Source organism: Monodelphis domestica, chromosome 6, assembly GCF_027887165.1.
Source record: "Monodelphis domestica isolate mMonDom1 chromosome 6, mMonDom1.pri, whole genome shotgun sequence".
In the NCBI taxonomy this organism is placed as follows: domain Eukaryota; kingdom Metazoa; phylum Chordata; class Mammalia; order Didelphimorphia; family Didelphidae; genus Monodelphis; species Monodelphis domestica.
In genome coordinates, this window is record NC_077232.1 from 260,151,788 (window position 1) to 260,295,966 (window position 144,179).

Consider the following 144,179-nt stretch of genomic DNA (forward strand, 5'->3'; position numbering starts at 1 on the left):
TATGGTGATAGTATCTTTGATATCTCCCTCTTCTGTCTCTCACATTGAAAGAAAAATCAAACCTTGGTACCAAATAAAACAAATCCCCCCACACTGGCCATTTCCAAAGAGGTATATCTCATTTTTTACTTGGGTTTATTACCTCTTTGTCAAGAGGAGTCCTGCTTGGTCAGTGCCTTGATCAGAAAAAGGCTCTACATGAACTGATGCAGAGTGAAATAAGTAGGACTGTCCATAATAACAGCAATATTGTATGATGATCAACTGTGATAGATTTAGCTACTCTCAGCAAAACAATGATCTGGGACAATTCAGAAGGACTTATGACAAAGAGTGTTCTCCATCTCCAGAGGAAGAACAGTTGGAGGCAGATGCAGGTCAAAGAAGACTATCTTTCACACTAGTCTACTTATGGTTTTATTTTGGGGTTTTGGTTCTATGGGAGTATTCTCTTACAACAATGGCCAAAATGGAAGTGTGTTTTGCAGGATAATACATGTATAATCCAGATCAAATTGCTTACCATCTCTGAAAGTAGGGAGGGAAGGGAAGGAGGGAGACAATTAGGATCTTATAATTTTAGAAAATGGATGTTGAAAATTGTTATTACATGTCATTAGTAAAATAAAATATCTTTGAATAAAAAAAAGATTCTCTTTCAAAGCTACTTTGCTTAAAAGTGTTTTTAGTGTTTAAATTATTTTCCTGGTTATCCATTCTTCATTTTGCATTTCTATGATTCAGTTTTTTTTCTGAAAATGTTTTTAATTTTTTTATCCTGCTTTACAATTCATTTCTATATAACATTTTGGAGTAAAGTCCTGAAAGGGACCTACAAGTTAAAGTTACTCATACAATTTTTACATCATGTATATTTGTGATTTAAAAATCATACAACTGAGGCAAATAGGTGTCTCCATGGAGAGAGAGCCAGGTCTAGAGATGGGAGGTCTTGGGTTCAAATTTGACCTCAGGTGCTTCCTAGCTATGTGACCCTGGGCAAGTCATGTCCCCACCACTGCCTAGCCCTTACTGTTCTTCTGTCTTGGAACCAATACTTAGTATCAATTCTAAGACAGAAAGTAAGGGTTTAAATCAAATCAAATCAAATCATACAATTGGGAGGATGCCAGCAAGAGCAGCTGGGGAAAAGTGTATTCTGCATAACTATTCTCCTGATATTGGAAATTTAGACCTTGAGAGGAAAAAAGAACTGGAATATTTCTCTTCTTCAACATGTTATTGTGTCTTCCCTCAATTTCCTTAACTCAAATGCTACTCAACTATTCTCTCACTGTACTGATTTACAGCTCTAGTTATCCAATCTAATGATATATATTAGATTACAAATTCCTTTAGAAGAAGTCTCTGTCTTAAGTATCTTTATAGGGTACCTCTTAGGTATCATGATGTTTAAGGTTTTTTGAATGGAGTGGCATTTTACACAAAAGTATATAAATATAATACTAAGATAGCAGTTGGGCATAATTATTATTTTCCTTCTTTAAAGCATTCAGTTTTTTCAGGAAAGAGAAAATGGGGGAAAGGAGAAAATAATACCTGGGGAAACAAGAGGAAACACCAGGGAGTTCAGATTCTTACTGAGGAGGTTCAAAATGGGTACAAATGTGGCAGGAACTGTCTCTGTCCAGCCCTCATTCTTCATATCTGACTCTAGACAGTGTACTTCAGACCATTGATTTAAATGTGAAACTGACTTCTGAGAGCTATAATCTTTGGTTTGATCTACTCACTCTATATCTGTTCTATTTAGTGTTCTACTTTATGGTTCCCTTCCTCAAGAAGTTCATTGAAATTCTGGGAATAGAATGGAAATGTTGTGGCTTTCCTGTTATTGATATGGAAAATAATTGGTATAGAAACATTGACAGATCTGTTCCAGTTTTCATCTAATTGTTGTCCTCCTTTCAGTTTAATCATTAAATGTTCTTGGGATGATTGGATTTGATTAGCTCTCATGCTAAATTTCTACAAAACTATTTTCCTCTTGATGATTCTTTTCTAATATCTTCAAGTCAACAAACATTTAAGTGCTTCTTATGTACCAGATACTGTGCTAAGTGCTGGAAATACAAATACGAGCAGAAATATTGCTAAACATTTAAGTGCTTCTTATGTACCAGATACTGTGCTAAGTGCTGGAAATACAAATACGAGCAGAAATATTGCTAGTTCTTGTCCTCAAGGGAAGGACAGGGTGGAGAAAAAGTATGCCCACAGAGGCATTATAGAGAAAATCTGGAGAAACGTGTGGTCAGAAGAAAAATGAAGACATGACTGGCCTGGTTCTTTCCTCAAAGTGGATATTGTGGGAGGAATTAGCCAGCCAGAGAAAGGGGCCACAGGGGCCAAGTGTGCTTTCAGTGTGAGAAGTTCTGGGGTGAAGTGAACTTCCAGACTATGGAGACTTCTCTAGTAGACAAAGTCTGGAGAGTCAGGGGTGGAGCCTAGTGAGGAATCATTCTACAAGTTAGCTTAGCTGTCCTTGGCTTCTTGGCAAAGGGGTCATTTTGGATTTCACTAATTATCCTCTACTAACTTCTATGCCTCTACTAGCCATTACTCCATGTCCCAAAGCAAAGAATCAATAATACAGCCATTTGTCCTTGGGTTCAGGTGTGGCCCTCAGCATCAAATTCTCCTTTTCTAGTGTCAGCAAATCTGGTCATAACTCACACCAAGCTACCAGCTCTGGATGTTTAGTGCCTTTTTCAATGCATGCCAGTTCTAGCTCCCTAGTATATAAATGAGACTCTTTTTTCACTACCCAGGAAACAAACTGAACTAATTACAAAATGTCTGTTTATATTCCAGATCTCTTTAATGCACTTCTATTAAATAGCTTTATAACTTTCCAGATTCAGACTCCCAAGCTTCTTCCACAGAGGAGATTATAACTCTCTCTAACTCTCTGTCTCTCTGTCACCATTCCTCCATGCTTCCATCCCTCTATCCCTCAAACCCTCCCTCCCTAGAACCTTCCATCCATCCGTTTACTTATGATTTGTTAAAATTTCTATATGAAATAGTGATAATAGGAGTTGATGTATTTTCCTTTATGAATGGTTTATCATTTTCTTGCCATAAACTAAATAAAACATTAACATTAGTTCATGGTTCTTTTGAACTTAAATGAACTCATTAATGTTATATTTGCATGATGTAATTAGAGAAAAATCTAAACCTGATAGAGTAGTAAAAGTAAAGTAAAAGTAAACTTGCTTTCTTGGTGAGGGATATCATCTAGGTGTATTAGGTAATTATGAGAGCTTTCTATTAGAAAGATTTGTCTACATAATCAGCTGACTTTGACACAGATTTATCTTTATAACCATATAGTGATTCTTTGTATGATGTCAGTTAATCTTTGCATAGGCATGTGGGATAATGGGATGGGAGGAAGTGATAATAAAGGTGGGGTTGCATATGCTGGGGTTGCAAGAACAAAATTAAAGTACCAATCTGATTATGTGGGTATATATATATATATATATAAAACCTGAAACAAAACAAACAAAATATACCAAAAACAAACAAACAAAACACCCTGAAACAAAACAAACAAACAAAAAAAAAACCCCTCATTCTTGATTACTGGGGATGCTTAGGGAACAGAATATTCTGGTTAACTGTTTCTTTAAAAAAAGAGCTCTTACCTTCTGTCTTAGAACTGATACTAAGTATTGACTCCAAGGCAGAAAACAGATAAAGGATAGTCAACTGAGGTTAAGTGACTTGCCCAGAGTCATGCAACTAGGAAGTATCTGAGACCAGATTTGAACTCAAGACCTCCTATCTCTAGGTCTGGCTCTCTATTCTATGAGCCACCTGGTAGTCCCTCATTAATTCTTTCTTATGAACTCAAAATTTTTGTTTTCTGTATAGTAATATAAAATGTAATAGACATTTATCAATCTACTTTTCAGCCTTAAGTCAGTATAATGAGGGTGATAGAATTATTCTTTGTTGTTTAAGTTTGCTGCAAGTTTTGAAATTGTCCATGCTGAATGCCAATTATCACTTTAAAGGAATGGAGATTATATTTAGAAGTTGAGTTGAGGGGGAAGCTAGAATGCCAGGTCTAGAATTGAGAGCACTTGGGTACAAATCTAGCCTCAAATACTTCCTAGCTGTGTGACCCTGGGCAAGTCACTTAACCTTGACTGCCTAGTCCTTGTCTTCTGACTTAGAACTGATTCTAAAAGATGAGGTATGGATTTAAAAAAATTGTGTTGAATCCATTCTGACTCTGGGAAAATGTCCCAAGAAGACTAAAAAAAGCAAATAAACTTGTGGAGTGAAATGAGCAGAACCAAGAAAAAAATTGTACACAGAAAGTGAAAGATTGTGAAATGATCAAATGCAATCAACTTAGCTATTTATTAGTAGCAATGCAACGATCCAGGACAATCTCGAGGGACTTAAGAGAAAGAATGTTATCCACATCAAGAGAAAGAATTGTGGGAGTAGAAACACAGAAGCAAAACATATTACCTCACTTGTTTATATGGATATGTGATTTGGGGTTTTGGTTTTAAAAGATTACTCTATTATAAAAATGAATAATGCTCTATCCACTGTTCTATCTAGCTGCCCATTTCCCTATGGTTCTTTAGAGATCTTTGTTACCATAAAGCCTTACTCAAATTTAAATTGTTCTTATTACTATTTTTATTGGTGTTTGCAGAGGCAAGAACTCCAAGCAGTTTAAGTTGTACCAATCCACTTACTGTTGTGAATATTCTGTGTGCATTCCAAAATGGCATTCATTTGCTTAGAGGTAATGATGTAAAAATGTAACAACCTCCAGAGAGGACAAGAATTCTGTTCTGAATCATTCTGTTCCTATCAAACCCTAAATTGAAGGGAGTCAGAGCAGTATCATAGGCTGCTCATGAGTCAGCAGGGTAAGTTGGCAGCCAAAAAAAAAAACCCAAAACCCAAAAAACCCACCAAAAAAAAAAAACAAACCCAGCCCTGAGTGCATTTTGGGGCTGCCTAGAGAGGCAAAATAATTCCAGTAATAAGAGACTGAGAGTTCATCTGCACACTGCCCTGGCCAGACCACAATTCGGTGTATTGTATTCAGTTCTGGGTGCCGCAGTTTAGGAAAGAGAATGACACACTGGGAAATGCCCAGAGGAAGGCAGCCAGGATGGTGAAGGGCTTTGAGTCCATGCCAGATAAGGATCAGATGAAGACACTGAGGAGGTTTAGCCAGGAGAAGAGAAGATTCAAGGAGAAATGACACAATGTTTCAAAGGTTATTATGTGGAAAGGACATTAACCTGGTCCTGTTGGGTCTCAGTAGCCAGAAGTAGGAGCAATGGGTGGAAGTTTGAAAGAGGCCAAGTTTAGACTTTGAAGTTAGAAAAAACTTCCTAAAATTTAGAGTTGCCTCAAACAGGAATGATCCACCTCTGCTTTAACTTCCTTGGAAGTCTTCAAGCACAACTGCTTGTTGGGTGTCCTATCTCCCTGGGTTGATGTGAGGATCAAATGAAATATTTGGAAAGTGCTTAGCCTAGTGCTTGCTTCATAGTAGGAACATAATAAATGCTTGTTTCTCTCCTTCCTTCCTTCCTTCCTTCCTTCCTTCCTTCCTTCCTTCCTTCCTTCCTTCCTTCCTTCCTTCCTTCCTTCCTTCCTTCCTTCTTCTCTCCCCATGCCTGGAATGATCTCCCTCATCTCTTCCTTCTGTCTTCAAATTCCAGATAAAATATCACCTTCTACAGGAAGCCTTTTCCAATCCTTCTTAATCCTAATACCTTCCCTCTATTGATTACCTTTTTTTTTAATGTGGCAATCTTTCATTTTTTTAATTAATAGAATTTTCCCACAAGTGTCCCAGTTCCTCCCCTCCATCTCTCCTCCCCTTATCACAGAAGGAATCATCCAGGAGACAGACATGTTCATACAAATTATGTCTTTTACGTTTCTACCTTTTAGTTCACTCTCTGGAGATAACATTCACAATTTATGCTTCAAGTATTAAATCTGTAGCTGTGGATGATTTTCTCTTGGTTCTACTCAGTCTCTATTAATTTTTTCAAATTTGTCCTGTTCATAGCTTGTTTATATATAGTTGATGTTATGCTAACTCCCTCAATAGACTGGGAACATCTTGAGGGCAGGTACTGTCTTTTCTCTGTCTTTGCATCTCTAGGGCTTAAGTCTAGTGCTTGGCCCATGACAGATGGTTAGTTTATCTACTGTCAGTTATCTTTTGACCACTTATCTTTAAGGGAATAATTTTTGCTCTTTTGTATTTCTTTTAGTTTCATTTATACCTTGAGAACTGAACTCTTCTCTGAGGAATTTGATAAATTTCCTCTTTCCCCATTTGACCTTCTTTTCTTAGATACATTCATTTTGTTCATGAAGAAGCTTTTTGATTTCATGTCACCAAATTGTAACTGCCTCCCCTATCTTATGTTTGGTTAAGAATCAATTTCCTACTCATAGCTGTGAAAGGCATATGATCCCCTAATCATCTATTATATTTATGGTATGATCTTTATATTCAGGTTACATATCCATTTGGAATTTATGGAGTCAGATGTTGGTTTAAGCTTAATTTTTTCTAGTGTGCTTTCCAGTTGTGAGTGATATGGTTCTTAGATTTAGTATTTTGATCCTTCCATAATTGCTGAACATGGTATCAAGTTCTGAAAAATTTCTGTACTTCATTTCAAAGTTTTAATAAAAACAATGAGCTGTGTTAGAATTGGAAATAACCATAGAGATCCACACCCTGATTTTATAGATGAAGAAAAGAGGCCTACCCAAAGAGTAAGGAGATTCCCCTAAGATCACCTAGAAATAAATAGTCAAACTGAGATTTACATCCAGGTCTCTTGATAATAAAAAGACATGTGATGTCATCAAAAGGAGTACTCTATCACCAATTCCTGTGACCTTGGAAAAATAATTTCATTTCTTGGGGACTCAGTTTCCCACTCTAAATCCATGACCCTATGAACTTTTTCTTGTCACCCTCATTAGCAGACTGGCTATTGTAAGAGTTAAAATTTGGGGAAACTCAGGCAGGTAGAAATTAGTTTCCCTCTGCAAGGAGTATTATATTTTTATGAGGTTTATTAAAGGTTAAGGATTAAAGAAAATACAGAATAAGAAAGCACATGTCTAGGCCCAGAGGGGGCCTAGACAACTTCACTTACATCATGAAAGAGATGCGTCTGCTCCAAAGTGGAAGTAGGAAAGAGACCCTCAGTAGGCGGAGAACTCCTTTAAATAATAATTTGTGTTCTTGCCCAGGTAAGAATTCAGTGCGATTACAAAGCATTCTGGGAAGTGAGCAAGGACTTCTGGGGACTGGAGTCCTGGATTCAAGTCTCCATTTTTACACTATATTGGTTGTTTAATGAGGAAAAAAATGAAAGCATGACAGTCTTCAGTGATGAGCTCTTCTCCATGGCTGGTCCTTAGACAATAGGCCCAGTTTTCCTTGTTTGGTAGCATCTATTAGAACTTATATTTATCTGTTGTAGCCTGAGAATCTCAGAATACCTCCATAGGATGGACTTTAATAAGGGAGGCCCAGTTGGGCTAAGCTCTGATAATGGCTTTTGTTGATTTATATTAGTACTTACACCCAAAATAAAGTTGGCATAATTATATTCTTATTCAATCCCTTTGAGATATATTAGTAGGAAACAAAACAGCAGTTGGTAATTCCTTCCTAAAGAAAACCACACAAATTCAAATGAATTGATTAAATCTTTGTTAGGGCTGGGGATAATTCTAGGATCTTCAATGACTCACATTTGTTATGGAAGAGTGTATGAAAATCTTCTGACCAGAAGAGAGTGAAGATCAGAATTTTTATAATTTTCTGGAGAAATTAGTTTAATGATGTTTGTTTGTCAAAGGCAGTGCAGAAGAAGAGGGGGGGAAGAAAAGAGGATAAACATCTGCATAGCATCTTCTTTGTTCCAAGCATTGCACAAATATAATCTCATTTAAACTAGAGAACTATCCTTTTTAAACCATGAGATTTAAAAAAAAAATATTTTCTCTAGCTTCTACTTATCCTCCTCCTACTCTTTGCATTGCTGAAAAATGAAAAACAAAACCCTTGTAAGAAATCTCCAAAGTCAAGCAAAGCAATTCCCACATTGGTCATCTCTGAAAATATCAGCTTTGAGATAAAAAGAAGTTATGTCTTGTTGCTATTCAATAACAACATAATGATCAAAAAATCCAGGAAATATGAATAGACAATTTTCAGATAAAGAAATCAAAACTATCAATAAGCACAGGAAAAAGTGTTATAAAGCTCTTATAATCAGAGAAATGAAAATCAAAACAACTATGAGGTATCACCTCACACCTAGCAGACTGGCTAACATGACAGCAAAGGAAAGTAATGAATGCTGGAGGGGATGTGGCAGAGTGGGGACATTAATGCATTGCTGGTGGAGTTGTGAATTGATCCAACCATTCTGGAGGGCAATTTGGAACTATGCCCAAAGGGTGATAAAAGAATGTCCGCCCTTTGATCTAGCCATAGCATTGCTGGGTTTGTACCCCAAAGAGATAATAAGGAAAAAGACTTGTACAAAAATATTCATAGCTGCGCTCTTAGTGGTGGCAAAACTTTGGAAAATGAGGGGATGCCCTTCAATTGGGGAATGGCTGAACAAATTGTGGTATATGTTGGTGATGGAATACTATTGTGCTCAAAGGAATAATAAAGTGGAGGAACTCCATGGAGACTGGAACAACCTCCAGGAAGTGTTGCAGAATGAGAGGAGCAGAACCAGGAGAACATTGTACACAGAGTCTGAGACACTGTGGTACAATTGAATGTAATGGACTTCTCTACTGGCAGCAATGCAATGATCCAGGACAATTCTGAGGGATTAATGAGAAAGAACACTATCTACATCCAGAGAAAGAACTGTGGGAGTAGAAACACAGAAGAAAAACATTTCCTTGATCACATACTTCAATGGGAATATGATTGGGGATGTAGACTCTAAATGATCACCCTAGTGCAAATATCAATAATATGTAAATATAGGTCCTGATCATGTAAAACCCATTGGAATTGCTTCTTAGCTATAGGAGGGGGCTGGGAGGAGGGGAGGGAAAAATATGAATCTTGTAACCTTGGAAAAAATATTCAAAATTAATTAAATAAATAAATAAACTTTAAAAAATGTGGGAAAAAATCCAGGAAATATTTATTAAGCTCCAGGCTTTGGATGAGATAAGACTTATTTCTTGGCTTCAAGGACTTTTCTATCATAGTCAAGATGCTCAATGTGATACAATAAAAAGCATTAGAAAGTTACCAAAATGCTATGTGAAGACCAAAGAAAGGTATAATCAAAAGATTTCCTGGAAGAAGTGGTGTCTTTTGTTGTTGTTGGACTTTAAAGGCTAAGAGAAGAAGGGTGGGCATTTTAGATTTGAGGAACAGAGTGGGCAAAGGTATAGAGGGCATGGCACTGCATTATATGTTCCAGAGGCAGAGAATTTTGAACTTGATTTGACTTGCAACAGGGAACTGCCATAGAAGGAACAAATGGAATCTGAATGCAGATTGAAACACACCATTCTTCATTTCATTTCCTCCATGAATTTTTCTCTAGTGTAAGCAATAAGTATATTGTTTCACAATGACAAATATGGAAATATATATCATTTGATAGCATGTATAACCTATATCATATTACCTGACTTCTTGAGGAGGAGGAAGGAGGAGAGATGGGGAGAGAGAAAAATGATCATTAAAAATTGTATCAACATGTAATCTGGGAAAAAAAGCAAGCTACATACAGGTATATATATACTATATATACAAGCTATCATATATATATGTATATATATATATATATGTCCTACACACACACACACACACACACATAGAATAAGTAGAAAAAAATTAAAAGACAGAGAGCACTGGAATTCAGAGGGATTAGGGAGGCTTCCTATAGACAGTAAGATTCTAGTTTAGTTAGGTCTTAAAGGAAGCTACTATGTGCCTGCTCTGTGGTAAGCACCTTACAAATATGATTTCATTTGATCCTCAGAGAGCATGCCTGTACAGAGAGGAGAGAGCCAAAGAAGAGGGAGGCATGGAGAAGAACTTACCCATAAAGCTATAGGATGAGAGAAAGAGGAGTCCAAGTAGAGGGATTTGACTTTTGAAAGGAGGCCAGGTTATTTCTACCTGGGAGAGAAAAGGAGGAAAGGACAGGGAAGAAAATAGAAAGTTTTGCATATGGAAGAGAGGAGGTGTTGGGGCTCCAAGAGGAATGAGAGCATGCCTCAGTAAAATTGGAGAAGTCATGGCTGAAAGGAAAGCACAGGGATGGAGTTGGGGACTTAAGGCCAGAAGAAGGTTTAGAACAATGAGTCAAGGAAAAATAAAAATAATTCTGTTGAAATTGGAACAAAATGAATTAAAGAATGTGGATTTGTAGTGATGCCAATGATGGCCATCTTATGACTTTGTCAAAGTGGAAATCTAGAAGTTCCCCGTTTATTTAGTAGGGAAGTAGAAACCCCAGGTTTTGACCTTGTCACAGAAGAGTTTCCCCCTGAGGGAAGGTCCGACTTCGCCAGACAACAGGCAATCCACTTTAGGTGGGAGATAAACCCAATCTGAAGTCAAGTGACTCTTTGGCGCAGTAGGTAGCGCATCAGTCTCACAAGCTGAAGGTCCCGAGTCGGATCCTCCGAAGGAGGGTGTGATATACTGGGAAAGGCTTCTGGAGACGAAGTCACTTGACTTCACACTGGGTTTAGCTCCCACCTGAAGTGGATGTCTATTGTCTGGTGAAGAGGGACCTTCCCAAAAGGGGAAACCTCTCCTGTGACAAGGTCAAAACTGGGGGTTTCTACCTCTAAACTAAATAAACTGGGGACTTCTAGATTTCCATATTGACAACTTCCATCAGCAATGTATAGGGACTCAGTAGCTAGAACAGAGAAGACTGGTGTTAATGATGGGGAAGAGGGCAGGTAGAAGTAGTAGAAAGACAAAAGAACAAGAAGGAAAATTCAGATAATTCTGTAAATTCCAGCTAAGGAGGACAAAACACTTTTCAAAATTAAGGAACCAATTTTGGGAGCATCTCTTCCTATAGGGGTAGCCTTTGGACTACCTGGAGAGTCTTTACAAACACCATTAGTGGCATCTGGGCTTTTTACAAGTGACTCTTTTCAAGTTATTCCTAAACATTAAATATCAGCATTTGGGGGATGATACTGCATGTAAGGAAAAATATCCGGAGACCTATAAATCTGCTCATTTTTTTCTAAAGATTATAAGAGATTTTATCTGTTGGAATTTCTCACTAACACACAATGCCACTGGTCCATAATTCTTAAGAACTTGGGCTCTGTTATTTTTGGCTTGTGATCTTTTGAGGTTTCCCCTGCATTAACTTTCATTATAATATCAGTCTTGCTTTTGCCTTCATTTTTTTTGCTGCAGATTACACCAGATCTAAGTATACTTATCTTCCTGGAGTCTTTCCCACAACAATGCTTTATTTATATCAAGATGAAACCAAATATACTAAATCTTACTTCCCCCTCTGGGCCAGCTTGGCATACATTTCTCTTTCCTAAGCACACTCAGCAGGGGTGCCAAACCTAAAAAAGAGAACTGAAAAATGACATCTTGGCATTCTGTTCCACCCCCATTACTTTGTATATATTTTGCTCCTGTTGTTCCCCTAATAGAATATCAGTTCCTTGAGGGCAGGGACTATCTTTTCTCTTTTTATTTCTAACATGGAGTCTAATTTAGAGAAGCAGCTTGATAAATACTGATTCAGTCAAATTGAATGGAATAGACATATTTCATAATAATAGTTCAGAAGTCTGTCACTTGAAGGTTTAAAACACACTTTTCTCACAACAGAATTGTGAAGATGTTGGTGGATATATCCTCATTTTGAGGATGAAGAAACTGAGGTCCAAATGAGGTGAAATGGTAAAATGATTTACCCAAGGCAATAGAGATAGCTAGTATTAGGGATAGGATTTGAATCTGGGTCTTTTGACAAAAGAACCAACATGCTTTTCATGCTTTAGTTAAATTACCTTTACTTGTATCTCATACTTAGATGGAAGAAGAGTATTTGGTTACATAGATCTCAGAAGTCCCATCAAAGCAGGGAACAACTTCAAAGTTTGGGTGATGGGACATCCCTCCCACCTCTTGGAAGACAGATGATGGACTGGAGGCGCAGACTGAGACATAGATACTCAGAAGTGGACAATGTGTTGATTTGTTTTGCTGGACTATACACATCTAGGGGCTGGGTATGAAGGAGAGGAAAGATAAGTAAAAAGAGAGAAAACCAATAAAACATTTAAATGTGCAAAAAAATTCAAAAAGAGGTACAAATGAATAGTTTTGTTATTTTTTTTTTATCATTTGCTAATTATATAGGTATATGTACAACAACAAATAGGTATATATACATATCTTGAAAAAATAAAAGTATTCAACTCTTAGTCAAGGAAATTTATGATTTCTTGCCTAATCCTCTTTTTTTTTTTTGTTCTTTATATATTGAAATAATTTGACCTCAGACACCACCTGTGTGATCCTGGGCAAGTCATTTACCCTTGTTTGCCTCAGTTTCTTCATCTGTCAAATAAGCTGGAGAAGGAACTGGCTGACCACTTCAATGTCTTTGCCAAAGAAACACCAAATGGGGTCATTGAATGTCAACCACAACGGAAACTGAAACTGAAACAAAAGCAAATAAAATTAAATATAAACAAGAAATGCATGCTTAATGATTAAATTTATGATAAAAAAAATAAAGTTAAAAAACAATGCAAGAGAAAGGGAGACAGCATAGTACAGCCTTGGGGAACCTTTTCACCTTTTTGAGTTTGAATGCCCAGAAGGCAAATTCAAGCTGTATTACCAGAGAGTGGAGGGAGGAAGTGCTCACTTTGGGTGGCTGGATGGAGGGGTGGGGTTTGCAAAAAATGTCCTCAGGTGCTGGGAAGAGGGGGAACAGAGTAGTTCCTCCAGTTCTGACTCTGTACATGTGCCAATATTTTGTCAATGCTGGTGTAGTATAGTAGATAAAGAGCTTCTTGGATGCTCTTTAAAAGCAAAGAAGGCTTGAGAGTCCAGTCTCTGACCCTTAATGGCTCTGGGACTGAGCACCTCAGATCATTATAAGAGCAGATGAAAACTTTTAGTCTTAGGAAAATTTTTATCTATTTATTGGAAGGTTCCTTTACAGATGAAATCATGGGTTTGGGAGGCAAAAATGCTAGAAAAACAAGTAGCAAGTTTAAGGAGTCTTAATTCTCTTGTGCCAGGGTCTAGGTCTGGTTTGGGGAGGATCAAGGGACTATAATGTATTGTCAATGTGGAATCTAGAAGCCCCCAAACTTATAGCCTAGTAAGATTCAATGACCCCCAGTTTAGTTAGCTCGAAGGTGAAAGCCTCAAGTTTGATTTTGCCACAAGAGAGTTTCTCCCAGAGGGAAAGTCCAACTTCTGGAGTCTCAGACTAACAATAGACCTTAAAGGAGTTTAAGAGAGGGTGGCTATTACCACCAGATGTTAAGTATCTCTTTTGTCTGATGGTTTCTCCCCTTAGGATAAAGTCCTCTACCAAGGTGGCCCTGCCCAGGCTGGGTCTTTCCTTTTTTATTCCTTTCTGGGACTCCTCATTTTCCTTTTTATCATTGTAAAGTCAATCAACTGTCCCTCTCATCCTCAGTCCCCATGTTCCCCTAGAAAGGTATTTAAGCTTCCCAACTTTAATGGCTTCTTGGAGTTGTCATCTATCCTGGTGTCACAGCCAGGCATAATGTCCCCAGAGTTCAGGGTGTAAACCCTGTAAAAGCTGTGGTACCAGACTCTGAGTAAAGGGTCAAATATTGGACTTATCCCTTTCCTGATTAAAGACTTAGTTTTTCTGACTATTTAATAGTTCTGCGTTTTTTTATAGTTTAACAGAATCAATACTGTGTATTGGTTCCAAGGCAGAAGAGCAGTAAGGGTGAGGCCATGGGGGTAAAGTGATTTGTCCAGGGTCATAGGAAGGAAGAGCCTGAGGCCAGATTGAACCCAGGACTCCCCTTCTCTACACCTGGCTCTCAGTCCATTGAGTAGCTTAGCTATCTAACACATTTGATTATGAAATACACAAAATGTCCCACTGAACTAAATCAGCTGCCCATTCAGTCCACATTCCTGGTTCTGATAGCAGTAACAAGGTACTTGGCCTAATCTGTAAAGATAAAGTAATCTTTCTCCAATCTTGTTCCACAAACATCCTCTCTTCTAAACCTTGTTGGCCAACCTTACCCTCCCCTTGCCTCCTCACTCACTACCCACTAAATCACTGGGGCCATAGTTTCCCAGAAATCTGGCTGCCTTTATCAGTAAAGAGGGATCAGTATCAGGATCTATCTTGTTTCATAAACCTGTTTTTGCTTTGGAAGCAGGAAATTTGGTTGTCTTAAAACTTGAGATCTTTCTAAGACTTAGTTAAATAGATTTCTCTAAGGAAATATATAACAAACAAGTCTCCTTTCAGTTGTAATGAGCCCCAAGCAGAAATAATAATCATTGCCATTATAGAGGACCTGTTCTCTAAAGGTAGTTCATGCAGAATTTGATTTAGGAAAGAAGATTGAGTAAGAGAGTTTAGGACAGAGGCCAGGATCCCTTGGACTCTAATTTGTTGTTGAGTTGTGTTTCAGGTATGTCTGACTCTTCATGATTCCATTTTGGGGTTTTCTTGGCATAGATACTAGAGTGGTTTGTCATTTCCTTCCCCAGCTCATTTTACAGATGAGGAAACTGAGGCAAAGTGGGTGAAGTGACTTGTGTAGGGTCCCACGGCTAGTTAAGTGTCTCAGGCCAGATTTGAACTCATAAAATAGAATCTTCTTTACTCAAAGCTCAGCACTCTATCCACCTTAGCTACCTGAATTCTATGCTAAATATAATCTGAACAGCCTCAAATTAAGGCCAGGAGAAATCATTGGTTCTTCATTTGCCTCAATCCCTCCAACCTTAAAGTAGGATCATAATCCTGAAGAATCTCCTTAGAATACTGAATAGAAGATTTTAGAGGATTATAATATTTTAAACATCTCATAAGGAATAAAGCGAACTCAAAGTATAAAGCTTATGTCTGGGATAACAAAGAAAGCTTCTGGAAAGTTGTCATTAAAATCTTTTGTAATTTATTTATGAATCAAGATACTCATTCACACTAACCTCTAACTGCAATCCCCTATAGTTATTTGTTGGATGGATATCTCCTCCTGATAGCTAAAACTCAATCTGTCAAAACAAAAAGGATTTCTTTTTCTTGCTAATCCTAACCCACTTCTGAACTTCTCTATTTCCTTGGAGGGCTCACCACACTTATGGACACCAGGTTTCCTAATCTTACAGTATCTTTGATGTTTTTCTCTCATCTTCTCAACCAATTAGGTGCCCCATCTTATAAATACTAGCTTCATAAGACCTTTGCCTTTCTCATTGCCTCTTCCTCTTCTCTCTATTCACTCAACCACAGGTCTAGTTGAAGCCCTCATTCCTTCTTGTCTTAATTATTGCATGTGCGTCTCAAGAAACATTTTGGCAATAGACTTGCAAATTTAAAGACATCTCCACTCCAAATGTTTATAGGAACGGTTCATATCAGACCTATGGTAGAGCCTTCTAAGCTTGTATTGGTTTGATCTGCCACCATCATACACACTATACATTGACCTCAACATTATCATGCTGGTTTTGGTCCTCTTCCAGTATGAAGGACAAAAACCAGTCAGTATCTTTGCCAAGAAAACCCCAAACAGGATCATGACTGACTGAAATAACTGAACAACCACAATAACATTGGGGAAACAATGGGAAACCACTCCAGTATCTTTGCCAAGAAAACCCCACATGGAGTTGTCAACCCCCCAAATTTGCTCCTGTGCCTTGGGAACTTGCCTTAAGGGAAGTCCCAGACTGACCTTGACTCTGACTGAACAATAAACCTTAAAGTACCTAAACATCTCAGAAGTTTCTCCCATTTATCAAAGTCCTTTCCTAGGTAGCCCAGTCCCTGGCTCCAATCATCCTTTTGTATCCATTGTAAAGCATTAGCCTCTCTCTGATAATCCAGACCTGGACTCCTCATGCCCTTGTTTCCAATTATACTTTCCTGTCCTTTATTGCCCCAAAAGTATATAAGACTATTGTTCTTTGGAAAATCTCCTTTGGTGGTGTGTTTTCCCAAAGACAGCGTTCCCAAAGTCCCAGAGCTTTGGCTCTCTGTAGTATTAAGCCTTTGATTCTGTGTGGCAGCTGAATCTTGAGCATTGTCTCTTCCCGATTAAAGATTTGTTCTTTCTAACTACTTTAGTGGTTCTGTGTTTTCCAAAGTTGACAGAGTCAAGAGGAATTGGGCACAACTGAACTATTGAACAACCACAACCCGCCTCCTTACCTAGAAGCTCAAAAACGTTGTTTGCTCACTTGCTTCTAGGAGGAAACAGAGTAAGTAATTCTTAGGTTGAGCATTCTGTATGTGATTCATTTGTGTCATTGTCTTTCTTGGCTCCTCAGCTAACTTAGAAGACTTTTTTTTCATTATATAATATCAATTACTTTGTCACACATAGAAACAGGATTGGAAATTTCTACATGTTGAAATGGAACTGGGAAGCTAGTATCTATACACTTGCTCTGCGTATGTAACCCACCAGGAAGGGCAAAGTCATACATACTCTAAAGACTGGGCTTTCAGTAGCCAGCTTTCCTACCCCCTCTCCCCAATATTTGAAAGCAGATTTTGAAAAGAGGAAGCATAAAAGTATCTGTGGATTTGAGTGAAAAGTGTCTGTCCTTCTGCTTCTATATATATGTAATATATATAATTAATTAATTCATTTATTTGTTTGTCTATTTATTTATTTATTTATTGCCTAGAATGGTACATTGACTAGAATCAGGAAGGCTTTGTTCAAGTTTTAAATCTGACCCATATTGACTAAGCCACCTTGGATAATTCATTTAACATCCCAGTGGCAATCTGAGATCTTAAGTTGCAGAGAAGGTACTGACCTTTACTGGAGCAGGGAATTTCCTTAAATTCCTTTAATTGTTAAATTCCCTAAACCAATGGAATTTCAGTTCAGGTAAAAAAAAAATGGAGGAGATTTTAACAATTAAAAACTTTACTTGTTCCTCAGTACAATGTTCATACTTGCTCAGATGTGTATAAGGAATGAACTAGGAGTGGGTAAGGAATTGACATATCAGTCACCTGAATGTGTCTTCCCTTGGTACACTAATGGCTTTATCAAAAGCATAGAATGAGGAGCAGCTAGTTGGCTCAATGAATAGAGTGTCAGGCTTGTAGTGGAGGGGACCTGGGTTCAAATTTTGCCTCAAACAACTTCCTTGTTGTGTGATCCTGGGCAAATCATTTAACTGATTTCCTAGCCCTTGCCACTCTTCTCTCTTAGCAATGATACTAAGAAAGAAGGTAAGGGTTTAAAAAAAATAAAGTGAAAGAAACCAAAGAGTAAGAAGTTGAGACATTTGCTTTGCAAGTGAATAACCGTTTTCTCTCAAAACTCCTTTGGTTTCAAATAGCTGAACAGAAGACCAATTCTTTTCATTTGATAGGCACTAGATACTTAATTATTGATTGAAAATCCAGATAATGATATTTGTTTGGAACATAACATTGTAAACTGGTTTTGTAGATACAGACCCTGCATGGACTGAGTGTGTGATATACTTTGAAATACTTCATAAAGGTATTTGATTATGACTATGTTTACATTACCTTGGCACACTACTGATGGGTAATAGAAATGTATGGTAGTTGTGGGTGGCAGAGAATCTGTCTTGGCACCACACAACCCTCCAGTGAAGGGTCCCATGAAAAGGAACACTATTTTATTCAGACAGTGAATAGGTCTCCACTCCCTCTGCTTCTTGGCTTCCCTGCCTTATTTTTTCTTTTTCAAATCCTCACCTTCTGTCTTAGAATCAATACTTTGTATTGGTTCCAAGGCAAGAGAGTGATAAGAGCTAAGCCATGAGGGTTAAGGGGACTTGCCAGGGTTGCACAGCTAGGAAATGTCTGAGTCCAGATTTGAATCCAAGATATCCCATTCTAGCTCTCAATCCATGGAGCCACCTAGCTGCCCTGCCCCAGTAAATATTGTAATCTCTCTCAGCCTCAATTTCCTCATCAGAAAAATGCATACTTTCTTCAATCTGTAAAATAATACCACCCACTTTTTAGGGGCTATAAAGGGCTATATAAATGCTAGCTTTCATCCTTATTATTTTAGAAAGGAGATAATGGACAATTAGAATACAGTATTCCAGAAAAGTCAAGGAAAATGAGGATTGAGGAAAGGTCATTGGATTAGTTGATGAAGAGAGAATGATTACTATGATTATAGTTAAGCAAAATTATAGGGATCAAGGATGATAGGGGATCAAGGAAAGATTTTGATTTGCAGACAGTGAGTGTAGAGATTAGGAAAATTGAAACCTCAGTGAAAATTTGCTGCCTGTTACTGGATCCTTGGCCACTAGACATGGAGATAAAACAGAGGTGACCCTTAAGCCTTAGGGAAAGTCATAGTCAGGCTACTGACCCTTGAAGTACTCTCCTGTCTACTTGGAGGTGGTGAATCTGGGACCTATGATTCCTTACTAGATGCCCAGGGCTACAAACAGTCCCAAGTTAAAGTAAACACATTTGTTAAGTACCTATTATGTGCTAATCTTTGGGTATAGGAAGAAAGGCAAAAACTAGCCCTATCTTAAAGAAGCTCAAGCTTATAGTGGAGACAACATGCAAATAACTATATATAAATAAGGGGCAGGTAGGTGACCCAGTGGGTAGAGTGCCAGGTCTGGAGTTGGGAGTATCTGGGTTAAAATCAGGCCTCAGATACTTACTAGCTTTGTGACCCTGGGCAAGTCACTTAACCCCCATTGCCTAGCCCTTACCACTTTTCTGCCATGGAACCAATACACAGTATTGACTCCAAGATGGAAGGTAAGGGTTTAAAAAAAAAGAATGAAGGGAGAAGCCAGAGGGCTTCAAAGTCACCTTCCTGGCACATCAGGAATGTAAGGAAACTCTACAAAATCTGGGGTGTTAGGGTATCTAGGGGAAGCCTGTACCCTATATCAACTTAACCCCCATTGCCTAGCCCTTACCACTCTTCTACCTTGGGACAGATACTTACTATTGATTCTAAGATAGTAGTAAGGGTTTTAAAAAATGATAAATAGGAGATAATTTCAGAGGAAAGATTCATTCACACTAAAGGGATAGGAAAAGGCTCATTATAGAAGATGGCATTTGAATTGAGACTTAAAGGAAGTCAGGGAAACTAGGAAGTGGAGACAAATAGGGAAAGCATTCTAGGCATAGAAGAGATGACATACAGTGTTGGTGATGGAATATTATTGTGCTGAAAGGAATAATGAACTGGAGGAATTCCATGTGAACTAGAATGACCTCCAGGAAGTGATGCAGAGTGAAAGGAGCAGAACCAGGAGAACATTGTACACAGAGACTGATACACTGTGGTACAATCGAATGTAACAGACTTCTCTACTAGCAGCAATGCAATGATCCAGGATAATTTTCTCTATATTAATTAATATCTCCATAATTTCCAGACTGACTTGGGAATTTTATTTGGTGACCATTTAAATCTAGATTTCAAGTCACAACACTAAAATTATATTTACAGGGATATATGAAAAAGAAAGCTATCCACATGCAGAGAAAGAACTGTGGGAGTAGAACACAGAAGAAAAACAACTGCTTGATCACATGGGTCAATGGGGATATGATTGGGGATGTAGACTCTAAATGATCAGTCTATTTATTGTAAATATTAATAATATACAAATAGGTCTTGATCAATGACACATGTAAAATCCAGTGGGATTGCTCATTGGCTATGGGAGGGGAGTGGGAGGAGAGGAGGGAAAGAACATGAATCATGTAACCATGGAAAAATATTTGAAATTAATTAATTAAATAAAAATTTTCAAATTAAAAAAAGAGATGACATAAAGTTAGAAGAGGGAGTAAAAGTGAAGTAATAAAGACAGTGAAATGTAAAGACGAGGCTATAAATGAAGTGTTTCACACCTTAAAAGGGCTCTGAGGTTTCAAATAGCTTAACTGTATATAAAAAAGCCACCCCCCCCCAAAAAAATCAAACCCAGACTGAATGAACTTGTCCTAGAGTAAAGACTTTCTATACTTTTATTCCCAAGTCCTCATTTATATAAAACTCCAATCATGGACAAAATGAAATAAGGGTGAGGCAACCCAACACTGAACTAGGAAGGACTGGCTGTAAGACAAGAATGGCCATCTCTTCTTTCTAGAATAGCCAACTGCAGTGCTAAGACCCTGAAAGATTTGTCATAGAGACTTTCTGCCAGTCCTAGGCTAAGGGTCTCTCCACTCTTTCTGAATGACCAAAATAGTCCTTCAGCTGAAAAGAACACCCAACTCACCAGAGTCTGGAGGTACTAGAGACCACAACTATCCATTAAAGGGTGGGTCCAGTGACCAAGCAGAATTCTTGGCCCAGTCCAGCTACAACTATACTTGGTGGTTGATCAACTGTGCCTGGGGAGGAGCCATCCCTGTAGATGAGTGACCTGATTTGCTTGGCCCAGCCTAGTATAGACTCATGCAATAGACATACAATGATCTTTGAGGAACCAGTGAAGTGTAAGGGCTTGTTCGTGAACATTGTGAGGACTCTGCCAAAGGTAAGGTCATTGAGACCTGCAGTTGGGAAGTCATTAGTTGCATTGGTCATGTGTGTTGCCAACATGCATTTTGCTCCTGGAGTATTCTTATACTCACCCTTCAGTGGACTGTGTGTGTATTTGTGGAAAGTTCAGCCCAGATTTTTTGGGGAAAATCCTTTATAACCACCTTCTTACTACATCATCTGCTTTAATGCCTTTGCCAAGAACTAACCGAGTCTCGGGGCTTTTAATGGGAAGCACACACTCCCCTTGCTGGAGAGTCATCCTGCATATGTCTATGTGAGCTTGGGAAGTAAGCACAGAGGGGATGATGATACCTTGAAGTTAAGGAGTTGCCATTGGATAGGTATTTCAGGTTCAGCTGCAGAGTCAGCCTGGCCCCGGGAACGCTAATCCTGGCAAACTGGATCTGCTTATTGCCCTGGCCAGTGTGGGTGACTTTGCAAGAGTTTTTGGCAAGGAACCAGAAGAAAGGATCAAACCCACCCTCGCAAGGTCTTGCTAGAGTCCAGGTGCAACTGATTAAAAACATTTGACTAAGACTGCTTTGCCTACAAAGCTTCATTATAATCCGAATTTATATCTCTCATCCTTGAGGCTGCATATGGTAGACCAATTGTTAAGAGAGATGATAAACTAAATTGGTTGTTTGGGGGAATATAAAAAAGCTTAACAAAAAATGAAAGGGAAGCTAGTGCTCTTGACTTTGTATCTCCCAAGAGTCTCCTTTCAGCTTAACTGACCCCTTTCTCTGACCCTGACTATTACCCCCTCCCCCCCAGGTATCATTCTACTGTCAGCATCTTCTTATTTTAGGATTGATGTTGGAACACTTTGATACACTCACAAGTCACTGAACTCTTAACAAAATGACATTTCCTTTGCCCTAATACTGTAAGAATATAAAATAAGCTTCTCTGAACTTGGCCTCTCTCATCTTCAACTTGAAACTCTTCTGGTCAGTAAGTCATCCAAGAACAGAGTTATGTGGTCTCAGGCACCCATTAAGTCTGAGAGGTTTTTATGCCTCTAGCCCAGGAAGCCATGTCAGGAAGCTAAAGGAACATCAGTTTCACCTTCCTTAGGTTTTAGAAAGCAAGACACTTGGGGGCAGCTGGGTGGCTCAGTGGATTGAAAGCCAGGCCTAGAGGTCCTAGGTTCAAATCTGGCCTCAGATGCTTCCCAGCTGTGTGACCCTGGGCAAGTCCCTTAACCCCCTTTGCCTAGCTCTTACCACTCTTCTGCCATGGAACCAACACACAGTATTGACTCCAAGATGGAAGGTAAGGGTTTAAAAAAAAGAGAAAGCAAGACACTTACCAATAATTAACCTGCTTGGCTCTCCAAACCTCTTCTAGTTCCAAGTGCCTTCAACTATTCCAAATCCAAAGAACAGGAAATCTGCCAATTGGGGAAGATCTGAGCACTTCTCCAGAGTATATGAAGCCCTTAGGAGAACAAAGACATTGAGACCAAGGCAAATCTGAGCTGGGGAAGGATTAAGGAAGAGCCAGGAAGATTTAGTCAGAACTATGTTAAAAAACAGTCCATCCTTATATAAGTCTATCTGGAAACTGGACCCAAGAAACTGCTGGACAAGGGAACTCTTCCTCCTTTCCAAGGCAGCATCAACTTGTCATGGATATGGATTTTTGGGAAGTTAGACATCTGATATGGGTAGTCATGATTATGCATCTGAATGTTTATACTAGATGGTCTGGGGGCTTCAGTCTGTAGCAGAGTAAGAACATAGCTTGACAGTGAAGAGCACTGCCAGAGGGACCCAGACAAACATTTCTTTCTTTTTCCCTCTCTCCCTCTTTCCTTTCTTCCTTTCCTTTTATCTCTTCTCCTTTTTTAACTCTTTCCTTCCATTTTAAAATCAACATTGCATGTGGTAAGACTAGATAGGTAAGTCTGGAAGACTAGATAATAGGGGTTGAGTCACACCACTAGGAAGTGTCTGAAGCCAGGATTTTAAGCCAGAACCCCCCCATTTCTAGGCCTAATTCTTCATTCACTAAGCCCTAAGCCCCCTCTGTTCTTCCCATTTTGCATCCCCCAAATCACAATAGGTAATTCAAGACAAAGGGTGATGGTGCTACCCTGTGTTCTGCAACTTCTTTCCAGAAATGCTCTAGTGAGGGAATTGGAGCGCCAGGTGTCTAACATTAGCTTCTTCTGGTGCCCTCTTGGTATCTGACAAAGACTCCACTCAGCCTCATAGCCTCATCTTTATGGTTAGAGAGATCTCCATAAACATGTCCCTTGAAGGGTCATAAGGGCCCAAGAGAAGACTACTGGACAATGTGCTTTTTATCTTTCTGGACCTTACTTGAAAGATGATGATTTAAATCTGGCCTCAGATACTTCCTAGCTTTGTGACCCTATTTAACCCTGACCCTTACCACTTCTCTGCCTTGGAATTCAGTACATAGTACTGATTCTAAGACAGAAGCTAAGGGTTAAAAAAAAAAGAAAGATGAAGATTTATAGGTGACTTGGCAAATGGAGGCCATTAGGATATCCAGTTGGGTAATTTGGATTCTCCAAAACCTAGAGGACAAGAAGTCTTCCTTCTTAAATATAAGTGTAAGTAGTTTATTCTGGAAAGTATCTGGGATCCTCTCAGTTTTCTCCATCCCTATGTCCCCCAAAAGTTGACTGAGAGGACTGGACTCTAGATTTCCTTAGGATTGATTTTCTACCCCTTGTCCCTCAAAAAGGCCACCATCTTGCCCTAGGGCCTCTGCACTGTGGCTTCATCTGACCTGGTCAACTTTATGGCATTAATGTAGTCACATGTACCAGAGGTTTCAAACTGTATGAAGAAGAGTTAGTAATACCTCTTGGGAAGAACAGTGAACTCCTTCCAGGGTGAAAGTGTGTAGGAAAAGCTGACTGTGAGTTTGGAAACAACATCTATCCAGAAAAAAGTAATCTTAGAGGTCAAAGGAGTAGAACGACTGGGTTATGTAAATGGAGATAGACTCTTAATTGTATTTTATTCAACTGAATGATTCTATCTTAAAGTATATTATCTTTGGGATTTCTTTTTCAGAAGAATTTGAGATTAAATATGGATATAAAATTATCTCATTGAAACAAACTTGATCTTTGGAACTCCAGATACTTAATGGAGTCTTTGAACTCCAGGACTAGCACATTCTTCCTCAAATCACTTACCATCTAGTCCTTACCACTCAACTTCCCAAGTAAAACAAGTGGCAGATTAGCTTCTCCTCATAGACTCCTTTTGCCACTTGTTATATCACTCTAAGGCTAACCTTATATAGGTTGCTATACACTGCCATCAGCTGATGCTAATTGAATTTTATCTTCACTAAGGTAGTAGTTTTGCTGGAAAGGGAAATAAGAGGCTATTATATGGAGTACTTGAAGGGATTGTGGATCTATAATTGCAGAATGTGCTGAGATCACTGGTTATTTAAATGCCTACTAGGTACCAGGAACTGTACTAAATACTAGGGATACCCCAAAAAAGCAAAGAAAGAAAGTTCCTCCTAATTAAGGAGCTCAGTCTAATGGAGGAGACAACAATTGTAAATTAAAACACTAAACCTCCTCCGGGTCATTTCATACACTAATCTTATATTCAGTTCTTCCCAATGGAAAAGTAAGACATGAAGGACCCATTATCTGTAAAGAAGTATATCAGTGATAGAGGACGACAAGCCAGGATGAACTAATTATAATGATTTCTCATAGGGCACACTTCTTCCTTCTTTTCTAGGTCACTGTTTTAATTCTGAAACATATTCTTATGGCTTTTGGTAAGAAACTGGGACAATCTCCTCATTTATTGTCCTCTAGTCAAATGGACCAAAGTGCACCCAATTACTCTTCATGAGAATCTTAGGACCTCTGGATTGAGGAATTCTTCAACAAAAGCAAATTACTTCTGACTAGTCTCAGCTATAAGAACAGAGAAGAAAAGCATTGACAGGATTGGCTTCTCCATACCAACTCACCTTAGGTCTGGGCTACCTGATCTGGTCTCTGATAACAGAGGAGATCAGGAACAGCTGTGGTAGGTCTGGTGACTTTGTTCAGCTCCTTGTAATCCACCAGCAGCAGCCAAATACCCTTTGATTTCATAGGTCACCCTCACAGGTAACACAGGGTTGTTGTAAGGGGTTCTGGCATAACAAAGTACAAGCCATCCCTCACCTATCTCAGGAGTTACATTCCACCTCCCTCCCCAGGTGAAAATCTGTGAAGTAGCAGCATTATATTTATTTTATTATTTATATATTTTTAAAGGCTTTATAAACTTTTCCCACTCTCCTATAAACCTTTTCTACACGCTTATCATCCTTTCCCTCTCTCACTCTTATAAACACGGAGCCAATCAGCACCAAGGATACAGAACACAGCGCTGTGGTTGGTTACCCTTCATTCCAGCAGCAATAGTGTCGTGTACAATCTCATGTTGGCAAACTTTCACAAGCTACTGTATTTCCATTGTGTACAGTACGGTATCCATCCTCAAAGTCCTGCGATATAGGGAAAACTGCGTGATTCAGAATTAGAAATATATTTTTTTAAAACCCAGGATACAGTGAAACTGATAAGTGAACTGTGATATAGTGAGGGAGGACTGTACTCCATTTCCTTCATCTTGATTACTGGAGAAGAAAAATGTTCTATTCCTCTGGGGATCCAGTGTACAGTACAGTTTTACTAGCTCCTCCATGGGCTAACCATCACATTCTCATCAAATTCACATTTTGTCTCCCACACTTAAAGCTCCCTTCTAGGGCTGGCTTCATTATCTTCTTTTCACTTAGCAGGGTGGCAGCAGGCTCTATGACTTCTTCCCCCATTGCCAAGTGTCTATTTGCACTGGTACCCATATTGTTCACAACTACCACTGTCTACTGCTCAAATTTCACCATACCTGAATGGTTGGGTGGTGAGGGAGACATATAGCTAAAGTCTAAAGCCATTTTGGTGAGACTCCACCCAGAAGGCAGGATCTAATTGCCCCAGAGATTGGGAGGGGATAAGGCATGGCAGGACTTAGTAGGAGAAGCAGCATAAATCTAGCAAACTCATTTCCATTAGGAACTTCCCCTTCTCCATTATAGATTTGATCTGGGCAGGTTGGCTGCAAGGGGAGTTCATCTTTAGAAGACCCACTTCAAATAATTCCCCATCTAAACCAAATAAAAAGGGACAAAGAGTCTCCTCAGTAAACTCTAATAGATTGAATTGGTTCTGTAAGAGTAGATCCTCAGGAATTTCCCTAGGTTATAGAAACCATTGGCTCCATTAGTCTACACCCCTTGAAGGGGAGTTGGGTGGCTTAGTGAATAGAGTCAGGACTGGAGATGGGGGAGGTCCTGGGTTCAAATTTGATCTCAGTCCATGTGACTCTGGGCAAGTCGCTTAATCCCAATTACCTAGCCCTTACTGTTCTTCTTTGGAACTACTACTTGTCTATTCTAAGACAGAAAGTAAAGATTAAAAGAAAGAAACTTCTGAAACCACCTCTGAATTTTGGTGGAGAGGGTCACCCATAGCTTGCTCCCTCAGGACAGGGAATCATAATCCTCCTGAAAGTTAGTGATGGGATAAGCCAAGGATTGTCTTAAAGCCAGTTGGAATTTTCTAGTCTCTGCCTTAAGCCTGCTGTCCATCAGTTTTACAATTCCTATTCTAGGAAGATTCAGGATCACCAGGTAAAAGCCTGTAGACTGGGACTCCTCATTAGAAGACATATCTTCATTTGTCCTGCCATCAGGTCCATTAGCTAATCCGTGGCTTTCTTGCATGGTCTCTGAAAGCTGAGAGTTCTGTCTCTAGCTGCTGGATCCGACTGACCAGTTGACTTTCAGCCAACTGTTATCAGACCCTGTTAGCAGTCCAACTTGTGAAATACAGTCAACAACTTGGGGATGCTGGCTTCTTTAACCTCTCAGGCAACCTCTTTCAGTACCCAGTCAACTAATCCCGCTGCCTTAGTGGGGAGCCTAATTGTTGATCCCACATAATCTGTACAGCCTAATGGCCTGTCTCATAGAAAGGGCTTTCCATATGGGAAGACAGATAACAGGAAGCCTTTATCCACTCTGACTGGATCCATCTTTCTTCTCCATATTTGCAGAACTCTTCCCACAGTGAGGTCATCTCTCATAGTCCCAACCTACATAGGCTATGCCAAATGTTGGGGGCTCAACTTAGTGAGAAGGGAGATATCCACAAAGGTACCTAACTTTTAACAAAGAGGGTTTGTTTTTTTGCTGTTGTTCAGTCATGCCTGACTTTCATTTGGGGTTTTCTTCACAAAGATACAGGAGTGGCGTGCTATTTCCGTCTCCACTTCATTTTACAGATGAAGAAATGAAGGCAAACAGGGTTAAGTGACTTGCCTAGGGTCACATAGTTTATAAATGTCTGAGGGCAGATTTGAACTTAGGAAGATGAGTCTTCCTGCTTTCAGGCTTAACATTCTATACACAGTGCATCAAGGCCATAAAACAAGGACTTAACTTTTCTGGATGAGGTCCACCCTCAACTCCATCTAGAAACCCATCTGGTTAGTAAGTCATCACAATGATGAATGATAATAATGATAACAATAACTAATGTTTATATAGCTAAGCACTGTGCCAGGGTGTGACAACCTGGTTGGTCCCAGGCATTCACAAAAGTCTGAGAGGCCCAGGTTCCTTATATTTAGGCTTTTTATGCTCTTAGATTAGCATCAAGGAAGCTGAGAAGCATGTCAGGAAAAACACTGGTCCTAGCACACCTTGTTTTCTCTAGCCAAACAGCATCGATTCTCACATTGTTCCTTTGATTTATCAACTCTAGTGAACAGCTTTGACCCACACTTATACTCTGGGATTTGAGGTGAACCCCAGGTTCAGAACAGGAACCCTTTATGAGAATGCAAGACTCCAAAACCGAGCTTACAAATAAAAAGAGAAATTTATTAATTTGATAGTAATGTTGAAAGATCAGAAGATGGACACAGAGTGGATACTGCCTCCTAGAGGAGATGGATTCTGGGCTTCTTATTCCCTTTTGCCAGTGCCCAAGGATGAGGGAATGAAATGAGGTCGGACAGAAGTGGGGGGTGTTTGTTACCTGACTGAGGCTAGAGTGAAGTTTAGTGCTCTGAAGACACAGGTTGGGCATAGTGTAGGGGACAAGTAAGATGTCCTAGATCACAACCCAGTGGTATCAGAGCATAGCCAGAAGATGTATATCTGTGTCCATCTCAAAATGTAGGGGGAATCCAAGGGGAATATTTCTCTCAGGGTCTTTCCTTATCGTGAGTCTCTGATGCCCAGAGTCACCTTTTTCTCAGCATTACAAGAATGCAAGGAAGGAAAGGAATTTTCCTGCTTTCTGTTTGACCTGAAACACCTCTGGGGTTTGGGGTGTCCAAGGGAAATCCAGGGTCCCAATACAGCTCCTCCTGTCTATCCTTAGCTTCCCTAATGAAGCATTTCCTCTGCTGTAAGGCGTTGGGCAAGAACATGTGCTCCAGTACTGTCCTGTGATTCATTACTAATCCCTGCTATCTTGAACTTTACTCTGGAATTTACCTGGCCTCTAGGATTTACCTGGCCAATCTTGGGGGATCCCAATTTATCCCAAACCTTGTATACTAGTACTTGAAGAGATGATAAGCTCAACTTTACTTCGAAAAGAGAATAATAAGGGAGAGCTAGGTTGCACAATAGGTAGAGCACCAGGCCTGGAGATGGGAGGTCTTGGGTTCAAATTTGACCTTAGCCACTTTATAGCTGTGGGACCCTAGCAAGTCATAATACCCAAATGCCTGATCTTTGTTGAAATTCTGTCTTAGAATGGATATTAAGACAGAAGTAAGAGATAAAAAACACAGGTCTTCTAAGCTCAATCTTTTAGCTTGCTCTATTTGATAACCTTTTCAAATTTTAAAAATTGGTTAAATAAAAAATTTCATTTCTTTATATACATCAAATAGAAATAATAATGATTTCCCCCTGGCGTTCTGAGAGAAATCAAAGTCTTTATGGTTGCTTTAGAAAATATAATGTGCCCCTTGTTAATTTTTGAACTTGACCTTTGATTTCACTGACTAGAGAGGATTCCCACTGAAGAAACTCATTCCACCAATATAATTTTTGTCTCCTCTGCAATCTTGGAGAGATTCTGATAACATCTGCACATGAAGTGACTTGCCCAGTTAGACAGACTTTATGGGTCACAGGTAGGACAAGGATCTATGCCTTACTGAGGCCAAATCCAGCTCACTATTTACTTACTCTCTGTTGCCTTCCTCTACCTACAGGAAAAATAGCAACAATTGGGTAAGCCTAACTTGGAACCTACAAAAGTAGCATCTAAAGTTATTTAAGATTGCTAGTGAGTGAATATTCTTATCATTCAGTCATTTTAGTTGTGTCTGACTCTGTGACCCTATCTGGGAATTTTTTTGGCAAAGACATTGGAGCAGTTAGTTTGTCATTTCCTTTTCCAGTTCACTCTACAGATAAAGAAATTGTAGCCAACAGGATTAAGTGACTTGCCCAGGTTCACCCAGCTGTAAATATTGTCTGAAGCTAGATTTGAACTCACAAAGAAGAGTCTTCCTGATTCCAGACCTCGCACTCTATCCCCTGTGCCACCTAGCAGAATAATAGATGCTGGTAAAAATGCATATTTCTATTAACAGTAAAATCAATTTTCCTTTCCAAGTCATTCCTCTGCATATGGCGACTGTTTATCAGTAACAACTCAGGTTATTATATTATTATATTCACAGTGAAATGAATTTCATATTCATGTGTAGCCACAACAAGGGGTCAGTTCAATAAATTTAATGAAAGGAACCCATGCAGGTAGGTTTTTTTGGGGGGGGAGATAGCATCAAGTATCCAAAACAATTGGCCGAATAGTGCTGATGCTTTTATTTATTATTTCTATTTGTCAGTAGGCTCTTTTGGTATCATATAATTACAGCCTATCATTTCTCCTTTTGCATGCCAAAGACCTCTGGAGGTCCTTAGGCTTTGCCTGCTACAGTTATGAATAGCTTTAAAATCTAAACAGAGTATTTTATAATTGATGCTGGAGGTAATAGGGAGCCACTGGAGTTTTCTGAATGTGGGGGAGTGACATGGTCAGACCTGTGATTTAGGAAGAAGATCAATCTTACAGCTGAGTATAGATTAGCCCAGAGAGAAGACAAACTTGAGTCAGGGAGACCAAGCAGAAAGCCTTTGCTAGAGTCCAGGTGGTTGCAGGATCTGAGAAAGGAAGAGAGAATACAAGAGATGTTTATGAAGGTAGAATCAACAGGGCTTGGCACTGTCTGGATGGGGGTGGGTGGGAAAGTGAAGAGTTGAGGATGACACATAGGTTGCCAGCATGGGTGACTGGGAGGCTGTGAAATCCTTGACAAGTTATACAGGCAAGGTAGCAAGAGATGAGGGTTTGAGTCTCCCCCCAGCCCAGAGTTATTTAATCTTTTTTTTTTCTTTTACCTCAACTACTTAACTTTTTTGGGGGTTCAAAAGTAAGATTTTTGAGGCAGCATGGTGGCTCAGGCAATAGAGATCTAGGATGGGAGGACCTGGATTCAAATCAGGACTCAGACACTTCCTAGCTGTGTGCCCATCCCTTAGTGCTTTTTCTGCCTTGGAACAATACATATTCTAAGATGGAAGGTAAGGGTTTAAAAAAAGGGAAGATTTATTAAATTTTATTAAATTTTTTATTACATTATAAATAAATTATTTATTATAAGCACTGGGGATACAAAGAGAAAAAAAAACAGTCTCTGCTCTTAAGGAGCTCACCATCTAATGGGGGAGACAACATGAAGATAATGATAAACACAGGCTGTTTAGCATAAATTGGAGGTCATCTCAAAGAAGCACAAAAACTAAGAAGGATTGAGAAAGGCTTCCTGTTAAAGGTGAGACCTTAGCAGAGACTTGAAGGAGGCAGAAAGGAGGAAGGAGACCATTCCATGCATGGAGGACAAGCCAGGGAAAATGCACAGATTTGGGGATGGAGATTATTTATTAAATTAAAAAAGTAAGATTTATTAAGTTTTATTAAACATAAAAAAGTTTTACATTATAGTTATTCCTTTGATATACAATCCAACCCTTAACTATGGTGTTAAACACTCTATTAGTAAAGAAAAACAGTTAAACTGAAACAATTGACCCCAGGATCATACCTGCCAAGAATTGCAACTTTCTGCCTCTCTAGACCCCAGCTCTCTTACGAGATGAGGGAAGTAGGTTTCATTATTCATTGTCTGAGTTCACACTGGTTATTAAGATGAGAGTTCAGTGTTCTTTCCATTTATATTATTGTAATCAATGGGGATATTGTTCTTTGACTTCTGTTTCCGTCACCTCAGAAGGTTCTTCTCTTGTTTCCTTGAATTTCTTATATTTAATTACTCAGTCTTATGATTTATAAAAATAATATTCATCTTAGTTTTTTACAACAGTAGACTCTCTTCCTTTGTCCTTTCCTTCCCACTCCCCTTCCCAAATAACCATCCCATATGACAAACAATACTTCTTAAAGGAAAAGAAAAGAAAAAAGTCCGCAAAATTGATCAATATTATACATTGAAAAAGTTTGGAAATGTATGCATTTTACAATTCTCCTCCACCTCCATAAGGACTGGAATTAAACAGTTTGTTTTCATATTTCTTCTTTATGATGATGTTTGTACTTTGCAAGTATGCAACATTAATTAATTTTTTTCCTGTGGGTGTTCTTTTCATTTGTATTTTAGTAGTTGTGTATTGTTTTCCTGGCACTTCTTACTTCATTCTGCATCAGATCATGTAAATCTTTCCATGTTTCTCTGTGTTTATCATGCTAATCATTTCTTATAGCCAAACAATATTGCATTATATTCATGTACCACAATTTGGTTAGCTGTTCTGCACCCATTGGGCATCTAATTTGTTTCTATTTTTTACCATTTAAAAAAGTGGTGGTATAAATATTATGGTATATATGGGGACTTTTTTCTTGCTAATTACTCTCCTTGGTGTATAAGCCTAATAGTAGAATCTTTGAATCAAAGAATATCTATCCTTTAGTCACTTAATTTCCATATTTCCAAGTTGTTTCCAAAACGTTTGTCTTCACCAGAATATCTAATAATGAACTAGACTGCCCATCATTCCACAGCCTCTCCAGCACTCTTTTCTTTGATATTGTCTCTTTTCTCTGGGTTTCATGATGTTGCTTTCTCTTGTTTCTCTTCTTTGATGACTCAGACTCCTAATTCCATTGCCCAGTCTTTGAGGAATTGGGGTACACTAACTCAACCCAAAAGAGAAGGATTTGAAATCAATAATGCCAACTTCTTTACGTACAAAGGAGATTTTACCTCTCCTGGAGACCAAGTATGGGTTAGGTCATCCCCCTTGTAATTCAAAGGTATTTGGGAAATTTAGTTAGTGAGGCCAATTAGACACATGTAGCTTGCCCTTAACCAGGCTGTTAGGGGAGCACAATGTAATCATTAAAGAAAAGAAGCTCAATATCTTTAGGTAATGTTTTTTATCATGACCTGCTGGCTTTGGGGTTCACCTTTCTATAGACTGGGTATCCCAACATTTTTAGGATAAACCTGATCCACAGAATAGAATATTTAACTGTGCCATCCTACCTCTTTTTTCATGGACAAGGGGAGATGTATAGCAATAAATTCTTACTCTATTGCTTCTTTTTCAGGTCTCCAGGATGACCATAACTCTTCTTTTTTCACTTGTCAATATGGCATCATCAATATTTTTCATCACTTAAAAATATTAAATTGATACTTTTCCCCCCTTAAAAAAAACAAACCCCTTACTTTCTGTCTTAGAATCAAAACTAAGTGTTGGTTCCAAGGTAGAAAAAGCAAGCAAGGAGAAGGCAATGGGAGTCAAGTCTTGTCTAGGGTCATATAGATAGGAAGTGTCTGAGGTTAGATTTGAACCCAAGCCTTCTTGTCTCCAGGCTTAGTTTGATACCCACTGAGCCACCTAGTTATCCCTTATTGATGCTTTTTAAAAGACAGGGCAGCTAGGGAGCTATAGTAGCTATATGGCTTATAGTGGGGAGGACCTGGGATTAAATCTGGTCTCAGACATGTCCTAGCCATATAATCCCCAGCAAATCACTTATCCTGCCTGTTCATATTTGACCACATATCTACTAGGGGAGGGCTTTTGTACTTATATTGGAATCAATTCACTATATATCCTGGAGGCAGCATGTGGATAAAATAATTGTTTTACACTCAGAATAATGTGGTTTTGGATTCTACTTTAGAAACACACTAGCTTTCTGCATCATTTTCGTCTTCTGTAAAATGGGTATAATGATAGCAACCTAACTCATAGGCTCACTGGATCAAATGAGATAATATATGAAAAGACCTTTGAAAACCTTAATTCTTAAGTGTTATATAATTGTGAGGCAGCTACGTGACTCAGTGAAAAGGATACCAGGCTTGGAGTCATGAAAATGTGAGTTAAAAGCCAGCCTCTGAACTTCCCAGCTTTATGACCCTAGGGAAGTCCCTTGAATCTGTCTCAGTTTCCTCATCTGTAAATTGTCGATTATAGTAATGACACCTACCTCCCAGGGTTGTTGTTATGAGGATCAAATGACATAAGAATTGTAAAATGCCTGACAGATAAATGTTAGCTATTACTATTACCCATCATCATTATTATTAATCAGGCATATTTGTTGTGAAGATTCTTTTACCTATCAACAATGGTTTTTTTTTTCTCATTTTAGCTGGTTCACTTGTGCAAATCTTTAAAATTTGTTACTGAAATTATTTTTAAAAATCTTTTATCATTCCTTGTTTATTTGCTTACTATTTCTTTCCATAGGCATAGTTATCATAGGTCCTTCCTTCTACTAGACTTTAATTCTTATTTAATGAAATGGTCTTCTCATCTGGCTATACTACTTTGGGACTTCCCTGACTGACTTCTCCACAAAGCCCCAGGAAACTCATTTTTGGAGTGACTTCATTATCCTCTAAGATCTCATCACCATCTTCAGTCTCTGGGATTGGACAGGGTCATGAACTCCAAACCTCCTTTAAGGAAGGGTTCTTGATTTTCAGCTTCCTTTTGTGTTTTGTCTTCCTCTGTTAGATTGTGGCATTTAATAAATGTTTATTGACTAACCATTTAGGTAGAATATGCATTTGGCATTGTGGTATATGGGGTAAGATGTTTTTCTAAACTTGATTTCTTCCAAACTATTTTTAGTTTTCCAAAGAGTTCTGTTTTTTTTTTAGTACTAGGTTATTTTTTTTAATGCTTTAATAATAATTCAAATTTACATATTAGGGGAGGGTTTATTTACATTATAAATACATAAGATTTATATTTCTTTCTTTTAATTTAAAAAACCCTTACCTTCCATCTTAGATTCAACACTGTGTATTGGTTCCAAGGTAGAAGAATAGTAAGGGCTAGGCAACTAGGGTTAAGTAAGACTTGCCCAGAGAAAAGACCTAGATTTCTTGATTGAATCTGCTAATCAAAGCTATATACCAGTTTTGAACAAGTCCTTAATCAATTTGGGAAAAGTGAAATACTTCAATTATCAGATGAAAGTAGATAATGCCACATAGCTTTGGGAGCACCTCTAGGAGGCAGATTCTTAAGCCTCAGAGGGAGGTTACAGTTTCTGTCTCATATCATCTACATCACATAGAGATTGGACCCAGAGCTGATGACACATCTAACCTCAGGGTGAGAGGCTGAGAGACAGAAGTACAGGGAACTTCAGGATTCTATAAGAAAATGAGCCCTCAGAGCTTTCCCTATTGTTTCAGTCATGCCCAACTCTTGGTGACTCCATTTGAGATTTTCTTGGCACAGATACTGGAGTAGTGCACCATTTCTTTCTCCAGCTCATTTTACAGATGAAGAACTGAAGCAAACAGAGTTATGTGACTTCCTCAGGGTCACACAGCTAGAAGTAAATGTTTGAGGCCACATTTGAACTCAGGAAGATGAAGCTTCCTGATTCCAGGTCTAGCTCTCTATTCATTGCACCACCTAGTTGCTTCTACTTGCTTTAAAGAGAACTTCATGAATACTCTAAAAAGGGAGAAAAGGATTTCTAGTAAGCTCAGTCTGCCTTATGTGTATCCTACACTTGTCTCCCTACCATTGTACTCTAAGTTTGAGCCTACTTTTCCCATGAATATATATGAAGTTGTGGGAATATATACCCCAGAAAACTAAAAATAATTTGGAAGAAATAAGGTTTAGAACAATGTCTTCCATCACATACCTCAAAGCATGAAGTGTTTTTACCCCTCAAAACTTAACAGAATTGGGGGCAGTTAGATAGCTGAGTGGTTTGAGAGTCAGGTCTAGAGATGGGAGATTCTAGGTTCAAATCTGGTCTCAGACACTTCCCAGCTGTATGATCCTGGGCAAGTCACTTCACCCCCATTGCCTAGCCCTTACCACTCTTCTGCCTTAGAACAACTATACTGTAGTGATTCTAAGATGGAAGGTAAGGGTTAAAAAACAAACAAAAAAAACACAACAGAATCAAAAAAGAAATATTTTTCTTTGCCAAGTAAAGCAAACAACAGTGATACTCACAGACCACATAGAAATACTTTCACTATACAAGAAAAACAACTGCTTGATCCCATGGGTTGATGGGGATATGATTGAGGAAGTAGACTCTAAACGATCACCCTAGTGAAAATATCAATAATATGAAAATATAGGTCTCAATCAATGACAGATTTAAAACCCATTGGAATTGCTCATTGACTCCGGATGGAGAGGAAAAGAACATGAATCATGTAACAATGGAAAAATATTCTAAATTAATTAATTAAATAAATACACTTAAAAAAAAAGAAATACTTTCACTATCTTAAAGGAAATTTCCTATTAATGGGTTGTCTTATACCAGCATTTCTCCCTATGCCACATGAATAAATATCTACAATAAAAAACCTACACAAAAAAATACCAGAAAAATGCCACAAGGAAATAAATATAAATAAATCAATTTGGCTGATAACCAATTAGGAACATACCAGATAGAGGCTCATAAGAAAAAGCACTAATTGTAAGGAATGATGAACTGCTTGATTTCTATAAGAACTGGAAAGACCTCCATGACCTGATGCAGAGTGAAAATGAGCAGAACCAGGAGAACAAAGACTGCAACATCCTGGGATGATCAAATGTTATTGACTCTGCTACTAAAAGCAATGCAATGATCCAGAACAATCCTGAGAGACTTATGAGGAAGAATACTATCCACATCTGGAGAAAGAACTGTGGTGGAAAAAACGCAGAAGAAAAACATATGATTTATCATATTTATGTGGGTATAAGATTTGGGGTTTTGGTCTTAAAAGATTAACTATTACAAATATGAATGATATGGAAATAAGTTTTGAGTACTAAGACATGTATAAACCAGTAGAATTGCTTGTCAACTCTGGGAGGGGGAGCAAAGAGGGGAGGGAGAGAACATAAATCATGTAATCGTGGAAAAAATTTTTAAAAATGAAAAGAAAATGCACTAATTGCCTCCATGTTTTAAGGGTTTTACTTCTACCCTATAGGGAAGGTGCAGGAATTCCTTTTTGAGTACCTAACCTGCTAGGCTAAGATGGGATAGTGACTGCAGAAGTGTCACATATAGTTTTCTTTGATTATATTTTGAGTGTGGACATCAGATATATAACCCCTCTCCTTTTTGTGTTTGTAATGTTAAAAAAAAAAGCAAGGGAAATCAAAACAAAATTGGGACCTTTTCACTGAATGATGAAATCAAGAATGTTTTTGTTTTCTTGGATTATAAATCCTATATTAGTTTGAGGGGCTAGGTGCAAGACCAGGACATGTGATTACTATGAGTATTGGGAGATATTTCTATTTCTTCTTACTTATCATTTGCAAAGCCCTCCTATCAATGAAATACCCCAAACTAATTATGAAGGCATTTCTCATAACTCTACCAAGAATGTCATATCGTCAGCTGTTATTTTAGTTAGTAAGTCTATAATTATATATACATATATAATTAACTTAGTCAGAAGGGTATTATTTCTAAAACATTGGCTCTAATCTTTCTTTTGAAGCAGTCTTTTCAGTATCATACTGAATTTTATCATCCAAGTGATAATGTCTTTGAGTTGCTTTTTACTTTTCTTTTGGGTGGTAGGTAGGTTTGTTCTATTGGCCTCCTGGTAAAATCACACTAATTATATGTTATATTTGAATATTTATTCCTTTTAAGTTTATAAAGCTCTTTTGCATTCATTCTTTATCTGGTCATCACACAACCCTGGAAGGGAGATGAAGCAGTTACTATTCTTATCTTCTATAGGAGAAAAGAAAGTCGATCTTGCTAGATAGGTAGAACTAATAGCCTGTATAGGGAATCTGCATACAGAAAGGATTGCCTGATAAATACCATGTAATACTTGGAATTTGTTTGGAATTGAAAGGCTGGACCTAGGACCATAATCCAGGTTTTTTGACTCCAGGACAAGTACTTTATAGATGTGTAGCCCTTGGCAAAACCTTGTGACCATCCAGAGCCTTAGTTTTCTTATCTGTAAAATGGAAATAATACAGTTGTAGTAACTACTTCATGGAGGCGTTGGGAGGAAAGAACTCTGTAAACTTTAAATGGCTTATTAAATGTATGTTACTATGATTATTATCTTTCGGTATTCTGAATAGTTTTCTTTCCCTCTTGCATAGGTTAGTAATAACTTTATTTGGATAGATCACAAAGCATTTTGATTATAATTGGCTTTACTCTGTCCTTAGTGCTTTTGAGGGGAACAAATTGGTGACTATCCCCATAATGTGTACACATGAATGATTTATAACTATTCTTTTTTTTTTTTTAAACCCTTACCTTCCGTTTTGGAGTCAATACTCTGTATTGGCTCCAAGGCAGAAGAGTGGTAAGGGCTAGGCAATGGGGGTCAAGTGACTTGCCCAGGGTCACACAGCTGGGGGGACCTCCTATCTCTAGGCTTGGCTCTCAGGCCACTGAGCTACCCAGCTGCCCCCTATAACTATTCTTTCACAATTTAATTTAATTTAAATGTCTACTCTTTCAAGGGAGAGAAATGTAGTAGATACCTAGCCTTAGAAACAGGAAGACTGGAGTTCAAGATGAAATTCTAATACATACTTGCTGTGAGACTGAGCAAGTCACTTAACCATTTAGTGCTCTTCCAGGCAAATGGTGTTGCTACATTGGTAAAGGAAGTTTCCTCACCTGGGAAATCCCCAGACCAGGAAATCAGAAATCATAGGGTTGTAGGTATCACTTGTAACAGTCCAAAATGGAATGTTTAAGAGAGAATTTCTTGGAAATAAACTTACTGAGTGTCTATGGCCTGATATTTACAAATTTCTGAGAAAAGTCTTGAGACAAAGCCAGCCTTCATTTACAGTATTTACACAGGTGAAGGAAGAATTGCTATAAAATTGACATTGAAAACTTAATTCAATGGCAAAGTAAGAAGACTTGGACATCTTACTTCTTTTGACTTTCAGCTCTGCTCTAGATTTATTCTATGTCTATTTGTCCTCTGTAATTAATTTCTTTCTCTTGGTATAGTGGAGAAAAATTGGCTCTGGAATTAGAGGGCCTGAGTTCAAATCCCCACTCTCCCTTGCTGACTCTCTGTGTGACTATAGGCAATTCACTTAAACTCTGTGCTTCAGTTTCCTCATCTATAAAATGAAGAGTTGAATTAGATGGCCTCTGTAGCCTCTTCTAGTTCTAGCCATGCTCCTAGGAAAGAGGCTCACTCCCAACTTCAAAATAGCCTTAGAATGGAAAAGGATCTTGGAGGTTATCAGAATCTACACATTTCAGGAATCCCCAACATATGTTCAGGTAGTAGTGGGTACTTGAACATTTTCAGGGATAAAGGATTTACATTCCAGTTCCATTAGAAGTGGAATAGTTGGGAGTTCTTTCTAGCTTTGAAGAACAATCTACAAATTCTATAAAACTCCCATTGATCCCCCTTGTCACCAAGGATCTGCAGGCATGGCTTTCTCCATGGCAGTTTCAAGATATTTCAGGTTGGCATGAAAAATTAAATGGGAATTTTGGGGGAGTTTTTTGGAAGCCACATATGACAGGTGAAGGCCAGCAATGACACAAAGTTTATTAACATGTTTTTCTTTTAATGCCATATAGAAAATTTCTCTTTTGAAGTTAAAATAAGTAAAAAGTTAAATTTTGCAAAAACAATGTGAAAGCCAGCAGATGATACACAAAAGCTAGAAATGTTAACATTGACTTACACATTTTACAACAAGCTACTGTAAACACTTCATAAAAGAAAAGACAAAATTCAGAAAACTTCTCTGGTACAAAGGAGGGCTAAAAACCTTTACTTGAAAATTTCCAGCTCTGGGGGCCCAATGAGCCCCAAACCCTGACCTTGAGGAAGGGTTACTCACCAATAGATTTACTTTTATTTTTCATTTATTTTTCAATTTTTTAAACTCTTACCTTCCATCTTGGAATCAATACTGTGTATTGGTTCCAAAGCAGAAGAGCAGTAAGGGCTAAGCAAGGGGGTTAGGGGACTTGCTCAAGGTCACACAGCTAGGAAGTGTCTGAGGACACATTTGAACCTAGGACCTCTTGTCTTTAGGCCTGGTTCTCAATCCACTGAGCCAACCAGTTGCGACCCCCCCCCCATTTACTTTTTAATATTTAAGTAATATTTAATATTACTAATTAAGTGTCCCCCCCCCCAATAGGATTGCACTCCCACGTCTCCTTTCCAACCAAATAGTCATTTTCTTCAACCCTTCTCCTTTGTGAGGTTCTTTCCAGACCCTTCACCATCCTGGTAGCCCTCTTTGGATGAGATTGAACAGAATCAGCAATCTTCCTCAAAAGAAAGCAAGTGAAGAATAACGATTCAGTTCGTTTGCCTCAGTGTTCTGAGCTTCCTAGATGAAAGGCAGCGCTAGACGCCAGAGTTCTTTTTCTTGCTATTATTATTATCCTTCCTGTGAGTGTAACAATATATAATGGTTTAATTTTATTCAGAGACAATTAGAGCTATCTGATCCAACTCGTTTACCATCGCCACATTCCAACTGCATATGTTTTTTTGACCTCACACGCAAGTCAGCTTTTCTTGAATCCCCAGTCTGAAAAATAAACATCTATTCTGTCCACGGATAACCCCTGTGGTGTCAGGAAGGGCCAGTCTGGAGAATGCTGGCTCAGCTAGCCCGACCACCGGCTGCCGCTTTAGTTTCCTCTTTCACCTTGGATTGAAAAAAAAATAATTTTTTAAAACCCCTAAAAGTCGGTTTCTGCCAAGTTCTCAAACAATGCCTGATCCTCCAGGTCCGATCTCAGGCCACACGGGTTTCACTCTAGGCTCGAGGGCGTGGAGGAACAACAAAACGGAGGGTCAGGTGCCCTGACACTGATGGGAGTCCTCTAGGGCAAATTAATCCCTGGAACTGGGGGCGGGGACCAGAATAAGACCGGCGGGAGTCGGGGGAGAGAGGAAAGCGGAGTTTGGGAGTTGGCTCGTTGGTCGGCCGCAGCTGGACTGGCGCAGCTGGACTGCGCTCGCTCCGCGCCCCCGCGCCGGTCCGGGCACCCTTCCCCCAGACCAGAGAGCCAGCCAGCTTGGCAGCCACCCCGGGGCTTTCGAGGCGAGCCTGAGGCCCCTCCTTCCCCTTCCCTTTATCTTGGAAAGGGCGAAGCATCTGCTCTTTGGGGTTTCACTGTAGCCGGACGACTGCCTAGAGTTATCCGAGTGAGAAACAAAGCCAGCCCCGGGCAAGGAAGAGACCGAGAGATTGGGACCAGGGCGGGTGTGGAGAGGGGAAACGCACGTGTCAAGGAGGCGAGTGGGGATAGAGAGGGAGGTCGGTCGGAGTGCACAGCCACTCCCGGGCCTTCACCCCCCCTCAGAGAGCAGTTGCCCCAGGCCGAGTCAGTTTCTCACCTGCGGGGAGTAAAATGAAAGCAAGGAAGTGTGTGTGCTCTAGGGGGAGGGAGAGAGAACAGGCCAAGTAGACTGTCCTTGGGCTCTTTTTTTGGAGCGGGGCGAGACTGGGCCAGTATTCCTCCGCAGTAGGTCCACTACCCGAGGCGTGTGTGGGTGTCTTGCCTGTCGCCCGGTCCGCGGGCGCCGTGGAGGAGCGGGCAGGATGACCCCAGCCACCCCTCTTATCTCTTTGTAACCCCTTTGTTCCCCCCCCCCCCCTTCCCCCTTATCGCAGGCGCTGCCGGAGGAGCTGGGGGCCCCTACCTGCCGCCGCGGATTATCGCTTTCTCTCCACTGGACGCTCGTTTCCATGCCGGCCAGTCCTGAGACGGCCCAGGAGGAGGGGACGCGAGCCTTTGCCAGCGCAAAGGGGAGAAGTCACTGACCCCCACACTCCCGCCACCGAGACGCCCGAGCTGGCCCGCGGCATAGCTCGGCCCGGGGCTGCCTGCCTCGTTGTGCGGTCGGAGGCAGCACCATCCGGACGCGGGGTTTCCAGAGCGCGGCGGTGGCTGTCCCAGTGAGTGGTGCGCACGTGGAGAGCTGTAGTGGGTCGCGCCTAGGGCTCCGCCATGGGGGGCTCTGTCCAAGTCGTGGCGAGTCTCCTCCTGCTGCTGGTCGCGGCGGGGAGCCTCAGGGGAGCCTTGGGCTCCGGGCTCGACTTCACTGAGGACTTGCTGACCGTGTTCGGGGACAACCGGAGCCTGTCTGCGGCTCAAGTGGGTCACCTGCTGGAAGAGCTCGGCGCTGCGTCGTCAAAGACGGTCGAGAACGTGCAGCACTTGAATTTGCACTATAACCAGGTACGCGGTGGCCAGGGACCGGGACCGGGACCCGGGCTTGGGCTGCCTTCCTCTTCTTCCCCTCCCAACCTCTTCCAGCAGCGGAGGCCGGAGCGGGGCCTAACCTCTTACCCCGTGGGGCTGTTTCCTCACCCCCTGTCCAGCCAAGTGCGAGTGCAGAGTAGAAATTTGGTTGAGCAGGGAGAGCCAGCCTTTAAGATCAGCTGCAGTTGCACCCCCTAACTTTAATTTTGATTTTTTTTTAAACCAAGACCAGTTTGCCGTGAGCGTGGTGGAGTAGGTGGCAGTTTATGCCCGCCATGCAGAACGATGGGTGAAAACCTACAATATTGAACGAGGGTAACGTACTTTCGTAGTTCTCCAACAGTAACAGGACTATGGGAGTTCTCTTATCCCATGCCCACTCAAATCTTTTTCAAAAGGTAACCCGCTTATCCATTTCTTTTTTTTCTAAACCATTACTTTCTGTCTTAGTATATTATTGGTTCCAAGGCAGAAGAACGTAAGGACTAAACAACTGGGGTTAAGTGACTTGCCCAGGGTCACCAAGCTAGGAAGTGTCTGAGGTCAAATTTGAATTTAGGACCTCCCCTCTCTAAGGTCTGAATCACTATCCATTGAGCCGGCTAGTTGCCTCGAATATTCATTTCTTAGAAATCTGACTGGAACATCTCTCCTTTCCCTCAGGGATGGTGATTTTATTGATAGTGAGAACTCTTAAGACAAGGCAATTTCCTTTACATAGTATGGTGCTAGGAACATAATACCTACTAAATGCTTGTTGACTTGATTTTTCTTATGCATTTTATCCCAAGGAAGGTCTCTGTAAATTATAATCTTAGTTGCTTGGGAGCATTTCTAAGTAAAGGACTTGAACAGGGTCAGCCAGCTAGTATGAGGCTGGATTTGATCCTAGGCCTTACTGGCTTCCAAAAGCTATAGTAGAAGTTCTGGCCTTAATAGGAAGACTGACAGTAGCTGACAAAAATTGTTCACATCTAATGATTTTGTTTACTGTTTTTTGAGTACTTTGTGAGAAAGTATCACAGATGTTGTCATTTCTTGTTTACAAATGTGGAAATAAAGGCTTGATTAAGGAGGTTTTGAAGAGGAGGGGTTCTGGGTTCAAATGTGACCTCAGAGTTCCTATTTGTGTGACCAGTTGCCCAGCTATTAATATTCTTCTGCCTTAGAACTGATTCTCAAACATAAGATAAAGCTTTTTTTTTTTAAAGCATAACTACAAATAGTTAACTCTTTCCACTCCTTGGAATGACATGAGTTGGTCTTCTGTAAATTTTGAAGGAAGCAAAGTTTTCTCTTAGCTTACATTTTCTTCTAACCTTCCTTCCTTCCTCCATTTCTCCCACCCTTACTTTCTGTCTTAGTAACAATTCTAAGACAGAACGGCAAATGCTAGGCAAATGTTAAATGACTTGCCCAGGATCACACAGTTAGGAAGTGGCTGAGGTCTGATTTGAATCCAGGACCTCCCATCTTTAGACATAGTCTCTATCCACTGAGCAACCTTGATGCCCATTCCTTACTCTTTAGTCCACTGACACCAGTATCCTTCCTGTTGTTCCTCAAACAAGACACTCTATCTCCAAGTTTAGGATATTTTCATTGGCTGGCCCCCTCTTCATCTGTGTCTCCTGGTTTCCTTCAAGCCCTAGCTAAAATTCTACCTTTTACAGGAAGCCTTTCCTGATCTCTCAATTATAGCATTTTCCTCTTGATTATCTCTATTTTATTCTTCTAATATATCTTGTTTGTACATCTGTGTTTGCTTGTTGTCTCCCAGATCAGACTGTGAGCTCCTTGTGAGTAGGGACTGTTGTCTTTCTTTGAAACCCCAGGATTTAGCATATAGTAGATACTTAATAAATGTTTGACTGACAGAAAAACCTACCTCTATCTCTTTATTGGAGTTGTAGGAAAAACAAATATGTTTCATTTATATTCTACATTCTGCCAGAGATTTTAGACCTTTTTTTTCCCTGTATCCCAAAAGGGGGAAAATATGTGGAAGGTCTATAAGTAACAAATTCCTGTTTATATGCTGTTTGCCTCCCTGCTCAGAGGTCAGGTGACTCAAATGGGTAGATATGATCTAGCTACATTCCATTGATTTAGACATCTAAAGGGTCCATGGTGTCTCAGGACATCTGAAAGTTGTGGGGGGAAAAAGACTTCAAGAAAGACAGGAGTACAAACTCTCACATTTCTAGATTTAATTCAGCCTCGATAAAAAAGCCATCAGTTAAATGAACAAATTACTTATCTGAGAACTGTTTACTTAGCAACAATATTAATTTGGGATTATTGATTTTTGTAGGGAGTATGACCTAGGCAAGTCATCACTTAACCTCCCAGGGTCCTAGGCAACTCTCTGAGAATCTCAATTGTGGGAAGAGTGTTTTGGTGGAGGAAGCTTCCTCCTTGGACATTCTTTATGCCAAAGACATTATAGGACCATTCCCAATCTTATCAGCATGGAGAAGTCACTAAAGACAATTTCATTGTGTTAATAGACTTTAAATAGCACCGATTTCAGTCAGCTTCCCCTGGAGCCAAGTAAAATAAACTAAGAGTGAGCCAAGAGCTCATCGGAGTATTTGTGGGAGAACTTGGCTTTGTGGACTTGGGAAAAGCTGAAGTAGGGACCAGAACTCTTTCCCAAAGCCAGAGGTTGGTTACTTGGTTGCTTGTTAATCTTTACAAATGGTCAGGTTTCTGAATGTGGATTGTAAGGAGAAATAATGAGCTAGGTTGTATCAGACTGTAAATTATTCTCTCATGGGGAAAGAGGCTCACTTGGGAATTATATGTTCATATACATTTTAAATACAGACACAGCAACTGGGTAGGGCTTAACAAGATGCTGTTCCCATAAGGCTCTTTAATAGTTGGAGTCCATTAAAATTGGAGACAAAGAACCAACTGGCATGTTTGTGTTTTAAATTTCCCTTGTTATAGTTAATGAAGGGGAAGAGGGAACAATACCCTTCATGGAAGGAGGGGTATAGGGAAATTGGATTCCCTAAGGGAAAGCAATTGTTTTGATACTTGTCAAGCCTTTCCCTGTGGTAGAGATGGCCCAGTTGGATTTTTCTTCTTGCTTCCTCTGTAGGTAGTAGAAGGGGAGCTTTCACTCCATGAAAATATATGTTCCAAACTGTATAACATTTAAAATAAAAAAAATTTACTAAATATTTCACATTTATGTATACTTTAAAAAAATTCATTAAAAAAATTGAGCACTAAATTTTCTCCCACCCCTGGAGAAGGCACAAACTGCATCAGATTTTTAATTAAGGATACATTTAGGTTAACTAGCAGCTGCTGGTTGCATCTTAGAGTTACCAGTCTTAACTTCCCAGTTCTTCTCCTCATTTCCTATAAAATAAGTCTGTTGATTCCCCTTGCCCCCACCCCCAGGTCAATTAGAAACACTTATTAGGTATCTGCTGCTTGGCTAGGAGCTGAGGAGATACAAAATTTACATAATACTTGGGGTCTGGACCCTTGTGTAGTTCATAATCTAGATAGAGTATAAGACTGATATAGGCAATAGTCAATAAATATTTATTCTGAATTGTATCATGTATACTCAGGATTTTTTTTTTAATTTTTAAAAATTGATGACCAATTACATGGAATAATAAATTTCCACACAAGTTTTCCTAAGTTCTGTGATCGAACTTCTCTCCCACCCTCCTTTCCCTTCCCCATCCTGGTGCTGGCAGGTGATTTGTTCTGGGTCATATGTGTAATATCATGTATAATATAGTTCTGTATTGTTCATTTTTGTAAGTGTTTACTCAGGGCTTATTAACCTTGGGCGCAGTGAATTAGCTAAACCATTTTTAAAAAGGAGTATTCCAATATAATTGGTTTCCTTCATAATCATACCTATTTTATGCATTTAAGAGCATTATTGTGAGAAGGGGTCAGTACACTTCACCAGACTGCCTGGGGGGTCCACAACACACAGAAAGGTATAGTGCCTCCTCTGTGGGGAGAGCTGGAATGTGAGATAAGATAACCATCTGTCTCAGTCACTAGGTTTTTTATATTTGTTCTCTACTAGTCTCACAGGGCTATACAGCAATTTCTTCATTCCTTCCTAAGTAAGAAGAATAAACTGGAGAGTGTCTAGAGGAGGCTGTCAGAATGGTGAGGGGCCCAAAGTCCATGACCTCTGAGGATTGTCTATCTTCAAGAACTGCTTGGAGTGCAGTCTTGTGGAAAAGTGCAGACTTGTTCTATTTGACCTTGGGGAGGCTGGGCAGAGTGCAGAACTCAGAGTAATGGGTTAAAATAAAACAAGGCAAATTGGAGTCTAATATTTGAGGTGTGCCTACCCTCCCCAACTCCTAATACTTAAGGCTATTTAAAAGAAGTTGAAGCTCCCAATTATTGGAAGTCTTTGAGCATAGCCCAGATTGCCACTTGTTGGGTGAGTTAGTGTCAATGTCTAGCTATCCATTGAAATACATTTCAGTTCTTAAAAGTCTGTGATTTAGTGATTCAGACATCTCCTGGAGCAGCATTGGTGAAGTATTGATACACATACCCAGCCAGCATGGGTGGGTGGTTGGGGAGATGAGCTGCTCTGTTTCCCCTCTTCCCATCACCCTAGGACATTTTTTCCTGTCCCACCTCTCTGTCCAGTTGCTCAAAGTGAATACTTCCTCCCTCTGCTCTTAGGCAGTATGAAGTTGCAGTTTGGGCATGCGAACTTGAAAATTTTTGCCAATGCTGGCCTAGAGTCTCAATCTCAGACACCAGGGCTCTGGTTGCTAGAACATTATTTAGGAGTAAGTCCTCAGGCGCCAAGCCCAACCAGGAACTACATACATATTTCCTGTACAGGATGTCCTGAGTGGACATCAGTCATCCCCTGCCATTTTGGGATGATGGTGAATATGCTGAGTTGGCTTCCCAATCTTTTGATTAGTTATTAGCCACAGGCACTCATTCTGATTTTCCTTTCCCCCTGCTTTGATAGAAAGGACACTGATGCTTATTCTCCATTATCACAGGATGGTTGAGGGTGAGAAAGACTTGTACTTTGTCTGCCCTTTGGCTAACAAATTCCTGTCTCAGGCAAAGCCCTCATCCTCTGCTTCTACATCCCTAGCCATCTTTGCATTACTTCTCCCAAGTCCCTAATCTGCTTCGCCTTTGCCCTTACTTTATATTTTGTGGAATTCCCCACTCTCATTAATTTCTCTTCTTATTAGACCTCTTTTTACCTTCCTTCCATCTTTGTTGTAATCACAGAAACCTGGCTCCTTCCAAACAGCATCAGTGAAAATGTATTGTCCCTGCAGTTATACATTTTGTGACTTTGAAGGGTTGAAGTGCCTGATTTTTATCTTGGGGTTACTTTACCCCAAATCACTTGGAGTTGCTCATTAGATCCCTCTGTTTGAGCCTTCCATTTCCAGCATGAGTGGTATTGTTTGGATTTCAACTTCAAGTGTTCTGTCTTGCTGCAAAATTCTCTTTTCTTAGACAGTGTTAGGTGTACAAAGTTACCAGTTTTTGCATATTGCTTTAGAGAATTACACAAGGTCCAAATGTAGTGAAAACTTGTCAATGTGTAGAATAAACACAGGATTGTCAATGTGGCTAGGGTTAAGTAATTTTCGAGGTATATAACTTAAAATTGGAAAAAAACGTTTATGTTTTCAGTAGAAATCTCCATTTTATGTTTGGTGACATTGACTCCCCTTTAGTCAATATCCTATTCATTTTATAAGCCTTGTTTTGATTCCCTTGGTTTTTAGATACATTTAAAAAAAACTATTGTAAAGTAACTTACTGTGAGGAATATAATTTGTTACTTTAAGCACTTTGTAACTTTGAAAAACTATCCACATAATCTGGTTTGACTATAGAAAACACCACCTTTAGGCAATCCTGTCCACATGTTCTCTTAGTGGTATACTCTTAACTCCCCTACCTACACAGGGCCAGGAGGTGGTCCTATTTCTGTCACCTTCTCCTTTGAGACTCACTTTATCTCATCGTATCCAAGTCTTTATTACAGTTATCTATTGGTTCCCAGGTCACTCTCTGGCTATTCTCAGGATTCCATCTATATATACCCCTGCCTTGATGTGGATACTTCAGTACACATGTTGATGTGTAAAACTCTGCCCTCCTACTTCATCAACCTTTGCAACACACCAGTACTGTCTTTATTCTTTATTTTACCATCAGTCATAACTATTCAAAATCTATGAATCGTGAATTTCTGAAATTTTTCTCTAAATATAAGCTCTTGGCCTTCCATCTCTCACTGTGACTCTCACTTCCTAGCTGGATTCATTCTTCATCTGTTTTGTGACCTGCAAACATTCTGTGCCTCCCTCTTCTCCCAGTTTAGCATCCCTGTTCCAGACAAACTCATTTTCTCCTTTCAAAGTTTGATTGAGTAGTGAGCTAGTTCAGCTAACTATAGACTGGACTCCTTTGCCTTCTTCTGTGGCAGCTTATGCTTAAAAAACCCCAGCCTTGAATTACTTTCATCAATTGAATTTTCAAAATTGACTACTAGCCAACTGCTGAAAGCCTCTAGAAGTCAGAGAAAATACATAGTGTTGGACTTGAAGTTAGGAAGACCTGAGTTCATATCCTGCCTTAGTCATTTGTTAGCTATGTGAGGTTGGGTAAGAAAGAACCTCTTTTAGCTTAGTTTTCTCATTATTAAGATGGAGATAATAATCACAATAATATCTCCCACCCAGAGTTGTTGAGAGGGTCAAATGAGGTGAAATATTTGCAAATGTCTTTACAAATGCTAGCTATTATTATTGCTCTTATTATAATTTCTTTTTTCTTCTTTTTTAAACCCTTACTTTCTGTCTTAGAATCAATATTACATATCAGTTCCAAGGTAGAAGAAGTGAGGCTGGACAATGCAGGTTAAGTGACTTGCTCAGGCTCACACAGCTAGAAAGTATATGAGGCCATTTGAACCCAAGACATCCCATCTCCAGTCCTGGTTTTCAATCCACTGAACCACCTAGCTGCCCCTTATTATTTTACATTGATGAAATCCAATATAAGTTTTTATTCTCTAATTAGGTTGCTCAGTGGAAAGGGCCTTAGATTTGAAATCAGAAGACTGGAGTTCAAATCTTGCTCCAGATACCAATTGTGTGACCCTGACTGATTCATTTACTCTTTCTCAGCTTCAGCTTCCTCATTATAAGGTTTGGACTTGATAGCTTCTAAGGTTTCTTCTACCCATAATCTATGATTTTAAGAACAAAGTATTGAAATAAAAATTCTTTCCTTTTTTGGCTTTTATTTTAATAAATCAAAACTCAAGATAAAGAAATAGAAAGGAGTTTATTAAAATATATTAAGGGAACAATATGTGGATGGATATCCCCAATCACATAGGGATCAGCCTGGATTTCTGGGTGGGCCAGCTTTTTATAACAACACTTTCCAATGAGTTAGACAAATTTTAAGATTTATCTTTAGCAAAAGAAGTGTGCCCATGCATCTCAGTTCCTCCCATAATACATGACCCTTTGCACAGTTGGGACTGTTAAGGTTTTAGATGTGACACTTCACATATGGGTGGCCTTTGAGACAGATTGTGTGATGCTCCCTAAACACTGATTACCCAGGAGGGCTGGGAATACAATGGGTCAGAGTCAAGATAGTTTTTAAATTTTGCCTTAAACTTTCTCTAATTTTTAAAAATTACATATAAAAACCATTTTAAACAGTTTTTTTTTACATTTTGTGATTCAGATTTTCACTCTCCCTCCTTCCTCTTCCTATCTCCCTCAAAGGTGGTAAATAGTGTGATATAGGTTATACCAGTGCTTTCATGCAATATGTATTTCCTTATTCCCCATGTTGTTCTGAAGACAGTATAAGAAAAAACTCATGAAGGAAATGAAGTGTGTAAGAATATAAATATTAGGGTTTTGACTAAATATGAGAATTCTAAAAGTAATATTGTAGTTGTCGATTTAAAGATATTATAACTTAAGTCAAATATTACTTTTAGAAGTTTATTTACAAAGAGGTAGAGTGAAAATGGAAAAATGTAGCTGAAGAGATAGATTTTAACAAGCCTACTAGCCCATTCTCTGGTGAAGCTCAGCCTCACGGTGGCTTCCCCATGTCTGGTGGTGTCTTCAACTAGAATTCCATCAACACAGCCTCCTCTAAAGCTAAGGCTGGAATCTCTGGAACCAGTCTCTCCAGAAGCCAAGAAAGGAAGTCCAGCTACTCACCCATCCAAGATGAACACCAAAGGAAAAGACTGAAAGTTAAGTCCCAAGGCAAAATCCTCCAAAAGTGAAGTCCCAAGGAGAAGATACAGGAGCAGTTCTCCAAGAAGCAGTTCAAGAGCCAAAGTCCCAAGTCAAGGTGGAGGTTCAAGACAAAGATCCCCTGGACAGGAAGTTCATGACTTTTTATAGTCATTTTCCCACATCACTTCCTGTTCCTTTCTCCACTTTACAGGAATTAATTGCAGTCTTTCAATTTGACTAGCACTGCCCAAGGGGTTTGGGAAGTGGCCTCTGGAGTTGTCACCCACTTTAGCAAGTGACTTGCAAATTCTCTTACTTAGTGTTAAGTAGGGATGTTTAAGTTTTTGATTGATTAACTTAAAAATTGCTGATTGATAGACAAATTAAATTTGTTTCACTCTTCACAAACCCTCCTGTGATTCTTTGGGAGACTGGTCTCCGCAATGGATCATTTAACATAACCAGCTTCTTACTCTAAAGATCTAGATAAAGGTGCATACAATATTGTACTTTCTAAGAGGAAACTACAGTAGTTAGAGATAAGAGGGAAATAGAAAAGAGAGAGCAAAACCAGTGTTTGCTAGGTGCATTGACAAAGTCAATTAATGGACAGTCCCCTTTGGCATAAGAATTTACATTCAGAATAAATGTGTTCAACCCCCTTCAGTTCAATCAGTTATATCCCAAAGTTCATTCTGGATCTTCTGATGCAGTATAGTTTTCTTTATGGCACTTTTCCCAAACAGTTCATTTTCTTGATTTGAGAAATTAGTGAGCTTATTTTCCTGAAATTTTTCTCAAAGAATTTTAAATCTTGAATTTTATGAAAATTATAGAAGTGGAAGATGACATGCTTTTATCTGTGCTCAGACTCCAACAGTTCCTTCTTGGACTGTGGTTAGTATTTTTTATCATGAGCCCCTTGGGGTTATCTTGGGACCTTGTTTTGCTGATAATAGTTTAGTCCTTTGAGGTTGATTAGTGTACAGTATTTTTGTTACTGTATCCACTGTTGTTGTTTACTTTGCCTCAGTTCATATAAGTCTTTCCAGGTTTTTCAGAACTCATCTTGCTTGCCATTTCTTATGACACAATAGTATTCCATTACAACCACATACCACAACTTGTTCAGCCATTCCCAACTGATGAGTGTCTCTTCAGTTTTCAGTTCTTTGCCACCACAAAAAGAGCCACTGAAAATATTTTTGTAAAAGTAGGTCCTTTCCCCCCATTTATGATCTCTTTGGGATTTGGACTCAGTGGTGGTATTGCTTGGTCAAAGGATTTGAAAGTTTCTTGGCCTTTTGAATGTAATTCCATATTGTCCTCCAGAATGGTTGTATCAGTTCTACCAGTAGTATATTAATATCCCAATTTTCCCACAAGATGTTTTTTCAGTAGAGGTCCTCACTGCTGCATGATAATACTTTTTATACTCGGATCAATTCTATGGAATTCTTAGAAATGTCTATTTCAAACTTGGTCTTCCTTTCTAAAGCCTTTTGTAGCACTCCTTGCCCCTTGCCTTTTACTTTATTGAGAATGCAGAGTACATCCAATTATATATTCTCTGTTCCTTCCTATACTGTATCTTAAAACCTTTCTATCTAACTTCTGATTTGTTCCAGTCTCTGAGAAAGACATGGTCCTTCCCTTTTGCCCAAGGCTAAGCCCTTTCCTTGTATCTTTGATCTGATCTCTTTCAGGAACTGATCCTCTCAGTCTTCTTTTCTGTTCTCTCGTCTTTAATCTACAATTTCTCCTTATTTCCTGGCTCCTCTGTTGCTTACAAGCCTACTTAGACCTACCCTATCTTTAGAATCAATCAAATATTACTTGAATCTGTTATTTATTCAATCTATCGAGTATCTCTCCTAAATATATTCTCATTGTATATTTGTATTTTCTCTAACCCTTGGTTTCTGATCCAACCATTTAACTGAGTCTATTCTCATAAGGGTTAAGAAATGTTGTGATTGTTTATTTTTTTTAACACATATATACTAATTATTGGTTTCAAGACAGAAGAGTGGCAAGATCTAGGCAATGAGGGTTAAGTGACTTGTGCAGGGTCATAAAGCTAAGAAGTATCTAAGGTCAGATTTGAATTCAGGACCTTCCATCTCTAGTCCTATCTTTCAGGTGACTGAATCACCTACCTGCCTCCTTCTTTGTCTTTTTTGGTAACATTGTCTCCATTTGGTTCTCCCTGTCTGTTTCTTTAATGATCTTTTTTGGATCTGCTAATGCCCGACTCTAAGAATAGTGTCTTCCTAGCATTAAACTCTCTTCTTTTTATACTTTCTCTTAGTGATTTTTATTAACTATCACAGGCCCCATTACTAGCTCTATTGGACCTGATCACTCCAAAATTTGTATATCAATCCCTGTCTAGGATTCTGGAAGGGTGGATCAGGCTATAGCAGTGATGGACAACCTTTTGAGCTTGGTGTGTCAGAATTTGCCAAAAAACTGAGTAACTCAGGTAGTGTGCCACTTCAAGAAAAAAATCATAATTTCACTATATTTCTAGTTTAAATAACAAAAATGTATAATTGTAATATAGTAGTAGTCTCTCGGTAACCGAGGATGACGATTGTCTTTGTGCATTTTCATCTATGATAGATGAGTGCACAAAGACACTTGTGTGTGAAGGAGATTTAAGTGGAAAAGTCGAGGCACAGAGACAGTCCCACTCTCTCGGCATTGGAAGCCTGGGTCCAGTGGCACGAAAAGTCGTTACACCTGGAGACTTCCTCAGCTGCATTGGATGGCCCTGTTGTCTTTTGTGCTCCAACATGCCCGAAGCACTCCACAGTGCTTTGCTGCATTGCCATCTCAACCGTTGAACCTTCTCATTGGTTTCTTCCATCTGTTAGGTCGAAGCAGTCTTCATATGCTGGGTGAGCAAAGCCCTGGTTCACCAGGGGTTGATGACCCGATGGCTACCCTCACAAGGTTTGGCCGGCCTGTTGAAGCCATTGCCCGAGGTGTGGCTGCTGCCACATGCTAGCAGCTTCTGGGAGCCACAAGTGAGAGCTGGGTGTCAGGTGAGGGTCAGTGGCTGGAGAGCTGCCCTAGAAGGGCATGACAAGCCCTCCATACCAGAGATACTACCCCTCCCTGAGTACCCCATACACCCCAATTGTAATATATAGCTGTATTTAATAAACCAAAAACGAATTATTTAACTTACCTGCTTAGTGACTTCTTTGTTCATCTGTCAGTTGGTTTTTTTTGTTGGTCTTGATATTATTTAACTTGTATGGGGTGTCATGAACTAAGACAAGTGAGGGGGAGGGGGAATTCTTTAACTAACATGCCTATTAGTGACTTTTTTTGTTGCTGTATTTCATTGTCTAAATCTTCAATTGAAGGTTGGTATTTTTGTACACTTCAAGCCCAAGCAAGCGCTACTAATTTCATCTGTCAATCTGTTTCTTTTGTTGGTTTTGATATTATTTAATGCTGAGAATAAGGTCTCACAAAAGTATGTAGAAGAAAAAATTGCGAATAAAGCCATTGCTATATTTTTCAGGGTGCTAAAAGTGTCTGGTAATTGGTTCCAGACACTCCTTCTTTGCACATGGGCCAGAGCCCCACCCAGTCTTCCAATGACCCGGCCCCACCCCTCCCTATTCCTCCCCATCCAACTGGCCTGGGGGTTATGCAAGAGCAGTGGCTGCCAGCTGCCAGCCTGCATGCCCATGCGTGCTCTTTCTGCACCTGTGCTCCTCCTCCCCACCCCTGCGAGAGCCCCCTGCCCCCCAGCTGCCTGGTGTAAGCTGCTTGCCACTTGCCCCCCACTCCCTCATGGAGCAGCCCCTCCCGGCCTCCCAGGCTTTGCTGGGTCATGGTTGTGGCTGTGGACTCTCAGCTCCCTGGGCAGCTCCTGGGCCCTGAGGTGCACTGAGGCCACATGTCATTGAAAATGTCTATGTGTGCCAGCAGTGACACGAGTGTCATAGGTTTGCCATCATGGGGTTAGAGACTGGTTCTGGAGTATCCCGACCCTATTGTAGATAGTCATGGGGTAGGAAGGACCTTCAGGGTGTTTGTCTTTAGCTTATATTTCATAATCTCCCATACTTTTCTTCCTTTGCCATGTTTGGAGATGGAGGCTGCTGCCTTAGGCTTCACCTGTAGTTGCAGCTCCTTTTTATACATCTCTCTCCCTCCTCTCCCACAGTGAGATTCTAATCCCTAGTCTCTGTTCTGAACTCTCTTGTCTCTATCTTTCCTAAAATTTAGCAATCCAACTCATTGGGTACCATGATCATTTTGATGGATGATGATTTTAAAATCTCTATGACCATCCCTATTTTTTTAGTTTCATCTTCTTACTACTTGTTATTTATGCCCTGGCTAGTCCAGAAGCTCCTGGAGGGAGAAAGGGATGTTTGAAGGACATGAAATGTGGGGAGGATACAGCACTATTCTTCATCTACCTCTCATGCCTCCATTATTACCATTCTTATCCATAAGCAGGCACAATCATAGGATGTGATGATGACTGGTAAGGCTTAGTCATAGGCAGGGAGGAGGAGTCAATGCAGATCAACACATTGGCCATGGCCACCGATGTTAGATACCCAGAGACATCTGCTAGGGGAGGTGTGTTTCAGAGTCCATTGAAGGAGGTGTGTTTCAGAGTCCATTGAAGTGGAGATCTGTTGCCTTTGTTTTGACAAATTATAACTAGTTAAGTTTTATATTTTACTCCCTGTTTTGACTTTGAATTAAGAAGTCTTTGCTATTTATGTGTAGTAGGTTTCTAAAATGAAATTTCAAATCCTAGAAAACAGGAATTTGTAACCTGACTTGATTTTCTTTCTATCTGGTTAAACAAAAAGACCCATTGGTTAAGTTATCCTTTCTCTTCAGTATTCCTCAGAAAGAGAGGCAATGTGGTTAGCCTTGAAGCTGAATGGTCCTGGGTTCTAGTTCTACCTTTGATATCTGTTGGTTGGGTGAATTCGCCCTAGCAAAGCCTTTACCATCTATCTCAGTGCTCTTGGAAGGCCACTTTAGATATAAATCACAGAGAAGATGCCAATTTGGATTGGTTAAAGGTGTTACCTTCCCTGAACCTACCAGTGAAAACACAGATCTAGTACCTAGTACTTATCTTCAGGAAAGGCAGAACTACAATTTTCTCCTTTTAGCCTCTAAATTTTGAGGCTTCTGCCCTGGACAGGTATTTAACCAAGCAGTCTCTTAGCTTGTTTCTCACCTTCATTCTAGAAGAGCTGTTCCCAAATATCTTGTCTTTCTCAGTCAGACATTGGCAAATTGATAAAATAATAATTGCTAGCATTTATGTAGTGCTTTAGGATTTACAGAGGACTTAAACCTTAATTTGATCCTTGAAACAACCTTGAGAGGTAAGTGCCCTTATTATCTCCATTTTACAGATGAGGAAACAGAGGCAGACAGAAGTTAAGTGACCTGCTTAGGGTTAACACTACTAGTAAGTGTCAAAATCAGAATCTGGGTACAAGTCTTTCTGAATCTGGGTCCAGCTCTCTATCTTTTGTTCTCTCTAGCTCCCTCCCATGCTTCCTTTTTGACAGGGCAGCATCTGGTTTTTATGTTTAGTAAGGAGATAAATGCAGAAAATATCAGGAAAGGCTGGAAAGAGGAATCTTATTAGGAAAGAGTTACAGCTGAGATAGCAGCAATCTTGGGCTAAACCCAGATAACAGGATATATATTTTTCTTTTCTCAGGAGTTTTGGAGAATAGCATCTAGGTGGAAGTAGTTACTGTGCTTTCTGTAGGCACATTCCTGGTTATAGCTACTTTATAAGACATTGCTATAGGGAATGTGGTTGTTTTGGGAGGTGGGGAATGAAGGTTGGTAAGAGATTAACAGAATTGTTTCCACATCTTTAAGATCCTTGATTGAGGGGGCAGTATGGGATCTTGGAACGTCCACTGGACTAGGGACCAGGAGCCCTTTTAAGTCTTGATAATTACAAGTTAGTTTTGGACCCTGGGTCAGACTACTTCACATTTGTGTGTCTAAGTCTTTTCACTTGTAAATGAGGGCACTAGACTTGAAGGTCACATCCACCCTCACAGTCTGGTAGACTAGATTTCTTTGTTAAATACAATTTGTATTATGTGGTTTGATTTTTAAAATGTAAAACAGGCATGCTTTGGAACCTTCTGTGCTAGCAAGAACCATTTTCTCTTTGAGAAGAAGGAATACAGACAGCAATTAGAAACTAGGGCTAAAGTTGAGAAGGAGTTCTGCTCCCTGGGGAAAGGTAAAGCAACTGCAATGAGAGACTCTTAAGGCATTAGGAGAATAAGAGTTTGTAAGTTTGACACCATCCAGAATGGGCTCTGCTCAAGTGACTTTGCAAATGCCTCAGAGCAAACATTTAACATTGGGATCACTTACAACTCAACTGTTTTAGAAACAAGAGGTTTAGAAACAATGAGGCTCCCTCTAGACCCAGAGCAATATGAGAAAGTGCTGTAAGTTGGCTTCAGATAGTTTTACTATTTTAAATTACAGATAATTGTAGGCCCACTTTTCATCCACCCGGGAGTAGTTCACATTTTCCCCAAGTGATCCTCAAATACCTGTTTCAGGAGCCAAGTGAATTTAAGACTTAAGGGTCTTAAGGTTTTATTTTTTCCTCTTGAAAAGAAATGTACTAGGTTTTTGTGGGTTGGATTGGTTGAGATCAAGAGCAGGGAGAAGTTTGTGGAAGGGAACTTTGTTTTATAGCAATAATAGCAGTAGTAATAATAATGATGATAATAATCGCCAACATTTTTATAGACATTTTTTTGTTTGCAGAGTGCCTTACTAGTATTTTCACACCCAGTCCTTCCAACTGGTTTCTCTGTCCCTTATAAAGTCCCAATCATGGATTTTACTAAGGGAGAACCCAAAGCAAAGGGAATAAAGGCTATAGCCAAGCACTCAAGTCCTATAGTTTCATCATAGTGACACTTTACAAATGAGAATGAGAGTAGGACATGGATTCTTCACTTTATTTTTTCCATGAATTTTTCTCTAGTGTAAGCTACATGTGCATTCTTTCACAACATGAAGAACCTGGAAATATGTACTGTATAATAATATACAACATCTATCATGTTACCTGCTGTTTTGGGGAAGGGAGAGGACACGGATTGCAAAAATCAGAAAACAATTATTGAAAATTTTATCAATGTGTAATCTAGAAAAAAAAATTTAAAAAGAGTAGAGCATAGTGGTATACAAATTGTAGGCTCATATTGATGGATTGATTGAGCTCAGGAGTTCTAATATGATTATTTCAGGTTAGGGATGTCTATGGGACATCCAGGTAGAGATTGGGATAGGTATTAGACCGGTGATATCATTGGCATAGAAGGAACCTCTGGCATAGGAAGTTTCCTCTACTGATTCAGGCCAGTACCTCTTCTGCTATTTATGGCCTTAGAGAGTTGCCTCCAGCACTGAGATTTACCAGTGATCAACAACTGGCATGCTTTAGAGATGAGACTTGATCCCAAATATACCCAGCCTGCTTTCCATCCACTGATCAGGGTTGCTTCTTAATCCTGGTGGAGCTATCCAGCAGAAAACTAAGGCATTTGGAACTGGAGCTTAGAGGACAGATTAAAGCTAGATATATGGATTTGGGGCTCATTTTCATGGAGGTAATAATTGAATCTATGAGAGTAGAAGAGATCCCTAGTGGAGACAGTGTAAAGTAAGAACAGAATTTAGGAACAATCCCCCATTTAGGGGGCAGGAAGATGGGGATGAAACTATAAAAGAGACCAAGAAGGAGTGATTTTAGAGGTAAGGAAGCATAGAACTATAAGAAAATGGTGTCATAAAAGCAAAGAAGGAAGAGAGTGGATCCAGACGGACGTTTGCCCATTGTGCTTAATTCTGCAGAAAGGTCAAGGATTGTTCTCTAAGGATTCAGACTTAGACTTTTCCCATGGCACCCAGCATTCCACATTAGAACCTTTTTGATAATTAGTATTATCTTGATACTTCAAATACCTATGCTTTATTTTGACTCATGTAGGTACTTTCTTTATCGATGCAGATTGCAATCCCACTACTTTAGTAGATTGTTTAAAAGAATGGGGCTCGGTAGCACATTGGATAGAGCATCAGGCCTGGATTCAGGAGGACCTAGGTTCAAAGAAGTTCTGCTTCCTAACTGTGTGACTCTGGGGAAAGTCATTTAACCCCAACCCCAATTGCCTAGTCCTTGCCATTCTTCTGTCTTAGAACCAATACTGAAACAGAAGGTGGTTTAAAAATATAATGATAAGATCATCACCATCATCTAGTGACTGATTTTTGGGTGCTGAGCTTTTTCAGACATGGGCAGACTGACCTTCAGGTGACACATAGCTGATCAGATTGTTAGCTTTTCGTGTTAAAAATCACCACTCCTTCATTGTTTTTAGAGATAATCCTATTGTTTCAGATGTCAAGGATAAACAATCTTTGCCATAGAGTTGAACATATTCCAAAGGAAGCAGGTAACATTGAGGAAGCAAAATCAGGTGGCTTCCTACTTTCTCTCATGGCAGCCTGGTGTGGAAGAGAATTTACATGAATGTAAGATAGAAAGCTGAGGACAGAAGAGCTGTCAATCAAAAGGTAACATTCCATTTGGAATGGTCCCAGAAAAAACAGCTGGAGCCAAGCCAGCAGCTGAACTAGGCTGAACTTACTTCTGACCTAGGCAGTGAGAGACCTTTTTGGCTTCTGACTGAGTGGTGAAGAAGCTGGGGTTTCTGGGTTTTGGACTAAATTTTAGCTGTTTGTGGCTGATGGTGAAGACCCCGAAGCTTTTTCTGACTGACTGATATTTGTCTGTCTGGTTAAAAGAAGAAAGAAGAAAAATATTTGTCCTCCAAACTCTCTGTCCATGCTAGTGACAGAACTACTATTTCCCCAATATCATCCAAACTAAGGCTCCTTGTATAGTCTAGGGAATACCCCATCCCTCTTACCTAATCCTCCATCCTTTCCTGTCTTCCTCAAATAAACCCCTTACTTGAGAAATCAAGAGGAAAGAGTATCTTCTCTAAATCTCATAATTCACACTGAGTGACTTAAAGAAGAAGGGGGAGGGAGAAGGAGGAAACTGGGAGGTGAAGGGTGGAGGGTAGGAAAAAACCCTGGTCCATTAGCCATCTAGCATTGATCAATAGACACCCTCACAAGTATCTCTATCTCTATTATCTCCTTTATTACACTGGGGGATAGCACTTTGATGATTCTAGGAAAGGATCATAGAATAAACAATAATGAAAACCATTTTGACTCTGGGAATCCCAAGGAACAGGGCTTGTTTTACAACTCTGGTAAATGATTTGAATATTGTTAGCACTAGAATTCCTAGAACTGTTTTCACCTGTTATCCTGTAATCACAAATCTCCTTCTCTGAACAATTTCTAATAAATCAGGCAAGATGAGTATTCTGGAGTGGGCTGAGTTACAGCAAAATTTGTTCCAATTATTTTAGCCTTCCCTGTTTTTATCTTAATTAGGATGTCTTTTTAGACTTCCTACTTTTCACACATTACAATTGCTTGTTCTTCCTTGTGAATTCAACTAACAATATTGAATTGGAGTCTGAGGAGGAGGGTTCAAATCCTGGTCCTGCTATATATATCCAAGTGACACTGGCCAAGTAATTTTTTTCTATATGCAACATTTTATCTTCTGTCTCCATATTACTTTGTGTTCCACCCCCATTGGCCCATACTTGGTGTCCAGCAAGTGGTGGAAGTTACAAGGACTAATATTCTTTTTAAAAAACTTTATTTAATTGATTAATTTAGAGCATTTTTCCAGGATTACAAAAATCATGTTCTTCCCCCCCCCCCCATACCCTCCCATATCTGATGCACAGTTCCACTGGGTTTTACATGTGCCATTGGTCAAGACCTATTTCCATATTGATATTTGCACTAGGGTGATCATTTAGTGTTTATAACCCCAATCATACCCCTATTGACACTTGTAGTCAAGCAATTGTTTTTTTTCTGTTTCTACTCCTACAGTTCTTGCTCAGAATGTGGATAGTGTTCTTTCTCATAAGTCCCTCAGAATTATCCTGGATCATTGCATTGCTGCTAGTAGAGAAGTCCATTACATTCAGTTGTGCCACAGTGTATTACAGTCCCCATGGAATTCCTCCACTTTATTATTCCTTTGAGCACAATAGTATTCCATCACCAACATATACCACAATTTGTTCAGCCATTCCCCAATTGAAGGGCATTCCCTCATTGTCTATTTTTTTTGCCACCACAAAGACCGCAGCTATGAATATTCTTGTACAAGAAGGACTAGTATTCTTTTTTTTTTTTTTTTATAAACCCTTACCTTCTGTCTTGGAGTCAATACTGTGTATTGACTCCAAGGCAGAAGAGTGGTAAGGGCTAGGCAATGGGAGTCAAGTGATTTGCCCAGGGTCACACAGCTGGGAAATGTCTGAGGCCAGATTTGAACCACAAGCAAGGAACTGTGTACAAATGAGTTTTTTTTTATTTTTTTTAAAAAAAATTTAAACCCTTACCTTCCATCTTGGAATCAATACTGTGTATTGCCTCCAAGGCAGAAGAGTGGTAAGGGCTAGGCAATGGGAGTTAGGTGACTTGCCCAGGGTCACACAGCTAGGAAATATCTGAGACCAGATTTGAACCTAGGACCTCCCATTTCTAGGTCTGGCTCTCTATCCCAGCTGTCCCCACAAACAAGTTCTATAGAGGACATAATTCAGAGAAGGAAACCACTAGTGGTCAGGAAAGACTTCCCCTTAGGTGGGCCTTAAAGAAATCTAGGGAAGGCAGAAGATGGAGCTGAGGAGAGAGGCTTGGGGAACAACCAGAGAAAGTGCCCAGAGGTGAGAGATGAAGTTTCTTATTCATGGAAAAGCATGTAGGCCAGTGACAGGACAATGCTTTGAATATAATAGGGTCTCAGTACACATTTGTTGAGTCAAATTTAGTTTCTAATGGATCTCATTGCATATTGGAATAGAACTCCAGAAACTAGTGTTGGTGATCTTTGAATGCAGATAATTATTCATTTATTGGTTAATTTGGAGGACTGAAGAGACTACTGAACTTATAGTCCTAAAGCCTAAGTTCAAATTCTGCCTCTTTTTATTATTCAGTGATCATAAGCAAGTTATTTAATCTCTTTAGGCTTCTATGGCGACCATTGATTTATGAACTGCCAATTCCAAAGCTTCTACTTAGTCCTTATTCTTCCAAATCTTTCATAGCATTTGATAACATGGGCGAAATTCTCTTCCCTTTGTCTATATCCTACCTATAGCTTTATCTTGGTTCTCTTCTCTGGCAACTCATTCTTCTTTGCATGAACATCATCCTTTCCTCACCCTTATAAGTGAGTATATTCCAGGAGTCTGTTCTGCGCCTTTTTCTCTTCTTTCTTGGTGGTTGCATCAGTTCCCAAGAGTTCAATTATCATCTCCATGTAGGTGACACCTCCAGTCTTCGTTTCTCTTATGCATCTCCATTTGCTTACTTTATTTCTCCAACCATGTATTCTGTCTGTCAAAGAAAAATTACTAATATACAAGCAGGTCTCCTTGGAGAGAAAGGTTCAGAATTATTTCTGTTAATTAGTAATAAACAATCTATCCAAACTTCTACATCTTAAAGCCATTGTTAAATAAAACACAAAATTCTCTGGCAAAGTGAAACTTAAGAGATCTCAATTAGCAAGCAGCAAAATAATAATATTGATGCCAGTTAAACTCTGGGAGAAAATATCGTCTAGAAACTTTTCTAAGCCATTCCATCTAATATCTAAACACCCAAATATGAAGATATATCTGCTTTCATTTTGATCATCATTGGAATAGGGACTAGGCCTGTAATTTCAATAGTTTAAAAAATTCCTAAAAGAGGAAACCTTTTTTTTTTAAAATAATTAATTTGTAGGTTAAGGGGTGGGACTTAGACCCAGATCTTGGTGAGTGTGAGGCCAGTACTCTGTCCTCTGGGCCTTCCAGTGGTTCTCAGATTGTGGTCTCTGGAGACCCTTTCAGAGAGTCCATAAGGCCAAAGTTATTTCCGTAATAATGCTAAGACATGATTTGCCCATAGAATACTTCTCCCTTTTCCAGCTGTGTATCTGTGTGAGACTTAGATTTTCTTTTTTTTAACAAATAGAACACATTGCAACAGATTTAATTTGGAAGCAGATATGAGACTCCAAATGTCTCCTACAGGAAGCCTCTAACAATCTAGTTGCTGTCGTCTCCTCAAAAATTCCTTTTTCTGAATTTTGAATTTTTTTTTGTTGTTGTTCAGTCATTTTAAGTCAGATCTTACTTTGTGATGAGTTCATTTTATAGATGAGGAAACGAAGACAAAAATGGTAAAAGTGACTTGCCCAGGGTCATGCAACTTAGAAAGTGTTCAAGGCCAGAATTGAACTCAGGAAGATGGATCTTCCTGACTTTAGTCCTGAGCTCTATCCATTGCACTATCTAGCTGCTCTCATTTAATTTTTTGCTCCAACCAATCACGAGCTTTTCCAGGGCAGGTATTCTTTGTAGTGCTAGATCTTAATGAGCTCTATCTTGTCTAAATGCTGCTTTGACAGTGTTTATAGTTGACCAAACAAGTGTTAGTTGTGCACATTATTTTCATCATTTAATTACTTTCCACTTTGTATAGCTATACATTATTTATACATTGGTTCAGAATATTAATTCCTTACCCTCCCACCCTGCCACCCTCTAGCTGCAATGAGTGGTCCTGCGGCAGGGAAACATAATGTAAAATTTAATTACAAACATGGCTGATGACATGGTGAAATTCTGAACTGTTTTAGTTGAACAGAAGTGGAGCTCTCAGGAGGACTCTTTGGGCACTTCTTTCAGGAGAAACTCACTGTTTACTGTAAAAATTAAATTTAGTCTCTAGTAATAGAACTATTATATTTTATGAGGTTTATTAAGGATTATTAGAAATCAAGGAATAAAGAAATACAAAATAAGAAAACCACGTGCTTAGGGCTGATTAGCCCATTCAAAACCCCTGAGCTCAGTTTACTCACTACATCCTTGCAAATGCTGAGAGAGAGCCAGTTAAATACTCATTGTGATCTCGCGCAGGTGGAGACTCAGATGAGATTATAGGGAATTCTGGGAAATACTAAGGACTTCTGGGGATTGATGCCTAGGGTTCAAATCTCCATTTTACATCGCTCTACCTGTCATGAATTCTTTATTGTACCTGCTGCTGCCACATTATGGAGTTAAGTTGTCACTGTTAGACTCACATTCCATCATCAGGCCTTTAAAAATATTTTTTAAACTGCCTTCTGTCTTCTCACTGTCCTTGGCTGACAAGAGAGTAGCAAAGTGACATTTTATTGCCTGTGGTTTCCTTTACAGTGAAAATGCCAATGCAAATGAATATTTTAGATCTTAGGTTGTAGCCCATTTTTGGCAAAGAGATTTCTTTTCAAGCAGGATGCAAGGGGCAACAAATTGGTTTAGTGGATAGAGAACCAGGACTGGAAATGGCAAATCCCGAGTTCTAGTCTGTCCTTAGATATTTCTTAGCTGTGTGATCCTGGGCAAGTCACTTAAACCCAATTGCCAAGCCTTTACTACTAATGCTTTGGAACTGATATTTGATTCTCAGACAAAAGATAATGGTTTAAAAAAATTATGATGTAGCAACATAGGCCTTACTTCTTATTCTCCTCTTAGTTATGGAAGATGGTGTTGACCCTGGGACAAGTGCCTTAGCTTATAAAGGCAGACTGCCAATCAACAAATATTGATTAAGAGCCTTCCTTGTGAAAAGAGATTGTGCTAATCATGTAATTTCACTCACCACTCCTAGGCTACCTAGATCAAAACTTTTCCCTGATGATCATTGTCTCTTGGTGTTGTATCCACCCCCTTTTATCCCTTACTGCAACATAAACTCCTCTAGGACAGGGACTTTCATTTTAGTCTTTGTCCTTCTCACCTAGCATTTAGTGCCTGGCAAATAGGAGGAGATGAATAAATACTTCTTGATGGTGCCATACCTGTGTGTGCCCAGAGTCAACCAGTAGCACACTGTGGGCTAACTGGCCAAACCTTGGACTTAAGGAGTCATGATGAATTCTGACTTAGAAGTTATACTGCCAGGAAGCTGATTTTGCTTGGCTGCCAAATTAGTTTCTCCCCAATCTGTGTGAAATGGAAATACTTTAGAAAGCCTTTGAATGTTGCATTTCAAAGAACCCCAAATCTGATGGGGTTGGATCAGTAACTGTTCTAGTAACCCATGCTCTGATTTATAATAGACACCTAACCATGTATTCAGAGCACATGCTTGGTTTCCTTTAAGTCCCAGCTTGTCTTCTGTGGGAATCCTTTCTCATTCCCGCTTGATATTAGTGTCTCTTGATTATTTCCCAATTATCCTGTATATTGCTTGTTTGTACCTATCAGTTTTCTCCTCCATTAGATTGTGAACTTCTTGTGGGCAGAAATTATCTTTTGTTCTTTCTTGTATCAGTAGGATGTAACATAGTGCCTGGCATATATAAATAATAAATACTACTACTATTGCTACTTAGTATTTAGTTCTTTTAGGATTTAAAAGTTCTGAATATGTTATCTCATTTAATCTTCACAACCCTGTGAGGTAGATGGTCTTATCCCCATTTTGCAGATGAGGAAACTAAAGCCTACATGGGTTGTGTCTACTTCCAGGAATCTCAGGCAATAAATATCTGAGGCAAGATTTGAACTCAGGTTTTCCTGGCTCCAAGTCTAGCACTCTTTCCCACCAAGCTACTTTATTGCCTGTGTATTCCTGGTTTCTTTGCTTACCTATCTCTTAATAACCAGTACTGTTCTCTTGAGTCATAATAATTATAGTAAGAACAATAATAATCACAGCTAAGATTTATATGGTGCTTACTAGGTGCCAGGTACTGTGCTAAGCACATTACATCTATTAGTTCATTTCAACCAGAGGCTTTCCGGTCTCTTACTAAAACGAACAGTCAATGACATTAAGCACCAGTTCCAGGCACTTTGCTAAGTGCTAGTGATACAGAGGCAAAAATGACAAAATCCCTGTTCTTAGGGAGTTTCTACTTTACCCAGGAAACCATCTGGGTAGAGATACATGTATAATATATGAGATAATTTCATGTGTGAGTAGGACCATCTCCTCTAGAGCTCATTGCTATTACTGAAGTCTGAGATTTCCAATTTAAAGGATCTCTTAATGAAGGGAGATCCAGCTTCCTTAGGTAAAATACCCCAACCACCAATACTCCATGATAATCAGCTTAGCCAAGTGAAGATTTCTTTTGTTGCTCCCTAAAATGCTTATATAAGTATTCCTTAATAACACTATTTAAGTGGGTGTTTTTTAAAAATACTCCATGGTTTCTGAGTTATGTCAAAGAAACTACAGCAATATGCTTAATTTTCCTCTAAGTCTAAATGAAATATACACACCAGAGAAGTTGTAGGATTATTTAATTAATGGGGATATATAAAAGACAATCTATTGGCTGAGCTCTGTCTTGTCTAAATGCTGCCTTGACAGTGTTTATAGTTGACCAAACAAGTGTTAGTTGTGCACATTATTTTCATCATTTAATTACTTTCCAATTTGTAAAGCTATACATTAGGATCCTAGATAAGGGCTGGGAAAGGATCTCAGCAGCTGGTTAGTTCATCTTGCTCATGCCCTAGTTTCCTGCCTCCTCCCAGCATCCATTTCTTGAAACACACCCATAGACCAAGTGCCTGATAAGTGGAAGCTTCCCCAGTGCCTGCCCCTCAGGGAGCTTATGGTCTCACAGAGGTGTTACAGGCTGGGCTGACTTAGGTCCATCCCTTGAGTGATATTGGTTAATGTAAGTTAACAAAAAGTTAACAGTTAACAAAAAGTTTTACTTAATGTTAGCATAGACCATGCATTTAACTCCAAGTCTGATTCCACTACCTGGAATTTGTATGCTCTTAAGTGACCAAAAAAACCTCATTACTATGGTTTGAGACAACTAGTGAGTCCAGTGAAAAGCCTGAGCCGAAAGAATTAGCTTAACACATATGGGAAGGAAAGGAAGGCTGGAGGATATTGATTCAATCACTGGGGGAGACATAAAGCATATACAAAATCCATAGAGTAGATAGAAGGTAGGAGGGGAAAGACCCTAGCAACATGGGAGAACCAGGAAAAGCCTCGTACAGAAAATTATTTTTGAGCTGAATCTTGAAGGAAATTAGAGATTCCCAGAAGCTGAGGTGAAGAGAATGTATATGCCAAACACAGGTATATCCAGAACAAGGGCACAGAAATGGTGAGTGAAACAGCCCGTGTGAAAAATGGGAATGCCAATATGGCTGGTCTGCAGAGCACCTGGAGGCAATTAATATGTCAAGAGGCTAGAAAGACAGCATGGGATCAATTGTGAAGCACTTTATTTTTTTATTTTATTTTTATTTAATTAGTTAATTTAGAATATTTTTCCTTGGTTACAAGAATCATGTTTTTTTCTCTCCCCTTCCCCTACCCCCTCCTGCAATTTCACTGGGTTTTACATGTGTCATTGATCAAGATCTATTTATTTCCATATTATTGATATTTGCACTAGGGTGATTGTTTAGAGTCTATATCCCAAGTCATATCCCCATCTACTCATGTGATCAAGCAGTTGTTTTTCTTCTGTATTTCTACTCCCACAGTTCTTTCTCTGAATGTGGACAGTGTTCTTTCTCATAAGTCCCTCAGAATTGTCCTAGACCATTGCATTGTTGCTAGTAGAGAAGTCCATTACATTTGATTGTGCTGCAATGTAACAGTCTCTGTATACAATATTCTCCTGGTTCTCCTCCTTTCACTTTGCATCAATTCCTGGAGGTTGTTCCAGTTCACATGGAATTCCTCTAGTCATAAAGCATTTTAATTGACTTGAAGAGGTGATTAGCCAGTTGTGTTTATTAGGAAGGGACATGATGTGTTCAGACCTGGTCAAATGACTTACATATATGGAGGAAAGACTGGAGTGGAGAGACTAGAGGTTGGGAGATCCAGTAAGAAGTGAATATTTCACCTCCAAGGGGGTGATGAGGGCCTGAAACCCTAATGGTGAGAGGGAGTAGAGATAAAGAGAGAAGAGAAGAGAACCTAGGACAGAACCTTAGGATATATGTATAACTAGGAGCAGGATGTCAGTAAGAAGGAGTGGTAAGATAGGTAAAAGGAGAGCCAAGAGAGAACAGTTTTCTTAAAGACTCCAGAGTAGAGAGTATCCTGGAGGAGGTTGTAGAGATACTATTTAAGGCTGCAAAAAAGATCAAGAAGGAAGAGAGCTGGAGAAAAGATCATTAGAGATATCAGTTAAGAGATCTTTGGTAACTGAAGAGTGTGAGTGATGAAATAAGAAGCCAGATTGCCAAAGAGTGAGAGGAGTGGAAGAAGCATCAATAAAAAGGGAAAAAAAGAGGAAGATATAGTTTATTTCCTCAAGAAACTTGTAGTCTGAGGGGCAGCTTGATGGCTCAGTGGATTGAGAGCCTAACCTTGAGATGGGAGGTCCTGGGTTCAAATTTGGACTCAGACACTTCTAAGCTGTGTGACCTTGGGCAAGTCACTTATCCATCATTGCCTAGCACTTACTGCTCTTCTGCCTTGGAACCAATACATGGTAGTGATTCTAAGATGGTAGGTAAAATTTTTTTTTAAGTTATATAATAAAGAATAAATATTACACATAATATTGATTCTAAGGTAGAAGGTAAGGTTGTTTTTTTTTTTAATACTGCTTTCTTTGTGTACTGTGTTGTTCTGGTTCTGCTCACTTTACTTTGTATCAGTTCATATAAGTCTTTCCAGATTTTCCCAAAATCATCTTTCTCTTATAGCACAATAGCATTCTATTATAATCATATGCTTCAACTTGTTCTGGCATTCCACAATTGATGGGTATTCCCTCAATTTCCAATTCTTTACTACCACAAAAAAGAGCTGATATAACTTTTTTTTTTATAAATAGGTCCTTTTTCCTTTTAAAAAATCTTTTTGGGATACAAACCTAGAAGGGGTATAGGTGGATCAAAGGGTATGCACAATTTTAGAGCCTTTTGGGCATGGTTCCAAACTGTAGAGCAGGAGTTTTTAATATGGCATGGGTCAGCTTGTTTTTTATATATTCAGATAACTATTTTAAATATTGGTTTCTTTCATAATTTGGTTTATTTTACTTTATTCATATAAAAACATTATTCTGAGGAAGCCAGAAGCTTCACCAGGCTCTAAAAAAGATTAACTCTTCATTTTGTGCTATCCTAATCCCCTGGGTCCCCTTGCCCCTTTATGAGTACAGAGGAAGTCTCATTTTTCTGAATGTCACTTTTAATTCATTATATATTTGGCCATTTTGCTAATTTCTTGTTTTTTAGAGAAAGACTTCTCACCAACTTTAGGGCAGCCTATGATTAATAGAGGAATTATATTAAATATTAATTATTTAAACATTAATCGAGAAGAATTATATCCATGAAATTCCTTTTGATGAAATTTTCCATATCTTTTCATAATAAAATTATTCTTTTCCTTTTATAATTGGTGTGATTTTTTTTTGCTTTGTTTCATTTTTTGCAGTGTTTGTCTGCTGAAGAGATTTTTTCTATTCATGGGCTCTCAAATGACACACGGATAACCAGTTCTAACTTCTCGGTGATTTGTCCTGCGGTCTTACAGCAACTGACATTTCACCCTTGCAATGGCCGCCCGAAGCACAAAGCCAAACCAACGCCTTCAGAAAGTATGTAATTCACTCACTTGTGTAATGGGTCCATCAGAAATATGGTGCTTAAAGTTTGTTTACTTCCTTGTCTTCTACTTAATCTGTTATAGTATTGACTCCTTTTTAAAACCCTTAACATTGGTCTTAGAATCAATACTATGTATTGGTTCCAAGGCAGAAGAGTGGTAAGGGCTAGGCAATGGGGCTTAGGTGACTTGCCCAGGGTCACACAGCTAGGAAGTAGCTTTTATTTTTTATTTTTAATTAATTAATTAATTTTGTTACAATAATCACTTTATTTCCCCCCTCCCCTCTACCCACCCTTTCAGCAGCTGATGTGCAATTTCATTGGGTGCTACATGTGTCCTTGATCAGAACCTATTTCCATGTTGATGCTTGCACTAGGATGTTCATTTAGAGTCTATATCCTCAACCATATCCCTTCGACCCATGTATTCAAGCAGTTGTTTTTCTTCTGTGTTTTTACTTCCACAGTATTTCCTTTGGATGTGGGTAGTAGTTTTTCTCGTAGATTCCTCCAAGTTGTTCAGGATCACTGCACTGCCACTAATGGAGAAGCCCATTACATCCAATTATACCACAGTATATCAGTCTCTGTGTACAATGTTTTCGAAAGTTTCTTTTAAACTGAGGATCTTCTGTCTCCAGGGCTGGCTCTCCATCCACTGAGCCACCTGGTTGTCCCCAATTAAAAGTTCTTCTAAATGTGAATGACCAGGGCTTGGTTAATGACATACTTCATTATCGATGACTCTTAACTTATTGAAGATTGAAGCCTTAGTTGGTGCCATTTCAGAAACCAAGTGCAACTGCATTCCTGTGTTTAAGAAGCATTGATTTTTATGGTTTGTCTAGGAGTAGGATACATATTAACTATTTGATTCATAGTTTACCACCTGACTTATTGACTTTTTTGGTCAGAATTTCAAATTTAGGACCATTTCATTGAAATTGAACAAACCTTGATTATTCTTCACCGAGCAATTAGTATTTTGCATATTCTCTCTCAGTAGATTGTGAGCTGTGGAAAGCAGGTATAATTTTTTTGCCTTTTTTTGCACATAGTAGACTTCTCCATTAGTGGCAATGCAGTGATCCTGAACAACTTGGAGGAATCTACAAGAAAAACTACTATCCAGAGGAAATACTGTGGAAGTAAAAACGCAGAAGAAAAACAATTGCTTGAATACATGGGTCAAAGGGATATGGTTGAGGATATAGACTCTAAATGAACATAGGTGCTTGTTTACTTGACTTGTGAATTTAATTAAGGACAAGGCTAACTGAGATTGTAAATATGAGAAAAAAATCAACAACGCAGTCCATGACCTCAGGAGGTCATAAGTGTAGGCATAGGGACATGTTCACAAGTAAGACTGATACAAAGACAAATTATCGGGGCAAAATGAGAGTTCCAGATAAATGCAAGAAAAATTAATGAAATTACTTTCAACTGAGGAGATCAGAGAAGACTGTAGAAAAGAAACCTGAGAGGGGCTTAAAGAAAGAAAAGCATTTTTGGAAGAGACATGAAAGGAGTATTCTTCAGGCACAGTATGCCTGGAGATGGGAGAAAAACTGGATACAGTTATGGGACAGCTAGGAATCTAGTTGGATTGACATGTGGAATGAGTGAAGGGGAAAATCCCATGAAATGAAGCTGAGAAGGGTAGGTCAGAGTTCCATTGTGGAACATATTCAATACCAAGCTGAAGAGTTAATATTTTATTCTATAGTTAATATAGTTAATATAGATAATAGGGAGCCACTGAAGGCTTTTGAGGAGAGACAGTGAATATACTGTTAGAATTTGTGCTTAACAAATGCTTGTTTCCTTCTATTAAATTTCATCTTATTAGATTCAGCCAGCAGTTTTGATCTTTTGATTCTTCTAGATCATGGCTAATATCTAACTTATTGCCTCTTAGAAATTTCTCCACATTGAGGTTCCTAGTGTAGCAGTTAAATTAGTTTCTCTACTAAAAAGCATTATATTTTGTGAGGTTTTTAAAGATTATTAGAAATCAAGGATAAAGAAATACAAAATAAGAAAAACATGTGCCTAGGGCACATTAGCCCATTCACAACCTACTCATTACATCTTGCCTGCCAGGTAGAGAGACATGTGTGCTTAGAAGCAGAAGAAGAGAGCCTCTTGGGATGCAGAGAGCCCTTTAAATACTAAATTGTGTTCTCATACTCAGGTGAGGACTCAAGTGAGATTATAGGGAATTTTGGGAAGTACCAAGAACTTCTGGGGATTGAAGTCTAGGGTTCAAATCTCCATTTTTACACTAGCCTTTTATCTTTGTTTATTCTTAACTCATCCTCTTTTTCTGCCCTGGTTGGTCTGAAGCAATCCAATAACTGAGCATAAGAGAGAAGACTAGTTCTAGACTGGTTCTAGACTGGTGCTAGAACATCTGGTTCTTGAGTAGCTGTTAGACTGCTCTCTGGAGGCTTTGTGCTACCCTTAGGACTTTACAGCCTAGACCATCACAATCCCCTTTCTTGGGCCTCCTTAACAGTTTTTGGTATTTTCTAAACCAAACTTTTAAAAACAAATAAAACTTGTAACCCCTTGTGTTTCAGGCCTCTTTTGCACCCAGATTATTTTTATGGCAGTGATAAAAGATTACTACTTGGAGTCAGTTACGCTTTGCTAAGCCCTTCTTCTAACTTTGCTCCCTCCAGTTCCTGAAGAAATGAATTTACCTCTTCCACTTCCTAGACTTCATACTATGTAATTAGAATCTTTTACCCTAAATCCTACAATACTTCAAAATAAAAATGAACTTACAACCTATGCTATCAGCCATGTTAGGACTTTATTAACCCTCTCCACTTTGCCAGAAATATTGGTGACAGCTGCTGTCCCCATCTCATCCATATGCCATTTCTTGTTTATGTTTATAGCTTAGCTCTTTTCCCCTAGGTTAGCTTGGATTCATTTTGAGAAATAAGTAGCCACCAGTCAGGATAACCTGTGTTCAAGTCCTCTCTATGATATATAGTGGCTTTGTTACCCTCTAGGCAAGTCTTAGAGATTTAGGCAATTCTCTAAGCTTCTAAATTACAGAATGAGTGGAGGCTGTTATCACCTGGGAGTTTCCTTTACAAGTGAAATTCCAGGACATCTCTAATGACATGGCCAAAGTAATGAGCATACAATTACACATTTCTATAATACTTCAAAAAAGGTTTTCTTACAAAAACCTTTGAGGTGTGGGTAACATGAGCATTATTATTATTCCAGTTAAAGAAATTGAACCATAACAAGGTCAATAATAGCTGACATATATATATATATATTTTTTTAATTTTTCCCTCAATTACTTGTAAAAATTTTTTTTTGACCTTTAAAAATTTTTTTTTGAGCCAAATCCTCTCTTCCTTCCCCCTTTCCTGAGAAGGCAGGCAATCTGTTACAGCTTTTTTTTTTTAACCTTTACCTTCTGTTTTAATTTCAATTCTAAGACAGAAGAGGGGCAAAGGCTAAACAATCAGGGCTAAGTGACTTGCCTAGGATCACAAAGTGAGGAACTGGCTGAGATCAGATTTGAACTCAGATCCTTTTGACTCCAAGCCTGGTTCTCTATTCACTGTGCGATCTAGCTGCCCCTCCTGATACAGATTTTTACGTATTAGTTTCTTATTTGTAGTGTACCTTTCTGTGGTAGGTGGTACAAATATTATCACTCACTTGACAGATGAACGAAGTCAAGTGAGTCAGAGAGTTTAAAGAAATCAAAGTCTCAGAATCAGAGTAGTGCCATATAGATTTAGAGTTTAGGTGAAGGGGAATCTAAAGCTAGAATGGCAGACAACTGTATCCCATCCTAGGGACGGAGTCTCACTCAACCTTATTGAGCCCTTCTCTCTCATTTTTCAGCTCTCAGGTCAGCATACTATAGGTTGTGGTCTGGATGCCCTGAGCCACTGAGAGCTTGTACTTACCTAGCGTTTTGAGACAAAGGGCTTCCCTTGGGTTCTATCATGTCACAGGTGGGTTGATATGATCAGGGAGCATGGATCAGTAGCAAAAGGATTTGGGGGAGTTCTCTCAAAATTAACCAGAAAGGTCTAGCTAGGATTAGGAAGGGGGAATTATAGTGACGCCATGTCAGCAGTCTTGCAGGAGCCAGTTCTAGAACTGGGTTCTCATCTTGAGCATTACCAGAGGTGAGTAGAGATTCCTCTGGATATTCAAGTTGCAAGAGTGGCCAAGATCCCAACTGCAACTTATCTGATGGTCATCAAGCCTTTGTGTGGTGAGCCTCATTGAGAGGATTTCTAACTTCCACATCAGTCCCCTGGGCAACTCTAACCCAAGGGAAGCTTTTCCTGAAATGAAGCTTAAAGTTGCCATTTTGACACTTCTCCCTATTGACCCTGGGTTTTCTTTCTAGAACCTTGCAGAAGAAGTCTATTTCTATTCTGCATGGCAACTCTACAAATCCTTGAACACAGTTGTTGCCATGTCCCTCATGAGTTGTCTCCTCCAGACTTGGATTTGAATAAGGATATGTTGATTTCAAGTCCCACAGCATCTGGGTGATTCAGTGGTTAGAGGACTGAGTTCAGGTCTGAGTTCAAATCTGGATTCATAAACTTTCTAGCTTTGTGACCCTGAGCAAGTCACTTAACTTCAGTTTCCTCATCTGTAAAATGAGATGGAGAAGGAAATGCCAAGAAAACCCCTGAGGTGACCATGAAGAGTCGGATATGACTAAAATGGCTCAACAGCAAAAGCTATTTTCACTAGAGAAAATGATTTTTTTTAGTGGTGTGGCACTTATAGTAGTATTTACCATGTTGTCAACAACTGCTCAAAGAGTGAATCATTTTACATTTTCCAGTTATATTGGAAAGAATCATGAAATGAATAGGGACCTTTTTCCTTATTAATTGAAATGAGATCAAATTTTCCACTCAAAACATCACATTATATTCATTATCAGTAGCTACTGTGTGCACTATGCCTATAGGCATAGATTTCTGATGATAATATAATTTAAATGTAAGGTAAAGATTTTTGGGTTTCCAAGAAATTCTGTTGGTCTTGCACTGAGCTAAGGCTTGTTTCTGGTTATTTCACTCTAAGCTCTGGTGAATAGTTAGAAATTAATTCTTGATGAATTAATGGTAGGGATATAAAATCAATTTGTGGATTTGGAGAATGATGCATTTATGTGATATCCTAAGCAAAATATTATTTATTCTCAATATTTTGAACTGTGTCTACCAGTCTCTTTTTCTCCTGGGTAAACTAGACTTTGAATATATTCTGTGGGTTCCTCATGAAGAGGAACATATTACTTACCTTCTGTCTTAGATCTGATATTAAGTACCAGTGCCAAAGGAGAAGAGTAGTAAGGGCTGGACCTTTTAAAGACCATGTGCCATGTCCTGCCTCCCCTGAGATTAAGTGCTGCCCCCTACCCCCACCCCAGACAGAGGAGGGAGGAAGTGCTCCCATTGGGCTGTTGGGCAGAGGGGTGGGTGACTCAAGTATGTGGAGAGGGGATAGGAAGTGGCCCGAGTGCTCTGCTCCCCTCCAGCTATGTGCCACATTGTGAGCTATGCTCCCCTTAAACCTAGCTCTTCTTCAACCCCACAATGGGAATCATCTTCACCACAGACTTGACAGATTGCTGTCTGTGCCACATCCTCACATGGCATGAGTTACCCATCTACCCCAGACAGGGGAAGGAGGAAGTGCTCCTGTTGGACAGAAGAACAGGTCATGTGAAAAAATGTCCTCAGGTGCCTGGAGAGGGGAAGGGGAGCAGCATGCCCCAAGTCCCGCTAGCTTATAGTGTGTATGTCCTCCCTGGCATGTGTGCCATAGGTATGCCACCATGATGCTAGGCAGTTGGGGTTAAGTAACTTACACCGAGTCACACAGCTAGGTAATAATTTATTTTTTTTACTTGTATATCATAAAAGTAAATTAAAATATTTTACATTATCAGTTTATTAAAAATTTGAGGTCAGATTTAGTTAAATCAAGGTAAAACATAATGTAAATTCTCCATTTTATTTTAAAATAATAGCCTGTTTCTTTTTTTCCTGTGTCCAAGCAGTAAAGACCCTAGGGGATTAGGCTAATTGTATTTCCGTATTTGTGTGCCAATTATTAGATGCACTCTAGCAGCATGCATGTTATTAGTGCATTTAAAGACCTCACTGACTATGATTACATCTGTGACTAATAACCCTTTGCACAGAGTTGTTATTTAGTCATTTCAATAGTAGTAATGGGAGTGCTTCAGTTAGACATTCTCTTGGCACAAAGGTTAGCAGATAAAAATTTCCCAACTTGGTTCAATGATAATTCCATGCTTCCAAAGTTAAAGGAACTAGCTTGAGAAATTCTGTTATGTGTGTCAATTCATCCCAATAGGCAGGTAGACACATACAGAGGGATTGGAACTATAGTAAAGGATTTTAGCAGGAGCAAGTTGGACAGCAAGAGATCCTGCAAACCAACATTCCACACAGAACTCTGAGGAGCTGGGGAACTGAACATACAGGCAGTTTCTGGGGGCAGTTGGTAGACTTCTCTGGAAGAGAGAGAGGCTGCTGCTTTTCCCCAGCAGTCAGGAGAGTCAAGAGGGTTTCTGTTTGGTATTTCTGGGGTAGACGCAGAGAGCCAGTGATTCCCTCTTCTTTGACTTTCTTAATATTCTGCCTGTCTTTTTTGCTATTGCTGCTGCTGCTGCTGTCAAATGGATTTCAACAGAGCTGTTACTGAGACTACTGCTTGACTCAAAGAGGACTCCTGGTTGTGAGATTCTTTGACCCTTGACCTTGTTCCTACCAAAACCCCTTAACCTTAATTACTACTTTAAAATTTTAATTTAGAATTAATTATAGTAGTTATAAGGGTTTAATCTCTGTTTTGGGTTAAGAGTTAGTTATTCCCTAATTCCCTTTCCTTTCTCCCTTTAGCTAAATATATATATATATATTTAGTTCTGAACCCTTCTTTTTACCCACCTATTATAGAGCAAAATCTATTGGGCTTCAGCTGAGACCAAAAAAAGTAGGGGTAGCAATCATGATCTCAGACAAAGCTAAAGCAAAAACAGATCTGATTAAAAGAGATAAGGAAAGTAATTTATCCCATTCTTCTTCTCTATTCCCATTTCTCTTAGTACAATCCTCTTTTTCACCCTTAGTTTTTTTAGATATCATACTAAACATCTTGTTACCACACCTTATCTCTATGTATGCTTCTTCTAATTACTATGATAACAATAACCAATTTTAGGAGTTACAGATAATTGTCTTTCCATATAGGAATATAAACAATTTGACCTTATTGAAGCGATTAAATGTTTTCTATTTCTTATTTACCTTTTTATGCTCCTCTTGAATTTTGTATTTAGAAACAGATTTTCTCTTTAAGTCTGATCTTTTCTTTAGGAATGTGTGGAAATCTTCTATTTTATTAAATGACAATACTTTTCCTCTGAAAGAATATAGTCAGTTTTGATGGGTAGGTGATTCTTGTTTGTAAACCAAGTTCCCTTGGTTTCCCTTACCATATTCCAAGGCTTTCAGTTCTTCAGTATGGAAGCTTCCAGATCCTATATAATCCTGACTGTGACTCCATTATTTTTGAATTGTTTCTTTCTGGCCATTTTCAGTGTTTTCTTCTTGGCCTGGAAGCTCTTAAACTTGGCTATAACATTCTTGGGAGTTGTCATTTGGGGATTTATTGCAGGAGGTGATATGTGGAGTCTTTCAGTTTCTATTTTATCCTCATTCAAGAATGTCAGGGTAGTTTTTTCTTGGATAATTTTTTGTAATATGATGTCTAGACATTTTTTTGAATATGACTTTCAGGTAGTCTAATAATTCTTAAATTGTCTCTCTTGGATCTACTTTCCAGGTCAGTTGTTGTTGTTTTCAGTGAGATATTTCATATTTTATTCTATTTTTTTATTCTTCTGATTTTGTTTTATTGTTTCTTGATGCCTTTTGAAGTCATTAGCTTCTATTTGCCCAATTCTAATTTTTAAAGAAAGAATTTCTTCAATGACCTTTTGATTCCTCCTTTTCCATTTAGTTTATTTTTTATGGAACTCTTCACTGGATTTTTTTTGGCCTTTTTCTATTAGGTCAAATCTATTTTTTTAGAAATTCTTCTTCATTGGATTTTTGCCTCCTTTTCCAGTTAACCAATTTTGCTTTTCAAGTTGTTATTTTCTTTTTACATTAGTTTAATTTCTTTTTTCCATTTTTCTTCAACCTGTTTTATTTGATTTTTGAATTCCTTTTTGAGTTCTTCCAGCTCTAGCGCTTGAAGCTAATTTCCATGTTTCCTTGAGTTTTGCATGTGGCTGCTTGGAGCTCAGTTCCCTAGTGACTCTATGAAATTTTCTAGAGTTAGGTTTTTCTTTTGGGCTGTTTGCTCATTTCCCCAAACTTTCCCCCTGGGATTAGGTCTTCAGTACAGGGCAAGATTGAAAGAGCCCAGTGCTATGGGCTTCTGGACCTCACTACAAGCTGGTACCAGGGCCTGGAACTGCTAGGGTTGGGTCTGGGGTGCTCTACTATTGGTGTAGCCTTGGTCCTAGGATCTGAAAGTTGAACTATTCCCAGATTTGGAACCTGGAGCAATAGGTGGGGGCAGGGTGATTGGCCAGCATTCCTCTGTGTGCATTTTGCTTCTGGTTTCTTCTTATTCTGTGAAAATTGGCTCTCCTCTGCCTACCTTTTAAGTTGTGTTCAGTGGGACAGCCCCCTCACTCCATCTTGCTGTTTTTTTTTTACTCCTTTTGTTTTGAGGTGCTATTAAAAGATTGATTTGGAAAGATTTTTAGAGTAGTTTCAGATTTCCCTGCTACTAAGCTGCCATCTTGGATCTGCTCCCCTTCCTGCCAGTTTGAAAGGAGTGATTATCTACAGCTTAACACTTTTATCAAGCTCTTTGATCAAGACATAGTATACTTATCAGATTTGGACATGACACAAAGTAAATAGCTGATGCATCAAATGATGATTGGTCCAAAAGAGCATGACTTGCTAGAATGTTGGGCTGAATTTTTGAAGAAGAAACTCATTGGGGATAAATGTAAAGTCTTGTACATCTGAAGCTTTAAAAATATCTAAGAATGAAATGAAGGAACTTGTCAGAAAGTTATCTGGGAGTTCAGGTTGACTGTGATCTCAGCAATGTTAATAGTGCCTCATGGCAGCCAAAAAAAGCCCATCGATTCTTGGATTGCTTTAGTGAGCTATCCTCAATTTACCAAAGCAGCTAATAATTGAGTGAGCAATAATTTAGAGTCTTGAAGAACTTTATGACTAGAGAAGCAGGAATACTGCTTAAAGTACTCTCTTCTGGCCATATGACCTCAGGAGTTTTCTATTCAGGGGGACTTTGATAATCTGGGGAACTTATATATGAGGGTGACCTGAACAGAATGGTGAAAGCAATTACTGCCATGCATTCTGAGGACTTGTTGAAGGATCTGGGGAACATTTTAGCTTAGAGAAGACTTGGGAGGGGGTAGACACGAAAACAGCCTTTAAGTAATTGCAAGACTGACAAGTAGAAGAGGTATTATATGGACTTTGGCTTTTTAATAAGAAAATATTTTTAATGTTAAGAACTCTTTCCTAAGCTCTAACCTAGGTACTCTAGGAGGCTTTAAGACCCCCCTCACTAGAGATCTTCCAGCAAAGGCTGGGTGACCATTTGGTGGCATGTTATAGAGGGGAAGATCTCAGAGGTTCAGTTCCCTTTCAAATCTAGAGATTCTGTGATTATCATTTGTGACTTAGCACTTTGCCTTTTAGGTTATTGGGCTTTGATGACTGCTTACAAAGAAAGAGGCTTTTCTGATTGCTGTGCTATGTGCTGGCTTTTTTTTTTTTTTAAGATCTAGAGATGTACTTCATTCAGGTCACAGGAAGCTAGTGGGTGCCCCTATGACTTCCTGCCCTTCCCCTCTCCCCTTGTCCCCTGGCTTTTGAAATGGGAATAAAAGGTAGTCTGTTTTTCCCTCTTGAAAGGAGTGGATATGAAGAAATCAGTTTCTAGTCAACATCTTTACTCAGTATATCTTTAAAGTAAGCTTTCTGCCTTCTGCAAACATTGTTCAGTCATGTCTGACTCTTTGTGACCCCATTTGAGGTTTTCTTTGCAAAGATAATAGAATGGTTTATCATTTCTTTCTTGGGCTTATTTTTCAGATGAGGAAACTGAGGCAAACAAGTACAGATCCCTGGGGCACTCCACTTAGTCAAGGTCACATAGCTACTAGGTATCTAAGGTGGGATTTGAATTCTGGAAAATGAGCCTTCCTGATTCTAAGCTCCACCTAGGGCTAATTAAATGGTAGGCAGCATTCCCACTAATGTTAATTGTGTTATATTTACATGTGCATACAGATCAGCCTGGTGTAGGACCTTGCAACCAGATAGACAAGGATCCCAAAATCCTACCATTGTCACATACTGGCTGTGCATCCCTGGATCAGTAGACAAATCTCAGTGTCTTAGGCAGTTCTCTAAAGCTACAAATTGAAGAAAAGGTGCCTTGATCGAGGAATTTTTTTTTTTAACCTGTGGCTTCCTTTCGTTAGTAATGTCACAGGAGTAATCCTTATTCTTATTTATATTCACAGATTTTTTTCAGGCAAAAGTTACAGAATACTTTTGCTGCTTTAAAGAAAAATCTGTTCTAAATTGAGTTCATAAGTATTTTGAATTAGAATTTGAAGCATGTTCTTTATCAGACATCATCATCATTTGTTGGTTTTCATTTACAGTCTGGGGATATGGATTCCTTTCGGTGACTATCATTAACCTGGCATCTCTCCTGGGACTGGTTTTGACTCCATTGTTAAAGAAGCCATATTTTCCTAAGATTTTGACTTATTTTGTGGGACTGGCCATTGGGACTCTCTTTTCAAATGCAATTTTCCAGCTTATTCCAGAGGTAAGGCGTTTGACTCTTTATGTTTTTATGGGATATTCTAGGTAGACTAGCAACTCTGGTATGAAGGCTTGCTGAGCCTTTCAGGGTTACTTACTCACTTTTGGTGTCTACTCAACTCCTACCTGTGTTTCCAAGAAACTGTAGCATGTTCACTGGCCACACTCTGGTAAAACCAACTTAGGTTGAGTGACTAATGATGGTCAAAACAAAGTTGAGAGTACCAACAGGCTTTAAATGTATTCATGATCTAGGGTAGGGGGATGCCTACCCCAAGTATGTGAAGACTTCTTCCAGCAGAATAGGCAGACGAGAAGTTTGTTCCAGTAGCCATGGAGGTGGCTGAAGCAGGTGCTGTAGAGTGTTTAAACCTCAGTTAGACATTGAAGAGGCCAAGGTTGACCACTGCATCTTGACCCATCACCTGTCATCCTGACTTGTCTTACTTGGATGACTCTGGAAGAGGGAATGAAGCTGATGACTTTGCGCAACTCTGCTTCACTTAAAATAGTTCATGTGCAAGTCCTCTTTGAAAGATGAAGATTGACCAACAATAACACTTTTCCTCTTTAAAATGCATTGAGGGGGCTCAATGAATAGAAAGCCAGACCTAGAGACAGGAGGACCTGAGTTCAAATCTGGCCTCAGACACGTCCAAGCTGTGAGACCCCAGATAAGACACTTAACCCCCACTGCCTAACCCATACTGGTCTACTACTGCCTTAGACAGTTCTGATTCTAAGTATTGATTCTAAGATGGAAGGTAAAGGTTTAGAAATGAACAAAAAACTCCCCAAAATACTCTTGAGTTCCCTCAGTTGCTGTAATTCTTGCAGCATTTCTTTTTTTAATTTAACATTTTTTATTTAATTAATTGATATAGAATATTTTTTCATAGTTATAGGATTCATGTTGTTTCCCTCCCCTCTTCCCACCCCATTCGTGTAGCCAATGAGCAGTTCCACTGGGTTTTACATGTTGCAACATTTCTTAAGCTGGGTGGGTTTTGTCTTTTTTTGAAGGAAAGCTGAAGTTACAGGCTTTTCCCAAACTACAGAGGATGTCTGTGTTGGAGACCAAATTATCATTCCTGAAGTTCTGGCCACCAGTTTATGCTCAAACAACTTTTGTACACCTCTGAGGATCTCAAAGAGCTTTACTGTTTTGCATTTTGGCAAGTCCAGTTTTTCAATATACAGTATTACCATTTTCTTTTAAGAGCCAGACAGTGTCATATTTACTCAGAAGAGACAAGAAAATGCCCTTCTGTATTTGCTTAAGCTAAAGAAGACCAGGGGGTAACAAAATAGCAGTTATGAACATTTTATTAATCAAGGGTTACTGACCCAGAGGAGGGGGAAAATCCCTTGAAGTCCACTACACAAATAAAAGAGTCTGTTAACCTTTTTTTTCCCTTAGAGAGAAAATAGTCCATTTATTTGTGTTTAAAATTAAAAACAGTAAACCTAAAAGTATTCAGTAAATAAAATAAAAAACAGAGCACTCTATTTCTATGCTCTGACTAGTGAAGAGAGAAAAACAGAGTTAGGAGAGAGAGAAGAGAGACAGACTATGTATATAGAAAGGATACATATAGGATGGAGACAAAAGGTGGCATCTGTTTACATTGAGGTACACACAAAGAAATCTCCACACAGAGAAAGAGATGTACCCAGACTAGAGAACAAAAAAAGCTTTCTTTCACAAAGTACATTTTCATCCATAACTTTTAGAAAAGTATAGGCAAAACTTTTAAAGCCATGTTAAAATTTCATTACCATAGGCACAAATGGGAATATCACTTTTTAAACAAATCATATATTTTATTTTCCCCCAATTAACATGTAAACAAAATTTTTAACATTAAAAATTTTGAGTTCTAAATTCTCTCCCTTTTTTCCACTTTCCTTTTCCTCTTTCCTCCCTGAGATGGTAAACAAGCTGGTATAGATTTTACATATGAAATCATGTAAAACTATTTTGGGGGGATCACTTTTTGGACTAATAAAATTCAATTAAAAACTGTTTAGAGAACTTGATTCAATTTCTCATTCTATCAATAAGGGAACTAAGGTCTAGAAAGGTGAAATACCTTTATAATCAAGGTCACAGAAGCTATTAAGTAAATTAGCCAACCTTGGAATCTAGCCTTCTTAATCTTTCCAGTAGTTATTCAGCTCCCTGAGATGAAGAAAATTAAGTCATGAGCAATTCTATGTCCTGAAGATCAGAGAGAGACTCTGTCTTAAGTAGAAGTGAATTTTATTGTTAGATTTCTATTTTAAATGAAGAATACATAAAATGACAAGGAAAACAAAACCTTAAAGCTTTTATATTAATAATATGTACATATCCTATTAAAAACCAAAGATTTTTTGAAAGAGTGAAGAAAAGTGAGCAAATTTACTGATTTGTTCCTATTTATGCCTTATTTATCAGGATTAATTCTTTTTAAAAAGTTAAAATCCTATTTTAATGTCACATAGTTTCACAAGCAAATGATGCCTTACTTGAATTTCTGATTTTGTCTTTCACTTTCTAGACAGTCTCATTTGACAATTTCATATCTTGACACCTATTTTGAAGGGAGTTTTTAATTTGGCTAATAAATATGTAGTAAGACTTTAAATAGAATAATATGTACATTCATTTTAATTATAATTTGTAATAGTAGAATATATAATTTACATATGACATGCATATATATGAGAGGCAGTGTTGTATAGTGGATGGAAAGCTTGCTTTGGAGGCAGAAAGAGCTGGGTTTGAGTCTTATCTCTGATTCATACAGGCTGTATGATCCTGGAAGTCATTTAATTCATCAAGAACTTTCAGGGACTGGTATTGACCTCCACTGGCAGAGAGAGTTTCCTTTATCCATGGATGCAAGGGGCTAGTTTCTATCCCCATAATACAGATGAATAAAATGCATAACTAGAGCCCTTTATCATGAATTTATTCTTTCTAGTGTTAGCTGAAGTATGTGTGTGTTATGTATCTGTATCATTCTGTGCTTTTGGATAAAGTTCTCCAGGGTCTTATTGGGCCATGGGCTCTCAAGTACTTGTGCCCTTTGAAAACAACCTCTGACACAATTTCCCATGTTGGGAAGGCATGAAATACATAGTGGTGACAGGATCTCTGTCTGTCTTCCACAAAGTGAGCAGGGTCTCATCACCAGCAAGTTGATAACTGCAGCTTGTGAAACCTGCTTTTACAGCAGGGGGTACTTCACATTTTGGGTGAGTCTTGGACCCCTTGGGCTATGGTCAAGTGACATTCATGGACCCCCTCTGAGAATCATGTGTGCTTAAACTCCGATGCATTGTATGATAAAGGAAACCAATTAGATTGAAATAAACTTATCAGAATATTGAAAACAACAAAACAAAAACCCAAATGGTTTCTGGATTAAGAACCCTTTTTCTGAAGCCTAGAGGGGCTGTGGTTTGTACCAATTGATAGAATACTTAGATCAGTGAAATCTGATATCTTTTGAAGCTTTGAAGTCGTCCATGGGTCTGTGAACCAATATATGATACCCAATGACTTCATATCTAAGCACTTTTAAAGCATGCGTTATGTATGTTTATGCATGTAAGTAGAGATAGGTAAATATATATTCTCTATATTTCATTTAACTTCAAGGCCTTTTGACAAATTCTGTTATCAAATTGAAGTTCTAAAAAGACAATTATTTCCCCCTCCAGAAATATTTTATTATATTTCTCCTCTAATTACATGCGGAAACAATTAATATTTGTTTTCTGACAAATTATGATTCAAGTTCTCTCCTTGTTTCCTTTCCTCTCCCCATCTAAGACAGCAAACAGTCTCATATAGATTATAATACAGGCAGAGTATGTGTTTCCATATTGGTCCATATGAAAGGAGATTCATATTGCACATACAAGAAAAAAATCATGAAGGAAATAAAGTGAAAAAATGGTCTGCATTCAGATTCCATCAGTGCCTTCGATGGTGGTAGATAGCATTTTTCATCATGAGTCTATGCTTATCTTTAATTATATTATTTATTTAGTAAAAACTTAATTAAATTAACATCTTTAAAAAATATTCTTTGTGCACTACTAGAAATCTAGACTCAGAAGAATGAGCTTAGAGAACATTTTTGGCTTGAAAGGGTTCAGAAGTACCTAACTTGTTTGGGCACAAAGTCTGTTAGAAGAGGTGATCATCATAATAGCAATTTATACCTTATGTCTCTGCTTCACCCTCACACCCCTTTGACTACTTATTCTGGCTTCCTTGCTCTTTCTTCAACAAGACTGTCTTCTAGGCATTTTCTGACTCTCCGCCATGCCTGGAATACTTTCTCTTTTCATCTCTTCCTCATGAGTTCTTCAAGCTTCCTTCAATTCCCAGATAAAATCCTACCTTTTCCAGGAAATCTTTCCTGCTATGCATAGGCATAGGCAAGTTATTCTTCTCTATTGAAGGCGGACCTGGGATATGAAAATGGCTGTCTTGGTTCCTGATATCATTTCCTTTGGAAACAGAAACCTATTTAAATGACAACCACCACAACATTGTACTGGTATGATATGCCAACAGGGCATAGTGTGAGAAGGGAATTTGTATTTTGATTTGATCAATTAGATATTTAGATTTTCCCTTCCATTTATTTTGAATTTGGGTCAATCAGCAACCATGGAATTGACCCCACTGGCACTTCCCCCCCCTGGGTGGTGCCAGGCTAATTGAGGAATTGTGATTGGTTCCTGGGGGGGGGTGATGTAAGAGAACAAGTAGGAAGTGGTATATAAGGTGAGACCTGGCAGGAAGCAGGGAGGGGATTGTTTCCAAGGCCAAGATTCAGAGAATGTTAGGCTTTAAGTTGTTAGGCTAGGTAATTCTTTACTTCCTTTCTATATTTCCCCCTCTTATTATCTTTATGTTACTATAATAAACCTATTAGAGCTATTAACAGTCTTGTGACTTAAGGGTTAATTTCTACAAATGGCGACCCCAACATTTTTTTATTCTTATAATTTAGTCAAACCCATTCTAACCATTACAATAGTATGTAACAGCCTTTGAAGAATTAAAAAATGACTTGCCTCAGCGAGATCATTGGAGGAGCATATGGTAGGTGGGAGCAAGCTGCCATATATATTAAGTGAGGAATATCACAGGACTAAAAGATTCCATTGAGGAAATGTATGATGGGAAGAAAAGATAGGCTGTTCACATGGTAAAACAAGGGTTGCTGGCCCAACAGACAGATGGATAAGTATGAATCTCTGTTCATCACAAGTAGGGTCTCTTAAGTTTCTTGTTCCTAGCCTTTTTTCCCTTGAAATAAACATCATCAACTCTAATTTAATTTTTCTTAGAATATTTCTATGCTCTTTAGCTTCCCTTTGCCCCCTTAAATCCTTCTCTTCCTTATTTTTCCACTTCAAGTCTGAGTCTTCTCTTTAGGATCTCCTCCTTTTTCCTTCTACCTTGATGAACAAAAGTGCTTCACTTGTGAAACTATTCATATGGCATGTTGCAGTTGGTTTCACGGTATGAATTGGAATGACACTCAATGTGTCTATCCATTTTAAAGAACAGATATCTAGGGATAGGGTTTAAGGAATGACAGTGAATTGGTTTTCCATCTACATATTCTTTCTTTTTTTTTTAATCCTTTTCTTCTGTCTTAGTATTGATTCTAAGTATTGGTTCCAAAGCAGAAGTGGTTACGGGTAGGCAACTGTGGTTAAGTGACTTGCCCAGGGTCACACAGTTAAGATGTACCTCAGTCCAGATTTGAACCTAGGACCTCCTGTTTCTAGGCCTGGCTTTCTGTCCATGAAGTTACCTAGCTGCCTCTCATTTACATATTATTTTGAAGACCCATATTGCATTTTAAGAATGAGAGAGAGAGAGAGAGAGAGAGAGAGAGAGAGTGAGAGAGTGAGTGAGTATGAGAGTGTGTGGATTGCTTCAGAAGTCAAGGGGGTCTTCCAGCCTTTGCTCTTCCCTGATATATTATATTACCCCTTTCATTACTGACTCCCTCTGGAATATGCTAAATAATAATTATCTTTTTTTTAAACAGTGCACAAAGGTGTGTGGATCAGGAAAAATGTTGCAATCTTGGCACTAATTGATGTTATAGTAACTATGGTACTTGATTATTTTCCTGAAATTAATTCAGATTACTCAAGTTCATTTAAATTATTCTTCTTCCTTCTTTTAGGCATTTGGATTTGATCCCAAAGTTGATAACTACATTGAAAAAGCTGCTGCTGTATTTGGTGGATTCTATATTCTCTTCTTTGTTGAACGAGTGCTTAAGATGCTGTTGAAGACTTATGGACAGGTAAAAGTGCTTTCTAGAAAAGGTCTCTTCCTTTTTTTAATGCTTTGCTAGGCACAAATGATTTGATGTAAACAAAGGAATATATAGTTGCAGTTAATAGAGATTAAAATAATGAAGCAAATCAAAACATTTGATTAGTATGACAAAAAATTACTGTTTACTTAGAGCAAAGATAAAGTAAATGTAACATCAAATAACAAAGTTTGCATCTAGTCTATTTCAATGTATTTATACATCTTCCAAGAGAAAGAAATCAATAGAATTGAATATTTTAAAGTAAGAAAAATATCTGTATTTTAAATCATTATATTCAACATACCTGTTAAACAAGTAGGTGAATTTTCCACACTCATGAATCCTTTTGCTTAATTGTACTGAGCATATTGTGTCTTGATCTCTGAAATGAATACTTTTCCTTTTTTTCACTGTAGAACGATCATGCTCACTTTAGAAATGAAGACTTCTTTCCTTCTCAAGAAAAAGCTAACCCACCCCCCAAATTGCCTTCCATCAATGGTGTCAAATGTTATGCAAATCCAGCAGTAACACAGCCTAATGGACATCTCCATTTTGATAATGTCAGTGTGGTTTCTGTCCAGGTATGATGATGCTTTCATTTTCTTGTTTAATTTGCTGCATGCTTTGTTGCTATGTAAGGATATCTGAAAGCCCATCTGGTTTACTCTATTTTAAAAAATCAGTCTTATTCCTTATTAAAATACATCAGTAAGTTTATTATTTGCCTGAATGCTTTCCTTCCCTTTCCTTAGATGTGACTATTCTAATTCCTCCAAGACGGAGAGGGGTGTTGTAACATTTATGGAGGCTCGAGTCCTGATGCTGACAACATTCATTACTTTTCAGATTCTCAACTTCTTTCTTGAGGAATAGTGACTTTCCTAAGCAATGGTGACTCACTCCAGATTACATAATAATAAGTGGGAAAGTTAATTAAAATCCATTTTCCTAATGCTTCTCTAACAATTAGAGCTAAAGACCACTTTGATTGAGAGAAAGAAATCAGAAGAGTGAGCTGATGTAAAAATGGGAAAAAAAGGGCTCTCTTTATATTCTAAGGTGGCCTTTCCTGTTTCTAATTGGGGCTTAAAGCATCTTTGGTCCAGGGAAAGCAGGCTCAGATAGCATCTGTAGTCTTATACCTGTTTATATGCTTCAGCAGATTTGTGCACACATTTGAAAAGTGAGGAGGAGGAGGAGGCGGGGAGACTGATGGTATCTATCTAACCCTCTTGCTGTGTCAGAAGAAGGCTTAGAGCATGGCTAGAGGGGAGGCTATGGGATCCCTTTCTCAGCAGAAAAAAAATTTAAAAACATGAAATAAAATATAGAAGATTACAAAGGAAATCAGTTGTGTTGAAATACAATGATCAAAATATTAAAAACAACAACAAGAAGAAGAAGTTCCTGGACTTTGGGTTAAGAACTTCTGATTTAGATAACAAGAAAGGATAGCCAAATGCCACTATCGGAGAGTAGAGAAGTGCTGACTAACTTTCCTCTCTTCCTATTAAGTTAGCAGCAAGCCCCTGTTGACTTCCTTTAATTTAATCATGTACTGCCTTGGCAAAAACAAGTAGGCTTTGTTTAGAAATGCCCTTACAGGCACATGGTTGCTATTTCTAAAGAGGTGGGAAAGCAAAAATTAGTTTGGAAAAATGTTGCTCTTAATTCTGGCCTCAATATGTACATTGGTGAGGGTAAATATATGATACAAGGGATTAGAGAGGAATATGAATGAATTTGCTTGTTAGAGCCATGATGGACCCAGTTCTTGCTTTCATTACTGTGTTGGTGTTGATCTATGAAGGAAATGAAAGCAGGACCTCAGCCTGCTAACACCAGAGAACAACCCACCATCCCCTGAAACTGGCAGACTACATGGAATAGTAATAATTTTTAGTGAAGTGTTTAAGCTCCCCCTGGAGGAGAAGAGGAGGCATAACTCAGAATAGTTTAGGACCAGTTTTGTCTTAATTGCTTTGTGATCCTAAATTAGGTAGCAACTCCTTTGGAGGCTGCATAACTGACCCCTGTTGTCTCTGCTACCTGCCCCTTCTCTTCTGTGATTTAATCAGTTAGATAGATGGGGAGGTGAGACATTGATTGATTAGTGTCCCGATCACTCCCCCACATTAATTTTGTCAATGGCTGTTATCTTAAAACAGAGGTATTTGTACCACAATTTGTTAATAATCAAGAAATACCTCCTCTAGAGGGGCCAGATGTTGTGCTAGGAAGATCAAAATGAAATACCGTTTGCTTTCTAAGAACATACATTCTATTTGAGAAAACAATAATATTCAAAAAAAGTCAGCCTCTTTGAGAAGTGTATTGTTATACTTTTTATTTTTATTTTTGTCAAAAGATAGGTCCTTACAGCTGCACAAGCTCTTTGGAATTTAGTAGTTTGCAGAATTTGGTGATACATGTTCAACTCATTCCAGCATATCTTGAACTTTCCAAAAGTTTATAAATTAATTATTAAAAAATCAGAACTTTCCCTCATAGAAGCAGTATTTCAAACAATCATTTATTTGCTCCTAAGCCAGCTCACATTTAGTCCATAGAAATCCATATCATCACTGAAATGCTGTGCAATGTATTTGTAACAAAAAGGAGAAACGTATTTTTTTTCCTTTTTCCTTTCATGGGTCATAAAGTACTTTAAAAATACAGAACCTAATTAAAAACCCTTTGGAAATGAATAGGGTTTTCTGGGAGATTACAAAAATGATAATTTAAAGAAAACCAGCAAAAATAAAAATGAACCAAATAGCATTTCTAACTGTTAGTTGAGGAGTAGATAGAGATTCTGGTACTTTCATAGACTTCTGAAGGTTTATAACTCTTGACCTTTGTTGGTTTGCTGTGCCAAATCCCAGTTTTGGGTTATTTCTATAATCTGCTCATAGGGATTCAGGAAACTTTGATGATTTGGCCCAGTATAGGTTCATGATATCCCACATTAACAGAAGCATTTGTTTAGCCATGTTTGCATTTATCCTATTAACCCCTAATGCATTTCAATAGTGTCTGTTCCAAAATTGTAATTCCCCAAGGGTTTCCCAGCTAGTAAGGATGAGAGACAGAATTTGAATTCTGGTTTTCCTGCCTCCAACTCTAGCACTCTATCCTCTATCTATTCCTCTTACTGAGGGTAAAGGCCATATAGTTGGAAGTGCTTTGGCCTCTTTCTCTATAACTGGAGGGGTACTCTAATTGGATGGAGTTTAGTGCATTTATTTTAAAAATGTTTTATTGCTTTAAGGATATTGCTGTCACCTGGATGTGGTTGTACATGCTCATAGTCCCTGCTGCTGAGGACAGTGAGGCTGATCAAATGCTTGAGCTTGAGAATTTTGAGCTGCTATAGGGCTAGGACTAATTGAATGTCTACATGAAGTGTGGTACCCATGGTCTGCTCCAGGAAAAGGAAGGGCAACCTGACCCAGGTCAGAAACAGGACAGCTTAAAGCTTCTGTGCTAGTCAGTATTGAGCCCTTGAGTGGCTTTTGCATTTCCAGTCTGGGTGAGATAGGGAAACCTGGTGTCAAAAAGAAAAAAAAATGCTGTGTCTTCCTAATAATACCCCCCACTCCCAGACCCATGAAACCCTCCTTTGTAACATAGAAACACATAAGCAAAATAGACACTGCAACCAGTGTGACAGCAGGTTTACTTTCCTGATATGCTTTTCCCCCTCCCTTAAGTCCTTTTTTTTTAATTTAAAGAATCCTTAAAAGCAAAATGACCCTCTTCTAGCCTTATCTCCTACATTTGGCCCTCTTTGAAGGACCTTCATCTCACTGGGGGAGAAAATTTACTCTGTTTAATCAAGTGATTTAAAAAATAGCTAAACAATAGGTATAGTGGAATCTTGTATAAACTACTACTACTAATGGCTATGTAGTGTTTTAAAGTTGTAAAGTGCTTTGGACTTATATATTTTTTTTAATCCTTAAAACTTTTAACTCTGTGAGATCTAGGTACCATCATCCCCATTTTACAGCTGAGAAACTTGAGATTCAGAGGGGCTTATTATCAAGCAGCTAGTAAGTTTCCAAGTTGGATTCAAACTTAGGTCTTTGTGAACTGAGTGTGCTATTGGACCTGCTGTGCCACTGAGCTGCCTTGTATTCCCTTCAAGGGCACATAATACTCAGCTATGTTCTTTTACATGGGCCCTGTAGTAGAATATCAGTTATAGAATCTGTTTTCAGATCATCTTCAAGAATCAGTCATAGGGTCATAGTTTTAAAGCTGGAAGAGTCCCTTAGGAGCCTTCATTTCAGATTCATTTATAAGAGTGTTGAGGCTTGTTGGTTAAGTGACTTATCTGGAAGATTTACAGTTTGCATTTAACTAAGCTGGGATTTGAACCCAGGACTTTTTGACTCTGTGTCCAGCATGTAGCTATGAAATTGGATGTTCAGCCCATATAACTGTATATGGGTTATGTATATATATATATATATATATATATATATATATATATATATATATACACACACACACACACACACATATATATATACAGCCCATATACTGTGTGTGTGTGTGTGTATATATATATATATATATATATATATATATATATATATATATATATATCACAGTATACATATCTAGGACACACACTAACTTGACGTGGTCTATATACATCTATATGCTATTCAAACACATTTCCTAAACTAGTTCACTTCATAAATCTCCCTTTTTTCTTCTGAAGGTCTTACCTTTATTTGATAGTTACTGTTGAACACATCACTTTCTGCCCCTTGGATGGAGAAAGATGACATCTTTGTTTTCACTACCTTTAACAAAATTTAGTACTTTGTTTAATATGAATGTAGGCAACAAAACATGATTCTAAAAAGAGAAGCTTTTCCAGACTGCTAAAAGGTTCCATGACACTAAAGAAGTTCAGATCCCCTGATTTAAGGGAGATTGTTCTTCCCCCTGCCCCCAGGACATCATAATCCTTAGAAAGTATTTCTAGATTCCTTCTAGCAGTTATTATTTCTCCTTACATGAATTACCAATAGAAGTTTGGATCTGTCAGACATGAAAAACCTTTTGAGTTTCTCTCTCACACCTTAAATATGTAGGAAGATACTTGGGAAGAAAGTCAACTTCTCTGATAGTCATTTCTAGTCAGTAGTCACCTCAGTACATCTTAGAAAGGCATTCACCAAATCTCATCCTTGCTTCTTGGTCCTCAGGTGTTATCAGATGATGTTTTTAATGTGGATACCTATGAATTCCCCACATCATACCCTGGAGCAAAGGAAGTGACCTCATATTTATTAAATAGCTGTGATTTGCCCTTGAGCTTACTTTTACAGATTAGGTTTCCTCTCTTCTACTTTTAGATTCTTTTTTCCCCCCTCCATTCTTTTTTCAAAGCCATTCTTTCATTCTATGACAGAATTTTTTTATTCTTCCTAATAACTTGAAAGGTAGAGAAAAATTCCATCAACCTCTTGACTTGGCATTCAAAGCTCTCTAAAATTTGCCTAAAATCTATCATTCTAGACTTTTCTCCTTCTACTTACATGCCAGCCCATCTGATCATTCCAAATATTCTTTCTATTTTTCCAACTTCATGCTTTTTGCTAAGCAATTTTCTCTGCCTGGAAAACTCCTTTCCAGGATCTATTTTGAATTCTGCCCATCCTTCACATTGCCTTCCTTGATAACCCTAATGAGAAACAATCTGCTTGTCTAGAGAACTCAGCTTGCATCACTTATATGGTATTTTACATATACAATATTGCATTGTAGTTAAGTGTAGTTCTTAACTCTCTTACTAGTATTTAAACTTGGGGGCTAGGACGATTTTGGGGATATACCTTTGCATTCCTCACATCACCTGGGATATGGCTTCTTCAGAGAATTTATTAAAATATTTGTTGTTAGTGATTCTTCATTGTGTTGGACTTTAAGTCTTCTCTTCCTTTCTTGTTACAGGTGTATGATTTTATACTATACTTATCAATAAGGGCTTACAAATGGAATGAACACTGACAAGGCAACAACATTTCTTTAGCCTTCAATTCAAAGTTCTCTCTTGTGTTGTATTGAGGTTCCTAGCTCTGTTTTAGGCTTACAGTGCCTTCTGGCTTCTCTCAGTATTTCTCCTTGGCATCACCTTCCTTTGGTCTTAAGGCTTTGTTCTAAAAGCCTCATGTATTGACCTCACATCAGTCTGATGATGGCCTCAACTGAGAAAGCATTGTCTTCTGATGTGAAATCCAGTGTCTCTTCCTCTCCCTCACTTCTCTGAATTCTTTCACTTCAGTTCCTTCTCTACTGCCATATCTAGGGTAGAGTTTCATATTTCTACCTACATCTGTGCTGGCAAAGATATGGCATGCCCTGGCATGGAGGGGGATGCTCTGTTCCACTTTCCACGATGGCTGAGGACATTATTTTCATACCCTGCCCCTTTGCCCAGCAGACCAATGTGAACACTTCCTCCCTCTGCTCTCTGGGGTAATGCAGGGGGTTCATAGGTAGCTTGAAGGTGCAGTTTGGGCATGCAATCTCTAAAAGGTTCACTGGTGCTGATCTAAATGGACCATATCCTATGTAGTGCTCCCATAGGGAGCCTTCATGGAAATAGTATTCCTTAACTAGACCTGCAAGATTCCCTTTGGTAGTAGTAAACTCAACCAGGAGACTGACTTTCTTCTTATAACAGCCAAAAGGTGTTACCTTTTAAGCCACAGTGTGCTTTATGGAACTCTTCTTGGAATCTAGGATATTCTCAAATATCAGGCAAAGAAGCTTCAGATTTAGTTTTTTTTCTTTAGGGCCTCCTGCATTTTGCATTAGCATTATTTTCTTAGAAAGGAGTAACACATGGCACTTAAATGAGACTTGATTTCATCGCTGTGGGAAGTCCCTCCCCTAGTATCAGTGACCACCTGCCCATGAATCCTCATTTCTTTCAGTGATGATTCTTGTCTATGTGTTACCCCCTCCCCTGATGAATCTTCAATGATGTGGTATAATGGATAGAGTACTAGATTTGAGGTCTAATCCTGTACTTAACACTTACTAGCTGTGTGAACCTAAGGAAGTTATTTAACCTGAGTCTGTTTTGTTAAATATATGGTAGAGTTGGACTCAATGGTCTCAGAGGTCCCTTTTAGCTTTAAATCTGTGTACAAATGACCCTGGGAAACTGGATCAACCCAATGCATTGGAGGCCTTTCTCTAGTTTTTTGCTTTTTACTGGATAACAGTGCAGGAGTTGAGCTTGTCCCTTTGCAATCTCTCACTGTTATTACTTGGCTGGCTCCCTTTTCTGGCCAACCATTATCAGCCTCAATGTCTGTTACATCACTTCTCAAATACAAATCATTGTTGGCAGAATGCTGAGGCCCACATCCATTATGTGCCTCTCTACTGCAGTTTCAGCATGCTAATGCAGAAAATTCAGATATTATCCATTTCCTCTCTTCTCTGCTTCTTATTTCCTAGTATTACTCTTTTGTTACATTACACAAAATTTAAAGTTTTATTTAAAAAAATGTTCTGAGCTCTCTATATATGAAAATAACCTTCAGATGGTAAAGGAGGTCAGAACCATTCTTTTCTTTCAGATGCAAGGAGAGTGAATCAGAAGTTTGAAACATTTGCTGTCATCGAATAGAATATAACTTCAGAGACCAATTTAGTTTGCCATTTGCATGATAACATTGCCAATCTTTGCACTGCTGATCTTCTATGAGAATCTTTGAGTTATGTCACACTCTCTCTGTGAGGCTAGCGGTATCTGTCAAAGTCTGACACATCCAGTTCATTTGAAAGAGCATTAAAAATGAGCGTGAAACCTTAAGTATGCACAGAGCATATTTGATTGTAGTATTATTGAAATAATTGGGACACAAGTGACCATCTTTTAAAAATTAAGGGTCACAGTTATAGTTAGATAATTTTAGTTCCAGAATTCAGATTTAATGGCCATTTATTAAGCACCTATTCTGTGCTGGGATACCAAGATTGATAAAACCCTGACCATCCTCTCAACAAATTTGAAATCTCAATGATTGAATGATGGTCTTAATTTGTCATTCTGCATCTGAGTGTTTGCTGCCATGGAAGTGCAATCGTTTATGTTAAGTAAGTTTTGAATTGTTGGCTTTTCTTTTTCAATAGAACTGGTGTCTGTGGCTACTATATTACTCTTTCCTTTATACTCTCCAATATCTAATTATTAACTAAATCTACGAAGCCTAGAAAATAATGAGACAACAGTTAAGTGTCCATGTTTTGGACTCTTCTTTTCAACTCTACTACAGAAGTTAGGCTCAAAAAATTACATATGGAAATCCAGATCATTTCCTGCTTAGCTACCCTTTGAGACTCATGTAGTTGACTGTTGTTCATTCTAATAATTTTCAAATACAAAGTAACACTGAGATTTAGAAGATTCTTGGTTTCTTGCTTGATGAAGCCAGTCCTTGTGTTACTTTCCCTCCTGCTTCATTTTCTTTTTTTTTTGTTTGTTTGTTTGAAGACTGATTTAAAATTATGCTACTATTGCTACATGAAATAATATGGAACACTTGTGACTCTATTTAGAATTCTAGTTGTTTGTTTCCCCAGGCTATTTACTTTTCCTTGGGCATCATTTCCTGCTTCCACATATCCATTTGTGTCAGTCTTGGCCATTTAGGATACTGCTTCTGCTCTATCCTGCTTTTTCATTCTGCTTTTGTTCTATTGTTGTTGATGTTTTCTTTTTTCCTATTGAATATAGTTTGATTAAATTTATACCCATTTTTATATTTCAAGAAAGTAGTATTAACATTGTTCCTCTTGTCTGCATCTTCTTTGGAACATTCCTTTATACTCTGTGTATTTTTGGAAAAGGTTTCAATGATTTTTTCTTTTCTCCTCTTTTTAAAAAAATGTTACTGCTACCATTCCCTCTCATGGTTTTCCTTAGCTCGTCTTCTACAAATAAAAGCCCTCCTTTGTAACAAATTTGTTTAGTTAAATAAAATTAATTTGTGTTGTATTGGTTATATCTAAAAACATAAGTCTCATTCTATATTCTGCTTTATCTCTTTATACCAAGCGACAGGAAGTATGCTTCATTATCAATTTTCTGAGGCTGCATTTATCAGATTTATGAAGTCTTTCAGAGTTGTTTTTCTTTACAGACTTGCCATTTAAAAAATAGTTCTCGTGCTTCTGCCCACTTCACTGTGCATCAATTCATACAAGTTTTCCCAGTTTTCTTTGAATTCATTATTTTATTATTGCATTTGGTGTAATAATCATTTAGTTCATGGACCATAATTTATTCTGCCATTTCTCAATCGATGAACAACCACTTTCTTCTCAGTTACACACTATAACAAAAAGTGCTGTTATAAATATTTTTTTACATACAAATCTTTTCCTGTGTGTCTAATATCTCTTTGGAGTATATGCTTAGTAGTGGTGCTACTGGTTCAAAGGGTATATGTAATTGGCTTTTTGGATGTAGTTTCAAGTTGCTTTCCAGAATCATTGGACCACTTCATGGCCAGTGTTTCTGTTTTTGCTTACCCCTTCTAGCGATTATCATTGTCTCTTTTGGGGAGGAAGGGTTTCATTGCCAATCTGATGGATGTGAGGTGGCATTTTAGAGTTGTTATAATTTGAATTTCAATTATTGATGATTTAGATTATTTTTTCAGTTATTTGCATCTTATCTTTCTTGGAAACTTGCCTGTTTATATCCTTTGACCATTTATCTATTGAGGAAAGGCTCTTATATGTTACATGTAATTTATCCTAAATATTAGATTTTTAACAAAGAATTTTGTCTCAAATACTTTCCAGTTGGTACTTTCTAAATTTAATGATAATGATTTAATTTGTTAAAATTTAATTTGTTAAATTTAATTTGTTAAAAAATTGCATTTTTATATAATCAAAAATTTCCCTTTTTTATTCTGTGATCTTTTCTATACTGTATTTGGTTAAGATCTTTACTCTTATACTGTATTTGGTTAAGATCTTTACTCTTATCCACAATTGTAAAAGTTACCTCATTTTTTTCTCCTATGATTTGTTACGATATGAACTTTTATTTCTAAATCACATATCAATTTGAAACTTATTATGACAAATGGTGTGAGATATTGATCTAAGACTAATTATTTCCAAATTGCAGACATGGTAAGATCTATATGTTAGGATTATCACCTTGGCAGCTATCTAGAGGATGGATTGAATGGGGAGAGACCTGAGGCAAGGTGACCAGTCAGAAAGCTAATGCAACAGTGCAATCATGGGGCAATGAGGGCCTGTACTGGGGTGGTACTTTTACAGAGGAAGAGAAGAGGATGTTTATTAGTTAAGTTGTAAAAGTGGAAATAACAAGATTTGGTAACTGATTTGATATAGTGGGGTGAGTGTGAGTAAGGAGTGCAGTATGATATCAGTGTTGCAATTCTTGATGACTTGAGAAGATGGCAGTGCTCTCCACAGTTATAGGAAACTTGGGGAGAGGGTTGAGTTTGGTGGGAAGGATAGACCTTTTTTGAACACATCAAGTTTGAGTAGCTTATGGGACATCTAATTCTAGATGCCTAAATGACAATTGATAATGCAAGCCTGAAGTGACAGTTTAGGTTTGGCTATAGAGATCTGAGATCTGAGGTTTATCTATAAAGAGATGATAATTGAACTCATGAGAGATTACCAACTGAGACAGTATAGATGGAGAAGAGAAGAGAACCCAGGATATAGTGCTTTAGAGTGAAATGTAAAAAAAATTCATTGGCACCCAAAGTAACTCAACCTTTGAAATCTTTGAAAGTGAAATTAGTATTACCCACTTGTTGCTTGCAGCCATTCTCTCCTTATAAGCTTGTGTCGTAGGGAGAATTTGGCTCTAAAGCTCTAAATAATCTCTTTCTTTCCAGTGTACCATACCTTTCATTAAATTTGCAATTTGAACCTCCAACAACTTTGGCCTGCCAGAATTTAATTTTGGGCGTATAAAACTTATAAGCCTTTAAATCTGCTTCCCTTCCAAGGTTTTGTCCTTTCACAGCTCCCAGTCTCATTGCTGGCATTGAAATAAGCAGATTTGAATGGTAATCTGGGTTTTAATACATTGTCACATACATCCTGAGAAAACACTTAAAATATTAATATTTATGAAATTAACAGCTTTAAAAGCAGCCACAGTCTGCTGCTTCATGTAGGAAGAGACTTGGGAGCAGCATGGCCGAGTTCCTCCTCCATCTATTTTTCAGTTGGGTAATAGATAAAGCAAGGAAGGAACTGTGATAAGTGAGAGAATTTCCACTCAAAGCAGAAAGGTGATGACTTCCTGTGTCATCCACAATTGTATTCCTGCATCTCAGAGGGCCACTGGCCAGTTCTGAGATTCCGTCACCTGTTAACCTCAGTTAACACACAATCTGCAGTGTCTAGAATTCAATGGAGTCTTTGCTCTTACTCCAGCCTACTTCACTTTCTACAGACCATACTCTATTCCTCCATGATGGTTTCTTGGTGTCTGCTTGCTTATTTGGCTTCCCTTACCCTTAGATCTTCTTCAACATTAGCATAAAAAAGAATCTGGATAGTTTCTTAAGGTATGGGAAGTGCATAAAGACCTCACCCACAGGTATCTCTACCCCAGTTTACTTTGGATGCTCCACATCCAAATCCTTTTGAAAGAGCTCCAGGTGATTGTGGAGTGGAGCACATACTTGATTTTGCCTCTTAGGCCAGTGAAGAACAAACATTAGCAAGTTATCCATGCTGGATAAGGCTTTGAATACTGTCTTGTTGATTTTCTGCTAAGGACTTGGCTAGCTAAGTCCTCTTCCTTCCCAATAGACTGGCTTGTTGGTGATGAATTCTTTGGCCATGATGATTTTTCTTGTTCAGGCATTTTTCAGTCATGTCTGACTCTTTGAGACCCCATTTGGGGTTTTCTTGGCAAAGATACTGGGGTTGATTTGCTGTTTACTTTTACAACTCCTTTTATAGGTAAGGAAACTGAGGCAGACAGGGTTAAGTGACTTACCCAGAGTCACACAGCTAACCAGTGTCTGAGGTCGGGTTTGAACTCTAGTACTAAGAGGACTCTTCCTGATCTGAGGTCCAGCACTCTAACCACTGTACCACCTTATGTGTCTCATGACATGATATAATGAAGTTCAAAAGTTGGGAATATCTCACACCTCCTTTCAACTTAGTCTGACAGAGGGACCCAAGAAAAAACATTTAAGCCGGAACCAGACTGTGAAGGGTTTTAAATGCCAATTTGAATTGCATTTTATCCTAGGAGTTTGTCTTTTCTCCTAGAGGCAGTTGTTGGGGACCATTGAAGCTTCTTGGGGAAGAAAGTGTTATAGTGAGGCATGATTTTTAGAATCATTATTTTGGCAACATAAATAGTAGATTGGAAAGAAGAGAGAAAACCAAGAGACCAATTATGGGACATTCACAGTAAACCAGGAGTGAAGTGATGAGGGCCTGAACTAGGATGGTGACCCTGTTGATGGATACTTGGGTTGCAAAATACATTTTGGAGGCATAACTGACAAGATCTGGTAGCTCACTGGATAGAAGGGTTAAAGGAGAGGGAAGAATAAAGGATGAGTCTGAGTGTGAACCCTGGGTAACTTGTGAAGATTGTGGACCTCTCAACATAAATAGGGAAAACTGGGATGTGTGTCTGTGTCTGTATGACACAGAGAGGCAGAACAAAATTTGTGAACTCTGCTTTGGACATGGTTAATTTGAGATGCCCCTGGGATATTCAGGTGGAGCTATCTAGTAGCCAGTTGTTAATGACAGATTGAAGTTCAGTAAAGCAATTAGGATTTGATACATAGATTTTTTTTAGGCATTTGTCTAAAGATGATAATTGGACCCATGGGATGGGGGGAGGTTTATCTAGCACAGGGCATCAGGGAACAAAACCATTTAATGGAGCAGGATATGGATGACGAGTCAGCTAAGGAAGCTGAGAAGCATCAGGAAAATGGCTAGAGAGAAAGAAGAGTATCACAAAATTGATGGGAGAGATCAAATCTGCAGATAGAGTGGGGGGTGGCCAACAGTGTTAAGAGCTCCAGAGAGGCAGCAGACCCTCTATTGTGATGGGGGTTTGTTTTGCTTGACTATGCTTATGTGGTACAGAGTTTCATTTTCTCTTCCTCCATCTGGGGGTAGAGGCTAGGAATAAGCCCAGAATGAAAAAAAAATAAAGTAAAACAAACAAACAAACAAACAAAACCAAGTAAGAGGTGATGGTTTAATCTCATGTAGAGAAAATCTTTATTCTAGCATCATATCCCGAACAGTGGTTGGCAAATATTGGTCAGGAGGGAATGCAGGTAAACTCAAATATTCAAAGAAATAATTAATGCCCTTACTGATATTGAATCATCAGGCCTACTCTTACATGAGGGAATTTAATTCAGCACCATAATAATCAATAGGGGGTCATCTTTGTCTGCCACTTTTTGCTTAATCTTTTATATTAATACGATGCTGTATTCTTTACACGCTACACCCTGCAGTTTGGAAATACTGGATCCAGACCCTGGTGAGTGATTTTAACTTGATGACTTGCATGAAATGGAAAATTAACCGTGTCTAGGTTGTTTTACTGTTTTAATAAACAATAAAGGCAAGGTGGAGTGGTGTGGGGGTCAGGATATGTACTATCACTCATTTTCTATATTCAGGGTTACATGGAGAAAGAAAGCCCTGAAAATAAAGAGATAAACACCATTTGCATTTGGGGCTAGTTAAGCCAATAGTAGTATATTTCTGAAATTCATGCATGAAGGAATCAAGTGTTACATCTAAGGAGAAAGATCCAGACTCTATATACTTCTTTCAGAGCTGGGGTACTTTAGTTGGTACTGTTAGTGGCTGTACTAAGAATTTAGAGAACTTGGAGACTAAGTGAATTGTTCAGTCTTAATATATGTACCTATAAGTTAGCATCAGAGTCATTGATTGGCTAGCAAAATTTATATTAACATTCACCACACTGAACCTGTTTTTAGATAGATCCCTCTGTGGGACTCTTGGTTCAATTATCTGAATGAATACAAAATTGCTTTAATTAAGTGGCAAAGTATGTGTACCTTTAAAGCTGTTCTTCATACTTAATCAGTGGCTTGAACTATCATCAGTCTAAGGGAAGGACCCTTGTCTATAGATTCTTTCTCTGCACTTGAGTCTTTATTTCTGCTTGTTTTTGATGTTATAAGGACATTGCTACATTGGATTTCAAAAACTACAGTTTATTTGCTCAAATAAATTTTATTTATGCTCCTTTTTCCTTGTCACTTCCCCAGTCTACTTTATCTTCCACCTGCCCATTCCAAATCAAACTTTTTCTTTACAACAAAATGTGGTTAATGGGCAGCTAGATTGTTTGGTGAATAGAGAGCCAGGCCTAGAGATGGTCGGCCCTAGTTTCAAATGTGGACTCATAATTCCTAGCTGTGTGACCCTGGGAAAGGTCCCTGGGAAAGGAAAAACCCCCCAACTGCCCAGCCCTTACCAGTCTTCTGCCTTGGAATTGATAAAGGTTTCTAAAAAATTACACACACACACTCCGAAAAATAAAAAAGTAAAAAGCGAAACTAAAGTAATATTAAAAAAACCTAAAATAAACCCAATACTTTGGGCATGTCTGAAAATGTGTTTCTGAGATGTGCATGTTTATGTATATATGCATGTTATCTACCTGTCTCTCTATATATAGATACAGAAATATATGTATTACTGAGCATCATTCTTTTGGATATAAATCTAAAGCATTTTGTTAATATTGCCTTATACAACCTATATAGCACCTCTTTTATAGCTTGGAAAACTAAGAAGAGTGTGTTTTTCCAAGGTCAATGAATGATTGAAGTCTCCAATGTGGCTTTCCAGTGTTTTCTGGTCCATGCTATTTCCCTTCTATGTTGTACAATAACTTCCTTCTTTGGGTACTGGAAAGGTGAACTCATGACTCATAGTAAACATTTATTAAATACTGTGCTAAGCACTTAGATAAAAAGAAAGGTAAAGGACAATCCCTGCTCTTAAAGATCTCACAGCCTAATGGAGGGGACTCCATTAAATGTCAGTGTATAAATGTATACAGTATATACACAGGATCAACTTGAAATAGATTCTAGGATTAAGGAGAATCAGGAAAGGTAGAATTTTTGCTGAGGCTTGAAGGAAGACCAGAGGCAGAGATGGGGAGGGAGTATTATTTACTATGATTGTATTTTGCCATTGGAAGCTAGTACAGCCACTAGAATGTTGTAGGGATATAATAAAAGCTTGCTGATTGATTGATAGAAAAGCAAATTACAAGAATATTGGACACCAAAGGATTCTTCTCCCCCTCCATGACAAGTTACAAGACTGTCTACTAAAGGGAAGAGAGATTATGTTCTGTGTTGGTTGAGCAAGTACCTTTGGTGATCATGGATCTTTGATTTGGATTTCATCTAGTCTTTATTTTATAGATGAAGTTCAGAGAGCAAAATGACTAACCCAAGGTCATACAATTAATTGGCACAGCCAGTTTTCAGATCCAGATATTTGACACTAAAGTCATTGCTTTTTCCACTTGAGAAAATCATGGTACCCTTTCTTTAAGTGTCAAAGCAGTGAGCAAGAGCCCAGGAAATATAAAGCACATAAAAAACTAAAATGGCTCTGATACACAAGAAACTCAACTAGAGCAAGATGTGTCTAGACCCAAGTGAAACTCTTGATGCTCAGAGTGGTCCCAACTGTATCTGCACAATCTAGCCTTGCAGTACTGGAATCCTAACATCCACATAAAGATTGAGGTTTAGGAAGCAGGATCTTGTTTCATGTACTCTTCTGGGATGTTATGGCTGATGAAAGAATCCTTCCCCTAACCTCCCACCCCTTCATATTAGCTTACAGTATATTACCTAGTCATGTAAGGAATTTAAATAAGGGTTTGACTAAATATATGAGAATTCTAAGATAGAACTGTGTCCACTGATTTAAAAATATTATAGCTCAAGTCAAATTGACTTTCAATAACTTTATTTACAAAGAGGTGGAAAGGATGAAAGTAGAGAAATGTAAAAGAGGGTAGAGTAAGAAGTCGAGCCTATCACCCTAAATGTTGCTCCGGTCCCTAGCTTGTAAACCCCTCAGCCAGAGGACTTGGTGGTGAATTAAACAAGGATTCAACCCATATGACCTCCTCCAATAAGGGGGGTGGGGGGAGCTCTCTAGAACTAATCTCTCCAGAAGTCAGGAAAGGAGGGTCAGCTTCTCACTCACCCAGGTTGAAGTTACAAAGGAGAAAATCCAGGAGCAATCTCACCAGAAGCAGTCTAAGAGCCAGAGTCCCAGGTCAAAGTCCCAAGTCATAGCTCCAAGCTGCAGTCTCAGTCCAAGATCCTCCAAGCCCAAGATTCTGGCCGAAGATTCTCTTGGACAGGAAGTTCAGGACTTTTATAGTCCTTTTCCCTTGTCCCTTCCTGTCCCTTCCTCCACTTTGCAGGAGCCAATTGCTGTCTTTAAATATGCTTAGCACTGCCCAGGGGTGGTCAGTCGCTTCTGGAGTTGACACCCACTTTTAGCAAGTGGCTTGTAACCTTCCCTACTTAGTGTTAAGTAGGGGCATTTTTGCTGATTAATTTAAAAATAGGTAAGGGGAGAATTAATATGGTCTTTACAGTCAATTCAACTTGAAAGAACATGTAGCCTGATGGTTAGAGAGTTGACTCTGGAATCAGGAAGATCTGGGTTCAGATTCAGCTTCTGATGTACCCAGGCAAGTCACTCAATCTCTATGTGAGTTAGGTAACAATATGGGACTATTCTGAGCAGGTGCCAGTCTGCATTGTTAGAGATTTTTTCCTCATCAGATGACCTGGCTCCAGGGAAATCACAAGTCAGGTTGAGTCTTAAAATAATACCAAAAAATTACAACAGATCTCAGTTAGTCCTTGTGAATTGTGAATTCATTTTATAAGTCTGATAGGGTACAGGAACCTTAGGATGGGCAAGAGTTCCTACTCAGTCCTGCTTCTTCTAGCCTTTCTTTTTATCTCACCTGGAGAATATTTTGGGGGAGTGTTACATGGCTGGAACCTTTTATATGGTCATCTTTACTAAAGGGTCCTCCTTGGTATAGCTGACAACATACTATGAGCTCTTAGGATTTAATTAAGCCTGAACAGGGTTTTAGAATGTCCATGCAGCCCTTGTTTTGAACTTTATTTGGGATCTACTTATAATGCTCTGAATACAACCTCCATAAGTTCTTGGAGGTCTGACCTCACATTTACAATAAGAGTTGGATGGGCAGGGGAGCTTGGAACAAGATTTTCATAAGAAGTAATATTCTGCTTCCTGTGTGTACCAATTCTCATTATTTTTATCCACAGAGACTATAGGCATCCTTTTTAAAGTAGTTCAAGTAGATGGTCCATTAAGATAACTGTAAATATTTAATTTGTTTTGTACTTTTAAATTCCACTGACAGTGTTAATTTAAACTGTGAGAACTCCTCAGGTTTCCCAAAAGTTCATTTTTATCAGGGCAGCAAAATTGTATTGTCCCCAAGTGAAAATGAGGCAGACTTGTTTTAGGCCCTAAATTCTCAAGACACCGCCTCTCACATTCCAGAAAGGAAACCATTTGCCAGCCTTCTCTTAATGATTGCTTTCCTGTTAATAATTATGTTCATTAGCAAGAGTATTGGAAACGAGTGTGGGCTCCTCTTGGAACCAAATGAGGAGAAACGAAGCACAATTGACTTAAATGAGATTACATAAATTTTCCTTTTTTCTTTTTTTTTCTATTTGAATGAACGTTTTGTGACCACATTTTCCTTTCTTGATACCTAGATGATCTAGGCAAATTCCTTCATCTTTCTGTTTTGTCAGTTTCCTTCTACATAAATCAGGGCATTAGAAAAGATGGCCTCGGGCCCCTTCCAGCTCAAATCTCATTCTGTGCTCCTATGTCCATGTTGAATTTTTGTTTCAGGATAAGGACAAATAACATCAGTGAACTACCAGTCATTTGAATTTACTGGGATATCTACATTTAGAAATAAAGTACAAAATAAATGATGGAAAATAGGTCATTTGGAGAGGCCTTTTCCCAGTCTTAATTCAGTATCTAACTTGTCCCATCTATGGAGGCATTGCTTTGATTTATCTTGAGGGAAGCATTAGATGTATTGCTTTAATACCATTGCCTTCTGCTGGTTTAAGGAAGTAAGATGTCATAATAATACCATATACCAGCAGTTTTCAAAAACTTTTTTGGTTTCAGTACCAACTGTATACACTCTTAAAAATTATGGAGTACTAGGGGCAGGCTAGAGAGCACAGTGATAGAGTGCCATGCCTGGAGCTGGGAGAACCTGGGTTCAAATCTAGCCTCATACATTCCTAGCTCTGTGACTCTGGGTAAGTCATTTAATCCCAGTTGCCTAGTGTTTACTGCTTTTCTGCCTTAGAATTGGTATCAATTCTGAGACAGAAGGTTAAAAGTTTAAAAGAAACCCCATTACTGAGGTCTCACCAAAAGAGGTTTTGTTTGTGTGGGTGATAGCTAGGGGTGTTCTGGTAAATGTTTAACAACTGGTTCTCTGGGGGGGGGAATGTAGTCATGACACTGGAAATTAAATCTTCATCATCACTTTATTAAGTCTAGTAAAAAATAAACCAGCCTCCCTCCTCCCCAGCCCCACCTGATAAATCAAACCCTGATTTGTAATGTTTGTGGATACTGAGATTCTTGTATGGAAAATTTAACAATTTGGAGAACCAGTTCAAGCTGGCTCCAGCATATTTCTTTGTATCTATGATATTTATTGGATTAGAAATAAAAGCATCTTAGTATTGTTATGAAAATGGTTTTGATCTTCAGGACTCCCAAAGATTTTGCTGGACCATACTCTGAGAATCACTTCCTTACATGATGACTGTAACTCTTCAAAATGCTTTTATAACCACTTAAAAAAAGATATTACAAATGATACTTAAGCCACATTTCCATTAATTCATTAATTAATTCATTCATTTGATGAATATTCATAGAGAAATTTTAGGAACTAAAGAGAGACTCCTTGCCTTCACTTTTCCTATCACCAAATTGCACTCAGATTTTCTACCAATACTCACTTGTTACAACTTCCTTTCTCATCAGCATGCTAAAAGGATATACATACATATACACATTTATATTTATTACTCTTTCAAGTTCTTCTCTGCTATTTTCCATAGCTAATCTCCTAATCTTACTTCATATATTTAGGGTTTTAAAATTTCTTTTGCCTCTGTCCTCCCCTTCTTCCCTTTCTCTTGGATTCTTTTCCTCTCCTCTCCCATTTCAACACTACCCATCTCCAGATTAGTTATAACTTTCCCTACTTTTCATTTCCTATAGTTTTGGATTACTCTACAATTCTGCCATAACCTTATTGCAGATGAGGTATGACTATGCCTTTCTTTTCCTTCCAACCATTTTCTTTAGGCAGGTTAACTCTTCCCACAGCACCAGAAAGTTAGGAGATAAAGAAACAGCAAAGCTTACTAAATTGTCAAAGGTATTTTCTAGTAGTAGCACTGTGGCAGAAGTAGAATTATTCTTTTTTCTATTTCCCTTTACCTTTTGTCTTAGCAGCAACATTTAATATTGGTTCCAAGGCAGAAGAAGAATAATGGCTAGGCAGTTGGGGTTCATTCTTTTCAGTCCCTAACCCTCCCAACAACCCCACCTGCATTATCTGGAAGAGGGATGAGAACCGCAGATCTCTAAAGTAAGAACTCATTAGATTGATGGAATTTTTGGGCGAAGGGCCTATCTGGTCAGTAACAGTGACAGAGTTGCTAAGGAGTTATTAAACTTCTGTTTGTGAAAGTTTACTTAGGGGTGATTGCTCCAAACCTGTTGAAAATTTATAGCTGCTAACTTGTTCTAAGATGTCCATTAGGAGTTTAAACTCTTGAAGTTAATGGGAGATATGATAAATTGACTCAATAATATCTGTGTCATTAAGTGAACTCATGCTTGAAATATTAATTTAATTTATTTTTCAGAATTAAAAGCTTTCCAATACAGTCTCTATAGATGAGCCATGAAGTAATTGAAATTTAGTCTTGGCATCTTTTCCTAAATCACTACAAATCTTTATTTTGATTTCAAATGATTCAGCTAAATGTATTTTGGAAATAAATTCTTTCAAGCTTCATTTCAAGTCCCATCTCTGTCATGAGTCCCTTTGAACATGGCACTCTATCCACTGTACCACCTACCTGCCCCAGGAGCATGTTCATATATGTGTTTTCTTTTTTGGTGGCTTACTATGTCTTAATGGCTTCTTGCTATCATCTGATGACCTTTGATGAGGAAGCAAATGACTAGGGGACCTGATAATATAAAGAAATTGGTGTTGAATGGGACAGAGTATGACTGAGTGAGAAGACAAGCTCAAATTCCTGGTCTGTTGTGTGTAGACAAGACAATGAACATCTCAGGGTTTCAGTATTCTCATATGTAAAAAGATAGATGATGATAGATTTCCGAGATTTTTTTAAGGCTAAAATGAAATAATACAATTCTAAGAGTCTCTAAGAGTCTCATTGAATACTCTGCTTGGGTGTCAGGCAGATAATTTCTTGTCACTGACCTCACCAAACTCCTGTTTTTCTTGTTGCTACTTGACCTATTCCCTTATTCTCATCTTAGATTCTAAAACAAGGGATATGCTTTGATATTTCCTCATAGAATAATAGAAATGCAAAATCTCTTATTAATAGCTGAACCCCATGTTTAAAAGGTAAAAAAGAAACATCTATTTTCACAAACTTTCTCTTCTCTTTCTTTTTCTGAAACCTTCTAGTTTCATAACATTATGAATGAATAACATTATGAAAGAAGTGTTAGCTGTAATATTTATTAATTGTGTAATAAACAATACAAAAATATTTTTACACAATGTATCAGTGTATCCCAGTGAGAAAGATTCCAGCCAAAGTCACCTCTGCCATCAGCTACAACTGTTAACTTCTCTGCAAATTTGGAAATATAGTCTCACTATTTAACTCTTTCTGTGTGGCAAAACTCCACCAAGACTAAGAATTAAATTCAGTTCTCTCAGGAAATCTCTTCAGTCTTTGTCAAGATGGTGGTTTAACTTTCAGTCTTTTAGGAAAGAGGTTCTCCTAAGCCTTTTCTCTTATTGTAATCCCTCTTGAATCATAACAGCAGTCTTCAGATAACAGTGAAGCTGTTCCCCTTTCCCCCAGTTCTTTTCCCTTATGAATATAAGGTAATAACAATCATGTTTTATGTGGGAGGGCTGTTGAAGTTGATGTTACATGATAAAACTATAAAGCACTTTATGACTTTCATAAAGAAAGCCTCTGCTTGGAAAATAATTATTATTGAGAATGAACCATTTGAAAATTTTAATTTAAAACTTAAAACCATGAAATAAGTATTTTTAATTAAAATATACTTTCAAAAACAAGGAAGAATTTTTGGAGTTGAAATTGTTTACAAGGGAGACATTTAGAACCCATCCAGTTTCTAATTCCTCACATCTTTTCCACTCTTTCTCTTGTTAGCTTCTTCTGAACCTCCCCTTTTCTCCTTCAAGTGAGGATTGTAGACCCAATTTCCATTTAAAAAATGTAACACACTGATGTCAAATTAGAAGTGTTTTGAGTCTAGGTAACATTAAACAGTTTAAGAAAATGTTTTATTTTTAGTACATGTATTCCAGGGACCAGATGGGATTGCCCTTTAAGAACCTTAAGCAGTCTTTAAAAGCAGTTTTTATCAATAGCTTCATTGCAGGGACACATAACCATCTGTAACTAAGCCCCTGATTTCTTTGAAATTAGGAGTTCAGTTGCAGTGAACTTATAAATTGACATGAAATATGAAGGCCTGGGTGTTTGAGAGAAGATGGGCTATATAAACAGAGAAGCTGCTGTGGTTTATTTTTGTTGCCAGATATCTTAAATGGGAAACCAAAACCTAGTGCATTTTGATCTCATCTTGTACCACTAATTTGTTGTGATTTGATTTTTTTTGCCTCTCTTTGGTAATGAGAGAAGTGCCTAAGTCCTGTGCTAAATAATAGATACTAAATTATGTGTCATGAAGGCAAGGACTTTTTCTCTTCTGTGCCTAGAGAAGTACTTTATTTATAATGCTAATAAAAAGTTGGTGAATTGAATAATGCAAATGCATATGCATATATCCAGAAGTTTGGTGCTACTATTCACTGTATTATGGCACCAGAAACCATTCCTTATTATTATCTTATATTATTATTATCATAATATATACTTACATGTTGTTGTTATACGTTGTTCTTATTGTCAGTCCCATTAAAACATGAGACACTTGAGGACAAAGACTTTTTTTATGTTGCTGAGCTTAGCACAATGTGTGGCCCATGGCAGTCTATCATCAGATCATTCTATAAGCTTGAACCACTATTCATCAGCATTTAGAATTTGGTGAATCAAAAGATGGCAAATATGCTAATTTGTTAGTTTTCAACCTAATGGCTAAAGCTGTTTGTTGAAAGGAATGCCAGTAATGAACACAATTAAAGCCAAAGCCAATGAGATTTTAAATAATCACTGGTGCAAAATGCAGTCTCGATTGGTGGTGTTTAACTGTCTGTTAAGAGGTCATGTGGAGTGAATGAGTTGGCAATTCTCCCTCTCATTCCCTCTCCTTTACATCTGGCAGTTTTGTTGATTTCATAAAGAGCCAGCCCTAGGAAATCTAGGGAGTCTATATCCACATTTCTTTGCATCTTTAATGAGATTGATTCATTTAATGCTTCTGTCTAATATGCCCTGTTGATTTTTCCTTTCCAGTATCTTGCTTAGAATCTGAGTTGGAAAGGACCTCAGACTCTCTGATTGAGAACCCCCTATATGATATCCCTGACAAATGGACATTCAACCTCTAATTGAAAATCTCAAGTGAGGGGAAACCACCACTTTCTGAAGCATTCATTTTCTATTTTCAGTAGCTCTAGGAATTGGGAGATATTCTTTCCCCTAACATGGAGCCTAAATCTGCTTCTCTGTAACTTTGACCTGCTGTTCTCACTTTTGATCTCCAGGCCCAAACAGATCAAGTTTTGTTCCTCTTTTATATGACAATACTTGCAATTCCTGAAGACAATCAGCTTTCAGGTTCCTTAAGTCTTCTCCAGGTTGAGACCCCTTTTACATCACCTGATCCTCATGTAGTATGTGTAGCCTGGAGGCTCTTCACTGTCCAGATGACTTACTCCTGAACATTTTTACCCTCACAATCTGGGTTGGGTTTTTTAACCTCTCTGCCTTTGCTCAGTGTTCTCTCTACTCTTCCCATAATCTGTTTATCCAAATTCTCTTTTCAATGCTCAGTTCATCTTTCCTAATCTGTGAAGCATTCCCAGAGAACACTGGCCCACCCAAGTGATCTTCCCTCCTCTGCAATCACAGAACTTATTGGCTGTCTACATTATTCATCTGACAACCTATATTCTTAAATTTTTTTTTTGGTATGAGTCCTATGATTTCATTGTTGTAAGGAACTTCCATTGAAGACCTTTCCCAGTGCAGATCAGACTTTCTCCAGAATCTAGAGTTGTCTAGGGGGCACAGAAAGGTAAAATAACTGCCCAGAGTCACACAGCCAGTCTGTGGGTGAGGATGGGATCTAGGTCTTCTTCCTCTGGCCATTATGTACTAATGATACTTCTCAAACCATATATATATATATATATGTTTTTAAAAAAAACCCTAATGTTCTGTCTTAGAATTGATTCTATATATTGGTTCCAAGGCAGAAAAGTGGTAAGACCTAGACAAATGGAATTATGTAAATTTTCCAGGGTCACACAGCTAAGAAGTATCTGAGGCCAGATTTAAACCGAGGACCTCCCATCTCTGTGGCTCTCTAATGCCCTGAGCCACCTGGCTGCCCCTAGACGGATGATTTGTAATATATATTCTTTTATTGATTTGTATGGCTGTTTTGCTTTTGTATTATTACATGTATTATTTGCTCTCACAACTCAACTGTTAAACTCATCAAGTCAAGGATTTTTCTTTTATATATTCATCAGTGGCTAAAATGAGCAGCTAGGTGGTACAGTGGATAGAGTGCCAGGCCTGGAGCCAGGAAGACTCATCTTAGTGAGTTCAAATCTGGTCTCAGAGACTCACTAGTTGGGCAAGTGACCCTGGGCAAGTCACTTAACCTGATTTACCTCAGTTTCCTCATCTGTAAAGTGAGCTGAAGAAAGAAACGTGTCTTTGCCAAGAAAACCCAAAATGGGGTCATGAAGAGTCAGGCACGACTGAAAATGATTGAATACAAAAGCAACAATGATAACAGAGCCTAAAACAATGTCTTGTATGTTATCTATTATTTAATAATTATTTGGTAATTGACTATCTTTTTTTTTTCTTCATAGGATGTAAAAAGGGAACCAAGTTCATGTACATGTTTAAAGGGGCCCAAGCTATCAGAAATAGGCACCATTGCCTGGATGATAACCCTCAGTGATGCCCTCCATAACTTTATTGATGGCCTGGCTATTGGTGCTTCATGCACCCTGTCTCTTCTTCAGGGACTTAGCACTTCCATAGCAATCCTGTGTGAGGAGTTTCCTCATGAGTTAGGTAAGAAACTCAGGGCACAAATCTATCTGTTTATTTCAAAGTGATTTTAATTGAACAAGTCTTTGAAATGCCAAAGGCTTGAAATCTTGCCGGTGATATTCAAATAAATGAAAAACTGTGAGACCCTGGTGGTTATTTTTTCTTGTATAACATACATATACAGTGTAATTAATTTCACATTTCTCTTTTTCTCTTTCCAGGGGACTTTGTGATCCTTCTCAATGCGGGAATGAGTACTCGGCAAGCTTTGTTCTTCAACTTCCTTTCCGCCTGCTCCTGCTATGTTGGGCTAGCCTTTGGCATTTTGGTGGGCAACAACTTTGCCCCAAATATAATTTTTGCTCTAGCCGGTGGGATGTTCCTCTATATTTCTCTGGCAGATATGGTGAGAAATTGTTTTACCCTCATTCTGATTTCACATTAAAACCCACTACTGAGTAGGTGTTGAGACTCAAAACCTCTTTGTTTCTTATTGTTCTGTCCCTTGCACATTCTCCAAGGAAACTCTTGATTAAAAACAACAGCAGCCACAAATTCAAACCTTAAAGAAAGTACTCCTACAGTTGTGTCAGATTTTCCTGTTTGAAAGAGACTTGCATGAATGCTTTCAGCCTTCCCCTCAGAATGTCCTTGGGGATAATGGGCAGCAGATATGTGGAGGCACTGAGATATAGTGGATAGATGGCTGGATTTAAATCCTGTCTCAGACACCTAGGAGCTAGATAACTGGGCAAGTCATTTAAGCTCTTTGTCTGTTTCTTCATCTATAAAATGGAATAATAAAGCATCAGCCTGACAGGATTATTGTAAATATTAAAAGATAATGTACATAAGGCAGTTTGTACACTTGTTACAATAATTTTAAGGTCATTCTTTTGATCCTCTAGGCTAATAGTGTCAAACTCAAACCCATATATTGACCGAGAAAACCACAAATGAACATTATCTATGATGTATTGCATTTTTGTCAAACATTTCCTAGTTTAGCAGCACTTGAGAGTTTTGCTGTCTATGAGTTCAACATTTGCACTAACAAATATTAAACTTTACCCATGACCTTACTTTTTGTCAAACTCATATAGCATCTCTCCCAATCCTTGTTGTTCATTTTGTGTTGGGTCAGTTGTAGCCAAAGAGTGTTTTTTGTTTGCATTTTGCTTTTGCTGTGATGCATAGTTTGATGATCCATACCCTGAGTGGTATATTTACATATCTTTGCCCCATACTTGGACTGAATAGAGTGGAATAATATGCTAGATATTTCCCAGAAAGTTTGAGTTCTGTTTAAGTGTGTGTATGATATGGCCACAGACACTGGCTGTGTGGTCTTGGGCAAAACCCTCTGTTTGCCTTAATCCCCTAGAGAAGAAAATGGTAAACCATTCCAGTATCTTTGCCAAGAAAAACCCATGGATAGTGTGGTCCATGGAGTCAAGAAGAGTCAGATATGCTCAACAACCACCACAATGATTTTAGTAGTTAGAGTTGGAAACTTGGCGATCATTTAGTCCAGTTCCATCAGTTTATAGTTAAGGGAATGAGACGCCGAGGGATTAGCTGGATTTTTATGACCATATGGAAAGAAAAGAGCAGAGCTGGATTTCTCCAAGTCCAGTGCTAGATCCAGTCTAGGTATTTTCTGATGCCTCATGGTCATGGTAATGCTACTTGTTCAGTTCAAGATGTGATAATTTTATTAATATCATCATTAAAATTCTGATATTGGGAGCAGCTGGGTAGCTTAGTGTATTGAGAGCCAGACCTAGAGATGGGAGGCCCTATGTTCAAATCTGGTCTGAGACACTTCCCAGCTGTGTGATCCTGGGCAAGTCACTTGACCCCCATTGCCTAGCCCTTACCACTCTTCTGCCTTGGAGTCAATACACAGTATTGATTCCAAGATGGAAGGTAAAGGTTTTAAAAACAAATAAACAAAACAAAAAAAACACCTTCTGCTATTATATCTTTACTGGACCTATGATATATTTTTATTGAATTCCTGGTAAGATTAGTACCTGCTCTTTACCTTATAGTTTAGGAATTTTCTTCACACAAGTCAGCCAAGAGGGACAGTTCACTGCTGAAGCCTTCCTTCTCTGTCTTCTTAGTGTGTGGAGGTGATCCTAGGTCCTTTTTTTAAACCCTTCCCTTCTGTCTTAGTAACAGTTCTAAGTTAGAAGAGCAGCAAGAGGCAGGCAATTGGGGTCAACTTGCCCAGGGTCATACAGCTAGAAACAATCTGAGGACAGATTTGAACCCAGGTCCTCTCCACCCCAGGCCTGGCACTCTGTCCATTGTGCCACCTAGTTGCCCCATGACCCTAGGTTCTTGAGGGCCATTTTAACAGAGCCTAAATTAGTTGTTTCTACTAAGCTGGAAAAAGGTCAGGCTTCAATGGAGTAAATTTTTCTTATCTGACAACCAGTTAAGGGTGCTCATAAAGTAATGAGGTGTTCAGCCAATCCACTGGAGGAGAACCCACAATTGACACGGTCACACCTCTTAATGTGAAGATGGTAGGAAATGCATGGGGGATTGGGATTTGGCAAAGGTGCAAAATGCTCTTTGTCAATTTCCCACTCTGATCTCACTGACCCTAGCAGTTAAATGACTTGCTCAGGGGGTCCCAAAGCCAGGATGTGGCAGAGGCAGGTTTTGAATCTTGGTCTTCCCAGCTCTTGAGTCAACTCTATCTACAATCTACTACGATTACTACTAATGTTAATAATAATTTTTTTGGTTAGTACTACCAGGCATGCTACCTCATGTGAAGATTTTCATCTTTGAAAAATTCTTCATTTATTGTCTCATTGTTTCCTTGCCATAATCCTATGAGGTATGCAATTCATTTTCACCTCTCCCCATGGCACCTGTGTTTATTGTGATGGCTCAGTGATTCTCTGAATCTTTATACTGGTGGGTATTCACAAAGGGATTATGGCGTTTAGCACATCCTCTTTGGGGAACTGCCCAAACAGATGGCATTTTCAGGTATTGGACACAGAAACTGGACTGTAAGCATGTCACCTAGTTCTAGTTGCTTCTGTTGTTATACATTTCAAGGGATCAGACTTATTCATTCCTTGATTCCATGAATTTCAGGCTAAAGTATTGTTTCACCACAAGATGGCAACAGTTATCTAAAAATCTAACTTTCTTTCTCCCTAGTTCCCGGAGATGAATGATATGCTAAGAGAAAAAGTAACTGGAAGAAAAACAGATTTAACCTTCTTCATTATTCAGAATGCTGGCCTGCTAACAGGATTCACAGCTATACTTCTCATTACCCTGTTTGCAGGAGAAATTGAGTTGGAGTAATCTGACTTTGAAGATGGCATAGTTAATGAAGACAATTAACCAATAAAAAATGAAGAATTCTTTTAGTCTGCACGGGGGCTTTCAGTTGATCTACTGAGTGAAAAGACAATCTTGTTTTCTTTTGCAAGTCACAGAAAATCAGTTACTATTTCCAGGCCTGCAAAAGGGCTCATCAACCATGTGTTACAAAATGTTTTTCAGTTAAATACAGCTTACCAGTTCCTTGGTAAACAGTGTTGCATGTTATATGTGGCCAAGAACTACCATTCCATATGACTCTGGCAAATAAAGATGAAGAAAAATTAATACAGGTTTTCCAGATCTTAATAATTCTGATGGGAGCAAAGGCTCAAGTGGTTTCCAGGCAGGTTAATTCTCATTAATTTGTTGTAGTGGTTTTATGGGCAAGACCATCAAAACATGGAGGAGAATCAAAACTATTTCAGCACACATGTAAGTGGGGCTGAGATCTTAATTATTAACACAAACAAGAAAGATATCATTTTCAGCTTTTGATCACTCTTTTTATGTGACTCAGATATATTTTGAGAACCCCTTTTAAAAATAGAAAAAGCTTATGAAAAACCTGAAAATTCTAGACATTCTAAAAAATGTAATCTGCTATGTGCACTCTGAACTTTTATAGATATTTTACCCCAAATAGTCAATTTCACTCAGAGTTGGGCTTGTTAGGCCAGAAGATTTTATTCTAAAACTAGAATTGCCTGTATGGCATGCACAAATGGTATTGTAGCTTCTATTGTTACTGAGTGGCAGATCAACATTCAGGGAGATGACAGTGCTCAGTATCAATATGCAATAAATGTTTTCTAAAGGGGTTGTTTGTTCACAGAAAGAAACAATAACATTTTAATCAGTTCTAAAGAAGGACAAATGTTAGTTCAGTGAGGTTTTTATAAATGCATTAAAAGCAGCTGGACTGTTATAAATCAAGGGTTAATGGAAGGGGGGGAATCACAATTTCCTTATGGGAAATTACTGATTTTGGGAAAATTACCTGTTTTGTCATCAGTTGATATTTTTTCTTAATAGTTTAATAAGTACCTCTCGATAGAATGCTGGACCAGGAGTCAGGAAGACATGAATTCAAATCCAGCTTCTAATGCTCACTAGCTATGTGACCCTGGGCAAGTCACTTAACCTTGTTAGCCTCAGTTCCTCATCTGTAAAATGAGCTGGAGAGGGAAATGGCAAACTACTCCAGTATCTCTGCCAAAAAAAAAAAAAAACCCAGATGGGGACACAAAGAGTCAGAAATAACTGAAACAACTGAACAACAACAATAACAACCTCAATACAAAATAACTCAGGCTATTTTTCTGCATTGCAATAACAATACAGCAGAGACTAATCTGTCCATTCAGTTAGGAGATAATACTACTGGTGAATTGTCCTAAATGATTTTAACTCTATATTTTGTGTATGTGTGTAGAATAATTCATGCTCCCATGTCACCTTAAAATAAAATTATTTTAAAATGTGAAAATGATTGTTAGTTTGTAAAATCAGTGGTGAACTTTCCCCTCCAATTGTACAGTGTTTTTATGTGACAATAAATGGACTTGATGAACATGTTCTGTTTTATATGTTGCATGACATTGATGACAATTTTCCAGTTTCCAGTCAACAAAATAGTAAAGTTATTTGAAACTATGAAATGATGGTATCTATAAGCTTCCTTTCAGAAAAAAATAAACTTTGATATACAATGTGCTGCAATTTTTTATTTGTGTCATTGTTCCTGAGAATTGCCTGCTGGCTTCACTACAAATTTATGTTTCATAATCAAAATTGGGCTCTCACTGAAGCAAGGCTATCCTTTTATGCCTCCATAATTGACTTACCATCCCTCTCACAACTGCTTTTCCAGACCTCCTCATCCTTTCTCATGCCTCCTTTAGCTCCTCCAGTCTGCTAAGAACAGTGCTTCATATTTCACTGGAAAAAATGGAGGCTTTTTATTGAGTACTTCCTCTTCTCTCTTTTGTTAAATCACTTAGATACCTTTCACGGTAACCTCCTTCACCTCTGTCTCACATGAAATAGTCATCCTCCTTTTTGCCAAGGCAAATCTCTCTAAATGCATGCTTTATCCTGTTCTATCCTGTTTTTCTAGAAGATTGCCCTCTCTGTCATCCCTACTCTTTCACTTATTTTCACTCTATTGGCTATTTATGTGCTGCCTAAAACATACCCATGTCTCCTTCAGCCTTAAAAAACCCTTCACCCCTCCATCCCTCCACCCTAACTCACCTTTCTAGATCTAATTAGTTGCTAAGTCCTGCCAATTCTACCTTTGCAACTTTTTGGGTATACATATATATGCACACATTTCTCCTTGGATAGTGTCACCACCCTGGTGCAGCCCCTCATCACCTCATGCCTAGATTATTGAAATAAATAGCCTTCTGGTTGATCTTATTGTCTTAGTCAGACCCATCCTTCCACTCAACTGCCGACCTGACTGTCAGTCTCCTATTCAGTGAACTCTAGTGTTTGCTTATTACTTCCAGGGTCAAATACAGAATCCTCTAGATTTTAAAGCCCTTCATAGACTGACCTCCTAACATGTTTCTAGTTTTAAAAATAAAAACCCTTTACTTTCTGTCATAGAATTGATATTAAGTATTAGTTCCAAGGCAGAAAGCAGTAAGGGCTAGGCAATTGGGGTTGAGCTCAGGTCACAGAACTAGGAAGTGCCTGAGACCAGATTTAAACCCAGGACCTCCCATCTCCAGGCCTGGTTCTCCGCTTTCTTTAAACCTTGCTTTTTTCTCTGTACTCTGATTCAATGCTTGTACCTGTCACATGGCACTCCATGTTTTACATAATTTCACAGAACTATTTCCCATACCTGAAGATTTTTCCCTCTTTATTTCTGCCATATGCCTTCCTACTGAAATCCACATCCGGGAGTAGATAGATCTCAGTAGATGGAGCACTTACCGCCTTTCTACCTTGGAACTGATAACTCATACTTAGTAATGATTGTAAGATGGAAAATGAAGGTTTAAAAAAAAATCTCTTTCCTTCCCCAGCTAAAACCACTTCCTCTAAAAAGCCTTTTCTCATGGCTCTTAAGTCTGATTGTTTCCAAGGTGAAATTTATAACAACATAATATATTAAACATTCATTTATTCAGGACCTTTTAGCTTAAGCTCTGGTTACATTGGTCCATTTCTTCTTTATCCATACCAATGGTCACACCTAAACTAGTAGGAGAAGAAATGGAAAGGAACACAAAGAATTAGACACTTTACCCAGAAGCCACTATAAAAGAGTCCATGAGGTAGCAGTGACTAGAATTTTACATCATTGCCAAATTCCCAACTGTTCAACTGCCCTTAATTTAAGCTAGAGTATTATCTTTGTGGGTACTCAGTGGAGTGGATTGCAATTTTATTACTTAGTAGATGGCCTTTGAGAGTTAATGTGGCCAAATACTTCATTATTTTATGGCTATTCCATTCTGGTTCTCCAATGAGAGACATCTCCCATCACTAGGTCCATGCCTGAACTCTTTTCTATCATACCCTGAGAAATCAGAGGACTTCATCCATGATATCTCATGATATCATGAGATTCTCTGACATATGAAGAGAATCCTTGTTATTCAGAGGAATGCATTCTTAGTGACTACTAACTTAATAATAGAGACTGCATAGGAATAGGAACTAGACCTGGGCCTCTCTTGGCCTAGGGAGCTCCTGGGTGAAGAGATTCTGTCAATATAGCTCTGTACCTTTGCCAGTGTAGACTTTTTAGAGACTCAGTAACCTGTCTTGGTCCCACAGTCAGTATGCATCAGAGGCAGGTCTTAAATCCAAGTTATTACTTGGAGAAAGTGGAGGTAGAACATGGCATGTATGCAGAGCTGGCACTTGGGGAGCTGCTCCATTGCCCCTCTTCCCAGAACCTGAGGTCATTTTTTGCATGCCCCACCCCCTTATCCAGTCGCCCAAAGCAAGCACTTTCTCCCTCAGCTCTCTCCCCAAATTAAGGGGTGGTGTGGGTGGGTGGGTAGGGCTTATAGACAGTTTGAGTTTGCCCTCTGGGCACTCGAGCTTGTTAAAGGTTCCCCAAGGCTGGCAAGGAGAAGGCTGGCAAATGCTACACAGAATTCCGAAAGAGGAAGCCCTTTAGTTTGACAATTGAGGCCTTTGGTGACTTTGAAAAGTGCAATTTCATTTGAGTGACAGGGTCAGAAGCCAGATTGTAAAACATTTAAAAGTTGAATAAGAGGAGAGGAAATGAAGACAACAAGTGTAGATGGCTTTTTTAGGATATTTGGCTAACAAACGGAGGAGAAATATAGGTCAACAGCTCACAGGATTGGTAGGATATAGGTATTTTTTCTTTTAATGGAGACATGGGTATCTTAAACTCCATTTGGGTAGGGATTACATGTTATTGAAACTTCACATCTCCAGCTTTCACTTAGCAATTCTCTGCATATATCACTAACTTCAAATTTCAAATGATCTTTGAGCTTAGCAAGGTAGATCTCGTTTCCAGTGATGAAGACCATGGTCTGTTCAGACCTGTCTTTGGTCCCCGTGCCACTCCTTCACCCCTCTTGCAAGTTCATCTGGTAGCCAGCTCTGGTGATGACCCTTTCCAAATGTGGCTTGGCTAGCTAGGCCAGTGAGTGACTGAGCTCCTGTGCACCCTTCGAAGTTGTTAGAACTCATGAACTCATGTTTCATTTGTTTAGCGGTTGGCAGCCCAGAGTCACTTCTGTACCCCCAGTGAATACAGGAGTAGGACGCTATAAAGCTTTAAGAATCTGTACTTCATGAATGTTTATTGAATCAAATTCCATGCAGCCAGTAATTTGTATTGCCATTTTCTTACAGCCTTTCTTTTTTTATGTGGGTTGCATAATTCCTGGGAACACCATGTCTTCAGCTGGTTGCTATGATAAGGTTTTTGCTATTAGGCATCCTACAGTCGGGTATATTCCTGTGTGGTTTTCTTCATTTCCACAGCTTTCCATGGTCTAGATAGAGTAGGCTCCATTCTTTTTTGCTCAAAGCTAGTCCTTTTAAGACTAGCTTCTAGAGAAAAGGGATTGATTAGAAACTACTGATATTGTCTTTCATTGTAATTATGCCCTTATGAGCCAAGGTCACATTAGAAGCATGCCACTTGAGTGCTTTTTAAAGGCAAGGCGTGCCCCTTCCTGCAGCAAGGGGAGATTGGTGGGCCGTGAGCAGAGTAGGGATGCTAGTGAGTGCGGGCAGAGCTGGGATCATGTGAGATGAGGGTGTGTGACCGGAGGGCTGGAGAGAAGTAGATGAGGTGGATTGAAGCATCTCTCGTTAGCAAAGGGCCATTTCCAATAGAAGCATGACTTTATAGGCAGCTGCTGTGACTGATGTGGGTGGGGAGGTTGGGACTTTCAAGGGATGTGTATGAATGGACTGTGGAAAAAGGGGGCAAATGACTTGGGGCCAGAGGGAGAATTCCAAACCGAACTTTCTCAAAGGCTTATAATGAAGACATGGATTTCAAGTTGGGGAAGAACGTATGCATCTCCATAAATGCTTACTGAACAAAGAGTTTTATTATGTGAAAGATGTCTCCATATGCATGTGTCGGTAGGTCATTCCCACTCATCATAGGGACTATAAATTATTGTTAGATGTGCTTGAGTGGCATGACTAGGAAATTAGTTTAATGCCATATACATATTGCTAGGACAATACATAGGTGTCATAAGTAGCCCATGCTTTTTCTTTTAGTGTTTTTACCTCTGTCAACATGCACACATTGCTTATATAATTAATAGCTGCTTGTTAATAAGCTGGGAAGCATGAATTTAAACAAATCTTAGTACCTAAAAAAAGATAATTATAGCTTTCATGACATGATTGTCTTGGCATAAGCAGCATTATCAAACAAACTTTATTATGTTTTAATATAAAAAGGTTAAACAGTGGATGGAATGGTACCAAATCTTTGTTTTCCTTGAAACAAGGAACTCTGGGTAAGGAGACTCTCTCTGCCAATGAAATCATGACCTGATCTGCAATTTATAGTTCTAGAAAGTTGCCAGGGAGAGGAGAGACAGTTATTGAGTGCCTACAATATGCCAGGAGGTAGGTGCTATTATTATCTCCATTTCACACAGGTGAAAATAGCCAGATGGAAGTTAAGGGAATTGCCTAGGGTTAGGGTTAGACACCTCGTATGTGTCTGAATCTAGATTTGAACTCGGGTCTTCTAGATTCTGGGCCCAGCCCTCTAGTCACTGCATCCCTTAGCTATCTCTACTTTCCTACCTAGCAGCCTCTAAGATAGTGAGAGAAGTGCCTTGGCTAGGGTAAACTAGTCAGATTCCATAGAATCAAGGTTTTAGAAATGGAGGAAATCCTGGAGGTTAAAACTCAGTTCCAAAGAGGTTTACTTGCTCATAAGTTACTCTTTGGGCAGAGAAACTTGCCAAAAGTTAAACAGGAGGTAAGCACTGTATTGGAAGTAAGAGTTGAACCCATTTCTTCATAACTCAGCAACTACCCACTATGTTTGTATTGCCTCTCTGTTAAACCCAAGCCATAGTGTTTGTTACTTGCTAAGTATTTACTGAAGGGCAGCATGGGAGATCAGCCACAGGGACATATAGGAAATCCTTAGGATTTGGAGATTAAAAACCTCAGAAACAACTCAAAATGGTAAAGACGAGAGAGATACAAGGAAGGAATTGGGTTGATTGAAAGTTTTGTGCTATGAAAATATGAGCTGAAGGGATATTAATAACTCTCAATGAACCTATTATGAGAGCTGCTTAAAGAGCTATTTGTTTCAACTTTAGAATTTCTAGTTCTTGAAATGAGCAGAGCCAGTCAGCTATTTCTGGTTTTCCCTTCTGTTGACATTTGGAGTTACCTCCCTAATTTCGGCAAAATTTCTCTTGGGAACTCTCCTTCGGAATAGAAATCACAAAGCTTGTGGATGATACAAAATGGCAGATGGCCCCCAACCCATCCTTACTTGACCTTGGGCTGTGCTTTTGTGCATATTACTAAATAAGGAATATTTTCATTTATTTCACTAATTTAATTAAGCACGAACATCACAGTTTGTGTTTCTGGTCAATGATGACTACAGGCAACAGTCTTGGATGCCATTCAAATGTCCCAGAGCTAATGAGTGGGCCCATATGGTAATCCAAATGACCCGAGGTATGGGACATGATCTAGGCATTGAAATAATGATGTATTTCTAGCCTGAAATGATTTCTCAAAGGGAGAACAGGCAAGAATAGCTGAGGAAGCAACTTCAAGATTGACAGTTTGTTCTGAACTAGAGTTCTATCCCAGAAAACTCCAGGAAAGCTGTGTTATGTAGGATGAGAATCTAGGCCATTGAATTTAGTCCTACTCCATATGCCATGGATTCACAGAAAAAGTACAGTTCCTTAGCAACCGGCATATCACTTGGATGCCAAGTGATTTCATGATTTTTATAGATACCCAGTTTTCGAAGACACCTGTCTCACAGACACTTACCTCTAGCCCCTGGAATCTAGGTCATTGTCAGAATAATTATACCCGATGTTGTCTTAAAAATAAACATTAACCATTCACACTCTGATTCAATTTATTACAGCTCAGAAAAAGATAGGAGATAAAGGGCTATGCTCAGAGGCAGGAAGACCTGGTTTCAAGCCTTCTCTCTGCCTCAATTTGGTTGTAGGACCTTAGGCAAGTCACTTCAATTCTCAGCATACTGGAAAGTCTTTAAGATGCTATGCAGAAGAGAAGCTACATTGATAGAAGCAATTCCTTTTGGGGAATACCTTCCATAGGTATGATAAATAAATAAGCCACTGCATCCCGGGGCTATCAGCAGTTGTCCTGATTTTTGTCTTGCCACTGGACTTGAATGTTTCTGGAAGATGGAGTGAGGTTGCCGACTTTGAGCCACTCTGTCTTACTTAAGTCCAATTTGCATGCAGGTCATTGATCTGTGATGCCATTGGTCTTCTTTGAAAATGAAGGATGAGAGGTTAAGTGGGTAGCATAGTGGATAGAATGCAGGCTTGGAGTTGAGAGGACCTGGGTTCAAATCTGACCTCAGACACTTATTAGCAATGTGGCCCTGGGCAAGTCACCTAACCCCAATTGCCTAGTTCTCGATGCTCTTGCATCTTGGAATGTATACTTCATATGAATTCTAAGACCGGAAAAAAAGACTATCAGTTATAGAAACACTTCCGCATTGGTAAAGGGGAGTTTCTTCACTTGCTATTTTCTACATCAATGAAATCACAAGTCCAGTTTAAAAAAAACAAGGGGGCAGCTGGGTAGCTCAGTGGATTGAGAGCCAGGCCTAGAGACGGGAGGTCCTAGGTTCAAATCTGGCCTCAGATACTTCCCAGCTGTGTGACCTTGGGCAAGTCACTTGACCCCCATTGCCCAGCCCTTACCACTCTTCTGCCTTGGAGTCAATACACAGTATTGACTCCAAGAGGGAAGGTAAGGGTTTTAAAAAAAAAGACAACAACAAGCAAGCAGAAGCTTATTCTCCAAAAGGGGAAAGAAAATGAATAGAATACTTAATAACAACAATAATAACAGCTAGCATTTATTTAACATATTGAGGTTTACAAAGCACTTTATTAACATTATTTTATTTTATCCATACAACTTTGGAAAGGAGGTGCTATTATTATCCTCCTTTTACAGATGAGGAAACTGAGGCATGTTGAGGTTGTGATTTATTTAAGTTCATAGGTCTAGTAAGTGTCTGATGCCAGATTTGAACTTGTGTCTTCCTGACTCTAGGACTAATGCCATATCTATTAACATTCTTGATGGGGATATGAAATGACAATTTACACTTCTCTAGTACTTTTCAATCCTTCACAATCCTTGGAGGTATATAGTGCATTGTGCTCATTTTGCAGGCGAAGAAACTGAGGTTTCAGGAGGATTAGTAAGTGGCAAAGTGACTGCTTGAACTCTGGGCTCTTAACTTCAAGTCCGTGCTCTTGCACTTCTCATCCTGTTTCTGAAGGATCATTTTTGTGGTCCTCCCTTCCCCTTGCTTTGGGTGAAAGTGTTATTTTCAAAATTGCCAGAGTCTATGATTAGTAGTAATAATTTTTGCTTATTGATAGAACCTTCACCTTGTGAGGCAGGCAACGTGAGTATTAATTTTTATCATCCCCTGTGTCATAGATAATGAGGCCCAGAGAGGTCCAGTAAGTGGCCGATGGCCCCACAGCCAGTGAATGTTAGAGCCGGGCAATCTTAGGCCTTCATTTCAGGGCTCTTTATACTACTTTCCAGGCCCTCTCAACTGGACGTATCATTTCCTTCCCTTCTATAATATACAATCACTAGCAGTGTCTTCTAACACACTTGGGATTATATTTGTAATAAAAATGGAGAAGTAGAATTATTCCTTCTAGTCAGATTTAATGAGGAGGGACAATACGCTGGGCTCTCTTTTCTCCCCAGTAAGGGGAGAGTTTCATGCCCGTAGCGTCTAGGGCTCCTCTTCTCCCTCTCCCTCCCTCCCTTTCTCCCTCCACAAACAAGTATCAGATCATTTGAATATAATATAATAATGTAACATATGGAGTAAAATGACATAATATAACATGATATGATGTAATGTAACGTAATGTATATAATATATGACACTATGACATGACACAACATAATGTAACATAAAAACACAACAATTAAACACAACATAGAATATAGCAATAATAGAATATAACAACAAAGAACACACTATGATATAATATAACATCTTAGTATACCATATGGAATGATATGACACAATGATGATGTAACATAGTAACATACCAATAAAACATAACACACAATATAACAACAGTAAATAACATAATATAATTACATAATATAACATGATATGACACGATGACATGATATAACATAATGTAACATAATAACATAACAATAAAACACAACACACAATGTAACAACAGTAAATAACATAATATAATTACATAATATAACACCTTAATATATGACATGATATGACACGATGACATGATATAACATGATTTAACATAATAACATAACAATAAAACACAACATATAATATAACATAACAGCAAATAACATAATCTAATGACATAACAACTTAATATATGAGATGATATGACACGATGACATGATATAACATAATGTAACATAATAACATAACAATAAAATACAACACACAATGTAACAACAGTAAATAACATAATAACATAATATAACAACTTAATATACGACATGATATGACATGAAGACATGACATAACATGATTTAACATAACAACATAAAAATAAAACACAACACAATATAATATAATATAACAGTAAATAACAATCTAATGACATAATATAACAATATAACTTAATGTAATATGACATGATGACATGATATAGCATAATGTAACATAATCTAACATAATAAATAATATAATATAATGATATAACAATATAACTTAACCTGATATAACATAATATAATATAATAAGACATGACATAGCATAACATAATATGATATAATATAATCAGATAATTATAAAAATAATAAAATATTAGTTTGGCATTTGAGAAGCAGCATGATTCTGCCCAATTAGACTTTGCTTCCACTTTCCTTTTAAAACAGCACCTCCTTCCAGTTGTCTAAATTAGTCCACATTCCTTCCTCTTCTAAGATAGTCCTATTAAGCTTAATTAGGCCTAATGATTATACCTTTAAGAATAAACTGATCTCAGTGCAGTCTCTTGTAGCCCAGATCCTGAAGCAGAAATTGTCTTCCTTTGATAAACAGGTTGGAAGGTATGTTGTTTCTGCAGGGCTATGTACAGATATTTTGCACTAACTAGGCCAGAGAGACAGTTATGGGGCATAATAAAATGTGAATTAATGGGGTGTGGAGGCAAAGGAGCTGAACTTTCAGCCAGAAAGGCCTGGATATCCGGCAATGGGCAATGCTACCAAGTGCTTTGGGGTGGGGATGGCCCTGAAGTTTGGTAAGGTTTGCAAAAAACAAAAGGGGGTTTTGTACTAAAGATACACACCAAGTGCTGTATTTGACTGCTTTGCTGAGTAGCAAGCAGGCTTCTTACCACTTCAACAGGACCAAACATAGGAAGGAATTCTAGTCAGCAAAAAGGATCTCAGTGAGGAAAACAGCCAGAGCTAAGCCCACATATTTGACTTTTTAAGTATGAGAGGTGGGGGTGGTGGAGGCCTGCATGGAAGCGGGGTTGTACAGAGATTGTGAGATCTTGCTCCCAACAACTGTGTATTAAATAAGGCAGCATGTGAGAGGTGGAGAGGGCATTTCTTACTGAAAACAGTAAAAAGAGATGACAGTTGGAAAATGGGACATTGGAAATCTAAAAAGTAGAGAGCATTATAAAAGCCCAGCAGCCTTGTAGAATCACATGTAGGGAGAAGTAGTTCAGTTATTGGGAGATGCTGCTTGAGAGGTTCATGTCTTTTTTGTTCAAGAAAGCAGAGAGGTTTAGGCAACATCACTATCTCCAATGTAGAAAAAAAGAAATTTTAATATTTAAGGTAGTCGATAGGAAACATTCACTTTGGAAGGCCATTTTAAATTTTGATGATGACCAGTAAGAGATGCTACTGGATATGGGTCCACACCTGTATGAAAATTCCTAGCAATCAGTCAAGCAATCAGCAAGTATTTCTTAAACATTTTCTCTATTCTAGGCACTGGGCTAGGTCCTGGGAATACAAAAGTGAAAACAGTTCTTGTCCTCCGTCTAGTTGGAGGATGCAATATAGACTGAGCTTCTAGTTTAGTTAGGGGATAAAATTTGTACCCGTCTAGTTATGTACAAAATAGAAGGTGATAGGGATCAGAAAGGAGCTAGTAACCAGGTGAATCAGAAAAGTTCACATCACAAGAAGCCCTTGATCTAGACCTTGAAGCGAACCAAGGATTCTGAGAGTTGGAAGTGAGGGGAAAAGTACATTATAGGCATGGAGGACATTCAGGACAGGGCAAAGAGGTGGGAGATGGAGTGATGTTTATGAGAAACATCAAGATGCCTAATCAAGTTGGATCACAGTGTGCCTAGAGGGGAGTGGTATATGGTAAGTAAGCATCAATACTATTTGGGAGGGCAGCTAGGCGGCTCAGCAGACTGAGAGTCAGGTCTAGAGAAGGAAGGACCTGTGTTCAAATCTGCTCTTGGACATTTCCTAGCTGTATGACCCTGGGCAAGTCACTTAACCCCTGTCTCCCAGTCCTTTCTGTTTTTCTGCCTTGGAACCAATACCAGTATTGAGTCTAAGTCAGAAGGTGAGGGTTATTTAAAAAGGAAACAAAACTATTTGGTACAGGGAAGGGAACAAGCATTATTAGATGCCTACTCTGTGCCAGGCACTGCTAAATGCTTGATCCTTACAATAATACTAGGACATAGGTGCTATTATTATCCTTATTCTATAGCTGAAGAAATTGAGGTGGACTGATTAAATAATTTGCCAAGTTGACATGGCTAGTAAGTAAATGTTTAAAGATGGATTTGAACTCAAGTCTTACTGAGCCCAGACCCAGACCCACTTCCATCACCTAGTGACCTGGGTTACAAAAAACTCAAATCAATCAATAGACCCAACCTAACCAGAACTAGAAACAGAACCAGCAGCCCAGAGTTCAATAAACTTGAAGGACACAAATTCTTGGGGGTAGTTGTTCAGTTGTTTTCAGGCATGTCTAATTCTTCATGATCTCATTTGGAGTTTTCCTGGCAAAGATCCTGTGGTGATATGTCATTTCCTTCTCTAATAATTTGACAGATGAGGAAATTGAGGAAGAGTGAAGTGACTTGCCCAGGGTGACACACTAAATAAGTGTCTGAGGCCAGATTTGAACTTGTAGAGTCTTCCTGACTCCAGAACTAGGACTGTTTCCACCTAGCTACAAGAATTATTGGGAAAGCTTTCTGGAAAGCAGTTCAACAGAACTTAGATTCAGGCCAAAATATTCTACAACAAAATCCAAAGAGATATGTGACCTAAATATAAAGGTCACATCACTAGAAGAAAATTAGAGAATAAGAGACACTTTACTGATTTATGCTTAAGAAGAAAATTCTAAAAACCCGACAAAGAATAAAAATAATTATGAGAAGGAAGAGAAGTGATTTTGTTTACTTAAAATTAAAAAGCTTTTACAAAAAAATTCAGGAAAAAAATCATTGAAAAAATAGCTTGGATAAAAGTTTGATATCTGATATATATATATGTATATATATATATATGTATATATATATATATATTTGTTTTACAGGTGAGAAGTTTCTAGAAAAAGAAAAATGTAAATGATAAAGACCGCATCAAATCATGCATAATAGGACAAATGCAAATAGGATGACTGAAATTTCATTTCACATCCATCAGATTACTAAAGATGCTACAATTGTGTGATGACAAGTCACGTATAGTTATACACTGTTGGTGGAGTTGTTTCCAAATAAAGTAGAGTGCTTTGCAAAACTTAAAATGCCATATTGATGGGCATCAATTTCCAATTTTTTGCCACTAGAAAGAGAGCTGTTATAAATATTTTTGTAGAAATATGTACTTTTCCTTTTTTAATCTTTTTGGGCTAAAAATTTGAGATAAAAAAATTCCTGGGTTAAAGAGTATGCACAGTTTAAAAGTCTTTTGGGAATAGTTCCAAATTGCCCTCCAGAATGGTTGGGTGGATCAGTTCACAACTTTACCAATAGGATATTTTCCAAAATTTCCTCCAACATTTGTCATTTCCCTTTTTCATCATTTGATAAGTGTGAGCTGGTACCTCAGAGCTTTTTTGTATTTCTGTAATTAATAGTGATTTAGATTCAGGCCACTGAGTGCATTAATAGTGATTTAAAGCTTTTTTATATGACCATAGATAGCTTTGATTTCTTCTGCTGAAAACTGTCAGCTTCTCTCCTTTGGCATTTACCAATTGGAGAATGACTTAAGTTCTTGTAAATTTGACTCAGTTATGGGAGAAATTAAGCCTTTATCAGAGAAAGTTGCCATAAAAAATCTTTCCCCTCAGTTTTCTGCTTTCATTTTAATCTTGGTTGCATTGATTTTGTTTGTATAAACATCTATTTATTTATTTATTTAAGAATTCCTTGAGTAGCATTGGAAGCTCTGGACCACTCTTCTAGAGCTACCCAACAATTTGTTCAGCCATTCCCCAATTGAAGGGCATCCCCTCATTTTCCTTTTTTTTTTGCCACCACAAAGAGTGCAGCTATAAATTTTTTTTGTACAAGTCTTTTTTGTTATTATCTCTTTGGGGGTACAAGTCCAGAAGTGGCATGGCTGGATCAAAGGGCAGGCATTTTTTTAAAGCCCTTTACAAATAGTTCCTAATTGCCTTCCAGAATGGTTGGACCATTTCATAATTCTACGAGCAGTGTATTAGTATCCCAATTTTGCCACATCCCCTCCAATATGTAATCAAAATATTGATAGCTAATGTCTGCAGACCCCTGGGTCACTCTCTTTTCTTCTTCAATGAGTTCAGCACATGGCTCACAATTTTTCTATCATCTCCAATTACTGACCTCATACTAGAAAACTTCAACACACATATTGACTTTCCCTCAAATGAATCAACCACCAATTCCTCATTTGCCTTGGGCTATTGTTCCAATTTATCTAAGCCACACACAGAATTGTTCATAACCTTGATCTTGCCATCACCCAAAATGTACAACCTCCTTATTCAAAAATTCGGAAATCATTCTATGTGATCATAAGCTATTGGGAGTATGGAGAAAACAGGGGGGATACCTCTTGTGTGAGGGCTTGCCAAGTCCTTTTCAGGGCTGCTCATCCACTTTTAATGTCCACCTTTCATCCAACTCTCATCTGTGTTTCCAAGAAGCTAAAGCATATTCAATGACCACGCCATTTCAGCAGACAGCTAAATCAGGTTGAGGGTAACTGACAGGCCTCAAACCCATTGGTGAATGGGTAGATGAAAACAATTTGTTTCAATGACCATAAAGGTAGCAATAGAAGCAGGCACTGTGGACTGCCTAGAACTTGACCAGATATTAAAATGGAAAAAGTCATCCTCTGCATCCTAGAACATCACTAGTCATCTTGACTTTTGTCTTGCCTTTACATTTGGATGGCTCTGGAAGCAGTGATGCCATTGTTATGCAACTCTGCTTCCCTTAAATCTAATTCACATGCAAAGTAAGAAGTAGTGTCATTAGTCCTATTGCAAGTAAAGGATGAATGAAGGCTTTCCACCTTTCTCTGTGCCTTTCCTCACCTATTCTCCCCTTAACTTGCCACTTTTTCCTCTTTTTCCCATTTTGACCTCTTTGAGAAACAACTTTACACTGTCATCTTCTCTTGACTCCCTACCCTCCTTATCATTTCTCTGTTAAGTTCTCTGCTTAGTCTCACTTTGGGATCACTCCCACCATTTACTGTCTTTGGTCCTTTCATATGTGCTGCTGAATGAAGGTAGAAAAATTCATGCAATTATTCTGGTTGGACTCACTATAAATTTATGTTACACAGCCTCAACTGGGTCCTCAGTGTTGCTAGGTAATCCTACTATATCTCCATCATCAATTTACTGTCTCATTCTCCATAGTGACTCTTCTAAACATTTCCACAAAGAAAACACTCCATCTCTCATCTCTGAGTTTTCTCTGGCTGTCCCCCTGGAATGATCTGTATGCAAGGTTCCTAGCATCCTCCGCATGGACAGATTATGGCAGGTGAGGAAGCTGATGGGGCCTCCTCATTTTCCAGAACTCTGTTTAGCATTCATCTTGGACATAACTTTGAAAAAAATTATTTTTCACCACTAACTTTAATAAGACTAGGACAATGGAGCCATGGCGATAACTTCCTTGCTCTTTGCATTTAGTAAAGAGTATTACGATGGTTGGGATTGGGTAGAGGAGCTTGGAATAAGAAGAACAAAAAATGCTCTCAATATAGTGCATCTCTGGTACCCATAACAGTCAGTCTCATGGTCCTGTGTAATTGCAAGTGTGGCTGAGAGCACAGACATCTTGATTACTTGTTTCTTTTCCTTCGAGCCTGGTTTCCTTTGAGAGACCGCTGATAGGTTGGAGAACTTGCAATTTGGGGCACTACCAATTTCTCCTCTCTCAGCTGCCATCAGGCTTGTGGCTTTGGCTCTTTTCTCAGCCTTTTATGTTTTCCATGTCTGTCCCTGATGACACCATGATCTACAATGAGAGTCTCTGGCTTTCAGGGGATAGGGTTAATTATGAAACATATCATATAAGTAGGTCTTTATTTTCCAGGGATTCCATACAGTTTGGGCCCTTCCATTTTTAGTCATATTGTGTTCGTGAAGCTGTCAGGTTTAAAATTTACCAGCCCAATACCTGGGAGTCTTAACCTGGAGACGCTTAGAGGGGCCATCATCTGACAAAACCAATTCATTAAAGAAATGATGGCAGCTACCATCTTCAGAGAGATCAGTGTTCTGGGAAAGACGCTTTGACAGTGGCATTTTTCTGCTACAGATAAAAGACTAAAAATAGTCACCCTTACATACTCTTGTTTGTCAAAGCTGAATGATATATCTGTTAGGAAACCTCAGAGAAGAGTGTGACTGAATAATGGAAACAACTTTGTTGCAAGAGTTAGAAAAGGGGCATTGAAACCAGGTCACTCTTCAATCCCTTTCCAAGTACCATTTTAGGCTTGGTCCTATTTTAAAATTGAGTTCTATTTTGAGGCTTGTACAAAAATGGAAAGAAAGAAGCGATAACATTTTTATTTTTAAAATACCAGTTATTATCCATTAATAATAAAGATAGCTAGCTAGCATTTATATAGTTCTATAGAATCAAGGTTTGCAAAATGGTTTCGATACTTGATGACAATAGCATTGCAGCATCCTGAGGGAGATAGGATACAGTATGCACCTGGCAGATCATGCCACATTCACCACATAGACTACCATTTTCCCTCAGAGCCCAACAGAGACAGCCCAGAACCTGGAAGCCAAGAGCCATGGGGATAGCGATGTTTCCAGCCCAGCACCCTCAGACATCATCCTGAGTATTTCTTCTCTACCCTGTGGAGAGAAAGCTGGAAACTGTTCCTCCAGATGCTATAGCCTCAACTATTCAAGACAGAAAAAGGAAGGTTCTTGCCTCCCACATCCCTGCCAATATCAAATGGTTCAACATCAGAAACTGCTATAGTTTTTTTAACCTCAACTTCTGTCTTAGAATCAATACCATATATTGATTCCAAGGCAGAGGAGTTTTAAGGGCTAGGCAATGGGGGTTAAGTGACTTGCACAGGGTCACACAGTTAAGAAGTATCTGAGGCCACATATGAACCCAGGACCTCCCATCTCTAGGCCTGATTGTCTCTTCCTAAGCTACCCAGTTTCCTGTGATATAGTTTCAGTGGAAATAATATTTGAAAAGACAGTACCATTTATTTTGCCACTGGACCCTGAGGAACATGGGACCTTTCCATTGGACTTACATTTGAAACTGTCCAAATTTGGTACAATCTCCTCCATCAGAATGTAAGCTCCTTCGGAATCTATCCTACTATTCTGGCTGTATTTCCAGCACTAGTGTTTTGCACATAGAACACTTAATAAGTGCCTTATTTATTCTTGAAATATATTATCTCATTTGATTATTAACACCTTTGGGAGATAGGGGGCTATTATTTTTTAAACATTTACCCTCTGTTTTGGAATTGATAGGAAATATTGGTTCTAAGACAGAAGAATAGGCAATTAGAGTTAAGTGACTTGTCCAGTGTCACACAGCTGGGAAGTGTCTAAGGCCAGATTTGAACCCAGGTCCTCTAGAATCCAGGCCTGGCTCTCTGCTGAGCCATCTAGTTGTCCCTGATAGGGACCATCCCCAGTGAGGAAATAAAAACTGGGAGAGATTAATGGCCTTGCCAGGCATCACATACTGAGGCAGGATTTGAACTCTGGTTTTCTTCACTGTGAAGGTTCAGTCCTCTATATCATCCAGCTGCCTCATCAGCAAGGGTTAGCCACTCTCTACTTAAGAACCCTGAACAAATCACTATTGGACCTCTGCAGATGGCAGTCTTATGATAGGGATTTGGAGCAGAAACTGAGTTTAGCAGGTCATGGACCATGTGTTCTAGCAGGGGAATGATGCCACTGAGTGCATTTGAGAGTTGCCAAATCTTGGGCTGGGTGAAGTATGAGTAGCTTTCATTTCTCATGTTTCCTGTCATCTAGGTTGGCAGCACTTTTGTTCAGAGTCACATTTTCCTTTTGAAATTACTCTCCTGTGCATAATTAGAGCCAACAAGTCTGTGGGCTCACTAGAGGATTCTCCTTATATTTGAAAAACAATAAATTGATTTGTAGTTACTTTGTGCTTGTAGAGACTGTTGTTTTTCCTTTAGATCAAAGGGTTTTTTTTCTTGAAGTGATACTTGAGTACTGTGGATGAGGGGCATTTCCTGGCTAAAAAAGCTTTTTCTATAAATTTGGACCATCCATATTTTTCCTTTGGGATGCATGCTTATTACTTAGTACTTAAAAAATCCCAACAACCACAATCACCTATCTGCTTCTTGCCCAAGCACAAACAAGATAGAGATTTTTCTTGGAAAGAAGACAATATAGGCAGCTAGGTGTCTTAAGATAGCTAGGCTTGGAGATAGGATGTTCTGGATTCAAATTTGGCCTCAGATACTTCCTACCTGTAAGACCCTGGGCAAGTCACTTAACCTCAATTGCCTATCACTTAATAGCTCTCCTGCCTTGGAGATGATAGCTAATATTGATTCTTAGACAGAAGGTAAGGTTTTATTTTTTTCTTTTAAAGAAAGAAAGAAGTCAGTACCCGAATTGATGTATTTAACATTTGCTACTCAAAGGCAACATGTTTGCCACTTGAATTAAAATGGAATCTTAAAATCAGGTGAAGAATGAATGGTTGCAAATTTACTGAAATGATTTTCAGTCCTTTGGTCCTTGGACCCTTCCTCATTTTGTAAGGTTGAAGTCTGCTAGCTGTATATTCTTCAACCTTAAGTATCACAATTTTTTTGCTTTCCTGTATTGTTTATGATGGCACCTTCATAATGATAATGCTTATATTAGTAGAGTATTTTTTAACCTGTGAAATTCCCTAATATCTGAGCATTACAATCACAGATTTAGGTTCCTTTTTAAAAAAACCCTCATCTTCCATCTTAGAATCAATACAGAAGAACAATAAGGGATGGGCGATGGGGTTTAAGTGACTTTCCTAGAGACTCATAGCTAGGAAGTGTCTGAGATCAAATCTGAACTCAGGAGCTTAGCATAACCAGCCACAGGGTAGGATATATATTCAATGACTGATGTTTTCAGCTCCACTTTGTTTCTTCCATTAGAATGCAATCTCCTTGAGGGCAGCTGGGTAGGTCAGTGGATTGAGAGTCAGGCCTAGAGATGGGAGGTCCTAGGTTCAAATTTGACTTCAGACACTTCCCAGCTGTGTGACCTTGGGCAAGTCACGTAACCCCATTGCCTAGCCCTTACTGCTCTTCTGCCTTGGAACCAATACACAGTATTGATTCCAAGGAAGGTAAGGGTTAAAAAAAAAAACAAAAACAAACAAACAAACAAACAAAAACCGTAATGCAATCTCCTGGAAGGGAACGACCATTATGCTTGCTTATATTTATATTCCCAGCATTTAGCACAGTGGTTGGTACATACTAAATGTTTAATAAATGTTGTATTTGGGGGCAGCTAGACGGCTCAGTGGATACAATGCCAGGCCTGGAGTGAGGAGGACTTGGGTTCAAATGTGACCTCAGACACTTTCTAGCTGTGTGACCCTGGGCAAGTCACTTAATTCCATTTATCTAGTGCTTGCCTTTTTGTCTTGGAATTGATACTAAAACAGAAGGTAAGAGTTAAAAAGAAATTAGTTAGTCTGGAGGAAAAGGTCACTTAGGTGGCTCAGTAGATAGAAAGCCAGACCTGGAGAAGGGAGACCCTGGCTTCAAATATGGTCTCAGACAATTCCTTGCTTTCTGACCTTGGGCTTAAGTTACTTAACCCCAATTGCCTAGCTAGCTCTCATTCTTCTGGAACCAATACCTGAAGCAATTGTAAGACAGAAGGTAGATGTTTTAAAAAATTGCTCTTTCTACTTATCTACCTACCTATCTAGTTACGTATGCCCTCTTCTCTCTCTATTGCTGTCTCTCATTTAATATTTATAACAACTATGAAGGAGAAATCATTCCTTTAAAAAAATTAAGATAAGAACACTGAGTACAGTTAAGCAAGGAAAAGTCACATAGCAATCATTGTTTGCTATGGTCTGGTTAGACTAGGTGCCTTGCTGCAGAGTAAGTAGAGGATAGAAATAGTAAGAAAGATGGATGAGTTCATCTGGTACAAGCCTTAAACACTAAAGTAATTTTTACCAACTTTCGCATTCATCCCTCCCTAGATTGCTTATAACTACTATCTTCAAAAGTGGGTGGGATTGGCAGCAAAGGAAAGTGATAAATGCTGGAGGGGACGTGTCAAAATTACTGGTGGAATTGTGAATTGTTCCAACCATTCAGGAGAGCAATTTGGAACTATGCCCAAAGGGTACTAAAAGACTGTCTGCCCTTTGATCCAGCCATAGCTCTGCTGGGTTTGTACCCCAAAGAGATAATAAGGAAAAAGACTTGTACAAGAATATTCATAGCTGCGCTCTTTGTGGTGGCCAAAAATTGGAAAATGAGGGGATGCCCTTCAACTGGGCTGAACAAATTGTGGTATATGTTGGTGATGGAATACTATTGTGCTCAAAGGAATAATAAAGTGTAGGAATTCCATGGAGACTGGAACAACCTCCAGGAAGTGATGCAGAGTGAGAGGAACAGAACCTGGAAAACATTGTACACAGAGACTGATACACTGTGGTACAATCGAATGTAATGGATTTCTCCATTGGTGGTAATGCAGTGATCCTGAACAACCCAGAGGGATCTATGAGAAAGAACACTATCTACATTTGGACTGAAAAATGACTAAACAAATCATCATCTTTACTGTAGTCCTAATATTTCTGATGCTATTCCTTCTTATGGTCATTAAAAAAAAAAAACACCACAGTGAGAGAAGCATTGTAAATGGCAAAGATTTGGCACTTCCCTCCTCATGGACTTTCTCCCTAATCCTTTCTACCATTCTCCCAGATTCCATCACTTCTTAAGGAAACTATCAATATTTCTTTTGTTTTTGCTTTTCCCATTTTAGCTTTTTATTTCCTCCTTTAGTGGTTTCTGTAGCAAATTTTTTGAATACCAGAGGTCAGAGTTGATCAGTAATAGTCCCAGAGTTATTTAGGGGCTAGGCCATTGGGGATAAAATCAAATAATAATGAATTCTTGCAGTCCAAATAATAACCTGGAAAATCTCAGATTATCTATATTGTGTTTTTATTGACTAAAAAAAACATTCCCCAATTATATTTTAGTCTGGTTCAGGCTACAAAGGATGTTAAGGATATAACTACCAAGGGTGGAATGTAGAAATATCTGACATTCTCCCACCATGGAAGTGAAGCAAGTTTTTCTGTAAAAAGTATCAGAAATATTATTTGAGATTAGTTTGGGTCAGATATTTTCTCATGGCCTTAGTATAAAGCAACTATAGGATGCTTTTGTGCTTGAATAGTAGCATAAAATCTGCATCTCCAGCAAGGGAGCTTCATTTAGCTGAATCAACTCAAAGTGTCCTCAATTCAGGTTCTTGTTGAATATACTTACGCTATTTATTTTTATTAAATTTTGAATCAACTCTAGGCATCTCATTTTGTTCTGAAATTGAATCTACACTACCAAGGGAATAGTCTGAATCAAGACCAGGTCAGAGCCCTTACATTCTTAATTTTAACTAATCAATAAACATTTATTAAGTGTCTACTCTATGCTAGCACTGAGCTAATTCTGGGGCTACAAAAAGAAGCAAAAGGCAATTCTTGTCCCCAAGAAGCTCAAAATATAATGGGAGAGATAACAATCAAACAAATATGTATACAAATAAGCTATAGACAAGATAAATAGTGAATAATTATCAGAGGGAAGTCACTAGAATTAAGCGGGGTTGTCTACTTTGAAGATGAGATTTTAGTTAGATCTTGAAGGAAGCCAGAAAATACACATAAATCCACCCACTCTGTAGCACATAATCTTTGCATATTGTTGTAGTCTTTTTGCTAATAACTTACTACATGCTTTTGAATAAATATTCATTAGAGATACTGGTGTTTTAGTTCCCCCACTCTTAATCTCTCCCTGGTTTAATATCAGAATTATATTTTATTCATAGGATTTTTTAGGAACCCTTTTTTTCTTTTTTTGTGAATATTTTATGTAAAATTTCATAGTTTCCATTTCTTATAACATTATTCTGGATATTTTATATTTCTGTGAATATTCATCCTTTTTCTTTCTTGGCAAAATAATTTCCAATAATTTTCTTCATCTTTATGAATTTTACTTTTTTATTTGTTTGTTGGTTTTCTTTTCCCCATAGACCTTCTTTGACTGCATCTCTAAAGTTTTAGTATGTTGTCTTCTTGTTGTCATTTTACTTTAATGAAATTATCTACCATTTCTTTGACATGCTTTGATCCTCTAGTTCTTTATAGTTACATCATTTAATATCTATTTAAATTTGAATCCTTACTTCAAAGGTATTTTATTGATTTTAAGTTGCATTGTGGATTATATTTATGTAAAATAAATATAATACTATTTTTGCTTCCTGCAAAATGAAGATTTCAAATTTATTTTCACAAGGCCAATTTTTGTAAAGGTGTAATGCGCAGTTGAGAAATATGTATATTCTTTTCTATTCACATTCAGGAATCACTAGAGAAGTGTCATGTCTAATTTTTCTAAAGTTCTGCTCTGGTCCTTTATTTCTTAAATATCTTTTATTTTAAGCTTTGCTCAGTCATGAAAGGGGTACATTAAGGACTTCAACTATTATAGTTTTAGTATCCATTTTTGCTTATATTTTGGTTAACTTTTCACTTACATATTTAGATGCCATGCCATTTGGTGCATATAATAGTATTGAAATCATATCATTATCTATGCTCCTTTAAGCACAAACTACCTTCCTTGCTCATCTATTTCTACCATGTTTTATTTTTATCATTACCTTGTTTGAAATCACAATTACTGCTGATTTTTTAAAATTAAACTGCCTCAGGCCCTCATTTTAACTTTGAGAGAAATTAAAACATTTCATGAGTATTTCTTATAAACAATGTGTTCTTGATTTCTGTTTTTTTTAAACATCATTATTATTATTTTTTAAATTTGGTCAATTTCAAACATTATTCCTTGGTTACAAAAATCATTTTCTATTCCTCCCTCCCCTCCTCCCACCTCTCCCATAGCAGATGCGCAGTGTCACTGGGTATCGCATGTGTTCTTGATCAGAACCCATTCCATGTTGTTGGTATTTGTACTAGGATGTTCATTTAGAGTCTATATCCCCAATCATATCCCCTTAGACCCAAGTCATTAAGCAGTTGTTTTTCCTTAGTGTTTTTACTCCCACAGTTTTCCCTCTGAAAGTGGATAATGTTTTTTCTCCTATAACCCTCTGGGTTGTTCAGGATCAATGCATTACCACCAAAACAGGAGTCCATTACATTCGATTGTACCACAGTGTATCAGTCTCTGTGTACAATGTTCTCCTGGTTCTGCTCCTTTCACTCTGCATCAATTCTTGGAGGTCATTCCAGTCCCCATGGAATTCCTTCACTTTATTATTCCTTTGAGCACAATAGTATTCCATCACCAACATATACCACAATTTGTTCATCCATTCCCCAATTGAAGGACAACCCCTCATTTTCCAATTTTTGGCCTCCACAAAGAGTGCAGCTATGAATATTCTTGTACAAGTCTTTTTCCTTGTTATCTCTTTGGGGTACAAACTCAGCAGTACTGTGGCTGGATCAAAGGGCAGACAGTCTTTTAGTGTCCTTTGGGCATAGTTCCAAATTGCCTTCCAGATTGGTTGGATCAGTTCACAACTCCACCAGCAATGAATTAATGTCCCAACTTTGCCACATCCCCTCCAGCATTGATTACTTTCCATAGCTGTCATGTTAGCCATTCTGCTAGGTGTGAGGTGATACCTCAGAGTTGTTTTGATTTGCATCTCTCTGATTATCTGAGATATAGAACACTTTTTCATGTGTTTATTAATGGTTTTGATTTCTTTGACTGAGAATTCTTTATTCATGTCCCTTGCCCATTTATCAATTGGAGAATGGCTTGATTTTTTTGTACAATTGATTTAGCTCTTTGTAAATTTAAGTAATTAGACTTTTGTCAGAGGTTTTTGTTATGAAGATTGTTTCCCAATTTGTTGCTTCCCTTCTGATTTTGGTTACATTGGTTTTGTTTGTACGAAAACTTTTTTAATTTGATGTAATCAAAATTATTTATCTTACATTTTGTGGCTCTTTCTAAGTCTTACTTGGTTTTAAAATCTTTCCCTTCCCAAAGATCTGACATGTATACTACTCTGGGTTCACCTAATTTACTTGTAGTTTCCTTCTTTATGTTCAAGTCATTCATGCATTCTGAGTTTATCTTGGTATAGGGTGTGAGGTATTGGTCCTAATCTCTCCTACACTGTCTTCTAATTTTCCCAGCAGTTTTTGTCAAATAGTGGATTTTTGTCCCCAAAGCTGGGATCTTTGGATTTTTCATAGACTGTTTTGCTGAGGTCTCTTACCCCAACTCTTAGCCAGTACCAAATTGTTTTGATGACCACTGCTTTATAATATAGTCTGAGATCTGGTACTGCAAGGCCACCTTCCTTTGTATTTTTTTCATGATTTCCCTGGATATCCTTGATCTTTTGTTCTTACAAATAAACTTTGTTATGTTTTTTTTTAAATTCTGTAAAAAAGTTTTTTGGAAGTTTGATGGGTATGGCACTAAATAAATAGATAAGTTTGGGTAGGATTTTTATTATGTTAACTCAACCTACCCATGAGCAGTTAATGCTTTTCCAATTGCTCAGATATAGTTTTAGTTGTGTGGAAAGTGTTTTGTAGTTGTGTTCATATAGTTACTATGTTTGTCTCGGCAGATAGATTCCTAAGTATTTTATATTTTCTAGGGTGATGTTAAATGGAATTTCTCTTTCTAATTCTTACTGCTGAGATGTGTTGGAGATATATAGAAATGCTGATGAATTATGTGGGTTTATTTTGTATCCTGCTACTTTGCTAAAGTTGTTGATTATTTTGACTAGCTTTTTAGTTGATTCTCTAGGATTCTTTAAGTAGACCATCATATCATCCACAAAGAGTGATAGCTTGGTCTCCTCATTGCCAATTTTAATACCTTCAATTTCTTTTCCTTCTCTAATTGTTATTGCTAGTGTTTCTACTACAATGTTAAATAATAGGGGTGATAATGGGCATCCTTGTTTCACTCCTGATCTTATTGGGAATGCATCTAGTTTATTCCCATTGCAGATGATGTTGGCTGATGGTTTTAGATATATACTATTTATTATTTTTAGGAAAGACCCTTCTATTCCTATGTTTTCTAGTGTTTTCTATAGGAATGGGTGTTGTATTTTGTCAAGGGCTTTTTCTGCGTCTATTGAGATAATCATGTGATTTTCGTTGGTTTGCATGTTGATATGATCAATTATTTGGATGGTTTTCCTGATATTGAACCATCCTTGCATTCCTGGTATAAATCCTACCTGATCATTGTGAACTCTCCAGATCACTTGCTGGATTCTTTTTGTTAGTATTCTATTTAAGATGTTTGCATCTATGTTCATTAGGGAGATTGGTCTGTAATTTTCTTTCTCTGTTTTTGACTTGCCTGGCTTTGGAATCAGTACCATATTTGTGTCATAAAAGGAATTTGGTAGAACTCCCTCTTTGCTTATTCTGTCAAATAGTTTGTATAGTATTGGGATTAGCTGTTCTTTGAATGTTGGATAGAATTCACTTGTGAATCTATCAGGCCCTTGGGATTTTTTCTTAGGGAGTTCTTTGATGGACTGTTGGATTTCTTTTTCTGATATGGGGTTATTTAAGAATTCTATTTCTTCTTCTGTTAATCTAGGCAATTTATATTTTTTGTAAGTATTCATCCATATCACCTAGATTGGCATATTTATTGCCATATAATTTGGCAAAATAGTATTTAATGATTGCCTTAATTTCCTCTTCATTGGAGGTGAGGTCCCCCTTTTCATTTATGATACTGTTAATTTGGTTTACTTCTTTCCTTTTTTTAATTAGATTGACCAGTACTTTGTCTATTTTGTTTGTTTTTTCAAAATACCAGCTTCTAGTTTTATTTATTAGTTCAATCATTCTATCATTTTCAATTTTTATTAATTTCTCCCTTAATTTTTAGGATCTCTAATTTGGTTTTCTTCTGGGGGTTTTTAATTTGTTCACTTTCAAGTTTTTCGATTTGTATGTCCAATTCATTGATCTCTGCCCTCCCTAATTTGTTAATATGTGAACTCAAAGATATAAATTTCCCCCTAAGTACTACTTTGGCTATATCCCATAAGGTTTGAAAGGATTTCTCATCATTGTCGTTTTCTTCAATGAAATTGTTAATTGTTTCTATGATTTGTTCTCTAACTAACCAATTTTGGAGAATCATATTATTTGTTTTACAATTAATTTTTGATTTGTACACGTACACTTACTGATCATTATTTTTATTGCCTTGGGATCTGAAAAGGTTGCATTTATTATTTCTGCTTTCCTGTTTTTGTATGCCATGTTTTTATGACCTAGTATATGGTCAGTCTTTGTGAATGTACCTTACGCTGCTGAAAAAAAGGTATATTCCTTTTTGTATCTATTTATTTTTCTCCATATATCCATTAACTCTACTTTTTCCAAGATTTCATTCACCTCTTTTACCTCTTTCTTGTTTATTTTTTGATTTCATTAATCTAAATTTGATAGTGGTAGGTTCAGGTCTCCCACTAGTATAGTTTTATTATCTATTTCCTCCTTCAATTCTACTAGTTTCTCCATTAGAAATTTGGGTACTATACCATTTGGTGCATACATGTTGATTAGTGATATTTCCTCACTGTCTATACTTCCTTTTATCAGGATGTGTTTATCTTCCCTATCTCTTTTAATTAAGTCTGTTTTTTACTTTGCCTTTGTCAGATATCATAATTGAGACTCCTGCCTTCTTTCTATCATTTGAAGCCCAATAGGTCTTGCTCCAACCTTCAATTCTGACCTTGTGAATATCTACCCGCCTCAGGTGTGTTTCTTGTAGACAACATATGGTAGTATTTTGGATTCTAATTCACTCTCATATTCATCTACATTTTATGGGTGAGTTCATCCCATTCACGTTCAAAGTTATGATTGTCACTTGTGAATTCCCTAGCATTTTGATATCTTCCCCTAGTTCTGTCCTTTCTTCTTTTGCGATATCCTTTTAAACCAGTGGTTTACTTTTAATCAATCCCCCTAATCCCCTCCCTTGATATGCTTCCCTTTCTGGTCCCTCCCTTTTTGTACTCTCTCTCCCCTACTCCCCTTAGTTTCACCTTCTCCCTTACCCTGTTGGATAAGATATAATTCAAGATCCCAATGGATCTAGATGCTCTTCCCTCTCAGAGTTGATTTCACTGAGAGTAAGGTTTAAGTATTACCTATTAGCACTCCCTTCCTCTCCTTCTTATATGAGTATTCTTCCCATTCCCCTTCCTATGTGTATCTTTGTGTGAAACAGATTATCCTATCTATTTTATTTCTATTTCTTCAAGTATCTCTTGGTACTATCATGGATTTCCCCCCCCCCCATCCTTTTTCTTTTCTTTTTTTTTATACCATCTTATAGCCCTAAGTCCCCAATATTTCCTTATGAGTGATTCTTCTAATTACTATAATAATGAATACAATTTTTGAGAGTTACAAATAACATTTTCCCACATAATTTGATCTAATTGTAGCCCTTATAGAAGAGAATTTGAATAAAAAACATTTTTCTCCTTTTCCCTTTCTTTCATATTTACCTTTTCATGTTTCTCTTTGATCTTTGTGTTTGGATATCAAACTTTCCACTGAGTTCTGGCCTTTTCTTTACAAATACTTGGAAATCTTCTATTTTGTTGAATGCCCATACTTTCCCCTGGAAGTATATAGTCAATTTTGATGGATAGGTGATTCTTGGTTGAAGACCCAGTTCTCTTGCCTTTCTGAATATCATGTTCCAGACCTTGTGGTCCTTTAGTGTGGAAGCTACCAAGTCTTATGTGATCCTGACTGGTCCTCCTTGGTATCTGAATTTCCTCTTTTTGGCTTCTTGCACAATTTTATCCTTAGCTTGAAAGCTCTGGAATTTGGTAATTACATTCCTGGGAGTTGTCTTTTGGGCATTTAGTGTAGAGGGTGTTCTATGAACTCTTTCAATGTCTATTTTGACCCCTTGTTCAAGAACATCAGGGCAGTTTTCTTGGATGATTTCTTGTATTATAATGTCAAGATTTCTGTTTATTTCTGGCTTTTGCAGTAGACCAATAATTCTCACATTATCTCTCCTTCTTCTGTTTTTCCTGATGTCATCTTTTCAGTGAGATATTTAATATTTTCTTCTAATTTGTTAGTCTTTTGACTGCCTCATTAATTCTTACTGTTTTGCAAGATCATTGTCTTCCAGTTGCCCAATTCTGGTCTTTAACAACTGGTTTTCCTTTTTAATTTGGTCTACTCTGCTTTTTGTGGCTTCTAGCTGTTTCTCCAGTTGGGAATTCTTGTCTTTCAGACTCTTGTTATCTCTTTGAATTATTTCCCATATTTCTTGCCAGAAGGCATTTTTTTGAAGATTTTGATTTTGTTTGAATTTCTTCCTCTTTTTCCTCTTTAGCCTGGGTTTTCCCTTTGTAAAAATTTTCAAGAGTCAATACCTTCTTCCTGTTTTTCTTGGAGGGTGTTTTTTGGTCCTGGGCACAATGAGCCATTACTGTGTTGCTTTTTCCTTCCCTTTTTCAGTCAGAAATCTGAGTGAGATGGGCAGGTTCTCTGTTTATGCAGTTAAGGAACAAGGCTTTTTCCTGAGGCAATCTCTCAAATTTCTGCAGCCTCCACTGTTCACTAGATCACCCATGGTCTATGCTCTTCAGTGGGCAGAGTGTAACTGTGTAACTGCTGTGTAACTGCTCTCAGGGATAGGTCCCCGGTAGTTCTAGTCAGCTCCCAAGGACCTAGAGGTGCCCCTTGCTCACTCTAGTGGTGTCCCTCACTCACTTGCTGTTTCTGGTGCATGCTGGCTCTGACTCTGTTTCTGTATGTGGGGTGGGGGAGGGTAGATCGACTCATGTTTGCATGGGAGTTTTTTCTCCTTATAGTGTGGAAATACTCAAACCCCACCTACCTTCAATGCTGCCCCCTACTATTGAGTCCCTCTGTTCTTCTGAAGATGATTTTTATGTTCTTTTGAGGTAGTCTATTCTGTTGGGTGCTGGGGAGAGGAAGCTTCTTGCATCTAGACTGCCGCCATGCTTACCTTGAAGTTGATTTCTGTTTTCTAATGCACTGTACTATATTCCATTTTTTTGGGTGAATTTATCCAATTTTTTGTTCACTCTTGTGGTTATAATTGTGTTTTCCCTTCCATTAGAAGAATTTTACACTTCATTTTTCCTTCTGCTTCTCTTTAAAAAGAAGAGGGTAGAGGAAGATAAGGAATCTAATCAACACCAACAATAAAAAATGGAAGCATATGTTTGTATCCCTTTATCATGAATCCCTTCTCCAAGACTCAGTCTCTGATTATGGCTCTTTATTTCTCTCTTTTTAATTCCATACTTATCATTTACCCCCTAAAGATGAAGTTTGTTTGCCTTTCCCCTCTTTTAATACCTTCTCATTCTCTGCCCCATCTTGTATTCCTTTTAAGTTTCATGTGTATCTTCACCAAATTCTGTATTTGTGTTTCTTCAACTCATGAATGAAGTCC

The 144,179-nt window shown here is 38.3% G+C and overlaps 1 protein-coding gene and 1 long non-coding RNA gene across 3 annotated transcripts; one reads left to right on the plus strand and one right to left on the minus strand.

Moving 5' to 3' along the window:
* Nucleotides 1-12,082: 12,082 nt before the first annotated feature.
* LOC103094899 (uncharacterized) lies at nucleotides 12,083-41,282 on the minus strand. Of its 2 annotated transcripts, none has more exons than XR_008912999.1 (3): nucleotides 41,148-41,282; nucleotides 22,145-30,093; nucleotides 12,083-12,754 (listed from the first exon to the last, which is right to left on the minus strand). It is a non-coding gene; the product is annotated as an uncharacterized LOC103094899 (long non-coding RNA). The 2 variants fall into 2 exon arrangements; XR_008912998.1 differs by having other exon boundaries at nucleotides 12,083-12,760.
* A 173-nt stretch (nucleotides 41,283-41,455) lies between these two features.
* SLC39A8 (solute carrier family 39 member 8) lies at nucleotides 41,456-115,855 on the plus strand. The gene is made up of 8 exons (XM_001368839.4): nucleotides 41,456-41,686; nucleotides 68,635-68,797; nucleotides 79,588-79,757; nucleotides 85,966-86,088; nucleotides 86,520-86,687; nucleotides 110,600-110,807; nucleotides 111,008-111,192; nucleotides 113,976-115,855. The coding sequence occupies exons 1-8, from the start codon at nucleotides 41,456-41,458 to the stop codon at nucleotides 114,123-114,125; spliced, it is 1,398 nt and encodes a 465-aa protein (XP_001368876.1). The 3' UTR covers nucleotides 114,126-115,855.
* The last annotated feature ends 28,324 nt before the right edge of the window (nucleotides 115,856-144,179 follow it).

What these genes read in the sequence shown, in the direction of transcription:
- SLC39A8 (XM_001368839.4), top strand. Translation starts at nt 41,456, where the DNA reads ATGGGGGGCTCTGTCCAAGTCGTGGCGAGTCTCCTCCTGCTGCTGGTC. An exon ending in TTTTCCAGCTTATTCCAGAG is followed by an intron (nt 79,758 to 85,965) that starts GTAAGGCGTTTG and finishes TCCTTCTTTTAG; the next exon opens with GCATTTGGATTTGATCCCAA. An exon ending in TCAGTGTGGTTTCTGTCCAG is followed by an intron (nt 86,688 to 110,599) that starts GTATGATGATGC and finishes TTTTCTTCATAG; the next exon opens with GATGTAAAAAGGGAACCAAG.